The sequence below is a fragment of the Gallinula chloropus genome, assembly GCF_964237585.1.
Source record: "Gallinula chloropus genome assembly, chromosome: 10".
Lineage (NCBI taxonomy): Eukaryota > Metazoa > Chordata > Aves > Gruiformes > Rallidae > Gallinula > Gallinula chloropus.
The window spans coordinates 20,834,779-20,967,918 of NC_140095.1; the positions used below are offsets into that span (position 1 = coordinate 20,834,779).

The window sequence follows — 133,140 nt, forward strand, 5'->3', positions numbered from 1 at the left end:
GTTGTTGACTGCTGACCGTGATGGTATCAGATGTGGGTTCTTCTTTGTTTTCCTCTTTTTGGTCCTGCTCTGCAGGACACTTGCTGTGTATTCATGGAGCTTCTCTGCACGAGGGCTAATTTCCCTTTTACTTGGCCCATCTGAGGCAATAGAGAGTCTGTAAGGCTTTGTGGACTGATCCTGTCATCTTTTCCCACTCTGATATAACGGTCCGTGGCAGTGGAACGTGTTCAGGGATTGAGTGTGACCCAAGGAGGTGTTAGAAATAGGAAGTTTTGTTTCTCCTTCTTGCCCCTGTTATGAACTTGCATTCCTGGCTGTGTAAGTGGCTTGATGGGCACTGGCCTGTTCTGGTGTTCTTTCAATATGTGCATTAGCAGCAACAGCTGTACAAGTTCCCTGGAAGTCCTCTTTTCCCCCTCAACCAAATTCAGCTGCACGGTCGATACCATCTGCTGTACTGATGCTTTCATCACCATGTGGTGTGTTCTCTCTCAGCATGAAATCACTGTCAATTGCCACTAGATTTGTCCTGCCATGAGTTCTAGAGAGTTGAGACCTTGCTGTCAGGTCTGTAGCATCTCCCTCTGAAACTGCTGAAACACTGCAGTCCTAAGGGGCAGATGTAGAGAGTTTGCCAGACACTGGGCATGTGATACCATCTATATATTTAATGTGGTGCTCTTATTGATGGGAAGGTCCAGCAGACCAGTGGGATTGAGCCTTGAAGTGGGAGATGAGACTCTGACATGTTGCAGAAGTGAATCCAGTGGCATTCAGTAGGGCCATTCCATTGGTCATTGGAAATCCTCAGGAAGACCATGGGCTGTGGCATAAGAAGACAATAATGAGGCTTAATGTGCTTCTCTCTTTTAAGTCTTAGGTTGGAGGCCTTCTAGATCTTGATATGCTGTGTGGTGTTGAAACCCCATGTGGTCTTTTGAGGCGATGTGTATCTCCCACCAGAAACAGTCCCTTGTGCTTCTGCCTGTGTGACATCGGCGATTGGGTGGTGAGAGGGGTGACATGCAGCCTGGGCAGCACTGTCTGAAAGACTGCTTGCTTTGGATAAAGTGTTGCCAGAGTGTAGGCCTTCCCTCTCTACTGTCCTTGTGCAGTCAAACTAATCTGCAGCAGCTTCCAAAGCTTTTGGTGTTGCAATGATGATTCCTTGTGGCTCCTTAGGCAGGATGTTTCAAGGCCCAGGAGGAGGTGAGTGTGGTCTTTGGGCTCCTGATTTCCCCTATTTGGGCACTCACAGGGATGGCCTTAGTAGAGAACCTGTGTCACTGCGTGTGGCTCCGTGTGATAGGTGTGTGCACGACAGACCCTGCACAGCAGCCCAGCTCTGCCTTTGTGTGGTTGAAATTCTCTCAGCCAGTCCCTAGTGCTCAGTGCTTGTGATTTGGTGTTTGCTGTGGTTCTCCTGAAGAATAGAACTGGTGCAGAGTGGAATCTCAGATGTTGCAGCTCTAATCACAGGATCTTTAAGTGCTCTAAAGTGCATCTCTGTGGGGTTTCCATCCTGAATTGCTGGAAAAGACACAATGCATTGATGTGAGGTTCAGTGATGTGGGAAGAGCCTGCCTGACTGTGAGTGGCTTTGCCTGTCTCTTTCTTTTCTTTGTGCCAAAGATGAGGGGGGGTGAGGATGTGGTGAGGCCTGGTTGATGCTCAGAGCATGTTTTAGAGCTGGAGCATGTTCCTGTGGTGGAGCAATGTCTCATGGCAGCGATGCTCCATGTAGCACGCAGTAGGGCCTCAGCATGTGTCACCAGGAGGATGTCTTTGAGTGACATAGAACCTTGCCAGAATGAAATGGAGATGCTGAGTAGGAGACTTTGTGTGTCACTAGTGAGGAATTTCCCATGGCATGTCACTGAGGATGGCAATAGAAACCCTTGAGCCAGAGGCCTGACACAGCTGCTTGCCCTGTGAGATCCTCTCAGGACCTCCAGAAGGTCTGCATATCCTCACACCCTTTTGTCCCCCGTGGCATTCTCTTAATATTTTTCTCCTCAATGTGGTATGTCACTGGTCAGACAGAAAACTTTTGAAATTTGGCTTTCTTTGCCTTCTTGAAAGCTGTCTCTGGTCAGCCCTCTGCTGACCTCTCTAAGAGGAAGGAGTGGTCTAGAAATCACCAAACTTTGCATCTCAATACAGGGGAATGAGTTCATTTAGTTTTCTTTCCTCAGCAACCATTCCCAGCCTTTTGGTTTGGTGTCTTTGACATTGGCAATGTGTTGGTCACAGTGGATGAGTGCCCTTGGTGGAATTTTCACAGCTGTCTGGTTGCAGAGGTTTGGGCTGTGTGCCCTCAGTGTGGGGGATGTTTTTTCCCCTCTCCTGGGATGAGGTTGATGCTGAGAGAATGTCCTTTACTTTCAGGTCTCCCTTGTGCCTCTGCTGTGATAGAAGTCCAGAAGGGAGCACTGCTCACTGTCTCGTGCTTTTGATGCTTTTGCAGACCATGTATAAAGGTTTTTCTGCTCAGGTTCCTTAGAAACATGTCATATTTTTAGGGGGAAATGTGCCTTAAAACTAACTGTCCTGTGATGAAAATGTGTCTTCTTCTGAAGCAGCAAGCAGTGATGTGACAGGTAAGTCAATGATACCTGAAGAAGATGTGTTTCTGGTACCAGTGTACTTTTTGTTCCTACAATATGCATTGTATCTTCTTGTTGGATCACGTCAGAGAACATGGATAGAGGGACCCCAAGGCATTTCACACCGTGGATGTGTTGGTGTCAAGGTGATGTTCTCAGTGAACATGTTGTGGTGTTTCCTTTTTGGCTTTTGTTTGGCTGTTATTCAGGTAGCTGATGCTGATGAGTGGGAGGTATTGCATGGGGACTTCTGCTTGCGAGGAAAAAGGTGCTTGGTGTGTGGTTCTGTCTGAGAATATCTTCCTGAAAGGGAAAGCAAGAGCCTGACATTCCTCATGCAGGTGGAAAACGAGGTCTAAATAATAGGTCTTCCTTGAGATACATGAAGAGTGCTTGGGAGCTGTGGATGCCCTGTGTTGCTTGAATGTTTGTGGAGGATTATCATGCTGGTCTGTGGTGCGTTTGAGCTCCCATGGGAAGGACACTTTTGTACTGCTTGGAGTTCACTGGAGCCTGCTTGCAGAGTTGTCCAACTTCATGGGCTTGGGCTTGTGTTTCTCAGAGAAGTGAGTTCTGTTCTGATGCAGCAGAGCTATTCTTGTGAATGTGATTGCCTTGCTCTATTGTTTGCTGGGCCCTTGAGTGGATGGGAGGCTGAAGAGTGAAAGAGGCCTCCTTCCTGAAGAGAGTGGAATTTGCAGGTGCAAAGGTGATGGGAAAGCAGGAAGTCTTTTTTTCCCTCTCTGAAGGGAAGGTGCAGTGTTGCCAAAGGGCATGTCTCTGTTCAATGTCATCCGTGATTTAGGCATGACATCCTTTTGTTAATGGAAACTTGAACAGGAGATGCAAGTATGGAAGTAGAAGAGAATCGGAGGAAAGAATAGGGCTGGACAAAACAAGCACCACCCACCAGCAACAACAACAAGAAGAAGACAAGAAGGAAAGTACAGAAGAGCAAAAGGAAGAAAGAAGGAATCCATGCAAGAAGGAGGAAACAAGTGGAAACAAATACAGAAAGAAGGAAGGGAGTAGATAGAAAATAGAGGAAGTTACCAGCATTCACCGAGGTCAGCTACGTCTTGAATGCAGTTGAGGACCTCGACATCCTTGGTACAAGAAGACTCTGTAATAATTGGGGAAATGCTGTGAGGAAGAGGGGTTAAAGCTGCTCTTTGACTGTATTTCCATGTTTCATGGCAAGTGTGGTCTAGACAATTTAAAAAAAAATAATAAGTGAAGAAGAGACAAGGAGGAAACAGAATAGGAGGGAGATATAGAGCAATGGAAGAAAAAAGAGGAAGAGATAGAGAAAGAAAAGTGGAGACGTGAAGGAAGAGAGAAACAGAAGAAAGAAGGAAAGATCTATAAGGAGCTAAAGAAAGAAGGAAAGGAAGGACTGTATGCAGTGGTGAAGGAAGCAAGGAGGGAAGAAATAAGAAGAGACAGAAAGGAGGGGAAGGGAGGGAGGATCAGACAGAGAGCAGTTTGCCAGTATGCGCTGACATTATCTTGGCATTATAAATGCAGCAGAGCACCTGGGCATCCTTAAACATGGGGACACCAGGCAAGGCTTGTGGAAAAGTCCTCATGAAGAGGAGTGAGATCTCTTTCCTGAGGGTGCTTGCACATGCTTCATTATGAGTGTGCTGTAGACATTATGAAATCATTTTGGTTAAGCAGAAAAAAAGAAAACAAGAGGCAACGGCTGGTTGTGTTTCCACAAACAAAAAAGATTAGTCTGAAAACAAATGAGGAAAATCAAGAGAGAATCAGAGTGTGGAAAGGAGAAAGGAAAAAAAAAAGATGGAGAAAAAGAAGAAAGATGCAGAGGGAAAGAAAGAGAGCAAGAGAGGGGAAGCAAAAGAGTATGGCAGAAAGGAAAGGAACGGCAGCGAGGGAAATAATTTATAGAAGAAGGAAGGATGGACGATAACATGGTCTGACATGATAAATGCAGGAGGGGACATCGGCATCGTCTTAACTAAAGGACGCTAAGTAAGGCTCGTTGAAAAGTCCCGAGGAAGAGCAGTGAGAGCTCTTGCCTGACGGGTTACGAATGTGTTGTAGACATTTTGGAATAATTCTCATGAAGGAGAAAAAACCAGGACAACTGCTTGACTGTGGTGAAACAAATAAATATGAGGATACAAAAATGAGGCTGAAAGCAATAGGAAACAAAAGAGGAAGAAATAACAGACGAAAAAAATCATAAACCAAAATGAGCAGAAAGGAAAGAGATAAAGGAATGGCAGAGGGGAAGGGAGACGACAAGTAAAAAGACAGGAGAGAAGAAAGAAGAGAGGACAGAAGATATACACAGAGAATACACTGGCCGCTGAGCGGAGTTGGTCCCTATAAACCCCAATACGCGCCTCCCCCACCCCGCCCTCGCCTTAGAGTCCCGCGCTCCGGCGCTGCTGCCCCGTAATTACCGCTGACGGCTCCGTCTTTGATGGTCTCCGCCGCGGGGCCGGAGGCAGCTGAGGAGCTGAGAGCAGGGAGAAAGGAGAGAGAAGTGTGGAAGGAGAAGGGGAAAAGGGTGAAGAATCGGGCACGGCGGGGCCAGAACGAAAGGGAGAAGGAGGAGAATGAGGCGAAGAAACCGAATAAATGCAAAGTGAGAGGAAGGAAGAAAAGAAACTGGGAAAAAGAAGACAGAAAAGGGAAGAGAAAGCAGGAAAGAAGATGGAAAGGAAGAAATCTCTGCAAGAAAAAAAAAAGGAAGACAAGGAAAAAGAATTGGGTGCGTGGAGCGAGAAAGCAAGAAGGGCAAGACAGAGCGGAGGGTAGGAGGAGAGGGGAGAGGAGCCGATCAGCGCGGGTGCGGAGGCGCGGGGTTGCTGGGCAGCGAGAGGCGTCGGAGCAGCACACGGTGTCGCTGCAGGCTCAGCAACGGCGGCGGAGCGGCGAGGCGGCTCCGCCCCGGTGCGGCGGAGAGCCCGGCTGTGAGCGCGGGGGGGCGGCGAGGGGCGGCCAGGAGAGCCGGGGCGCGAGTGCGGGCGGCGGCGGGGAGCCGGTCGGGGCCCGGTCGGGTGCGGGTCCCGCGGCGGTGAGTGTGCGATGGGGTCGTGTCGGGGGCCCGTGGTGCGGGTGCTGGTGCTGCAGGCGGCCTGGGCGCTGGTGGGCGGGCAGGTGCGCTACTCGGTGCCGGAGGAAGCCAAGGCCGGGACGGTGGTGGGCCGGCTGTCGCAGGACCTGGGCCTGGAGGCGGGCGCTCCGGAGGCGCGGGGGCTGCGGCTGGTGTCGCAGGGCCGGCGGGCGGGCGTGGAGGTGAGCGGGGCGAGCGGGGCGCTGGTGGTGAGCTCGCGGCTGGACCGGGAGGAGCTGTGCGGGAAGAGCGCGCCGTGCGCCCTGCGCCTGGAGGTGCTGGTGGAGCGGCCGCTGCGCGTCTTCCACGTGGAGCTGGAGGTCACCGACATCAACGACAACGCCCCGCTCTTCCCCGCCGCCCGCAAGAACCTCAGCATCGCGGAATCGTCGCTGCCGGGGTCCCGTTTCCCTCTGGAGGGCGCGTCGGATGCCGATGTGGGAGCCAACGCGCAGCTCTCCTATACACTCAGCCCCAGCGAGCATTTCAGAGTAGAGGAGGAAAACAGCAACTCGCGCAGTAAATCTCTGTTCCTGGTGCTCACGAAACCTCTGGACCGCGAGACTGTCCCTGTGCACCGTCTGGTGGTGACGGCGAGCGACGGGGGCCGGCCGGCGCTGACGGGCACGATGGAGCTGGTGATCTCGGTGCTGGACGCCAACGACAACGCGCCCCAGTTCAACCAGTCAGTTTACAACGTTCCTTTGCCTGAAGACGCCTTGCAGGGCACGCTGATGGCACGAGTGAACGCCACGGATCCGGACGAGGGAACAAACCGTGAAATCGTTTATGAAATCGAAAATTTTGTTCCTCCATCTGCCTCGGATGTCTTCAGCATCGATGCGAACAGTGGCGAGATCAGACTGAGGGGGGCCCTGGACTATGAGACAGTTACTTTCTACGAGATACAGGTTATGGCAAAGGACAGAGGGACTCCCCCGCTGTCGGGTCACTGCAAGGTGGTGGTGGAGGTGCTGGACGTGAACGACAACGCGCCGGAGGTGTGGGTGACGTCGCTGTCGGTGCCGGTGCCGGAGGACGCGTCGGTGGGGACGGTGGTGGCGCTGCTGAGCGTGTCGGACCGGGACTCGGGGGCGAACGGTCGCGTGCGGTGCGCGGTGTGGCCGGCGTCGCCGTTCGGTCTGGTGTCGACGTTCGCGGGCTCGTACTCGCTGGTGCTGCGGGAGGCGCTGGACCGTGAGCGGGTGTCGGAGTACGAGGTGGAGGTGCGGGCGGAGGACGGCGGGGCGCCGGCGCTGCGCGCCAGGCGCGGGGTGCGGGTGCCGGTGTCGGACGTGAACGACAACGCGCCGTCGTTCGCGCAGGCCGTGTACACGGTGCTGGCGCGGGAGAACAACGCGGCGGGCGCGGAGCTGGCGCGGCTGTGGGCGCGGGACCCGGACGAGGCGGGCAACGGCCGCGTGAGCTACTCGGTGTGGGAGGGCGGCGCCGGGGGCGCGTCTGCGGGCGGGGGGTGGCGCCCGGCGTCGAGCTACGTGTCGGTGGACGCGGAGAGCGGGCGCCTGTGGGCGCTGCAGCCCTTGGACTACGAGGAGGTGCAGGTGCTGCAGTTCGAGGTGCGTGCGGTGGACGCGGGGGAGCCGGCGCTGTGCGGCAACGCCACGGTGCAGCTGTTCGTGGTGGACGAGAACGACAACGCGCCGGCGCTGCTGCCGGCGTCGGGCGTCGGGGCGGGCGGCGTGGGGTGGGGCGAGGCGGCGTCGGGTGCGGGCTCGGAGGTGGTGTGGGCGTGGGCGGCGTGGGGGTCGCCGGCGGGGCAGGTGGTGGCGAAGATCCGCGCGGTGGACGCGGACTCTGGCTACAACGCGTGGCTGCGCTACGAGCTGTGGGAGCCGCGGGGGAAGGGCGCGTTCCGCGTGGGGCTGTACAGCGGCGAGGTGAGCACGGCGCGGGCGCTGGAGGAGGCGGACGGCCCTCGGCAGAGGCTGGTGATCGTGGTGCGGGACCACGGGGAGCCGGCGCGCTCGGCCACGGCCACGCTGAGCGTGTCGCTGGTGGAGGGCGCCGAGGCGGCGCTGGCGGCGGCGGGCTCGTCGGGGCCGGGGCCGGGGCTGCGGGCGGCGGCGGGCGCGGAGGGCGCGGTCGCGGGGTCGTCTTCGGCGACGAACGTGTGGCTGGTGGTGGCCATCTGCGCGGTGTCGAGCCTGTTCCTGCTGGCGGTGGTGCTGTACGGGGCGTCGCGGTGGGCGCCGCGGGCGGCCGTGCTGTCGGGGCCCGGGCCGGCGACGCTGGTGTGCGCCAGCGAAGCGGGGAGCTGGTCGTACTCGCAGCGCCAGAGCCGGAGCCTGTGCGTGGCCACGGAGGGCGCGGGCAAGAGCGACCTGATGGTTTTCAGCCCCAACTTCCCGCCGCCGCCCGGCGCCGGGGCGAAGGAGACGCAGCCGGAGCCGCCCGCGCTCCTGGACACGGTCAGTGCCCCCCCCTTGCCCGCCCCTTGCCTGTCACGCCTTCGAGGCGTGTCCTGCCCGGCGGGTTGGCGCTTGGGTGAGGTGGGGGTCTGTACGTGCTTGGCGGGTTCTTACTCTTATATAGTTAAATGTGTTGTCCCTTTTATTTTCTTTCGCTGCCTAGTGTGCGTCTGCATTTTTTAAATGCCTTTTTATTTTTTCTTGGCTGTCGTGATTTCCTTGAGCCATTCTGCAAACTTTTTCTGTAGCATCACGACCTGGCTTATCTCCTCACGTGATGTTTTTGAATTTGTATCTGAAGTGTGACAGGATAGGCTGCTGGTTTCCGTAGTATGTCATATATTTTTTTAGAGAAGCCAGACCTGAGTAGGGAGAACGAGAGCCTAAATCGGGCTGGAAAGGATGTGTGGAATTTTGCAGTCCTGAAAGGTGACATGTTAAAGTTGGATGGATGTTCTCATGGTATTGCATAGTCCAGTTTTTCATCCCTTTGCTCCTTATCATTGTTTATAGTGCTTCTGCTTTTGAAGTTCTCCAGTATTTCCATTCAGTCTTTTATTTTTTAACACGAAGAAATTTTCTTCAAGTAGCAGCTGCTCATCCTGCTGGTCTCCTTTGAAACTCTTTCTGGCCTCATCTTTTCTTCTTACCGTGTTTAGAAGTGGAGGTCTTCCTAATTGTCACTTAATGCTTTATTGAATCTTATTATTTCCACAGAGTTGGATGTAACACGGGTTTATTCCATTGTCTCAAAAATCATTCCCTTTAGATTGGCAGTCAAAATAGAGCTGATATATCTATGTCACTGTCTTCCCTATGCTAACGATATAACTTCAGAATCTGAAATGGTTGTTTCAGAGTCAGCTTCTTTCTATTCTGCATTGAAAATCTTCTGTCATTTGCCTACCTTGGGCTTCAGGGTCATCAAGTCTACAGTTCTTCTGAGCAGACCTGTATTGTAACTCTGTTCCATAGGGCAATATCTCCTGTAACCTTTTTTACATCACTCTCCATGATTTTTTGGGTTCCCTTGATAGGCTATTAAATGGCACAGTTGCCAGCAAAGATCTCTGCTGGACTGCAGAGATGACCTTATTACTTTGCTCAATTGACCTGGTTTGGTTTTCTTGCCACCTGTGTAATTTTTCATTGTTCTTAAGGTGGGTTTTTTTTCACCTTTCTTTAATTTTGTATGAAGTGTCTTCGTGTGTGTCTAGTGTTCTGTCTTGCAGGTAGGGTAGGTTCGGTGAACTTATTTGGTTTTGGGTGCTGGGAATTGCTGGTTTCCAATTTTTTCTTAGTCTGAAGTCTGTCCTGCCTTTCGATTCTCCTCTGAAACAGAGCCTGTGCAAGGTGACCACGGTTGGTACTCTAGGTTCTTCTATGTTCACCTTGTAAGGCATATATTAGTTTGTAAAGTAGTACAGAATTACTATGGACTTGGAAAGCAGAGTAGAAGTATTTCACGTCGCGGCTCTAGGTATGATGTAAATGTATTTTCTAATACAAAGTACTTAACAGCAGAAGAACACGAACTATGGAAGCTGTGAAAGATGTGCTAATGTAGCTATAGTGCTACATTAGGCAAGATGTGCTGCTAGAGGACTTGGTGTTGATGGGCAAACATATTTGTAGAAGCACTTCAGCTACCATTCCTGACTGAGAGTTCCAGGTACCTGCAGTGGTAGGCTTTACATTCCCCCCCTCCCCTTTTTTTTTCTTTTCTCCTCCTTCCTGAGAATACTTTGTAAAATAAACTGTTACTTTATGTCTGGTTGTCTTTGTGCCTTATGATGATCATGTAAGTATGAATTTGGATGACACTTCAAACTCCTGATTCCCCCCCCCTCATAGACGGTGTGGTTTAGCTTGCCTTTTGCAGGAGATCTGTCAGTAATTGTGAACAAGAGCTATGCTGCCAAATAGAGTTGACTGTTGGATTTCAGAATTTGTGGCCCATGCCATCACTGTCATTCACTCTCTTATACCCTCAAGGTGAGTTTTTTTTCCCTGATAGAACGGTTTGAGGCTTTAGGTTTAATTTCTGTTTCTACCATCATAGAAGCAGATACAGAAATGCTGGCAATACAGCAGCAATTTGGGAGGCTGGACAAAACCTCTTTGCTTTTTCAGCCTTGCTTCCCCAAAATTGTCAAGCATGATGCTTGAACTCGGCCCTGACAATGGAAACCTGGAAATAAATCAAGACAACTGTTTGCAACAGAATAGAATAGCAACAGGTGTAATTAAAGATGATCTATCAACGAACCTGTCCTGATGTTTTTAGCATTTGGTATCTTCATTTTGTTTTGGCATTCTGCTGCATTACTGAAGTGTCTGTGGTAGAACCAGCAACTCGCTACTATGTGAAATCATATAGTTCGTGTGGCTGCCCAGCCTACATGGCAGGAAAACATGTCTGTGGTTTTCTAGACAAGGGACCCTGATATCTTTATGTCTTTGGATGAAGTGGGAGCCTGGAAGCATGTTGCAAAATGTACTATACCTTGCCAGAGGTGTGGTACAACCCTATTGTGCTGTTCTCAGTTATGTGATGGGTGAATGGCTGTATTGTATCCTGCATCAGCTCATCTCCATCACTAATGGACACATTGGTTTGCTGCACTGTGAGTGCCTACATTCTTAAAAAGGTAAGAAAGAACTTGTCTTCCCCACTTGTAGATGCACAATGAATGACAACTTACAGGACATACTTCACTGGGTCACATAAAGACTACTAAAGAGCTCAGTTTCCCTGTGCTGTTTCACCCTGCTGAGAAGATCTGGGCTATGAGGCTTACATTCAGATGGAGACATAGAGTTAGGGAGTCACGGATGGACTGTGGAAAGTCTTTGGAACTTGTGTACATTGCTGTTTTCTTGGCCTGGAGCAGGACTTCAAACAGCAAAACCATTCTGATATCCACAGACACTAATTTCTGTGTAAATGATGTCTTAATTCTTTATTCCAAGAAAACAGAAGAGTGATTGTGATTGCTCAGCTACATCACTGGCACGAAGACAGAGGAGTAAGCACTTTCTGCTTGATTTTGGCATTTCTGCACCAGACACAACTACATTCTGTGCCAATCTGTGACTTTCTGGAGAGCTGAGTACTTTATAGATGGAAGATAAAGGATGCACTTTTCTGCAGAGGAGACAACGGAAGGCTCTTCACAAAGAAAGAAATAAACGAAGAAATGAAATTACATACCCTTCAGCAACGTGTAGGGAAGGCAAAGTCAGGACATCAGAAGTGAGATAGGCACTTTCCAGTGAAGTTTCCTGGGTTAACGGAGGTGGTTAGGAAACATTTTGACAAGTACTGATCAAAGCGGCTTTAGGGAAGAGAAGAAAGAAGGCAGGTGAAGAAGAAAAAGAAGATAGAAGGGAAAGAAAGGAAAGAGAAAAAGGAAGACATGGTTTTTGAAGAAGTGTTTCGAAGGGAAATAGTGGCGCAGGCGGCAGAGCGACGGAACGACAGCCCGTTGTTTCTCGAGCGATGCGCCGGCGGCAGGAGGCGGGTGCTCGCCGAAGAAGCCGCTGTCGGACACAAGGTGCCGCTGTTGGCCGCGAAGGCTCCGTGAGCTGAGCGATGGGCGGCGGCTCCTCCCCAAACCGCGGTCAAGGCTCCGTCAGCGGGCTCAGCAACGGCGGCAGCGGACAGGAACGGCGGAGCGCGGCCCCGCGCCTGCTGGTGAGGCGGAGAGGCCGGGTGGGTGCGGGTCCCGCGGCGGTGAGTGTGCGATGGGGTCGTGTCGGGGGCCCGTGGTGCGGGTGCTGGTGCTGCAGGCGGCCTGGGCGCTGGTGGGCGGGCAGGTGCGCTACTCGGTGCCGGAGGAAGCCAAGGCCGGGACGGTGGTGGGCCGGCTGTCGCAGGACCTGGGCCTGGAGGCGGGCGCTCCGGAGGCGCGGGGGCTGCGGCTGGTGTCGCAGGGCCGGCGGGCGGGCGTGGAGGTGAGCGGGGCGAGCGGGGCGCTGGTGGTGAGCTCGCGGCTGGACCGGGAGGAGCTGTGCGGGAAGAGCGCGCCGTGCGCCCTGCGCCTGGAGGTGCTGGTGGAGCGGCCGCTGCGCGTCTTCCACGTGGAGCTGGAGGTCACCGACATCAACGACAACGCCCCGCTCTTCCCCGTGAAAGAAGAAGCCTTTACCATTCCGGAATTCAACACGCTGCCGGGAACCCGTTTCCCTCTGGAGAGCGCGTCGGATGCCGATGTGGGAGCCAACGCGCAGCTCTCCTATACACTCAGCCCCAACGAGCACTTCTCTCTGGATCTCAAAAAAACCGAAGAGGATGGGGAGTCCTTATTCTTGGTGCTCACGAAACCTCTGGACCGCGAGACTGTTCCTGTGCATCGTCTGGTGGTGACGGCGAGTGACGGGGGCCGGCCGGCGCTGACGGGCACGATGGAGCTGGTGATATCGGTGCTGGACGCCAACGACAACGCGCCCCAGTTCAACCAGTCGGTGTATAACGTGAAAGTCTTAGAGGGTTCGGAGCCCAGGACGTTGTTAATAACGCTGAATGTCACGGATTTGGACGAAGGGGTAAACAAAGATGTTACCTATTTATTTAGCAGGCGTGTCCCTGCTGAAGTTAAAGAATTGTTCAGTATCGATGAAAATAAAGGAGAAATCAGACTTCAAGGGAAGTTAGACTACGAAGAAAGGGATAGATACGAGATCACGGTAGAAGCCAGAGACAAAGGGACTCCCCCGCTGTCGGGTCACTGCAAGGTGGTGGTGGAGGTGCTGGACGTGAACGACAACGCGCCGGAGGTGTGGGTGACGTCGCTGTCGGTGCCGGTGCCGGAGGACGCGTCGGTGGGGACGGTGGTGGCGCTGCTGAGCGTGTCGGACCGGGACTCGGGGGCGAACGGTCGCGTGCGGTGCGCGGTGTGGCCGGCGTCGCCGTTCGGTCTGGTGTCGACGTTCGCGGGCTCGTACTCGCTGGTGCTGCGGGAGGCGCTGGACCGTGAGCGGGTGTCGGAGTACGAGGTGGAGGTGCGGGCGGAGGACGGCGGGGCGCCGGCGCTGCGCGCCAGGCGCGGGGTGCGGGTGCCGGTGTCGGACGTGAACGACAACGCGCCGTCGTTCGCGCAGGCCGTGTACACGGTGCTGGCGCGGGAGAACAACGCGGCGGGCGCGGAGCTGGCGCGGCTGTGGGCGCGGGACCCGGACGAGGCGGGCAACGGCCGCGTGAGCTACTCGGTGTGGGAGGGCGGCGCCGGGGGCGCGTCTGCGGGCGGGGGGTGGCGCCCGGCGTCGAGCTACGTGTCGGTGGACGCGGAGAGCGGGCGCCTGTGGGCGCTGCAGCCCTTGGACTACGAGGAGGTGCAGGTGCTGCAGTTCGAGGTGCGTGCGGTGGACGCGGGGGAGCCGTCGCTGTGCGGCAACGCCACGGTGCAGCTGTTCGTGGTGGACGAGAACGACAACGCGCCGGCGCTGCTGCCGGCGTCGGGCGTCGGGGCGGGCGGCGTGGGGTGGGGCGAGGCGGCGTCGGGTGCGGGCTCGGAGGTGGTGTGGGCGTGGGCGGCGTGGGGGTCGCCGGCGGGGCAGGTGGTGGCGAAGATCCGCGCGGTGGACGCGGACTCTGGCTACAACGCGTGGCTGCGCTACGAGCTGTGGGAGCCGCGGGGGAAGGGCGCGTTCCGCGTGGGGCTGTACAGCGGCGAGGTGAGCACGGCGCGGGCGCTGGAGGAGGCGGACGGCCCTCGGCAGAGGCTGGTGATCGTGGTGCGGGACCACGGGGAGCCGGCGCGCTCGGCCACGGCCACGCTGAGCGTGTCGCTGGTGGAGGGCGCCGAGGCGGCGCTGGCGGCGGCGGGCTCGTCGGGGCCGGGGCCGGGGCTGCTGGCGGCGGCGGGCGCGGAGGTCGCGGTCGCGGGGTCGTCTTCGGCGACGAACGTGTGGCTGGTGGTGGCCATCTGCGCGGTGTCGAGCCTGTTCCTGCTGGCGGTGGTGCTGTACGGGGCGTCGCGGTGGGCGCCGCGGGCGGCCGTGCTGTCGGGGCCCGGGCCGGCGACGCTGGTGTGCGCCAGCGAAGCGGGGAGCTGGTCGTACTCGCAGCGCCAGAGCCGGAGCCTGTGCGTGGCCACGGAGGGCGCGGGCAAGAGCGACCTGATGGTTTTCAGCCCCAACTTCCCGCCGCCGCCCGACTCTGCTGTAGAAAATGGTTCAGTTGGGAAGGGTCCGTCTCAGTCCCCTCTGGCTTCAGGCTTGGTAAGTCTATTTGCAATTAGTTTGGGGAGGGTTGGGGGTTTTTTTATCTGTTGCCTTTTGTTGTTGTTTGTTTTAGTGTGTAGTCTTTTTACCTGTTACTTTTGATGGATAATCTATGTATTAAACCGCCCTTTCCGGCGTAAGCATCTTGCAATGCCTGTTGTAGGCACGTGTTGCTGTTGGATGTAAGCATTTTGTTCCGCGTTGGAGACCGTTGTTCATATTTTTAGTTTAATTTTTCCTTGACGATATTACGATTGAGGGTATTCCTAGCTTGGTAAGATTTCCCCTGACCTTTGTCGTCCCATGTTAATAGTCGGTGTTAGCGGATCTTTTATTGCGTGTCTTTGAAAGTGTGAAAACACCCTAGAGGTGCCCATTGAGTTTCCTGGATCCCTTAAGGTGCCTATCATTAGGATACTACTGTTCTCCGAAACTAGGCTTGGTTTTTATCAATAATACTGCGCTAACGTGCGCCAAGGATCCTTCGGGTTTTTGTGGATTTCTAGGCTTGGTGAGTGGCGGGTTCCGTGAGTCTTAAGAAGCTGAAATATATGGCGTGATAGTTGTGGAGCCCAGCGAGGAGAGGCTTTGGTGATGTCGTGAATATCATTCTGCCTCTGGATGTCGCATTCTTCGTAGTGTGGTGTCTGTTCTAAACCATCCATCCCAGAAACGTGCTGTGGAAAGTAAAGGGGGGGGGGGGGGGCGAAGGGAGGGACGGCAATCAAGAGATGTGGGGCTCGGGGAGGCTCGAGGGGAGCGGTTCTCTATGCGGTATTGGATAGCTTAGAGTTAGATTGAAAGCTTTTCGGTCTCACATCAGTAGAGCAGAAGCAGGAGGGAACTACAGATTCCTCTGGATAAAAGTTTTCGGTACTGGTGTCCACTTGAATTTCTGAGTGTGGAGAGTGATTACTCACTTACCGGGTCGTTTTAACACCGTTACCGAAGCAGCTGGTCCGGGCCATGTACGGATGGCACTGCATCGACTCTGTTCTTATCACCACCTCCAAAATACTGATAAGGATCACGTTTAGGGTTCTTTGTTCAATGTTAGAAACTGGATACAGCTGCTGTAGGGATAAGTGAAGATCTCTTACATCTGATTTTTAGAGCATAAAAACGAAGCCTGTAGGTCTGCCGGGGATGGTGGGGTGTGTAAGAACAAGCAGTACTTCAATATAATTCTTTCTCATGTTCCACGTTCAGCTCGTCAGAGACATTGTATGTTTACCAATGTTTTATTGTAAGGTGATACTTGTAACGCCTTCATTTCTTTTAAGAACAAAGATTTTTGTTGAGTTGTGTTCTGAAAGGCTTTTTTACACAAAGGACGTGGACTAGAAAAAATCGCAGATCGTTGTTCCAAACAGATAAGAATGGTGCTTATAGGGAAAGAGAGAGTGTTTATAGAGAAAGGTGAAAACTTCGTGTCCGTCTTGGAAAAAAAGTCGTAGGAAGTGTGTTCTCTCCCGCCTATATATAGAAAAAAATGCCAGCGAGTCCCACGAATTTTCCTGTCTTTCTTGCATCTATTTCCTTCATTCACATGGATGTGATAGGAACAGCAAACCGCCATCTCCTAAGAGAAAATCTGCTGAGGTTTGTAAGAAGGATTAATCAGTTCTGAATAAGAAGATGCAAAAATGCAACAGTTTCTCAACCGGTGTGGGAAAAACTCCTTTCCTTGATTAAAAGCGATGTGGGGTCTCTTAATGCCGATCGTTTGGGGCAGGGGAGTTATTCAGCTTTCGTACAGTTTCTCTGACTGCGGTAATGAATTCAAGACCCAAACGGGATTTATTATAGCCGCGGTCTGCCGGGAAATATTTCAGTATTCATTTTAGATACATAAAGCAACCTTAGCTTCAGAAAGGGAGCTCGTGGATGCTTTTACTTCGTAGCAGGTTCTGGGCAGGAGTCACTGAACAGAAAGCGCTAGGACATCCACTCAGTGTCTTCAGTAAATACAGCAATTTCGCGCAGGGCTCATCAGACTCTCTGATCGTTTTGGAGAACGATGCTGATGGATGTTACCGGCCACAATGCGAGCGTGGCAGAGCTTGCAGCCGGGTGCGCTGCTCCGCGGGCGGGGCGGGGAGCGGAAGGGGCGGAGAACGGCGTCGGAGCGGAGAACGGCGGCGGAGCGGCGGCTGCATCGCCGTAGTGGCCGGAGGTGGTTTTGCAGTCTCAGAATTGCAGATTTTACAGGCGGGGAAATGCCCGGCGCGGCAGCCGGAGGAGTTGGGAGAGGCGCCGGGTCTCTCGCTCTGTCACATCAGCGGGACCGGTCCGTACCCGCCCTCCCCGGTGTCCCCTCTCACCAAGCTGGGTGGTCTCTGGCGGGGTAAATAGACCAGTCTATGCCCTCGCGTTCAAGAGGAGAATTCTTGCCTGCGATACACTGAATAGCACGTTGTGAGCCCGTATTTCTTTGGCTTTTCGTGAGGTTCGCTGGCATCTAGAAATCCTCCGCGTACGAGCTTGTTTTCCCGGGTTCCTTCTAGTAATCTCCACTCCCGCTGTGCCCACGTAGCAGCTGCGAGCTCCCGTGGCTTGTTAAAGGGTGTCCAGACGTCGCTGCCCGCTCTGCCAGCAGGCACAGCCTGCCTCCGCGGAGGAGGGGACGGAGGGGGGGTTGGTGTCGGGGCTGTGGGAACAGCAGCGGATCATCCCGGCGCTGCGGCCAACAGCAGAGCTGCTCTGTTCTCGGACCCCCCGCCCCTACCCACCCCTCCCCGCCCCTTGTCGCTAGGGGAGACGTGGGGCTGAGAGTGATCCCGGCGGGTGGGATGGGGGAGAGGGGTGGGAGCGAGGGGGAAGGGGCTCCCTCGGTGGACAGCACGGGCTGTCTGCCACACCGGATCCCGAACGGGAGGAGCTCGATGTTTCGGGTCGCGGAGGGTGTCGCCGTCCTTGCGCTCATCCCTGCCCGGAGGAGCCCACCCGAGACAGGCGATGGTGGGTTCCCTGTGGCTCCGGGCTGCCCATGTGGACTCGGTCAGAGGAGCAGCCCCTTCTTTTGGCTCCGGTCTTTCTCATTCCGCTGGCAGATCCTGTTTACTGTAGGGCTGCTGTCACTGCACAAGCTTTTCACGTGCTCCTTTCCGCGTGGAGACGAGGGCTGGGGCTACCGGGCTGCCCGGGAACAGCTGCCGGTTCCCTTCGGAGGAGAAAACGCGGGGCTGTCGCTCCGTCTGCTCTCCGGGACGGATGCAGCCCCGTCTGCTGTCTCCCGCTGAAACGCCTTGTCCTAATTTAGCCCCCTCGGGGCTCCTCGGTTCTGGTGGGTGCCCCCGGGGATTTTCCCAAGCCAGAGTACCGAGCGGCACTTGTCCTGTCCTGCAAACCTCCGCAGAAGGTTCCGCGTCTGCACAGCCCGTGGAAACGGCGCCTTAAAGTCATCACTGACGTAGATGACGATATTTAAACACGAGTGGACCCTCGTGTCGTGCAGCCATGTGCTCCGCAGCCCCGGCGTAGCCCAGGTTTACTCTTCGCCTGTATTTTATTGCCTTTAGTCGCTTATCAGTCTCTTGCAGCCGCAACAGTTGTTCCGAGCACAACGTTTATGGTTGGACTAATGACGTCTTATTGCCGGAAACGGGAATGACTGGCTGAAAATAGAGGTCGGGGCGGGAAAAAGAATACGTAAGGGATGCTTGGAGCGCTCGGGCGGTGTAAAGCAGCGCTGCAGCTGCTTGTAACAGTGCAGAAAGCGCCCGTGGGCACGTTGGGGAGGTGGTGAGAAAGGTCGTGTAACGATGGTGAGACAATGGACCATGTCCTCGGGATCGCAAAAAGTTGAATTGCTTGGCAAGTCGGGTCAAACCAGCTTTAAGAATAGACGAGATTGAGGGAAGGGAATGGGCAACTGTTCGGAGATGGCAGATTGAAGGTGAGACGAGAGGTTTTAAACAGTGGTTATGCACCATGATATTAAGGGTGGGGAGCACGCACTTCTACATTACAGGTGTTTAATGCCACTGATGTGCAAATAACATAATTAGGATAAGTAACATAAGATGGAGAGGAGAGCTTTGAGATGGGACACCCTGAAAAGAGAGGTTAGGTGGAAGGGCAGTGAACAACAGTGAGAGTGGAGAAACTGAATGTAAATGCACTCTTGAGATCTCTGGGGCAGCTGGGTATGGGAGGCAGAGTAAGGACAGAAAGGGCCTGGGAATCTGCTGAGTCCTGAAGCAGTGGCTTCATGCACAGGACAAGGCTGGATTCTGCCCCCATGGCACAACAGTGTTACTCCCTTCATAGCAGGAGTCACTGTGGTGCAACTGGCCCTAGATATTTAATATTACTAAGCACTGAATTTTGGCCATGACCCTGTCTACCAGTGTGGTGTGTGGATGAGGTGCTCATACAGGCTCAATTGATATGGTATTGGTAACGAAGGTGTTCTGGTGAGTGAAGCTGCCTGGCTGCTGGGAATATATCACTGTCCATAGCAGAGTGGAAAGGGGCAAGGTACTAAAGCAGGGCTGCAATGTTTGAAAAACATCACAGAGAAAGAGAATTGAAGGTAGGTTCCCTTGGAGCCCTGCAGGGACACATTAGGCAATGCTAGAAAACTTGAAGTGATGTAGCAGAAAGCTGCAGAAGCTATTTTTGGTGGTAAATGAGTGAATTAAAATTGTTGTAGCTGCCAGATGCCTCTCAAAAGGTGAGTATGTCTCAGAAAAAGAAAACTTTATTATTATTTTGACAGATTTTGGTCGTTGTTCATGAAATGGTTTCTGTTAGCACCACTGGTATTTCAGGCATCAGTGTGCATAACCACAGCTTGTTATTCTGACATTAAGATTTAAAGAAAATCCGCCTTTGAGTAGGGTCTTGTGCCCAGAATTCTTGGGTTTCTTGGTTGCAAACCCAGTCACAGAAGGGTGAGTAGAGCCTGTGTGTTTTGTGTGTGTGTGTGCATTTGGGACACCAATGCTGGCTGCCCTGGACTTCACAGGCAGATGGTTTTGTCTTTGTTGAGGGAGACTTTCCTCAGACTTTAATAGGTGTTATTGCATTGGTTCAGGGCGTTTGTCACTACAGAGCAATAAAACCAGCAACATTTTCATGTATGACATTGTATCTTGGCAGAATATGAGTCTAGGGGAAATTTGGGGTTGGAGGGAGTCTGGACAACAAATTTATGGTGATTAGGTGGGAACTGGAGATTTCTGCAATTAGCAATCAAGGGGGAAAAAGAAAGAGCAAGATACTCAGCATACCCCAAATAGTTATATTGTATACTGTGTGCAGTGTCCATTGAACAAATCTAGGTAGTGTGTGAATTAAAGCTCCACGGCTCCTATCCGGTACCCCGCCCCTTCCCCGCAGCTCTTACGGGTGCTGTAGGATCAAGGCAGTAGGAGTAAAATGCAACATTTAGGCACTGCCAGGGGCTCCTGGAGTTAAAAAGGCATTATATCTGCAGATACTTGTGTTGGGGCTGACCAAGGCGTTGCCAGGTAGGAACCTCACTGGGAGGATTTGCTGAGTTGAGAGGAAATAAATGATGTATCGATTTTAAAACCAATTATTTTTTAATTTAATGCACAATTTTTGGCCTTGTGCCCGGTTTTCTCCTATTTCAAAGTGCCCTGATATTATGAATAGTTGAAATGTTCTTTTCCACTTGCCCAGAAATTCTCAGCTGTATAAAGAAGCACAGTGAACACATGAAGGCTTAAGGTGTCTCCTTATGCCAGACTTACAGCCTCTTGCTTGTATTGATTAGGAAATCATCATTATCATCATCACCTCTCACAGAAGGAAATTGGAAATGGAGATCGGGGGTTGTGGTGGTGTGTTTGTTGGGACTTGATGCCCATCTGTGTAACTTCCTACCGAAGGTCATTCCAGGAAGATTTATTCCACGAGAGTCTTTTGAAATGCTTTCTGCTCTCTTCCACCCTCGCAGGGGATAGTTGCTAACCTGTGCCCCCAGAGCAAAAAGTCGGCCGAGCAGAGAGCTTTGATTTTATTTCTTTCACTCGTGATGTGCTCTGTCTGTGTGGTATCAACTCGTTTCTCCCTACAGTTCCTGGGTACGTCCTAAATACAAGACCTCTCTGGCGCCGATATTTACTTCTCTACAAGTAACTCGGCTGTTTCCGTGCGGAGAGAGGCGGCAGCTCCGCTGCGCTGCTCCCGTCATACGAGCCATCCCCACCCTGCTTTGGCGGGTTGGGTGAGAGCCCCTCTGTGCCTGCGGGTGATCCGACTGGGGACTGTCAGGGGAGAGGTCGTCCTCTCTAAAAATCCGTGTTAATTTATCTTGTCCAGAAGGCGAAGCAGGAAAGAGGCGCTTTTTGTAGTATTTTTCCTCTTTCCCCCCTTCTTCTTCCCCCCTTCTTCTTTTTTTTTCTCCCCCCTTCTTCTTTTTTTTCCTCCCCCTTCTTTTTTTTCTCCCCCTTCTTCTTTTTGTTCTCCCCCCTTCTTCTTTTTGTTCTCCCCCCTTCTTCTTTTTGTTCTCCCCCCTTCTTCTTTTTGTTCTCCCCCCTTCTTCTTTTTGTTCTCCCCCCTTCTTCTTTTTTTCCTCCCCCCTTCTTCTTTTTTTCCTCCCCCCTTCTTCTTTTTTTCCTCCCCCCTTCTTCTTTTTTTCCTCCCCCCTTCTTCTTTTTTTCCTCCCCCCTTCTTCTTTTTTTCCTCCCCCCTTCTTCTTTTTTTCCTCCCCCCTTCTTCTTTTTTTCCTCCCCCCTTCTTCTTTTTTTCCTCCCCCCTTCTTCTTTTTTTCCTCCCCCCTTCTTCTTTTTTTCCTCCCCCCTTCTTCTTTTTTTCCTCCCCCCTTCTTCTTTTTTTCCTCCCCCCTTCTTCTTTTTTTCCTCCCCCCTTCTTCTTTTTCTTTCTCCCCTCTTTCCCCCACCTTTCTTGCGTTTTTTTGGTTTGGGTTGGGGTTTTTTTTTGGATGTTTTTGGTTGGGTTTTGTTATTTTTTTAAAGTTTACCAGGGCTAGAGTCGACTGCCTCCTTTAATTGTCCTCTTAAACCCCCTCTGGGAAATGTTGTGCTCAGCCGGAGCGTGCCTGCACTGTGCTGCCCCATGTTTAGCCGATGCCTGTCACTTCTCATAGGCGTTTCTCTTCCACCGCTGTACTCTGACAGCGTGCGGCAGCGCATCCTCTTGCTGTCTCCCCTGCAAGGGGGAAGGGAAGGAGGGAGAGGGGGGGGGGTCTGTTCTGCATCTCTCCTTCACGGAAGCGCAGCCCTGCCGCGGGCTCGAGGACCCGGAGCTCCCCTCCCCCGCCCAGGATCCCCGTCGTGGCCTTAAAAAAGAAAACGAAGGCGGGGAAGAGCAGAAGGAGGAGCGGCAGCCGGAGGGGCGGCAGCAGCGGGGGGGGGGGGGGGGGAGCGCAGCCCCTTCCCCCGGTGCCGCAGATGTCGCCGCGGCCTCTGGGTGGCGCCGCCGCCGCCGCCACCCGCGAGTAAGAAGCGCGCGGGGTCCCGCCGCGCCGGTCACAGAGAGCGGCGGCGGGAGCGGGAGCAGCGGAGCTGCCGCCTCTCCCCGCACGGACACCGGCGGCGCGGGGAGGGGGGGGGAGCGGTGGAGAAGGCAAGCCGGGCCGCCTCCCGCGCCTGCAGGGAACTTCTCGCTTTGCCGCCGGTGCTCCCCGGTGCCCGTTCGCTTCGTGCTTGGAACTTCTTGGGGCGGGAGGGGGGCGGTGGGGGGGTGGTGGGGGGGGGTTGTCTGCTGGAATTCTGGATTATGTTCCTGCTGAGCCGGTCTGCGGGGAGCTGAGCCAGAGGAGGAAGAATGCGGGTCTCTTTATTGGTCTTCTGCCTTATTTGCTGCACCGCAAACGGACAAGTAGTGTATTCCATCGCGGAGGGAACGGAGCGCGGAGCGTCTGTCGGGAACATAGCCAAGGATTTAGGAATAGATGCAGCTACACTTTCAGCTCGGAAGTTTCGCATGATCACCGGTTCAAGTAAGCAATATTTTAATATAAATGCAAGCACGGGGGCTTTGTCTGTTAACGAGCCCATAGACAGAGAGCAGCTTTGTGAATTAAAGTCTGCCTGCCTTCTGAATTATGAACTCGTGCTAGAAAAACCTCTGGAGATCTATAGGATGGAATTTAAAGTCTTGGACATAAATGACAACTCCCCCAGCTTTCCCTTGAGTGAATATCATATAAACGTGCCTGAGTTCCTGTCACCTGGGGCACGGTTTACACTTCCCAACGCCCAAGACCTTGATGAAGGTACCAACAGTGTCCAGAATTACACTCTGAGCCCCGACGAACATTTCCATTTGGAAATGCAAACTCGCGGGGACGGGAGTAAATATCCTGAATTGGTGCTGAAGAAAGCCTTAGACAGGGAGCAGCAAGCCACTCACAGACTTGTCCTTACAGCCAAAGATGGTGGGAATCCTCCAAAGTCTGGTGATGTCCCAGTCATTGTGACTGTGCTGGATACCAATGACAATGCACCAGAATTTGAGCACTCGGTCTACAGGGCGAGTATCTTGGAAAACTCCCCCAATGGCACTTTGGTAGTGCAAGTGCATGCCACGGACTTGGATGAAGGTCCAAATGGAGAGGTCAGGTATTCATTTAGCAATACTACTTCTGCTGATCTACAGAGAATGTTCTTAATTCACCCGCACACTGGAGAGGTGACAGTTAATGGCGTTTTAGCTGTTCAGAGACCTCTCCTTGAGATGCTTATTGAGGCAAGGGATAACGGGGCATTTGGCATGTCCAGCACAGCTAAGCTGCTGGTGGAAATCGCTGATGTGAACAATCATGGCCCAGAGATAACAATTACATCCCTTTCCAGTCCCATTCCTGAGGATGCTGTTCCTGGCACAGTGATAGCTCTATTGAGTGTTATGGATAAGGACCCTGGGGAGAACGGGAAAGTAACCTGCCAGATCTCTGATAACCTTCCCTTCCAGTTAAAGCCTTCCCTTGAAAACTACTACAGCCTGGTCACCAGTGAGCTTCTGGACAGAGAGCTAGTCAGTGTGTACAACATCACCATTACTGCCACAGACTTGGGGTCTCCACCCATCACCACTCAGAAGACCCTTTGGGTGCAGATTTCTGATGTGAATGATAACCCCCCTGTCTTCAGTGCTGACACACTTGATGTGTTTGTGGAGGAGAACAATCCTCTCGGTGCTTTTCTCTACCAAGTCTCAGCATCTGACCCTGATATAGGGGAGAATGGACGGGTCTCTTACATGCTCAGGAATTCCACAGTTGCAGGCAGTGCCCTGGCCAGTTTTTTATCTGTGAGCTTGGCCAATGGGAGCATCTATGCAACACGTGCCTTCGACTTTGAGCAGCTTAGGAGCTTCTATTTCCAAGTGGAAGCCAGGGACAATGGGTCACCAGCCTTGAGTGCCGCTGTAACTGTGAATGTTTACATCTCAGACCAGAATGACAATGCCCCAGCCATCCTGTACCCCACCAGCCAGAATGGCTCAGTAGCTGTGGAAGTTGTGCCTCGCCTGGCTGATGAGGACTACTTGGTGACCAAAGTGGTGGCAGAGGATGAGGACAATGCGCAGAATGCCTGGCTCTCCTATCACCTTGTCCAAGCCTCTGATTCCACCCTATTCCGCTTGGCACCACACTCTGGTGAGCTGCGCACCACGCGTTCCTTGCGTTCCACCGACTTCCTCAAGCACAAGGTGGTTGTGGTGGTGCGGGACCACGGGGATCCGCCTCTTTCCTCTACTGTGACAGTGGGCATCCTGCTGGCTGACACCCTGCCCCAGGCACTGCCGGACTTCGATGACAGTGGGGAGCCACCACCACTGCTCAATGCTACAAACATCTACTTGATTGTTTCCCTCGCCTGTGTCTCCTGCATCTTCGCGGCGTTCCTCCTCTCTCTTGCTATCGCGCGGCTTTGCCGGTGTCGGACCTGCTGCTGCAGCAGCTGCTGCTGCCCAGCCAATGACTATGAAAAGTATTGCTATAGCGTGCACATGCTTCCCAGCTCCCACCTCCCACCAGACATGCTGGAGGTCACTGGTGTGGGTAAACTGACCCATACCTACTTGTACAGGGCATCTGTAGGGCTTGGGCCTAGTAACAGCAGCATCCCGAATGGTGATGCTGGGAATGTTCCCAGCGGCTCAAGGTTACAAGTGCCAGGGCCCTGCATCCAAGTGCAGCAGGTCCAAAGTGATCGGTTGAGTGCTGTCCTGGTGGTAAGTATTTATTCCTTTTACTGTTTTTTTCTTCTGGGCACTTCACTTTGTGTCTACACTAGGTTGCTGTCAGTGTGGAGAAGGTACTGTGGGTATTTTCAGAACAGGCATCATTTCAAGGCACCTGGAGGAAACTTGGGTTCCTCTCGTATCTTTCCTAAAACCAAGATCTTTTTGGGTGAAACATGGACATGGGATGAGAAAAGAGATTTATTTATTTTTTCACCAAAAATATTTAGTACCTTCAGACCTAACTGAAGGGACAGATGATGTAAAAGAAAACTAAATATCTTGCAAGCTGAGCCACTGCCTTCAGATAGCAAAGCAGGGGCATGATAAGAGTCTCTGCAGGTTTTTAATCCATGGGTGGTTCTAGTCTACATTGCATGGAGCCTGGTTTTTTGGTTTTTTTTTCATACCTCTTTCTCCCTTCCTTCTCCCAACCCAATTCCTCAGCATTTTTAATTGAGGGGTGAGTAGTTTGCTGAGCCAGTATGCTGTTTTACCGTGCCCAAGGTAAGCCTGTGGCAGAGTATCAGGAATTCAATATTCAGCACCTCTTTAAGAAATTTAATTTGTAGTTCTCGTCTGTCTTTCCAAGCAGTCCATAGATTTTGTGAACCTAAAATAATTATCTTCTGAGCCTCTGATTGGTTTCTTCTCAGTAGTGTGTTGGGACTTTGCAGGAGAACATGTCTTAGAGATCACAGGATAGGGCAATGAGGGCTATGTCTGCAGGTCGGATCTCCTGGGCTTTGCTGCATCACTTATCCAAGATTCACTTTTCAGATATGCAAAGCAACACTGTTTGTATTTTTAATAGGTGCTGTGAGTTGTCATTATATTTTTATGTAACAGTAACTTAGCAGTGTTGGTTCTGTCCAGGCCAGTACTCTATGGTAAGAGCAGTTCCAGATGTTTCTGACCCAAACGTAAGAATCCATGTTAGACAGACATGGTATAACCTGCTTCCTGCAGTTGTTTTTAATCCTAATATACCATCGTTAGAGGTTTTCCTAAGTCTGTAATGATGGTTTCACATTGGTTTTTTGAAAATATTATTATACCTTAAAATATATCTTAATGGTCACCCCCTTCTTGAGCCTTCATGTGAAGTTCAAAAAGGAACATCCAGCAATTTTGTTGGATAATCAAATACACCTTCAACTATATAGCATCTGAAAAATCACTTGCTTATATAACTCTAGAATTTCCAAGTAATGATTTTTAGTAAGTTTTTCCTTGTTCTAGAAGAGATTCCTGATTTCTTCTTAACTATACCATTAGTTTATCATGCCTTCCCTTATTTATCTGTTGGCAAGGTGGGACAGGCTTGTGGGTTTGGGATTTTGTGTTGTTCCCCCCAATCCCTCTGCTTTCCTGAATGCCTTTTCCCCATAAATCCTACTGATAAAGCAAGATCCTTTCTCAAATATTTGTTATTTCATGTAGTCATGATGGTTTACCTCGTATTTCATCAAAGTCATTATCAGCTTTAAGTTCTGTTCTTTGTAGTGGCAGAGGGAGACATCATGACTGTCTCCTTGTGCAAAGGTGGGAGTGGAATACATCTTGCAAAAGCAGAGTGTCAGTGTCTTAATAGCAATTGTCAGGATGAAAACAAGAATTCATGCCTAATGCATTGATGTACCTTAGGAATATCATTGGTTACCTTGAGGATCAGGGGTGGGGAGGGGGAAAAGCTGTATTAGAGCTTTTGTAATGGGGAGCAGAATTCTTTGTTGGCAATCTTTTAACTCAGAAGGTGTTTGCAAGAACTCTGATAATGCCCTGGGAACATACCCTTGTTTGGAGAGTAGTCCATAATTGTAAAAGTTCTATACTGAAGGTGATATAAAAAAAAACCCAACCAAAAGCCAACCAACAAACCTGGCACCACTCCTTCCTGTGTTCCTGCTGAGCAAGGTCTCCAAACTCAGGTTACCAACATATTAAGGAACTAAATAATAATAGAAATGCAAAAGTGTCTCTCAGCTCTGTAATGAGAATGACCAAGAGGTCTCCCATTATTTCTCAATGTATCTCAGTCATTCAGGTGAATTTTTAAACTTGAAATACGTGCCACCCTTCCAGCAGCTTTTGATAGTGCCCAGAATAAACCTCAGGTGTCACTTCTGGCAGTTTTATTTTCTTAGTTCCTGACAGGCAGGAATGGGTAACCATAGATGTGACCTACGTGGAAGGTTGTGTGGTAACTGAGCTGGGGAGGGGAGCAGAGGCAGACTGTGAAAACTCTTCTACCCTCAGAAATGAAATCATGCCTGTTATAATGAATTTAGTGATAATGATTCCAGTGGTTGGTATAGTGAAGAATAAGCTGCACATTTCTGTGTACATATGTGTGTATATACACAGTTTACATATTTCTTGCAAGATTTGCAAGTGATTAAAATCACATTGATGTACAAATGACCAGAAGTGAGCAGAAGCTGGAGATTTTGTACTGTAATTTCTGAACATACTTTAGATTCAGCAGATTAAAATAAAGTCTAATTATGGATAGTTGCTTGGATAAGAGTTTCCAGTCATCTGAGGTGGGAAAGAGAACTGTCATTCATTCCTGAAGGCTGTTCCTAACAAATCCCTTCTGACTTATATGTGATTTCTATGCAGAAAGATCACAATCTTTTGCAATATTAGTGAGGAATATTTTTACTCCTTTTGTATAAAAAATGAGAGGATTAGAATTTCTCATGGTTTGCCAACAAAATGAAAGTTAAGTTTGGCTGTTGACTAGATTTTGTCTTTAAGTGTTTTCAGACTCACTCATTTGGAGCTAAATATAACATTATTTTGATGTTTATATATAAGTTAAATATAACATAAATGTAAAAATAAATGACCCTTGGAGCTTCTGAGGAGAAATGTTTGTATTGCTCCCTAAGAACATAAAAGTAACAAAAAGAAAGCATCAAATATTTAAATGGGAGCAACTCCAAGGCACTGAAGATGACTCCAGACTTGCAGATTTTCAATATCCCTGATTTTATTTTGTGTTTTAATTGGGGGTGGGAGGTGTGTTTGCACTTTTTAGTATGTGGAAGTTAACCAAAAGGTAATTAAAATTCCAGAAGTTAAATGTATATTCAAAATTTATGCTAACTTCTTGGTCATTTTTTTGTGACTGTATTAAATTATTGGCTTGAATGACTTTTACATATACAGATGCACAAGACCCTTTTGAGCTTTTACATCTTCTATTTAGGTTAGAGCTATAAATAGACCAATATATGGCCTTAATAGCAATATAGGAAACTGCACTTGTATCTCCTTTAAGTATTTTGCTGTATCTTTCTGCAATGTAGCATAAGTGACAGCTAAGTGAAGAGCCTGTTATGCTGCTCTGCAGTGTTAGGGCACTAGTGGGATCACTACACTAAGTGGCAGGTCACTGAGTACTTCTGGAATGTGATGTGACCAGGGCTTGTTACAGCTCTTTTGTTTGCGTGTGTTGTCCTGTGAGATATTTCTGCATTCAAACCAGAGCGACCTCTCTGTGACATGACATTCAATATTTAGGTTACATCCAAAAATAGACACAAACCTACTAACAGGGACTATTTCTTGCTGAACTAGAATAGGAGTGGGGTAGTTTTGCTCAATGCGGCGTGCGCTACCAGTGCCAAGAGGGGATGCACTGGCACTGAGACACCGGCACGCGATCTCAGCTGCTGCAGGCTAAACATCAGTGACTTACACAAGCAAAGACCAGCCCTGTGAGTGAGCCCTCACCGTGCCTGGTTCTGCCTGGAGCTGGCCTGTAACCATGCCAAGTGTAAGTGTGAAGCACACCCCCAATTTTTCCAGTCTGGGCTGGTAACAACCTGCCCAGAAACAGCACTCTTATGCCACGTTGTAAGAATTCAGTTGTGTAGGCAGATTTCTTGGCTACAGAAGTTATTCTTGGGGTCAGGCCAAGAAAAATCCTAGAAAGAGCAATGATCAAAGAAAATTCAGCAAGAGCAACTGCTGTAGATTTCCCCTTTCCTGACCGTTCCAATTACCTTCTGCAAAGAAAGGTAATGTTGTAGCTTCAGTGTTCCACAGAAGAACACTGTGTCCAGCAAAAAAAAAAGCTACAAAAGCCTGGGTTGAAACTTTGTGTGTCTGATGTCTGCCTCAGTGTACGTTTCAGAGGTAGTGGAAGGGAGAAGGACGGGAGTAGCTTGAGGGAGGGGGAAAAGCAGTGTGTGTTTGGAAATGCACAAGGCAAAGGCAATGATGGGCAGGAAAGACTGAGATTGGATGGTGACATGGGCTCAGGGAGGGTAGATGTGAGTAGTATTTCTGGTATGAAAGCAAAGAACAAGGAAGCACAACTTGAATCAAGCCCAGTCCTTTCCTGTGTCAGCTACAGTTTAATCCTAAATATTCAAAGATCTAAATTTTAATTGTAAAAATTCCAATTTTAATTGCAAAATTCACTAGGTTGTGGCCATTGTTCCTTTTGGAAAGTTATTGTTCTAAGGCTTTGAAATCCTCCTTTGACATCCTGTCAACAGTTATTTGCTATGAATTTGTAGATGTTTGTTCTTGTGCCAGCAGTGTCCTTTTAGTATATGTAGGTATTTTCCCTCTTTGGGGCTTGCTTTTCACATAGTTTAGAGAGCAAACACATCTTTTCTTAGGCTTTATTTGACTAAGCTAAACAAGCCAGCCTCTTTCAGCTTTTTCCTATGGTCACCTCTGATTTTTCCAGTTCCTTCTCTGCATTTGTTCTTCCTTTGCACATATATATGTCTTGCAAATATGTGACCAGAACTATATATAATATTTCAGACACAGCAATAAGAATACTGATAAGTAAACTGATCAACTGATACTTCTTGGGATGGCTGTTATCTTCTCCATACTTATATTGTTATTTAATCAGTCATGTATTATTGCAGAACTTCTTTGGGGTAGAGGTGGGTGAGTCAATGTGGTGGTGGTTCTGCCTGGTTTCATCCATCTAAATGCTTGATGTTTGAGCCTAAGATGTTTAGAAGTCATAGTCATCTCCAGCGAGCAACTCATCCTGTTCATCTTAGACATAACCAGTTTAGACATAGTTTACAAACAGTGCAGACTAGATGAGCTACTTAAATGACTGAAACTAGTTGATAGAAGTAGTGCCTTATAGGAGCCTGGACTTTGGGTTATTAGATGTCATCCATTTCTGTGTCATGTCAAGTTGTTCCTGCAGTGAATGATGCCATAAGATGTTTTCTGCAGCTGTTGTTAGAATAGTCCAACTTCTTGTGCCATTTCAATGTGCTGCTGTATTGAAAATGTTACTGAAATTGGAATAGATTAGATGAATTTTGGTTTGTGTTTTCACTGAAGGCCAGTCTAACAAGTAGTTGGAGCCGGGCTTGTTCAGCCTAGAGGAGAGAAGGCTGTGGGGGGACCTCATTGCAGCCTCCCAGTACCTGAAGGGAGCAGAGAAACAGGAGGGGAATCAGCTTTTTAAAAAGGTAGATAATGGCAGGACAAGGGGGATGGAGTGAAGCTGAAGGAAGGAAGGGTTAGATTAGATATTAGGGGTAAGTTTTTTACAGAGACAGTGGTGAGGGGGTGGGTGCCCCATCCCTGGGGGTGTTCAGGGCCAGGTTGGATGGGGCCCTGGGCAACCTTGTGTAGCTCCAGGCCTGGAGGTTGGTGTCCCTGCCTGTGGCAGGGGGTTGGATCTCTGTGATCCTTGGGGTCCCTTCTAACCCATGCAGTTCTATGCTTCGATAAGGAAATTTGCAGCATTTCAGGAATCATTGAAATGTGATTTTGTGAACATATTTCCTTCTGTTGACTTGGTTTTTTTCTTTGTAGAATCTTATTCTTGTGGATCATGGCCCTGCTCAATTCTGTTATCCATGTATATTCCTTCCAATGAATCCTTTACTTGTTTAGGGGTTTTATGTGACTGTTTTAGAGTTTTGGGTTTGGGGTTGTTTTTCTTTTGTTGGGCAATCATGAATATCCTAAAGATAATCAAACTCAAAAGCTATTTGTTTTCAATATAGTATTAGTAGGGAGGAAATCTGGGGAAAAAGGAAAGTGATTTCTTCCTTTCAGTCCCTGGAGATGTAACTGCTGTCTTGTCTTCCTTTTTTTGGGCTGGCAAAGTAAAATTACCCTAGTAAATGTCTTGTGTACTCTGAGTTGCCATCTGGAATACCTTCAAAGGATTTGGGGTTGTTGGTTTAGGACTGCTATTTGCACTTTCATCTTTATTTTAATTTTATTATCTATTTGCCTAGGGATTAGAATTAGTGAGTTCCTGTCTTCTCTTTTACGATGTCGTGCTTCTCTACAAGGCATTCAATCTCTTTAATGTGGCTCAACTTATTTGAAAAACTACAAGAAAAAACCACCTGAGCTAATGCAGAACATGGAAAGATGCCAGTTTGATCATGGTCAGGATGTAGCTGTAGAATACAAATCTGCACTGAAGAATATTATAACTTTGGAGCTCTCAGCCTGGTGAGGCCCTTTACTTTTGCAATGTTATCATATAGCTTTTATTCACTCAAGCTGCTCAAAGAGGACCCAGATGTTTTTGGATAGCATCTGATTTGAGTTATTGAGCCCTGGAGCTGTGAGTCCCCACTGTAGGAATTAATAGTTCATCACCAAGTGCTTTACTTTTGAATGGTTTGTATTATCATCTAGGATATGGGGACAGTGTTCTGTAGTGTAATTAGTTTAGGTTCTTGGAAAACTTGGAAAGCAGCCAATATTGGAGTTAAACTTGATTGGAAAAAACCACAAACAACCAAAACCCAACAAACACCCCTTCTAAAAAAAACTCCACCAAAAACACAAGGGGGGGAATTAGCAATAGTTTTCCACTACCTGACAGCTATTGCAGTGACATGAAGAGAGGAAATAGCTACAGATTTCAGCAGGGGAAATTAATGCTCCATGTGAAGAATACTCTTTGTGAGAGTGGTAAATTCCAGGGTGAGGTCCCAGAGAGGTGTTGGCATCTCCATCCTTAGAAATAAGCAAAGCTGCACTGTGCAAAGATCCTGTTCAACTTGAACTACCTGTCAGATTAGCCCTTTCCCATTTGAGTAGGAGGTTTAAGTAGAGACCTCCCGAGGTCCTTTCCAACCTATTTGGTTTTTTCTGTGATGCTTGAGATGTGGCAAGATGTAAACATTCAAAAGTTGTTACAGCCTTTCAAGAAATGATGCTTCATTCCATTTAAAAAACCTGTACTGATTGTTTACAGGGGTTACTGTGTATTTCCCAGTAGATGCTCCAATCCCACTGTGAAAGATAGGGAAAACATGACGGAACATCTGATGCCAGTTGGTGGCATCCCCTTCCATGGTCCTTATGGGTTGTACCCATCTATCTCCAGCTGCAGCTACAGTGATGACCATACTCAAGTTAGGAAGCTCTGCTTGGCCACAAAAAGCATGAGCTGGAAACAACATGTACTTAGCTTTGGGGGAAGTTTTGGTATCTGAAACTAGCTTTGTACATTTAATTATAGTCTTGAGTTCTCTTCCAAAATAATATTTTCCTGTAACAGAATAGTTATTTTCCTTTTCTAGAAAGCATTTATGCTAATAACCCACCTCCCACTGGAAGCCTAGGTCTTACCTTTATCCTGGGCTACATGTAACTGAGAAGATTTTAATATTCTTCTCTCTCTCCTCTTATAAATGAGAGTTCCTCAGGTATAAATGATGAGCCTGGTGACACAGTTGAAACAGCTATTGGTCCTGTGTGCTTGGGGTTCTAGGGTAACTGTTAACAAGGAAGAGGGGAAATACTCCACTCACTGGGGAACTGTGGAAATGACTTTGCTCCAACTGCTAGTTTGCAGGGTACTATATAACAATCTGTTGCTGAGATATTACCTTTTGCAAGGAAATCCTACTCTGCCTTTCAAATGCTCTTTCTGCTGATAAATTATCTTTTCTGTCTTGAACCTGTTGATAACTGTAGCATCCAAGAAAAACTGATGGAAAGGGATTATACACAATAATTGTAGCCTGGTTCACTGTTCAACAAAAGCAGTGATGAATTTCAGAAGTTGATTAAGGGAAATGGCAGTTTTCATACATGATAATTGAATCTTCTGCATATAGTCTGATTTGAAATGCTACATCCTGTTAATGTTTGTTGTTTCTTCTGAACAACTTTTTGTGAGCTCTTGAAAGCAAGGCAGACAAATGAATGGGGTAAATCTGTCAGAATAGAAATGCCAGTAAGATAAAAGAACAAGTGGGTGTTTTCTTTTTTGTGTGTGTTTTGGTTTGGTTTGGTTTTTTGTTTGTTTGTTTTTTCTAGTGCACTTAGATTAGCTATCATTCTGAATTAATGTAAAATTCAGCTTACTGGAAATCATTGTTAACACTTCAAAATGAACCTGTGCCTACCTGTGCCCACACTGTGTCACTGATACCAGCTGATAGCTCAGTATCTGTGATGGTGGCAACTGCCCTGATCCTTTGAAAGTGAAGTCCTGTAAGGAGTTTTCCATTCTTGCTTTCCTTCTGCTAGATTCTGCAAATTCATAAATACCTCCTTTAAAATATTAAGTAATACTGCCAACCATACATTGCCTCTGCAATGACCTTTGAATGCCTATTTATCTACTTGCAATCAAGACTCTAATTAATTTTATCAGAATTATTCATTCACTGTGCCTTTAACAACCTCATGTTTAGTGCCACAAAGGGGGAAAGAAAAAAAAAACATTTGAGTACCTGCAACTGTATTTCACCTCACTTCACAGCCCTATTCTTCTCCCCTCACAGGGAATTCTTATCTGAGATTACACTATTATCAGGCTCATGGAGGAATTTACTTTTTACACTGGATCTAGTATTAGCTGGTGGATTTTCAGGATTACCATTGATGCTATCCTCCCTTTAGAGAAGGGAGATGATCATTTGTGTACTGAGACAGCACTTACTTCTGGATTTGAAGTACTTTGGAGAGTCTTAGTTTTCATTTCATGGCAGCCCAAAACATTTAAAAAGCCAAAGACAGCTTTACTGTCCCTATTACCTCCCAAGTGATTTGGAGAACAGAAGTCATGTTACAACAGAAGCAGCAGAAAAAAGGAGTTACAGTAGCTATGGTTTTCTGTGCTCTCAATGTCCCCCACAAACATTGTCATATTTTTTCTCATTTTAAAAAAATAAACAAAGAACCCAAACAACCCCCCAACAAAAAAAAACCCAAACCAAAACCACCCACAACCCCAAGACATTGTCCCTAAATATCCATAATCTTGCCATGTGCACTCTGAAAAATCTCTATAACTTGTGGCCATTTAAAACATGTTAAAACCCCCCTAAGAAGTGTATATTACCTTATCTCATAATATATTTAATCTCTTTGTACCAAGAGCTTCCAGCAACCTTCACAGAGGTGGTAGAATTATCCTTTTTATCAGCCATGTTGATGTACAATTACATTGTTCCAGGTATATCTTTGGCTGTGGCTAATGCTTGAGTCTGGTTTGCTTCCAATAAGACTGTGAGAACTTTATATATAAAAATACTCGGCCTGAAAGATGCTTTTGAGTTACTATTATAAGTAATGTTGAGTCACTTAATATCATCCATTTTTAACATAATGTTCTTTCACAAGGAATGGTTTTCAAAATACTTTCAGAGAGGAAAAATGGACAGTTGTAATTACTGTGTGTAATAGCATCTTGTGCTCAAACTGGATGTGCTTCTGGAAGCAAACATGTTTTTAAATGGAGGATGTTTTGCTCAAACAGAAGGATGGATTAATGTGCCATCTGAAGAGAACTTTGTCACCTTATTAATGATGAAGCAATGTGAGCAATTTTTTAGGTTGGATTTTTTTCCCCCTTTAAGGAAAGCAATCACAATTAGTTAACTGGGAGCTACAGAATTGTCTTTTTCCAGCTCTGTCCATTATATGTGGGTTGTGAAAAATAGTATTTTTGCCTATAGTAAAAATGGGCCTGATAATTCCTTTCAAGTTTGTGCTGAAGTATATTTTGGATAAAGACCTTGATATTTGCTATGAAGTGGTCTTTATGTCATGTTTGATGGCCATTAAGATCTGCTAAGGTTGGCTGAGTTACAAGCTTTTGAGAAATTCTTGTTTGCTGTACTTGGTAGATGCTTGAAGAGCTGGAAAGCGTGGTTCCCTCTGAGTGCTGCCAGCACAGAGCTCCAGTTCAGCCAAGAGCTGGATGGACCTTCCTATAATTGCAGTTGTATGATTGTAGCCCAGGCCAAAGTTGGAGCTGGAGCTGAGAATGAAAAACAAGAACAAGACAACAGGGAGCAAAGAAAAAACAGTGCTCAGTCCAGGAGTGGGATGCAGGGAAGGGGACGGTCCCTCATTTCAGAGCAGAAAGTGTAGAAACTCGTTGCACAGGAGGAGACCAAGTGATCTTGAGATCAGAGCACTGAATTGGGTGCTGGGACACAGACAGGATCTGTTCCTGGTTCTCCTCCATAGTCTTGACATGTCCTTCTACCACTGTGAGTCATTTTCCCATTACAAATTTATGTCAGTTGTGCTGACTGCTCATTTGTGAAGTACTTTGAGATGTTCCAGTGTGAAGTACCAAATACATGCTCAGTGAGTGTCTTTGGGTGAGATGCTTTGTTTCAGAGAGATTCTAGTGAGCTTGAAAAGCATAAAGGCTTCAGTATTGCAGCAGTATAAAAACCAGAGAATAATTCAACAGTGATAACTTGGCAGAGTTCCCACTGTGGATGGCTTTATGTGCAAGAATTCTTGAAGGACTAGAAAGAACTGAAATTCTTTGGTGAAAGTACAATGTCCAAATTGCTCACAGTGTGTGTACAGCAGGAAGAGAAATATAGTCTTTATGGGTGCAGTATTAATCATAGAATGTATTGGGTTAGAAGGGACCTTTAATGGCCACCTAATCATACCAAAGGAGTCAGGATTGAAAGATGTACCTGGCCTGAAACCTCCCCATGTAGCCCACAAGCAGCCCCTTTATTCCTAATCATGTTGCTAAGAACAGTTTGTATTTCAAATGTTCAATCCTTAAATCTGTTTGCAAACAGGACAGTTAAAAAATAATATGAAGTGAGAACAATCATGGAAGGTCTGTCTGGTTGTGCAGGACAATGCTTTGATTAGTACAAGGAGTGGGGCTTGATTTTGGTGGGTACATTTGGTCTCATCATCATTCTGAGTCTAAAATGTCCTGCTGTGGTTCCTGTGTTCAAGGGTAGAACTGAGCTCAGCTGAGCTGTTAAGAGCTAGAAGTCGTGTCATTTGAGGTGTGTCAGGGCTAAGAGATGTATCCTTATAGGTTGGCACATAGGACCTGTGGGAGATTGGTGCCCTCTAGGGAAGAGCAGCTGAGGACCAGGCAGGATACCCTGTCCTCTGCATTGAACCATTGCCTGCAATTGCAGGAACAAGTACATACAATGTGTGTTTCTCTCAGTACCAAAGAAGGAGTTTACATGATCCATGTGAAATCTGCATTAATACTTCAGTATTACCTAGTGCTAAGCACTGGCTCTGGCTTAGTTTGAAAAGAAATGTATTAGATCAAGCACTCTGACCTATTCAGTAAGAACTCTTGTGCTCAGGAAATACTGACCTATTACTAAAACCATAAATATTTCATGTTGCTGAGGTTTTAAGAATTTTAAAGAGAACTTTGAAAACATTCTTGCTGAATGTTTACTTAAAAAAGCCAAACAATTTTCTCCCTTAGGCACCCATTATAAGCAATAAATTATACATATATATATGAACCTTCTTTAAGACTATCCAAGAACCCTTTGCAGTAGTGCTTTAAACCTTGCAGTGGCCATCTGAGCCCACATGCTGGAAACAATGAAGATACTTGCCAAAATTTACAGAGCAGTGAACAGAACCCAGTTCTCTGACTTCCTGATCTTAGGACGTGATCAGCTGCTTCTGCCACCATCTTGCTTTTGTCTTGTCCTGTTTTCAAAAACCCCAACTTAGCTCCAGGGGACTTCCACCCACCCACACCCCTGCCCCCACCTCCCACCCCATCCACACCCCCTTTCTTGTTACTGCAGGAGAGCCATTGCTTTCCAGTTGCTGCCCTGTGACTGAGAACCCCAAAGTTCCTGAGGCAGCACCAGCCCCTCAGCCACCTATTCAAAACCTCTACTTTCTTAGCCCACTTCGTGTTCTTTGCTGCCCCAAATGGGACAGAAGAAAACATCACTTGCACCCCCCCTCCCTCAATCAGCCTCCCTAAACCCCTGAAGTCTCTTTTGATACTTCTCAGGCTTCTCTGAGACATTTCATCACTGCCTGCCTGAACAGTTAGTAATGGGTAGTAATTGGAGGGGTGAACCAGATCTGGGAGTATTCTAGTTATGTCCTTGACCCATGCAAAGGTAATGAATGGGTGCAGGTAAAATACCAAGGAAAAACTCAGATTAGTTACTGGTAATGAACTCAAAGTATTGATAACAATTGGGAAGAAATGAGAAAGCAAAATTGTGGCTGGTTTTGTGCATAGAATTATTGGCAGACGGTCTTTTGGCACATCATCAGGTACTACTTGTAAGTGCAGATTTAGAATCCAATTCTCTGTGATGTTCTGGGAACTTTATTAAAGGGAAAATAGGACTGAGATTGTAGAAGTACAGGAAAGGTCCTGAAATGGCTGGAACATGAATTACAAGTCAAGAGAGTAAAGAGAACAAGCTTTTGCATGTCTATTTAGGGGAGAGTTGGGGGCAAGGAGGGTGTGGGATCCCACTGTGTGCCAGGACCCCAGAGAAACAGAAATATAAAACAAAATCACTGGTGGGGTGTGTAAGTCAGGGTCAGATGCTGTTCCTGGTTCTGCTGAGTAAGAAAATCAATGGGACTTGTCCTGAGGTCAGAGAATATCAGCAGAATCTGCAGTATTAGCATTTTGCCCATCATCTGTGTGGTTATAGGTTAAAAATAGTCCAAGCACAGCAGTTTGGGCAGATGGATTATTTTTTTTTTTAAATAGGATTTGAGGTGAAAATCTTCTAAGCTCAGAAATGCCTGTTGAGAATTAGCAGACAAACCAAAGTATTTTCCTGCCCTACTTTCCCTGCTCAGCCATTCCTGTGTGGACACATGGAATACAGAGTGCTGGAGAGCAGCATACTGGTCTCATAAAAAATCCTCAGGGACTCAGTGTTTTATGGAGCCTTGTGCTTTAATCCACTCCTGCCTCTTTCATGGCTCTCAGCTGCTCTTTAAAACAGCTGAAAGCTTTTCATTTTCTCTCTGTGTACCTGAGTTGGTGATCATCAAATCACAGGCTGTGTTAGGTTGGGAGGGACCTTTCAAGGCCATCTGGTCCATCACCCCTGCAGTGAGCAGGGACACCTTTAACAGGATCAGGTTTCCCACAGCCTCATCTAGCCTCACCTTGAATGTCTCCACCTCTCTGGGCAACCTGTGCCATGGACCCACCTCCCTAACTCATCCAGGTCCCTCTGGATAACATCCTGTCCCTCTGGCTCTTCTCTCATGGCAAGTATGCTGACTACAACCTGTACCCAACCTGTGTTTGCTGTGGTGAACTCTGGAAGGCCAGAGCAACACCTTGACTGTTCCTTTGGTTGCTTCTCCATTGTGCAACCAGATATATTCCGTGATACCTAGACAGTTCTGCTTGCTCTGGCTTGGAGACAGTACCATAGCTGTGGCTGAGCTTCTGGCAGCAGAAAGCATGGGAGCTGTGTCTGAGTGCACCAACCCCCAGCAGAGGGGATGATTTCCCTCACTTCTATGTTTTAAAAAGCATAGCTCTAATGATTTAATTTCCTGGCAAAACTGTTTCCAACATCAAAAAACCAGCAATTAAGCAGTTAATCCTAAAACATAACCTTGACAAGCAAAGTCATCTCTGTTTAAATATAATTTGTTCTATTAATTTGAGAAAATGCTGAAATTTAGGGCAGCTGTGTACAACTCAGTGCAGTAGCATTTTGGGCTTGGTTTTAGATTGAGAACATCTGTCCTTCATCATTTCTGTGCTGATTTGTGTATTTAGCTTCAGGAGCAAGTTGCAGCTTGTGGCTGTGTAAGAACATGGCAGTGGCTTGTAGCTCACTGCTAATAACCTCCCATATAGCTACGGAGTGGAGATGTGCCAGGGAGGAAGAAAGGACAGAACTGTGACTCACAGCTGCTGGAAAGAAATGTAGAGCAACCTGAAGCCTGCTTAGCTGTAACCAGTGGGTGATACATCCATCTTCATATTCTGCATCTTGGGTTTGGGCTGTCTGGAGCAGCTGCAGGTCGTGTGCTGAATGTATATTGGAATTCATTCCTCTATAGGTGTCCTGGCTTCGGCTGGGATAGAGTGCATTTCTTTTCTACCTGTGGATGGAATGCCATGCTTGGGAGCTGGGGTGAGAGCAGTGCTGGTAACACCCTGATGTTTCTAGTTGTTTCCCAGCAATCAAGGACTTTTCAGCTGTTCATATTTCCCTGCTAATGAGAAGGGAGGGGATGAAGCCAGGACAGGTGACCTGAACTGGCCAAAGGGGGTATTCCATACCAATTACGTCATGCTCAGTATAAAAGGGGAGCTGGTGGTGGTGGGGGGAGGAGTAGGCAGCTCCAGGATGTGCAGTTTTGGGGATGGCTTGTTTTTTGGGGTGGCTCTGAGCTGTACTGCCTGAGCTGAGTGGTTCAGTGAGAAACTGTATTGGGTATCACCAGTTTCATAAATTTTTCTACAAAGTCCTGTTATTATTATATCATCTATTTTTCTTTTATCCCAGTAAACTATCCTTATACCAACCCCATGAGGTTTTGGTTCCTTGGGTTTTTCTTCTCCTTCCCTTTCCCCCCCTCCCCCTCCTTTTAAAGAAAAAGTGGCTGTGTGGTGCTCTGCTCTCAGCTGGGGCAAAACCACAACAACAGGGAGTAAACACGAAACACTTTTGTCACCTTTAAGACGTCACATAGGACTGAAGTTGCTGATACTTGGTATCAGCAGCCCAGCGTGACAGGTTAATGCCCACTTCAGCTGGTGATACGTGGTTTTGAAAGCACTGTGAAGCAGTGTGGCAGCAGGACTGAGACAGGTGAGTCTGGTTTTCCCCCCACCCTGTTCTTTTTAAAATGTATTTATTCACTGGAAGGTCTGTGGCAGTTGAGGTAACCTGAAGAGATGTTAAGGATGGGTTAGGCAGGTTTGTAAAAGAAAGTTGCAGTGAAAGAATCTTTGAATAACAAAAGTGTGAGTTAACCATTCAGAATCACAGGGGTTGGAAGGGGCCTCCAGAGCCCATGGGGTCCCACCCCCTGCCCAAGCAGGGTCCCTAGGACAGGGCACACAGGTCGGTGTCCAGACGGGGCTGGAATCTCTCCAGAGAAGGAGACTCCACACCCCCTGGGCAGCCTGTCCCAGGGCTCCCTCACCCTCACTGGGGAAAAGTTCTTCCACATGTTTGTGCAGAACTTCCTGTGCTCCAACTTGCAGCCATTGCCCCTTGTCCTGTCCTCACAGACACTGAGAAGGGGCTGCCCATTTCCCCCCTGCATCCCATCCTTAAGATATTTATAAGCATTAATAAGGTCCCCCTTTAGTCTTCTTTTCTCCAGGCTGAGCAGCCCCAGCTCACTCAGCCTTTCCTCATAGGGGAGATGCTCCAGGCCCTTCATCATCTTCACAGCCTCCTCTGGACTCTCTCCAGGAGATCCCTGGCTGTTTGATCCCAGGGAGCCCAGAACTGAACGCAGGTGGGGCCTGAGCAGGGCAGAGTAGAGGGGGAGGACCCCCTCCTTTGACCTGCTGGCCACACTCCTCTTGATGCCCCCAGGATCCCATTGGCTTTCTTAGACCCCAGGGCACACTGCTGGCTCATGGCCACCCTGTCATCAACCAGGATCCCCAGGTCCTTCTCTGCAGAACAAGGAGTAATTCAGTACAAGGGTAATCCTGTTTGTACCTTAGTGCAGCAACTCAGCTGAGGAAAGATCTTCACAATGTCTTTTTCTGCAGTTTTGTGGCTCTAGGTTAAATATGATTGTCCAGACACAGGGCTCAATAAATTAAGCATTAAAATTAAAGCTTAAGATATCATTTATGTCTTGAATTTTTAATTTTCTAATTTGTACTCTCACAGAGTAAGAGAATTCATGGGGATGCTATTAGGCAGTGCAGCAAACCTGGAAAAGTCATTAGGTGAGCAGTAGAGCAAGAATGAAAAGTGCAAATGAAGGAGGAGAAAGCACCTCCCTTCCAGAAAGCAAAATCTGATCTAGCACAAGATGTACAGGTTACAGTTAGGGCATTGACAGTCAATACTTCTGACCTGCTCAAAGGCAAACGGGTCATCAATTATCCAGTGTGTGATAATGAACTGCCGTGATTGCCAGCTCCTCTTCAGATCCAAACTAGGCAGTTTCAGGTGTAGCTGGTTAACTTCTAAGAATCACTGAGGAGTAAGCAGGGAGCAGAAATAAAGTCAAGAGATGTAACTCAGTACATGTTTTCAAGAGAGTGAATACACAGTACTTGGGCACTTGTATAATCTTTTATAATTCAAACTTGACCTCTTTTGCCTGTTAAAGAGAGGCAGTGACAGGCTGTACAGAAAATGCTCAGTCTTTCTCAGCAGTGAAGAAGGTGACTGTTCCTCATATTACTCCTTCTCTGTACTTTTGATTCTCAGTATCTATTTTTATGCCTAAGTCTCTGTTTCCATTGGTTCTGAAGCCACTGTTTGGTGCTTAGCTTCCTACTTTATCTGAGTTGTGTGAGCAAGAATGAAGGGAAAAGGAGACATCAGCATCACTTATCAGCATAATTTTGTAACACAGTAAATTTCTTGTATTTCCAGAAGGACAAATGCAAAAATTCTAGGATGATTAGGGGGAAGAAATATAGAAAATCAACATGCAGAGAGAATGTGAGTGGATGACCCAGGCAAAAGTGGAAGAGGTAGGAGGACTGGCTGATAATGGAGTAGAAAATACCTGAATGGACTAGAGATAGAAGATGGAAAGAAAAGAGAGGAATATTTAGTGGAAGGAAGTAAGATGGAGAAAGGTACAGAAAACAAAATGGAAAACCTGGGAGGATAGTATAAGTAAAAGATGGAAATGTGAAGTTAAGCTGTGGCTAGTAATAGAGGAAAGAATATTTCAGGAGAATACATAAACAGGAAAAGCAGAAAAGGATGAGTAGACGAGCCAGACTGGGAACAAGAAGGCAGCACTGGCAGATTTAAACTTGCCCAACTTGGATTTTCATTTAGGAGAGTGTAGGAGTCATTAGTAGAGACTTGAACTGATAAGACCATCCAAGACTAGTAGACAAAAAAGAAAACATCCTTTGAAGTAACTTTGTGCCAAATTGTACCTATTCCTCAAAAATATGGCTTAATGGAAGATCCTTCAGATTTGAGATCTTCTCATAGGGTGTGTGAAGGTAACAAAATACATGCCTGAACATGAGAATAATATGTATGAAATGATTCACATGCAGGTATGAATGGAGCTCCCCCAAAATAGGCCAATAGACTGGATGATAATTAATTTTTGTAGATAGGATAGAAAAAGTGTGACATAAGTAATATTAAATTACAACCATAGAGCTCAACGTTTATGTATTTTTAAAAAGATTAAAACCATAGTGAAGCATAAGAGATGCTACTGTGCATGTAATGATACTGGTTATGCATTGTCTGTGCCACAGTGTCATCAGGACCTGGTACAATCAACAGGAATGGAAAATAGTTTATCATCACTAAGACACACACAGAGCAATGTATGTATAAGAAGTGACACAAAAGTTTTAATCTTACAAGGACTGTGGCTCTCAAGAGCCACAATACTGATAAAGGGAAATGCATCAACCAAAACTTTCAGGAGAACATTTGGCAGTAGATGTAGCACTTACAGGCTTTTTGGTGACTTTAGGAAGGTAAAAGTTATTTTGTCAAAGTCCCAGTTGTTAATGCCCTTCCATTTAGAATGGCACAGTGTGTGACAGTATGATCAATAAATTACTGAAAGGATTTTGAAGTCATCAGAAAAATACAGCAGAAGACAAACAGAATGAGTCAGAGAGATATCCATCCTTGATTTTTAGACTACAAATGAGAAATAACTGAAGGTACATTGGTGACTAAGAGAAACAAAGAAATGTATTTTCCACGTATCTCTGTGTGGTTTGTCTGAATTCAGGTTTATAAAGCAGATCTTTCTCCATACATAGACCCCCCCACACACACCTTTCTTTCTTTACATGCTAAGTTCTAGAATTACAGCAAATACACTGCTGAAAAGGATAAAAAGAGTTGTGACCTAAATACAAACAAGATTTTTTCTGGCTGTTTAGTAGCCATGGTTCCCATAACAGCAATGCTTTAAATAGTATGGCTTCAGATGTCTGGGATTAAAAAAGCCCCAAGAACTTCACCAGTGAGACTCACACAAATGTGAAAACCTAATTTAAAACACTGCCAATCCAACGGGGCAATTTGGCATCATACCTATCTCAAACAAGGGAAAGGCAAGTTGCCTGTGAAAAGGTGGCTTGTCAAGTAGTAATTCGAGTGTGGAAGATGACTTGGACATAGGAGAAAAGAAGTTGAGGGTAGATATAATTTTACTTTGCCTCATGGATGCATTTTGTAGTATTTTTAGGAGGGGGGGGAAATTCTGTGTTCCCAGAAAATTCCATGCAGAAAATACAGACTAAATCCTGAAAGAGATCTGGTTCCACTTTAGGGCTCTGGTTTAGGGGTTGTTCAGGAACCTACTCTCCCATTTTTTGGTATCTCTGAGCTCAGATTGCTTAATTGAGACTGTCAGAGGCTTGTTAGGCAGGGAGCCACTGTGGGGTATGAATCACTTTCACTCCTGCCCTTACACAGCCTCATCTGCAGGTAGTATCTTCCTGGTTGGATAGTACTGGAGACATGGGTCGTGACCAGAAACAATCCTGTGAAGTGAAAGGTGGGGTTGGACTGAAGTAGCAGTGTGAGCATCTCTTGATACTATCAGGTTGAATTTTCCCACGATCTCATGAGTATCCACAGGATAGAAGATGGTGCTACTGTCCCACCATCTCACTGCAAAAGACTGTAAGTAAGAAACTCCACAAATTTGAGTCATTCCCTTACAGTTTACGGGGATTGTTTTCCACTGTGGTTGATGTAATCTGGCCTGTGACCGATGGCTGTTCCTTTCCTCTGGACTTGATTTAATTCTAAGTAAGGCAGACAAATTATAGGCACCACATGCAAGCAGGCACAGAGAGAAAATCTAGTTGTTTTTCTAGAGAATGACACAGTTTACCTGCTTGTTAAACTGCATAAATTCTCTAGGCTCTGTACTTTTATTTTCATACAGTTTTATCAGTAGGCAGAAATTGTGTGTGCACAGGATAGTTTGCAAGTAATCTCATTGTTGCTAAAAGCCTACATACTGCAAAAATCTAGACCCTGATCCTTGGAGCTGGTGACTGCCCACGGGCTCAGAAAGGAGCACCATCGTGACACTGGGTCATTTGCTATGGTTAAGGAGTGGGAGTTGCTGAGGGTGAAATTATTTACAAAGAAGCAAAATGTCTTTTCAGAGGTCAAAATACCTTGGAGTTCGTCAGTTAACATGTGTTTTCACATTTTCCTGTTTTCTGACATGTCTTTCTCTTTCCTTTTGCTGTGTGAGACTCAGAAATAGCCAGAGGAAGGACTCTGCATAGTGTTCTGCAGTGGAGCAAACTGAACACCGATTTAGTGCTGTTCAAGCAAATTTATGTGATTCTGGTGGCAATGTTGTATAAAACCAGCCCTTGTACAGGTGTGATTTGAAATGGCTGAGCTTTTCAAGGCCCTAAATACCCACAGAACTATATCTGTGTATAATTATATCACTGCCAAAAGAAATACCTGCACAGAAATATTTCTGTGGCACTGCATTGAGGTGCTACTAATTCAGCCACTTCTATTTGTAGAGCTTTTCCAAGGAAGTCTTGCACAGGAATATGAGTACTAAAATAGGTGCTACAACCTCTAGCACAGATAAATATATTACTGTCTTGATATAGACTTTTTTTTTCTTTGCAGGACTTGATAAAATCAGTATAGTCTTGGGTTTGTACCATTTAATTTAACCAAGCTAATTACAGTGGGGTAATTTTTGCATGTCAGCAAAGCCCAATAGGCACGTGTATGTAGATACTCATGCAGGCAGTATTCCATCACTTCAGGGATTATCAGGTTTATCAGCAAATGGATATTTGGTGCTGGTATGTTTTCTTAGCTGGTTTTGCTGCAGAGATGGATTCTGATGCTTTTGCTGAAGTGGATTGATCTGAACCCACTGGGGTACGTTTTTGTTTAGTGAGCTCTGGAGGTGTTTCAAAATTCAGTGCTTAGATGAAAGTTCAAGAAATTACTGGAAATCAAAACTCCAGGAAAAAAATACCCACAAAACCCCAAAGCAAACACTAGAAAGCTTCTAAGCCTCAGTTCAGCTGAAACTGAAATTAAGTTTTTCTGTGTTTCAATTTCTGCCTTTCACTAGAATAATCAATATTACTACAGACCAGATCCTGAAATGTTTTCTCAGTGGAATTTTTTCCTGAATTAAAAATCGTGGCCTGCAGGACTGACTCAGCATTACCACTGAAGCTGCTGAAAATAACTCAAATTATTGTGTCCATGAATGTTTTTTTCTATAGATTTAAAAGGACTTGGGGAACATTTAATCAGAACAGAACAAGGTTCAGTATATGACTTATAAACTGTGTAGTCAGCATAAACTGCATAAAGGTAATAATTAGAGAAAGACTGTCACATTTGTACAGTGCTACTGTAAATAAGCCAAACTACAGTATTAATTTGTAAAATGAAAATTAGACTACCTATTTTATTGGTGCTATAAAACTTACCAAAAGGCAAGAAGCCAGACAACCCTAAAACTTCCCATTCAAAAATTAGGAGAAATAGTTTCTAAGAACCAGAGGCTTAGAAATGTATTTAATGGGAATGAAAATACTATGGAATATGCTCTAGGATGGCTCAGGTAAGTGTACGTGTGTGCATCATCTCTGTTCGGGTTTGCTTTCTGTAGTGTTGTGCAAAATTTTGGACATGCAAAGTTTTAATTGTCCACAGAGAGACAGGTCAGGAGGGAAGATGAACCTTGGAAGGATGTAAATAATGAGGTGGGGCAGGATTTGAGGGTTCATCAACCCTTCCTTGCTGGGGAAGCCAGCTGGAGTGCACTAGGATAGAGCCTGAATGTTCATCAGAAGTAACTCAGTAAGATTTCTTGCTGGTATGAAAACTCCTGGATGTGTGTTTCATTCAGGTATTGTAAGAAAATCAACTTGTGCCCAGAAAAGCACTGCCTAGGGAGTTTTGTTTTCACACCACCACCTCAGCCACAGGCATTGTCCATTTCCAGGAGAGGCTGTACCACATGTTCCTTGAGGCAAGATGTTAGATGTTGTGGTGGTGATGTGGCTTTTGACCTTTTTTTTTTGATGTGCTGTGTGTTTGTTAGAGGACTTTGTGGCTGTAGACATGGGAGGTATGGAGCAGAGATGATCCATGGACTGTCTGGATGAGAACACTACTTGATAGCCAGGAAAGCTGAGGGTGTGTCCCTTCAGGCTTCTGTTTTATATGATGACAGCAAGTTGTTTTGACACATGGCCACATAATCCATGCATATTAGTGATGCTATAAGGGCTTTTTTTGTTGGTTTTAAAAAAAGCTTTTAGCAGAGTATTTGGGTTTTTTTTGGGGAGGGGTTTGGGTCTTTGGATTTGTTGTGGTTTGGTTTGGGGTTTGGTTTGGTTTGTTTTTTTTGTGAGACTGTTGGGGCATTTTGCTCTGGATCTGTGAATATTGTGAACTTGAAGGTGGGTAGCTAGCCAAAAATGTGAAGCTGATTTTTTTTTAAGTGTTTGGCTTCTGTTTAGATGACTGGATGAAATGGGCACATTTCCACATGTTCTAGGCACTTGGCATCTCTAACTGCCCTTGTTGGTCTGCACAAACTTGCATTTATCCTACTTGAAAAGATCAGCAGGGCTGGGTGGTTCCACAGCAGTATTTGCAGACACTGGAGTACATGGCACCTTAGAATAAATATATGGGCAAATATTTAGACCACAAAAATGGGCTGAGAATCAGAAGAACCCATCAGCCAATATGCAAATAGGGTAATTGTACCCTGAATATTGCCTCTTCTGATAATGGGGGCTGCTGACTGACTGGTAATCATTTTTAGTGGTGCTGAGTCATATTTAGGGCAATTGTTCCCTGGGGTTTAGGGATCAGGTACATTATAGTAAAAATCTTGAGGATTTAAAGTGTAAGATTGTATTCTCAGAAGTTGTCCCACATGCTGGAGGGTGCCCAGGCCCACAAAGAGCAATTGAAAAAGTTCTAGTTAAATATTGAGGTCACACTTGATAGATCAGCCCAATCCAGACAGTATTCACTGGGCATTCCAAAAGACTCTGTGGGGTAAGGAATGGAAAAATACCCCAAAAAACAGGGAGATAAATACTAGCAGAGAAGCAGTTTCTGCACTGGGTAATAGGTACAACTTAACTGCACTCCTGGAGGACTGTGTTGTAGGATCACAGAATACCAGGTTGGAAGGGACCTCAAGGATCATCTAGTCCAATCTTTCAGGACCTTTCTGTCCCTGCAGTTTGGTGACTTTGATGTTATATGAACGAATGCTTAAGTTTATTGCCTTTGCTGAGACTTGTGGCATTAGGGTAAAATTTACTGGCACTGCAGGATTCTCACCCCCACTGCTGAGTTTGTTTGCAGACAGTTTTCATGGTCCTGTGTTTTGTCAGTCCCCCATCACAAGCATAGAGGAGGAGGAAACTGCAACTGGAAAATAGATCATATTCCATCTTCTCTCCAGCTGCCCCTGGTCGCCTTAAGCCTGTGTATCGCGTTGGGTGAGGAACTGAAGCCCACCCTGAATGCTCATAACTCATGGGTGTGACTTGCAGAATTCTACCAGCCAAGCTGCTGTCGGGGCATGGTGGCTGCAGCAAGGGCGAGAGGGAGCTGAGCAGGAGGATGGAAGCAGGGCAGGGGCTGGGCAGAGGGACTGTGCCGCAGCAAGGATGAATCTCCGAGGGAGCAGAGGGGCAGGTCTCCAAGAAAGAGGTCGTCAAACGTACTGCAGCAGCACACAGACGGCACCAGACCTGGCTGGAGGCCCGGTTTTTTTTTTTCCGGAGCCCTGCGCTGATTTAACCCTCCCGAGCGGATGTACTTTAGCACTGCAGCAGCGGGGCCAGAAGTGCGGGCGGTTTGCGGCCCTTCCCTCCCCCGCCGCTCTCCTCCCCGCGCCCCCGAAGATTCAGCGGCGAGGCCGGGGCGGAGACGAGGGGAGGCGGCGGCTGCGGGAGCCGCACCCCCCCCCTACCGCCCCCTTCCCGGCCGAGAGCCCGCGGCCACCGGGAGCGAGGGGTCCGGCTCACCGAGGGGCCGCAACACGTGGGTGAGAACGGGGCAGGGAGAGCGGGCTCCGGCAGGCAGCGGGCTCCGGCTGGCAGCGGGGTCCCGCGGCGGCGGCTCCCGCCGGCAGCCTTGTCGCTGTTCCCTGCCCAGGTGCTGAACCGGCGCCAGCCGCGGCTTAGCATCCTCCCCCGCCTCCTCCCGCGCAGCAGCTGGAGCAGGAGAAAGCGGATCCGGCGAGTCCCGGTCCCTCCTCCTTCCTCCTCCTCCTCCTCCTCCTCCGCCCCCCCGGAGCCGCCGGAGGGAGAGAGGTCGGAGCCGCCGTCTCTCACGAAGCCGGCGAGCATGGACCGGCCGGCGGCGGCGGAGCCGGAGGCGGCCGGCGGCTGCTGCTCGCCGCTTGCATGAGGCGGCCGGGCGGCGGCGGCGGCGGGGAGTGAGGCCGGGCCAGGGCCGGGAGAGGCGGCTCCGGGCTCCGGCAGCTCCCCACCTCCTCCCCCCCCCTCCCCGCCCCGGCTATGGCGGCGGCTGCTCGGCGGAGCCGCGGCGGAGCGGTGGTGCTGGGCCTGCTGCTGCTGGGGCTGTGCGCCGGGCGGGCGGCGGGCGGGCCGCTCCGCTACTCGGTACGGGAGGAGCTGCCGCACGGCGCCTTCGTGGGCAGCGTGGCGAGCGACCTGGGCGTGGATCCGCGGCGGCTGGCGGCGAGGGGAGCGCGGCTTACCTCGGGCAGCGGCCGGCAGTACCTGGAGCTGGAGCTGGGCCGCGGGGCACTGCTGGTGCGGGAGCGCATGGACCGCGAAACGCTCTGCGAGCTGAACCCCACATGCTTCCTCAGCCTGGAGCTGGTCATCGAGCAGCCCATCGAGGTGCACAACGTGGAGGTGGAGGTGCTGGACATCAATGACAACGCACCGCGCTTCCCACGCCAGGATTACCGGCTGGAGATCAGTGAGTCTGCCGTGCCTGGGGCCCGTTTCCCCATCGAGAGTGCCCAGGACCCCGATGTGGGCACTAACTCTGTACAGAGCTACCAGCTCAGCCCTAACCGCCACTTTGCCCTGGACCTTAAAGGCTTCCAGAGTGGCAGCAAGCTCCTGGAGCTGGTGTTGCAGCAGCCGCTGGACCGGGAGCAGAGTGCCCTGCAGCAGCTGGTGCTCACTGCTGTGGATGGTGGGGACCCCCCCAAGTCTGGCACTGCCCAGATTTCTGTGCGAGTTGTAGATACCAATGACAACCCACCTGCCTTTGACCGCTCCACCTACACTGTGAGCCTTCTGGAGAATGCCCTGCCTGGCACACTAGTGGTCAAACTCAATGCCTCAGACCCTGATGAGGGCTCCAATGGGGATGTGATCTACTCCTTTAGCAGCTACACCCCGCAGAAGGTGAGGCAGCTCTTTAGTGTGGACCCACACTCAGGGGAGGTGCGGGTTAATGGTACCTTGGATTATGAAGAGTCATCCTCCTATGAGATCTATGTGCAAGCCACTGACCAGGGCCCTGTCTCTATGGCCGGGCACTGCAAAGTGCTGGTCAACATTGTGGATGCCAATGATAACGCTCCTGAGGTGGTTCTGACCTCCCTGTACAGTCCAGTGCCAGAGGATGCAAAGGCTGGAACTGTGGTGGCCCTGATGAGTGTCACTGACCAGGACTCAGGGCTGAACAAGCAGGTGAGTCTGCGCATTCCTCCTGGTCTCCCATTCACACTCAACTCCTTTAAGAACTCCTACACCTTGGTCACCCAGGGCAAACTGGACCATGAGAAAGCAGCAGCCTACAACATCACAGTTACAGCTACTGATTCTGGGAGCCCTCCTCTCTCCTCCCAAAAGGTGATCCATGTGGAGATCTCCGACATCAATGACAATCCTCCACGCTTTGAGGAACCTGTATACTCAGTTTACATCCCTGAGAACAACCCCCTTGGAGTGTTGCTGTGCACTATCAAAGCCACTGACCCAGATGTTGCTGAAAATGCTTATGTGTCCTATTCTCTACTGGATGGGGAGATTGAAGGGCTGCCTGTCACCTCCTATGTCTCCATTAAATCCAACAGTGGCAACATGTATGCTGTCAGGTCCTTTGACTATGAGACACTAAGGGAGTTCCAGGTGATTGTCCAGGCTCAGGATGCTGGGATCCCACCACTGAGCAGCACTGTCACTGTCTACATCTATGTGGTGGATGAGAATGACCATGCTCCACAGATTCTGTATCCTACCTCAACCAACACTTCAGCAGCCCTGGAGATGATCCCACGCTCAGCGTATGCTGGATATTTGGTAACCAAAATTATAGCCATTGATGGGGATTCAGGACAGAATGCCTGGTTGTTCTTTCACCTGGTGTACACCTCTGATCCAGACATGTTCAGGATAGAGCTCCATACTGGGGAAATTAGGACTACTCGCAAACTGGGGGAGGACAGCACACCTACTTTCAACCTGACGGTGGAGGTGAGAGACAATGGAGAGCCACCGATGTCCTCATCAGTAGCCATCACTGTTGCCGTGGTGGACAGAGTCTCCAAAATCATCCCTGATCCAAGAAGGCACATTAAAAGTCCGAGCAATTACTCAGAGATCACTCTCTATCTCATTATCGCTTTGAGCGCCATCTCCTTCGTTTTCCTTTTCACAATCATTGGGCTTACCGTTATCAAGTGCTACAGATACAGTTTGTACGGGGACTCCTGCTGTGCAGGGTCCTGTGGGGTCAGAGAACGGTCCCCTGCTGAATTGTACAAGCAGGCAAACAACAACATTGATGCTAGGTTGCCCCAAGGTTTAAAAGTACAACCCCATTTCATTGAAGTGAGGGGCAATGGGTCTCTCACTAAGACCTACTGCTATAAGGCATGCCTAACTGCGGGGTCAGGAAGCGACACTTTCATGTTTTACAATACCTGTGGCCCAACAGGAACTACTGGTCCCTCTGCAGTGATGACTGAGAGGCATCTGACAGGACAGAGTGGGCAGAGTGCACAAAACCTGATTATACTTAAAAATGACTCCATTACTCCTAACGAGGTGAGGATGCTTCAGCACGGTGCTCTGAGTGAAACTATGCTTACGGAGAGGTTCAGACTGGAAGACTCAGATTAAGTGTGTTCCCTTTGTGCTCACTGACATGTGGCTATGAAACATGGTCCTAATGAATCTAATCTGTGCAATGCATTTTGTTTCTAGGTAAATACTGGGACTTTCAGGGTCGGTTTGGTAAGTTCGGTACGTGCATCGTTTTTGCAGCAGGAAGTGTTTCTTGCCTTTCTTCCCTTGTACAGATGGGAAACTGCCTGCTGTCACAGAGTGCTAGAGAATGACATGTTGTGGTCTTAAATTCTTAACACTAAAACTAATATTGCAAGGGGGGAGGGGGAGGGAAAGGCGATTAGCCTGGAAATCAATAGATTACTTTATGGCAGTTATAGATATTTGCTACTACAGTGACTACTAACTGCAAAGCTGTTGCAAAGCTGTTGCATTTAGATTGTTGCAATAACATGCTTTGCTTACTAATGCAGGCATGTTTCAGTTGCCTGAAAGCTGCCATCCCTCCTTGGATAACATTCCTTCTGCCCAGCGTTGCATTGCATGCTTTCTGGATGGTGACAAGCCAGTGACACCTTTGGAGAGAATTACCACAAGTTACCACCGTGAGGTTTACAGCGTGGCAACTTCTGACCTGCCAGGTTGCAGTCAAAATTTGCTTAATACCTATGGTTTAACCAGCAGTGTATTAACCTTTGGAAGGTTTTCCCACAGTGAAGAATTAATGGTTGCTTTATGCTGGCATACAGGCAGTCCGCAGCTCCTCTGTGGTCTGCGTGCTCTGTACACTTTCCTTTCTACACACATCAGAGCTAAACACAGAAACAGTCACAGAGGAGATTAATTCTGGTTCACAAAAGAAAAAAAATTGGCAATTACTGAGTGGTGTTTGCACCCTGCAGTTGTGGCAGGTGCACTATTAGGGTGTGTATTAAGGTGTGCTATGCCTTGAGAAAGGGCAAAGTTAGGGGAGCGGCTGTGGTGGGATGGAAAGGGGTCTGACTTGTGTATTCTTGCCACAGAAATATGATTTGTTTCTTTATTTCTTTATACTTAGGTATGTAAGCAGCTTTTGCAACTGTTGTTTAGTTACACAAAGATGCACAAAGCTTAAGGATGAGCAAGTTTGCCATAAAAATGCATTTAGAGAGTAATGATCCTCCATTCAAACCAGTCCATTTATACTTAATGTAGTGGTTTTTTATAAATCACTGTGGCAGGGTATGGGGGAAGTACTTTTTCTACACAGTTTTTGCAACTTAAACTCTTTCCAAGTATAATAAAATGCCTGGAATTTGTTTGATATGGGCAGGAACATGAGACATGCTCTATAAACACGAATGCTGAAGAATCAGAGAATGAAATATATGCTTTAAATTTGATTTTCTGAGGGAAGGAAAAAAAAAAAAAGGGAGCAATAATTGAAAATGGCTTCACTTTGGATGCAAGACCAGGAGAAAATTAGTTTAACAGACAGATTCCTATCACATTTTAGGGATGGCTCCACTGCATGCAATGAATTAGCAAGTTTTAAACACTGGTGCAGATGAAGCAGAGGCAGCAAAGCCAGCCTAAACTTGGACTGCAGAAGTAGAGAGGTGTAGAGAAGAAATGAATGAATGCCTGTCTGTGTGGAGTTATCCAAAAAAAGAGGAGTCAATTATTCAAGTAGTTCTGTGTGATATAAACAGAGGTGAAATTCTGACAAGTTCTGCTCATCACAAGTTGTATTTTTAGGCCTCTGCTTCATAAACTGCTGGGTGCTACATGCTATGAGGATGCCAGGGGTACATTTAAAAATAGGTGAATGCAATGGCACTCACTAATTACTGGTTCCTAACTAATTACATACTATAAAATCCCATCTTTCCCTTGTTTCACACTCAGCATATGCACTGAAAATACTGTCCATTGCTTAGCAACACTGAATTCTGCTTTTTAAGGATAATTATCTTCATGTTACTAGATCTTTAGAGAACTGTGTTTCTCTTTTTAGATAAAGTGAACTTTCAATCTGTCTGTACAGCCTGTGCCTTCACCTGAGAAGCATAGCAACAGGCATCACTGTCCTCGAGTTGATTTAGGAGATTAATCTCTGATGTGGGTGTTAATTTTGGAGAATATGATGGGTTGGGGGGGTGGGGGGGGTGTTACAGTTTTTGGAAATGGATCTTCTGTTAGTTGTTCAGTGCTGAGGATGGTACCAGGTGAATGGGCTTTGTAAATGTTGTTTATACAATGACAGGAAAAATATTCCAACATTACTTGGGATTAATCTCAGTAATGTTTGATGTGATAACATCTTGGTACCTTTCCTGTTCACTTGTATGGTTGAAGATGTTGTTAATTACACTAAGTTGTGACTGACTTCATTTGCTTATTAGAAGGATGCAGTGGAAGGGAAAAATGATGCTGAGGTTGGGTAGGGAATTCTTTATATCTGTTGAAGTGCAGATTCTTGTGTGACTGGTCTGACTGGTCCTGCTGGTGTGTGAATGGGAGCTTGTTTCTGCAAGATAGTCTGTGATCCTCTATTCACCCTGCTTGCTGTATGGTTCTTTGTGGGTTTATAAGAGCATAAGAGGGTTTATAAGAGGGTGTTTTGTAAAGGAAGGAATGTACTGACACTTAGAGCTGCACTGAAAACCTTGGCAACTCTTACTGCTGGCAGGAGTGTGGCGATAAGGATCGGAACGCGGTGTAATAGGTAACCACAGCAGGGTGACCAGGCAGGCAGCGTGGGCAGCAGATAGAGACAGCCAAATACTGCAGCTTCATTCCTGGCACTGCCTGAGGCTGTGGGCCGCTGGATTCCTGCCTTTCCAAAGGGTCGGCCACAGCTATGATGGGGTGTGTGAAGATGCGATTTTGTTCCTGGGCACTGCTGCAATGATGATGTGATGTGTTCAGGAAAGGTTTCAGTGCTTTAGTCTGGAGTCCCTTCCCTCAGATACCTGTGAAGATGCTGAGTGATGTCTCGGTAGTGTCTGCTCCCTGGTTTGTCTTTTCATCTCTCCCTTCTTGTTCTTCGTGCCCTGTGGGGTTAAGCTCATTCATTAAGTTTTGCATCTCATGACAACCTTTTCCCTTCAGTGCAGGGAGCAGCAATCAAACCAACATATGTTTTAACAGGAGTTTGCTGCCCCGGGGGGGCCAGACTGTCGCATTCCTAGTGATGAGTGGGCATTCTGGATACTTGACAGCACTGGCTATAAACTCTTCCACATTTCCTTCTACCCTTTTTCTGTGTGGTGACACACGTGGCTGACAAGATCTGAATATAAATCTGCCCGGTGCTCTCTGCACACTTTTCAGAAAGCAGTACAAAGCTGCAGTCAGTGATGGTGTGACCCAGGGGTTTGCTGGCGTTTTATGTCTGTTTGCTGTGCTTCTGACTCTTCCTCTGGATTTTGCACTTCAGAACCGACTTGCTAAATGCATAGGAAAAACCAAGCAACACTCGAGTTGAAAACAACTTGATACTGCTTTAAAAAGCAAGCCTGTTTTGAAGTGCCTAAGTCAAGTAAACCCACAGCATTGTCTGGAGCAAGAGATTTCCCACAGAGGCTTTAAAGGTATTAATGGTGCAATATCTCACAATCTCTGTTCAAGAACTTAAGCCTTTAAGAAATTCTCTTCCCCACTGACATTGTAAAGGTTAACTATAAATGCTTGTTCTTTTGTTTGGTGGCAGCATCTGAACCTGTCTTACAAAGCAGGGACAATGCACTGCACTTCAGGGCAGTCAGGCTCTTGGTTTGATGTTTATTGCTGTGCCAGCAGAAATTTGCATCTACTACCAAGTTCTCTCAGAACTCACTTTACAGAAGTACTTGCCTGTTCCCTTCGCCTTAAGTTTCCTTAGTGTAAGGAAAGCAAATGAACACGGGCAGGAAGAGAATCTCTGGGCTGCTGAATTACACCCTTTTCCAGTTTCTATTCAGATTTCTTTCTATTCTATTCTTGATTTTAAAATCAAGAATGATTTTATCATTCTTGTATGATAAACACATGTTCAATCTATAAATAGTTTGTTTTCCACACCAAATTAATTCAAAACATTTATGAAGAAGCCTTTGTTTGCCCACATCTGTCAGCTTCATGTCACTTGAAAAGCAGCAGAGCTGTGTGCGGTCAAGGGATCTTAAAAGCCTTTTATTATTGCTTCAAAGCAGATCTATTTGATAAATATACCTTATGTCATTCTGTCATGTGTTTGTGTGGAAATAGCGACGGAGTGGGATGCTTTTAGCAATCTCATCATCTGGGGACTGTTTGTAAATGTTTGATTCACACTCCTTTACCTCAAGCAGGCCCTGCTGTAACTCCCACTGTGATGGTACAATGAAGTGAATGATGGTCTTTGCATTGGTGTTCATCAAAACAGGATCAGTACAACATCATAGAAATTTAGAAGTTCTCTCTATGGAAGGAATTTCTGTCTCTGTTTCCCAGGGACAAATCCTTGCTGTGTGTTATCTAAAGAAGAGCACAATGTTTGTAACAATGGGTTTTCAACTGAATTTGTTCTTTATGAACCAATGAAAAGCTTCCTTGCTGTGCAATCTGAAAAGATCAGTGTGAAATTTTGCATGAGCTTTTTTTGTGACTAAGGTGGCTCCATTTTCTATTCTATCTTCCTTTGTTTTTCAGATTTTCCAGTAAGGTTGGTTATTTATGCTTTGTCACTTTAATGTCTGTGGTTACATGGTTTGCAGAGTGTAACCCTGATGCCTGGAGGAACCGACAGGAGCAAACTGTTGATGCAAGGTGCTCACCTGGTGCAGTGAAAGTAGGCGCCTGGATAGATTCAAAATAGGCCCCTGCACTTCAGTAGGCCCCTGGATAGATTTTGACTCGTCTCACAACTATGATGATGTTGCTAAATCAGAAAAAAAAGGGTGTGATGGGAGAAAGGGGGAATGATTGATTACTTTTGTGCTGGATTGTGTGGTTTCCCTCTCCTCCACTGATGAGAGGTCAGGACAGGACCACTGAGCATGATACATGGCCTCCAAAAATCTCTGAGGGCAACAGCAAGCTAAGGTTACCTTAAATTTAGTGCCATGGGCTGGCATGTGATAAATGGGGGTTTGTAATGACTTGGGAGCTGAGGAGGTAAAAGGAACAAGAATCTCTTTGTCAGCACTGTGTGGCTTAGCAAGAATGTGGGGATATACCAGTGGGAAGTACCTGATCCGCTTCAGAGTCTGTATTCCTCTTTGTGCTTCCTCTCTGTACTCATGCTTCCCAGCCAGCTATTTCTTGTGCTGGTGGTGTTGATGTAAACTCACTTCTCACAACAAAGCCTGTGACCCAGCTGTGCAGGGGAGCCACTTGACAGCCCCTGTACAGACTCCTGTCCCCTGGGATTGTGCTGAAGACTCTGGTCTGCTTTGAGATGGGCCGTATTGTGTCATGACACAGTGACCATGCGCTGTGTGACATCACATGTCCATGTGGCAGGTTTCAGGGGGTGATCTGGTAAAGGGGGACTGTTTGTAGCCAGAGGTAGAAGTCAACTCAAGCATGCAGGCTGTGAATGCCTGATGGGCCTGTAACAAGGAGCATTTGCTGCATCCAAACTGGGGAGAGATATTATCAAGCAGGTTTGTTTCTTCTGTTATTGGTCACTCTTTTTTCTTGCCTTCCTTACTCTTAATTGCCCTGTCTCGTTTAAATTTGTTTTGAAAAAGCTTTTCTCTTATGACCAGAGGAACTTCAAGAACTATAGTCTGTAGTAGTGCAAAAGGAGAAGCCAGTTACATTGTCAAAATTGGAATTTCAGCAGTTTTGCCAGTCACAGGATGTTGCAAGTATGAGACAAACATGCATCTCTTGCTGAGGTCTGTACCCTCACAGTCAAGCAGTGAGCACATGATAAAACTGGGTGAGAAAAAGTCTGGATAAGGGCAAAATGCTGCCCAAGTGCCTGCTCCTCCTGGTCTCCTGCAAGTCAACTGTGGCAATAGGTTTTTTCAATTTTCAGAGTGTATTTTTCTGATCCTGTCCCTTCCTTCCTTCTTCTCCCCTTCTGGGAGCTGCACTAGAGCCCTGCCTAAAAAGTAATAGCAGATAAAAAACTGTTGATATAAGTAGCTACAAGATGCCACAACTTCTGGATAGTAACCTTTGAAAAGACCACAGTGTCCTAAGTGGTGCTGTTCCTGTTATATTGACATGGTAAATGTTGGTCAGTGCATGTGACGTGAATGAATGATGAATTTCTAACTGATGAGTTTCTCTTGCCAACATCACCGATTTATGATGTGGTGCCTGAAAGTTGCCACTGGATTTTTGTCTTCTAGCCAAGAGCTGGAAAGACAAAAATGTATATACTGTGAGTGAGTGGCCAGTTTCCTCTTTTCTCACTCCTACCCAACTTGTGTCAGACTTTTCCAGCACTTCAGCTGTGTTTTGCCTGTGACTATTGTAAAATTCCTCCTCCCCACCCTGCCTGTAAACCTGTGCAAATTAGTAATCCCCCACCTCTCCCATTACAAAAAAAGAACGAAGGGGTTTTCCCCCCAGTCCCAGCCTGGCTGTTCCCCTGCTATAAACAAATAAACCCCCAGCAGAGGAAAAGCCAGATCTTCTGGTGTAAGCACCCTTCATACATCATGAAAGAAAAACTCAGGTGAAGGTCTCTTGACTGTGTATTATTTTGTATCCTCTTTCATCAACTCTTCCTCCATGGTTGACTTCAGAGTTGCTTTCACATCCCTGGGACTGGAGCCAAAAGGGAATAAATCAGAAAATACTGGAGCCACTCATAATGGGCTCCTTGTCAGCCACTTTCTGCTAAAGTCAGCAGAACCTGAGCATGCCAGAGAACTGGGGGCTAAATGGGAAGGAAATTGCTAGCATGGATGTTTAATGTGTGGTTGCAAATAGCAGCCTCCTCCCTTTGTGTAACTCAGACCATAAAGAATACTGGGATGCACATCATCCAAGAGCATCTCCCTCTTGAGTGATGCTGAACCCGGGAAACATGGTGATAGAGCAATAGTGTAAATTGTAATTGCTCCATTTTTATTTGAATAAAACCTATTGATCCAGGGAAAAGCATACCCCAAACCTCAAGAGGAAGAAGTTGGCTTTAAATAATTCAGAGCATTCAACACTTTCTTTTTCTCTTTCAAGTAATGGGACCAAATTCATTTCTGATCTGCCTCCAATAGCTTGAAGAGAATTAAACCATTACTGTCATATATTTTGTGTGTGTTTGGCACTGTATGAGACACACCAGGAATGTGTGTAATCCATTATGTTCCTGGACATAAGTTCTCTCTTTGAATTCCAGTGCCTGAAGTTAAGCACTGCCTGTGGTATCACCTACAGAATAATGTCTTGAGAATCCTGAGAAATAACCTTGTTATGTGCTGTGGGCTTAATTTTAAAGGACCTGAGCTGGCATTCATTGCTGTAGTTCAAAATTATGGGATGGTCCCCTGACAATGCAAAAGAGATTTTTCTGGAGCAATTTTTGATCCACAGAGGATTTCTTAATGATCTCTTTGTTTAACAAGCCTTTCTGCAGCAGGTCAGCAGATGCTGAAGTTTGTTGCTCAAAGGGTATTTCTGGCTATTTTCTCCTTCCACCTCTTATGCCCTCTCATGAATATGGAGAATGTAGAGTCGTTCTTGATTAAAAAAAAAAAAAAAGACAAAAAAAGAAAAAGAGCAAGTCTGCCTTTGATAAAAGACTTGCTGCAGTCTGCAAATCTGATAGCATCTAGTGCAGTCCTCTGCAGTACACCAAGTGCCAGCAGAAACCTCAGGGCAAACAAACTACCCTGCATGTCCCCTTCACATTTTAGGGCTGCATTTTACACACACTCTAGGTGTTCAGTGCAGCAGCTCGAGTTTCCTCAGCTTATCAGGTAAATGAACAATTATGGATTTATAATGTGTGTTGTTTTTTTTTTTCCTATGCCCTATATGTTGATAAATGTATGAAATATCTGTCCACTAATTTCCAGCGTTAAATGTCATTCCACAGAGATCATCCCTAGCCAAAGGCTTTGGCATGCAAACAAGTTTCTTTGGTCCAGGAAAAATCTCTGTGTGTCCATTTGAAAGATTCCTTAGATTTGTAAAAGGATTTGGCAGCTCTGAAAGTTCACAAAAATTGAGTAGCTCCATAAAGACTCTTCTGACCCTCTTCTGACCCTCAAATTAGCCAGATGCATATGCTTCTCAGCATGTTTCACATACACTAACCACATTATCCTGGGGTTTTCTTTCTACAGCCAAAACACCCCAATCCTGACTGGCGATACTCTGCATCTCTAAGGGCAGGAATGCAAAGGTAGGTGTGGTCTTTCCCCACATGAAGGGGAATTCCGTCTTTCTCTCCTTTGAAAAAGACAAAGCTGTTTGGCTCCTCTGATGTCCTAGACGGATGTTATCTGTACACAGAGCTGGGAAGCAAGTGAGTTCTGCTGCTGTCGCTTCCAGTCTCCAAGTGCTACAGATCCAGTCTTACAGCTGTTATTACAGTACCATAGAGCTTTGCTTTTTTTTTGGTGTTTGCCTCCTGCCTTTCTATACACTGACTGTCAAGGCATAATAGCTCCAATTATTGAATTATTTAACTGTGATTATATACTTTTGTGTTTACTTTAAATCTCCCTGTAATCATCTATGTTGATACCTTTCAATAGACTCTGCAGCACTGCTGCATTTTCTGTCTCTCATTACCATGAAAGCTCGCTGCTCCTGCAGTCGGTTTATTAACCACATGGTGCAATCAAGACGATTAACACAGTTTAAAGGACATTTTGAAGACATGAGGTGGATTTTCAAAGGAGGAGAAGTGAGGCTGTGTCCAAATCTCTTTAAAAGCCCTTTGCTTAACATCACAAGCAGTCTGTGCTGTAATTTGGTACTCAGTACAGCTGGAAAAAAATATTTATTATAAAGGTGGTTTTGTAAAGCCTAAATAAAATAATATCACTGTTCTCCCTTACTGAGCAGGTCAGAACAGTGGTTATATATTCAGGAGTAATCTGACATGATTAATAAAACTACCTTATAGGTTTAGATGAAATTATCTGGCTGCAATAGTTCCTAGTGGCACTACAAGGTCCCTTTCCCCAAATTGTTGGTATGGTGGGACTGTAGTCATCACCTTTTATCCATTATCCACAGGGCTGAAGAGCCTGCAAAAGGTTGAAGTCCAAAACTGAGATTCATCTGGTCCATTCCTGAGACTGTTGCGTGTGTCCCCCTCCAGCTGACTCCAGCAGCACTTGTTAGCATCCTACAATATATGTGTGATGCTCAGTAGTGGTTGTACTGAGACAAACAGTTGTGAAGGGTAGCAATAAAAGGGAAATGTTATAAAGCCCAGGGCAGAGGGGAACCGTGTAATCTAACTATGATATCTGCTCACTCAGTGCTGTGCATGTGGAGGAGGCAGGAGTCCTGCGTGGAGGACCAGGAGGGCCTGATCAGCAGTGGCCAACTGTCTCCAGTGCTACTCCAGGTAAGGCTGTGAAAATCCAGAGCATATATGAGGCATTAATGTCAACTGAAGTAGACTTTCTAATGCTTCCATCTTAGTTTTACTTCTGAGTAAAGTTCTTGTAAATTAGTCTATGGAATCTAGATAGAATGCAGTAATAAAGCATAAACCGTATCTTTTTCTTTCCCGGGTCTCAAATGAGCACTGGAGATAAGAGTCCTTGATCCCCTGTCTTTGACTTTGGAGATTATTGGTTTGTGTAATGAAAGGGCTTCAGTTCTGATGTGTGTATTCAGATTCAAAGTGCTTGGGACTAGACCTGATTTGCTTTTCAAAGGAACAGTAAAACTGGGCTAGGAGCTTATCGGTTCTCCCTTTGTTACATTTAGAAACCCAGTAAGTCTATTTGAATGTCTCTTCTCATTTTCTGTGGTGAGATCAGACCTACTTCCTTGCTGGCTATTTTTGTTCACTAGTAATGGATGACAGAAACTAAACTATTATTTGCTTGTCAAAATAAATAACCAAAAATACATTTTAGGATGAAGCTTCATTTACTCAGTCACTGACTGATGACTTCGCAGCAGTCAGTAAGAATTGGCTAAAGGTCCTCATTGAGTTCAGAAAAGAAAATCACCTGTTTCTTTTGCAGTACAGGCAATAAAATATTCTCCCTTAAAATGTCAGAGCAGGAATGATACAGGTACCAGAGCAGGCGCTCGCTGGTGTGGTCAGCAGTGTCAGTCACGTCCAAATTAAACTGCCAGCTTGCTGGATGCTGTGTAGGGTTGTGAGCCCTATATGACAGCTCTGGAAGCATTTTGAGCCCCCCAGAAATTTAAGTGAGGAGCCACGGTCCTATCACAGAGACAGGTCAAAGACTGAGAAGTGGGGTCTCTGGTAGAAAAGATGTGAGATCTGCTTTACTTAATACTTTTTGGTGCAAAACTTTCTCTTGACTTAAAATGGGGATTTTACCTGGATATAAAAGGCTGAGGAGATTTATCATCACAGTCACAGCAAATCCTTGAAATAATGGTGCCCAGCAAAACCTGCACTGGTGTTGCAGAAGAATTGTCTGCAGAAACAGATTTGGAAATTAATGTAGTATATAATAGGCCCCTAGGCCATAATTACCTGGGGTTTGTGTGCTCTTCCTTCTGTTGCAGGTTGTGCAGGAAGAACAGAGCTTGTGCATGTTCTGAAGGGCGTGTAACTGTTGAGTTTGCATTTGAAAATGTCACCACAAATACACTCTAACCTTTACAAGGGCTTCCCTCCGGCTTTCAGCTGCCCTGATCATCCTTGACTGAGCTCTTAGTGTATTACCTTATACCAAGTACAATAGGGATGCAAATACTCACCCAGATGTTTGTGTGCTGCTAGTGCAGATTTCTAGGTCCCTGAATGTAAATGTAAAGGTAGGATGGTCCTTTCTTCTGGATTCCTCCCTACTATTATTTGTGGGTCTTACAATATTAGACTCACTTTGTGAACCTGAACATCTCTTTGTTTGGGGAACAGCACTAAGCCCTGAGCCTTATTGCTCTTTCCCTCCATGACCATGCACCTGGGCAAGAGCTACATGCCTGTCATGCCTGTCCAGCTTTGTAGGCTGGAGAAGTAGTGTGAGGAGAAGCTGGCAGCAGGCCCTGTGGAGCTGGGCAGGTGGAGAGGTGACAGTCCAAGTGCCAAGGCTGTTTACTCTGGCCCTTGGATGGAGCATTGTAGATTATTGTTTACCTGTGGGTTTTATTTTTAGGTAATCAAACAGGATTTAAGAAATACCTTTGGCAATAAGAAACTTTTCTGTCATACAGGCAGAGGTGACTAATTGCAGTGATATTACTGAATATCCACACTAGTTACAGCTGCCTTTTAATCCAATTCTTGTGAATCAGGTTCTGTGTATATGAATATTTTTTTCCTGCACAGTTAAGAGTTGGGGTTTTTTTGTGTGCCTTTGTCTACTCCCAAGGTGACCCTGACATTATATTAATTAGTCTGTTTTTTTTAGTGAGTTTCAGATAATATTCTTCTCTTACTCTTCATAAGCAAAAGTTACAAATATCCCTGGTCCTTAATAGCAAACTGGTGATTCATAGTGAAGTCTCAGTTAGGCTTAATGATTGTTTTAATTCTCACAGCTTGAGTACATCATCATATGTTCACTTTTTCAGCCATTTACTACCACTGGTTTAGGATGCTACCTGCAGTTTCCCACAAATATCTGTTTCAATGCTTCCTGCTTTTTATGGCTGTGGTTCAAGATGTATATTTTTCATGAGGTTATCATATACAACTGAAGCTCTTCAGAAGAGATTCAACTCATGGTGTTCAATTGCAGTCAATTGAGTCAGCAAATACATTTACTTTTGACATCATTTGCATATGGATAGAGTGCACCTCTGTCCAGATATTGTTATTGCTATTTGTTATCTCTGTTATCACAGAAGCATAGAACAGTTTAGGTTGGAAAGGACCTTAAAGCCCCCCAGTGCCACCTGCTGCCATGGGCAGGAACACCCTCCACTAGCCCAGGGTGCCCAAAGCCCCATCCAGCCTGACCCTGAGCACAGCCAGGGATCCAGGGGCAGCCCCAGCTTCTCTGAGCAACAGAGGGAAGACTTTTTTCCCCTAATATCTAAATCAGCATACTGTGTTCTGATCACTAGAAACCACTTCCCAGCCTGTTCTGTACAAATTCTCCATGCAGTTGTTTAGTCAATTGATTAATACCCATCAGTTTGTCACTAAACCATTCATTTCATTTGACAATCCACAAAAGCCATGGCTGAGATGCTTCACAGAGACAGATCCAGAGTTAATCAATGAGAACATTCAAAGATGATGTCATAGGAGCACTTTAAGAAGCCTGAACAAGTCAGGTGTTAAATCAGTAAACCCTTAATTCCTAATGCATAGCTGTACTCAAACATCACATGTTTCAGCAAATATGTGTTGTCCAAGCAAAACCTGGTCCTCATTTGACTGACAGCACCTCTGTTGACTCTAGTGCCTATCTCACCCATGCAGGGGAAGTCTCAATCTGGCATTATTTATTCTTTGCATATCTTTATTCACCAGTTTCAATAGTTTGTAGTTTTCTACTCAGGATATGTCCAAGTCAAGTGGGACAAGAAGGCTCTGACTCCCTCTGGGCAGAGGATAGCATTAGCTTTAGCTCTCTAGGGCCTCTCAATCATCCCTCCTGTGCTATATTGTGAGTCCAGGAAATGCAGGCAGATTTCTGGTTTTTGCTCTATGTCCTTCTATAGGTCTGGCAGCTGTATCAGACCTTCTGCAGTTGAATTCTAACCTGGGGGAACTTTATTTTCTGGGTGCCTAACTTGGAATAATTTGACCTTGATTTGCAGAAATGGTGGGAGCTCATGAAAGAAACTAAACTGGACAGAAACTTTGCTTTAAAGGTCCAGCACTGAAGATTCCCAAATAAATCAGACCTGTGCATAATTCAGAGATTAGAATTAGTGAGCATTAGACAAATCTGTGTGTACTGCTCTGAGCTCCAGGTTCCAATCCACAAAACAGACCTGGTAATGCAAGTGCTTTACAAAAACAGGCTAAAGATGCTGTTGTAGCACATGTAAGACTCAGAAGAAAGATAAGGTTCTGTGATGTGAAACAGCCACAGAGACTTTTAAATCCTGTATTCAATGGAGGCTTTATCTGTGCATGGTAAATAAGGCACTGGGCCACACACATCACACAGAGAGAGGGGAAAAATACCTCCGTTCAGACAACTCCATAAACAAAAGAGGAAAGGACCACATGAAAAAATCTGCCTCTGAAATTTGGAAGCATGTAGGTGAAGTACTGACATCTCTGAAATCCATGGCAAATCGCCCCCAGACTTCAAGGAAGCTGTGATTTCAGTGTCTAGCCTCACAAATCTGCACAGGGGACCAAATTAAGGCTGCGTAGGCAAATCCCATGCTAAAATATGCTAATTTTATGCTCCTGGTTTTGTGGTGGTAACTTTCTTCTAAGTATATCCTGTCATTTTTTGCTTCCTTTTCCCAGGTAATAGGACAAGGAAGAGAGGTGGTAGCCTTGTCTTTTAAAGCACTCTTATGAAAAAAGTAATTATATTGCATGAGAATCTACTGACCTCAACACAGGCAGTCCTCTGGGCATGATATTCGTGGTGCATATGTTTGTCCCTTGAACTGGCAAAGTAAACAGCAGTAGACATATTGGCAGGAGAGACAGGCTAGCTGTGGGAAAAGACAGGGGAATATCATAACCAAGAAACCCAGAGAGGTCTGAAGAGGACTGTACGTGCTATATATCCACATATATTTATGTGTATGTATGTCTGTGTATATATAAAGTCTTTACACAAAGACGTATGTAGCTCGTTGTGTCCCATCACCACAATACTCTTTCAACATGGGATTCAGGGGGAAATGGGCAGCCCCTTTTCAGTGGTCTGTGGGGACAGGACAAGGGGCAATGGCTGCAAGTTGGAGCACAGGAAGAACTTTTCCCCAGTGAGGGTGAGGGAGCCCTGGGACAGGCTGCCCAGGGGGTGTGGAGTCTCCTTCTCTGGAGAGATTCCAGCCCCATCTGGACACCCACCTGTGTGACCTGTCCTGGGGACCCTGCTTTGGCAGGGGGTGGGACCCCATGGGCTCTGGAGGCCCCTTCCAACCCCTGTGACTCTGTGATTCTGAATGATTTATCCTCTGAAGTTTTTGTCTAGCATGGCTTTCCACTCCTAATTACTTTTTGTCCTGCAGTTCCTTACCTCCTGCCTAATTGTGACCTTTTTACACATGCCAAGCTAGCTAGGGATATTTCATGCCTGCACAGTCTCAGGCTGTTCTGATTTTATATTCCAAACGACTGGAACAGATTTATGTTGCTCTTAGAGAACAGTTCCTGCTGCAGTCAGCTGGAATGCAGAAGAGGTCCATTCACGGGGTGTGGGCTGTGGCATAAGTGATGAATACTGCAAATTAAATGAGAAGCAACTATAAATATGGAAAATAAGCAAAATTACCTGGAAGGTAAAGTCAGTTTCCCTAGTAAGATTTGTACTGCTGGTTTGGGGTAGTGTTGTGAATGGAATGGCTGTAGGAAAGCTGTGAAGAAAAAAAGGGGGTGGATGCTTGTGTGGATTTTAATAAAATTGGCCAGGAATTCCTTGATAGAAGAAATTATTATTGTTATCTAGTGTTACTGTGGCATAGATGATTTGGTATTTCACAGACTTTTTAGAGGGCAAGCAAATAAATCCTACTTGAGTAGGAATGTTTTGTCAGAGATGCTGTCTTCCAACAGAACAGCATGAGGATGGGCCAGATGGGAGATGGGATGTTAGTGGGAGAAGGAAGATTTGAGCAGGGAAATCTAAGGACATGAGGGGGCCACCAGTAAAAATCTTGGAAGTGGAAGGTGAGCACAGAGGGTCTGATGGAGAAAAACAATTGGAGAGAGGACGTTAGAGGGTCTACAAGAGGCAGATAGCTCTGGGGATGACACAGTCGAGACTTTTAAGTGATTACTGAGCATAGGTTGGCCCATTGACATTGAGTAATAGATTGTGATGAGAGGTTGTGATGAGGGGGACTGAAAGCCACACTGAGGTTAGTTGTTCTTTTCATGAAATAATCATTTGATCTCTCTTCATTTAACATCAGCACAGAAGGGAATAAATGATTTTTAAGATTTTTTCTGACACTCACTGTTGCAACAGAGACTGTTCTAGAAATTCAGCACACGCAAGGCTCCAGTAGAAGCTAACAGAGGACCACAGTGCTGTCATGAGGCTCTTGGCTTCTGAGGGATTTTTCTAAAAATTAAAGAGAAAGAGCTTAAGGAAATAAATGAGTCCTGTAAGACCTCAGGTATAGCAGATTTCATAGGCTATGGCTTTACATTGTGGTTGTAAATGCAGGACAATTTCCTCTTAAATGTCAGTGAGTTGCTATTCACCTTCTACAAGTGACCTCCCTTTCCTACAGAAAAGGGGCTAATTGAGACTCACCAAGCAGTCACTGCAAAGAATTTGCAGGTGCCAAAAGCGCTGCTGCTTTGAGACTGTTAAAGGTTAATTCACAACCAACCACACAGAACACTGCTCTGGCTGAGCTTTAGCAGGCCATTGATTAAAGCTGGTAAAAGATAATAACTAATCAGCCACCCAGAGTACAAAACTGGGATCTTGGTTTGCAGCAGATCGTGGCAGCTGTTTCAAATGGAAGGAGCTAGAAAATGCAGCTGTGCACATCTGTGTCCTCCATTTTTATTTTATTTTATAATGAATTTTTAATGAAGTGTCAGAATTCCAACTTTCAAACCCAGAAATACCTACATATCAAAACACCAGCCCTAAGAACCATACCTACATGGCTAAAGAACCACTGTGATAATATGGATAAAATTTTTAAAGGTGAAAATAGGGAAAATGCAGAACAGACAAGTTATTTATATATGTTGTGAAAATTAGCCTTCAAATCAATGACATAATGTCTCCAAAACAAAGGTCATAGGCAGTTTAACAAGCCTACATAGTAAACCATCACAGAGACTTGGTTCTCTTGTATTTGTGGAAAAAGTCATCTCCATCTCCATACAGCATATTAAAATCATTATTGAAAGCTGCAGTATCTCTACCAACTCCAGAGAAGGAAATCACACCAGCTTTCTCATGTAGGTGCAGAGCAATGCCACTATACTGAAATAGAAATAATCTGCAAGGACCATATAAGGCTAAATCCCTTTCTTTTATCTCATGTTTTGACCTTGGTCATTGAATTCTCAAGTTAATTCCACCTCGCTGCAACGTGATGCACAGTCCTCCTGCTCCCAGTACTCTTTATTCCCTAGATAACTTCCTCTATACTTCCTGCTCTTCTGCTTTCCACTTCTGTTTCCTTTGTATTTTACTCTTCCCTGTTACCTCTCCTCTATTTCTCTTCAAAACTTGTTTATTCCTTTCATCTAATGACTCTGGTCTCTTCCTGCTCATCTGTCCACTCTGCCTCCCTTCGGTCTTGTTATTCCAGGAATGCTGAACTGTGGATCACTGCCCTGGCCACACATCACCTTTTCAATATTTCATCCTGAGTCAGAATTTTCTGTGCTAAACACTTCTCATTTCTGACAGCCTGATGGAGGCTGGAGAGAGCTGAGAATCTCAGATGCTCCTTGTGCTGAAGAGAAGCATTTTGAAATCAGAAAGATTTTTCAAAAGAACATGTCAAAAAATAGAAATATTTTTATGACAGATGCAGCTTGACTGATTATTATATTTTTAAAAGCTGATGACTGCTCTGGCCAGGTCCATGTCTGCTTCACTGCATGGAAATGATAGAACAAGCAGTTTGGGCTTTCAGTATTTGCAGCCAGGACTAAGTAAATGAACAGGTCAGTTTAGATTTCAGTTCAACTGATTAGGCAAAAAAAAAAAAAAGGAGGGGGAAAGATATTATATCATGCAGAAACTGCAGTCATGATTTGGTTACCATTGAATTTATTTGCTGTTATTTTGTTATTTTCCTCTTAGCTCCAAAAAACCCACGGCTGACCTGAAATAGCATTTGTGCTCTGTATTACAGGGTCCATTATTTTTCATTGGAGTGTACCAAGTAAATTAGGTAATGTGGATGAGAGATTTAATGGTGCATGATATCTTAATCCTTGAAGACTCAATGTAAGGAGCAAAAAAGGCCTCACCAGAATTGGAAATCGGCTGTTGCTGGAAAACTTGAAAATTGAGCTGGCTGTTTGTCTTGATGCAGTTGACTTAGACTTTGTTTTCATTTTGCCAATGAAAGAGAACATGTCTTGGAAGAGTCTTTGTATGCTGTGGAGGGTTGATTCCATCTGCTGCAAAGATTTGTGAGAGGAATTGGTGTTGGTCAGTGGCAGGTCCATCTTTGGGCCAGCTGATATTGGCTCTGTTGGACCTGGGGGAAGCTTCTAGCAGCTTCTCACAGAAGCCACCACTGCAGCTCCCTATCCCCCCTCCTCTCCACCCCTAACCCTTGCTACGCAAACCCAAACCAAGACTGCATCTGTGCATCTTGTCATTTAGGCAAGTCCCTGTGAATGTCTGTTTTGCTTAGATTAAGGTCAGGCTTGTCCCTGGCTGGAGCCAGTTGTTGAATTTGGTGGAGATGTCCTCATCCAACTTCTGTTCTTCACGTGGGGTGATTGTTCCAGTGCAGATTTCTTGAAGGTTCATGTAAGACTGATAACTCCAGCTGAGGTTCTAATAACACAACATTTCTAAAACAGGGAATAAAATAAGAGTAATAGGAGCAAAAGGTTTTCTGTGAGCAGGTAATATGAAGCAGGTCTTCCCAAGCTGTGGAGAAACACTGCTGCAGCTCAAGACTGTCATTTCAAGATGTGATGGAGAGATTTTTCACAAGCAGTTTAGCTGGCTGCAATTTCTATATTTAGGTACTAGGAAAAAGTTTAATGACAGAAACTCCTTGTCTACTTAATTCATCCTTTACTATAATAATGCCTTTGCTTCTTCAAAATGCAAGTTAACAGTTGTGCCTAGAAAGTGTTTGTCATTTGCTAGCTGTTACTGACTCTACTCTTTGTGTTAAGAACAAAGTAACATCTCTTGACATGCACTTGATTTTTATTTTGGCCAATTTTGTGATGTCTGTAATGGCAGGAAATGGCAGAGTTCCTTAACTCTTTTGAATTGACCGTCAAAAACTCCAGCCAGTTTATTGGTTTCCCACCCTGATTAACATCTAGAAGTCAGACATACACCAAATGATCCTGTAACTGAGCAAAGAGCAGGGGGAAGAACAGGGGAGGAACACTTCTTACCAAAAGATAAAAATAAAAAAAGGATTTCCCAGATTATGGGAAGTTGGTGATAGGTTCCTAAGCACCTGGTAGGAAATTATTTTGTAAATAAAACCAAGTCCTATTTTCAAATCTAAGCAACTTTTTCACTTGTCCATTGCTCTTGGCGTGTGCTTTGTGATCTCAGTAACAGTGCCAGTGAGTTTGTCTTGCAAACCTACTGCTGCTATTCTGTAGCTACACAGAAGACATGGCTTTTGATTCCCATCTCTATTAGTTTCTCAGAGGTTTCAATAAATACATAGGAAAAAAAAATCACTTCCAGCTGTACTACCTTGGGTTGTGATCTTGTCAGAACTTATAAGCTACACAAATGTTTATCTGGTCAGTACTTCAGGGAATTGATGGTAATCAGATTGCTTCCACATGACTTTACAGCAGCTTTATTTTCTCCCTGTTGTGCCTCCCTTTTGTGTGTGTGGTTTGGGTGGGGAGATTTTTCCCTCTTTCTCTACTGCCGTGGGCTTAATTTATTTGTTTTAGATTTTTTTAAAAGAAAATATACTCAAGTAAATGTTAAAACAACTATTATATTCACAGTCCCAGAGGATTTTCACCCCTATTATTACTTGTAATAACACAATTCACTATCTGGTAGAAAATAGCTGGGTAAAATAAGGCAGGTCCTAAGCAAATCTTAGGCATTTTGATCTGGAATGTATTTATATTGCAGATGATGGAAGGAAATAAAAGGGTGAGGGAGTACAGACCACCCTGTGATACTGCATCTTCCCCTAATGGATGTCTGCCTGTCTGCAGCACTTTGCTGTACACCAGGGTCATGGATGTATTTTTCATGGGTTTATTTTTGTAACCAGGCATCACTTCAGCATCTGTTATTAATGTTGCAGTGTGGCAGTGCCTCTCGGGTCAGCACAAAGCCTGTGCCATCAGCAAAACACAAAACTTGCCTTAAGGAACTTACCGTGTACATGAGCAGGGCAGACGAAGTCTGGGGACCTGAGGGAAAAGGAACGATCACTATCCTGCCTTAAAAGGAGGGGAAAATGAGTTTGACTTTTTAGTTAAAACTATTCTTATCACAGAAGGCTCTGTGGTGATGCTGAAGATGGGGTCAGCATCCACCTGGCCCAAAATGCTCTCACTGCAGCGGGGGTGAGCAAAGAGTAACAGAGCCATGAGACTGTGTGGGGCCATCCTTCCCTGCTGAGCTGGAGAGAGCCCATCAGGGCTTCCTGACTCCTCTGTGATTATTGTTTCAGCCTTCATGTTTCACTGCTTACAGGCCCTTTGCCTGAAATGTTTAGCAGCTCACAATGCCCACTTTTAAAGATGCAGACAGAGGCTGCTTCTCATTCCCCTTGCTCCTCTCTTTTGCACCTCTCTGATCTCTTTGCCATATCCTTACAAGGGGGCTGCACAAAGTGAAAGCAGTACTGCAATACTCTGCATGTTTTTTTCTGACTATTTATGTAACATTGACTTAGAGATGCTGAATTTACTTTGAGAACTAAACTCTGAACTCATTCAGTCAGCGTGTGCACTCAGGGGGTGTAATGAGAGATGTAAAACAGCAAGAGCAGCACACAAAGGCATCCCCTTCATTATGGGGATTTAATTCTCAGAAAATCAAGGCTCTGGCTGTGGAGGGAATGAATCTGAGTGTAGCTTCTCTGCTCTTGTCTTGTATAATTACAGTCACCCATCCCTAAAAGCATCCCCTCTTAGCATGCAGGCGCAGCTAGCAAAGTAAATGGGTTATTAGGATTAAAAAAACCCCACCCAAAAAAACCCAGAAACCCTTTATAGTCTTGTGGAAATTTTTTCTATGTGTTTCTGCAGAAGAAAACAGTGTGCTGCTTCAACTCACATGGGTTGGTAGGACACGATCAGAGAAGGCAGGGGAGATGGGGTGCAGCCAGCAGGACTTTGTGCAGAGCCTGCTCAGCGCTCAGTGACCAAGAGGCAGCCAGAGCGAAACAGTTAACAGCAGCGGTTGGTCCCACAAGAAATGCTATCAAGGCTGGAGCTAGAACAGAATTCCTTGCTAGTGGTTTGAAGATGATTAAATTAAGTTGCTCCTATTTTGATTGGGTTTGTGATTAGGAACAGAGCAAGTGCTTCGTTTCCTGCTGTTAGTGGCCCGGTTCTGCGGCGTGCCTCCCTCAACGTGCCTTGGTTTCTTGCTTGTTAGGAAAAGAAGCTGTTGAGAAAGCAAGTAAGATTTGTTGTCTGGCAAGTAAATCGTGTGCTGAGGGATTCCCTGGGTCTCTTGAAGAGTGTGCACTCTCCTGCTGCATAGAGCGGTGTGGGATTTGAGGGGCTGCAGAGGGAGTTCAATCTCCATGTAAAGGTCAGACCTCAGGCAGCTAATACTGAAGCAGACATAGGAGAGGGAGCTCTGTCAGCTGCCCAGGCTGGGAGTGGTGCTGATTAAATACCTAATTGTGCAGCTAATCTCCTTAGGCTCACTTAGACAATTAATGGCAAGAGAGGTCCTCTGCCCTTCCCTCTCTGTGTTTGTCCCCGTGGTTACCAGAGCTGGCAGAGGGGGTTTGCCTTTGATTATACCTTCTTATCCTGTAATCGCACCTCCTTGGCCTGGTGCCTGGTCCTATGGATTGCTTGTTCTAGCTAAGTTACTCAAACCTAGAAAATGAAAAACCTAGTTATTTCTAAGAGGCAAGCTCTGGTCCTCAAGTAATTTAGGCAGGTTTTTTTTACAGTCAGATTTTTAATATGCTGGGAGGCACTTGGAAATCAAGCAGCCATAGATTGAGCTCAGAAACAATCAAGGAAGTCCTGAATTTTCTTTAGTTCTCTTGATTCAATTTTCTGATAATTTTGTTGCATGTAATCACTTGAATATGGCAGCTGAGCTTAGAGCAAGAACAGAACTTTGTCAGACTCCGAATAAAAGAAGAGGGGTTTTGAACAAAGGCAGTGAGTGAAAAATGGCAAAACCCATATTAAAAATATCATAATACTGAAAAATGAATGATTCCTCTCCCACGTTTCCCTCAAACACTGCCTGAAGACCTTACAACACTGCTTTTGTGACACAAAATCCACACTGAATTTTCCATCACCAAGGAATGTTACACATTAAATGCATCTTGGAACCTGCAGTTGCAAATGACATCCTCCATTCTCCTCCCTCCTGCTCTCTGTTTTTCACTATCTTTTCCATGGTCCTGCATGCTCACAGGAGCAAGAGACTGTCATTTTAGTGGGAAATCAATTTGCATGCCTACCGTGATGTTTAAGTGGTCATAATTAATAAGTGCAGTAACTGAATACTTTGTCTCCAGTGCTCACTGTACCATTTCAAACTGCTCCTGCTGTCATCTCATACAGTATAAGCAAACAGACTGTAATGCTAAATGGTTTCCTTTCCAAATGCCTGGAGTCAAATGCATTCAGTCACATCCAGAGGATAAGCTGGCCCAAAGGAGTAACCTGCAACTGCAGCATGCCTAGACCATGAGCAGGAGCATGGGAAGAGGAGGAGGGTTTTAGCACCACGCTACTTGCTAGGTTTCCAAGGGATTTGCTCTCTCTAGTTATCATGCATAATGTCATCTCTTCATGGCCAAAATCACCTATTCTTGGTAGATTATTATCTTGATGCAAATTTATGCTGAGCAGGTAGACTGAACCACTGTGTAGCTGGAAAGAGAGTAATAATTAAAAAACCCACCCCACATTAGTGTCAGATAATCTGCCTCAGTTATTTCCAGACTTGTAGTTGGGAGAAATAAAGCACCACGATGAACATCACCTTTTGATTTTAATTAAGCTTATTTCCTGTGGGGCAAGAAAGGTTCCCAAGCTTCATGAGGACCACACGTGCTGTGGTCTGCTCTGGATTCCTGTCTTTGAAGAGTGCAGCTGCAATTATATAGTAAAGTTATTTTTGGAGACAGAGCAAAGAATGTCTCTGTTGTTCCACACTGTAAATCAGCATGTCCATCTCAATGTACAGACTTTCAAATTGCAGCTAAACCTACCTAGGAGACCCATTAATGGGAAGGACAACTAAACCTCAGGGATGAGAGGCAAAATAATTTGGTGATGCTAACCCAGTTCCCCGCTGGCAATTTGCCACATCAGAGAAAACAGTCACAACTGAAACCAACTGGCAGCCCTAACAGGGAGGCCAGTGGGTCATACAGACTAAATTTGTGCAGGTCAACTTCTGATCTTTTCTGAGGCATGTTGGCTAGACAGCATGATGGGAAGCTTGGAGCATTTCTGCCAGCTCACTGAGAAATATGTTCCTAGCCATGAGTACTGCAGTTTATTTCAAGATGCATTTTTATGACTCTTCAATTTTAACAGCTTAATCCTCATCACAGTTCACCATTAACCTCCTTATTCTTGCCTGCTATTTTGCTTTTTGCCATTCCCAGATGACAGATGTTTGTAACAGACGTTGTAGGAACTGCATTTGGGTCCTTCATAGCGATGATGTGAGGTCAGTTTGGCTGGAGGACGTTTGATGATAACTTCACTCTGATCTGCAGATTCTCTTTTCCATTTGTTCTTTTCCCCTGACTAATTTGCATTAAATACTTTTTGAAGAACTCTTGGTGGTTCCTTCTAGTGGAGTAAAAACTTATCAGAGGATGGAATGCAGGTTAAAGTAAAATGTAGGTGTTTCTTCCTGTTTCATACTGATCTTCCAGGTAACCTTTGAGGGCCCTCCACGTGTGTAATGAAGGAGAGAAAGAGGGGAGCTGCAACAATGCTGTGTTAACTAGTGCTCAGTACAGAATCACTGCCAAGTGTTCCTGCAGAGTTGCTAGGAAACCAAATAAAAATAGGAGATTTTTGCTGCTATCTGTCTTTTCCCCTTTTTCCCCCCATTTTTTTTTTTGGTGATGGTTAAGCAAGGTTGTAGAGGATGGAAGGGAGAGGCTGCACAAACCAGAGTTTGGAGGAAGCTGATAACTCTCCTGATGTCTGTACTCCTACCTGTATACAAGCAAACTTACTGTATGTAATTTTAATTTGAAAGAGTTAGCTTTTAACTTTAGGACAATGGGATACTTCCCTGCTATTACCCAGCTTGTATTCCAAGAAGCATGGGGGCAGTTGGCAGGGAAGATAGTGAAGCTTCTAGAGTAGGGATGCTACAGACTAAATGGGAGGGACTGTATCTTCAGAGCAAAAGGAGTGTTGTGCTTGTAGAGACTCAACCTTGAGAAAATATGGTGGCAGAAAGAGGGAACAAGAACTGATCTTGTAGAGTTGATGGTAACAATAATGAAGAGAAAAGGAAGATAAGGACCTTCATTATCAGAATATGCAGGACACAGACAATGAGATACTGTGTCCAAGAATAATGAAGCATTTGATAAAGGGCTTGAGTAGTTTAGCAATCCCCTGACAGAATGAATTCTTCTAAAATTTGTTATTTCTAATGTATATTTATGAAGTAGAATATTGAATAGATATCTGCATGAAGAACATACAGCTCCAGCAATGGAGACACCAGTTTCTGGAATCAGGAGATACTGTTACAATTAGGCTGTGTTCAGCATGTGTGGCTTCTCCATGGGTTGCTTATGCAGAGCCTCAGGTATGGATAAGTGTCCTGAGTTCAACTAGGATAGAGTTTAGCTTATAGACTAAGGGAATGATATATGTGTGTGTGTCTGTGTGTGTGTATGTAAATGTGTGTGTGTGTTGAAGACAGGGAAAATGATGGTGCTTAAGGGAATTGTTGGATCTGGGTATGATGTAAATGGCATAGAATAAGAGGTGGCTAATGTCCTGTGATTTGCTATCATAGAGTTAATATTCTTTCTAGTAGCTGGTGCAGTGCTGTTTGGGATTTAGGATGAGAGCAGTGCTGATAACACACTGATGTGCTTAGTTACGGCCAAGCAGACAAGGACTTCTCAGCTTTTCATATTGCCCTGTTAACGAGAAGGTGGGGGGCCACACAAGAAATTGGACAGGTGACCCAAACTAACCCAAGGGGGTTTTCCATACCATGAGGTCATGCTCAGCATTAAAGGGGGGGGGGGCTTTTGGGGGAGGAGCACATGGCTCCAGGTTGCGTGGTTTGGAGACAGTCTGTCTTTGGGAGAGCTCTGATCTGTATGGTCTGAGTTGTGCTGTTTGGTGAGAAACTGGGTTGTATATGACCAGTTTTGTACGTTGTGCCTTAAGTCTTGTTATTGTTATTTCTCCCTCTCTTTGCTGTCCTAGTGAACTATCCTTATCCCATGATAAGGGCTAAACCACAACAATAAGTATCGCAGCCATCAGTGAATCTGGCTTTGGAGCCACTCAAAACAAACAAAATCATTAAAATTCCCCAGATAAAACATCAGAGAAATGCTCAGATCTTTAGAAGACAGATCAGAATTTGACTGCTGTGAACATATGACAAGTCTACCTGGTCAATATGTAAGAAACTAAGAGGCAAAAACCAGAGGGTGGGCACTGGTTTAACTTCAGTCGCCCGTGTTGTGAATGGTAGGGTTGGGCACACAAACTTGTGAGCTCAAGCAAATTCTGGTTGAGAGAAATAACATGTTATATTTAGTTTGTCACTTCCTAGAGCAGGTGGCTAAAACAGATCTGCTGAATTGTGTTCACCAAGTTCCTTTTTCATTCTTAACTTGAGCAGCCTGTCATGACTAGTGGAAATGCTGACATCTAGGACATAGAGAGAGGCCAAAGTACACCAAACCGTGATTTCTGTGTTCTTGGTTAAGACTAAAACCTTTGCCCAGTGCTGGGCAAGACAAGTAGTGACACTGGGTGTTGGAACAGATAGCACAGTCATCCAGCCTAAGAAAAACTAGGTACAAGAATCCACCTGGTGGTGTGCAAACACAGAATGAAGTTGAGACCTGGGGCTTGATCTTAGCAGACCCAGACATCCTCAGCAGATACTTCAGTTATGAAGAGCTGCTGGGTTCTCAGCAGCCATGTGTGTAGCCAGTTAATTTGATTTTCAGCAGCCACGTGTGCAGCCAGTTTATGTGATCAATGCCCTATTCCATTTCTGATGGATTGTGCTGCCAGCTGCAATACAATCAGCAATACTGGTAAGTGGCCGTATCGGACTGGAGAACAGGGCTAAATGCTCGTGTTGTATTAGCAGAACTATTTCATGTCTAGTGGGCAGTTTCAGGCTGTTGAGGAGAAACCCACTGTCCATGAGACACCATTGCTTGGAATCCTTTGTAGCAGGCAGAGAGTAAGCCTTGCACATAGCTGCAGTGTTGTATGAGCATATTCAGCTGAAGGGAGGAGGGGGAACCCATCAGGGATTCTTTCTCCCTTCTCATTCACTCTAAGGATGTTTCTAAGAGGAAGCTCAGAGTCAAAACAGAGTCCACTGTGCAATGAGGGTTGTTTGGAGACTGCTAATTATCTGTATCTTATAAAATTCTATTTTTAACTCAGTTATGGAATGTGGATTGCTAATTCTAGTTGATGGCTTCCCTTAACAATAAACAGTACTTGGAAGGCCAAGCTATTTTTTTTTCCCCAAACATTTCAATGGTCTTTGGTACTGCTGCCTGGGATTTGGGTAACATGCTGATGGATCCTGGCAGAAGGTGCTAAGGTAGCATTGGACTGGTTGTACATCTGCTTTTGAGGTGCAAGCTGGGAATTGGAGAAAATAGGAATTAAATATTTGCTCTACCATTTCAGCTTCACAGAAATAGCCATTCCTTTGAGCTGTACAGGCCATTATACTTGAGAAGTTATTTGAAAGCTAATTATTATCAATACAAAGATCATCAGATTTTTAAAAAAATCAAACTACCAGTTTGTTTATTCTACACCATCAGAGCTTCTTCTTTCCCCCTGCCTGGTTCTTTCCCAAAGCCATAGGGATTATAGATTTCATTTTGTTAAAATCTGAGATTATAGAGTGCTGGAACAGCATTTGAGCCTTCAAAGAGTCTAGCAGCTGTTGTGTAGCCTGCACAAAACAAGAACTGGCCGTTAGACACTTAAGAGTAATTGCTGGCAAAAAGCAGAGCTGTATTAATTCCCTGGTATTAATTTTTGTGAACATATGAATACTTCTTTTTTTTTTTTTTAGTAGCAGTTTTGGCACACTAGCCAAGTCAAGGTGCAACATAGAGTGCTGCTGATGAACTGTGGGGTTTTAGATATCCTTGATCTTGACTTTTAGATACACAATCGCTCACTTCCTTTTTTGGGCTGATAGGTAAGATCAGCTCAGGTGCTGAGTATTTGTCTTGAAACTGGTGCACAGGTATTCCTGGAGAGCTCTAAGTATGTGGCCTTCTAGGCTACACACAGACTCCTTCTACTCATACAGAGGAGTTGAGGAGACTAGAGGGTTGTGTCTGTTTTGAATGGCCTCCATTCACTCTGAGAAGAGGCAAGAAGAGCCAACAGTTGCCAGCTCTTTTCATGCAGAGAAGAACAGTCAGAGACTCTGCAATTCCCATGTGAAACATGAAAAATACCTAACATGGGTTAAGGTCAGAGGAATATTTGGTTGCTGAGGTAAATTTAGCATTTGTGAAAGGGAGTGAATTGCACCTGGCAGTGAGGTTTCCTGCAGAGGAGGTGCTAGGCAGAAATTTCTGCCTCCTTTGCAGACCTGTTTGTGTTTCATCTATGACCTGGAAGACTCACAGACAGTGCCCACTGACTCTTCCTTATTTATGTATTAATCATCCTTCCATTTCTCGACTGAGGTTGGCGGAGGTTTGTCTCTCCCACCACTTGACAGAGACCCATCACTTCATAACACACAGGCTGGGAGCAGCAAATTTTAGACAGGGAATTATCACTGAAATTTGGGATAAAACTCAGCACCACCAGAGGATTAAGCAGCAGGTGTTCTTTATCACAGCATCAGATGCTTGGGGGATCGCTCCTCCTGAAGCACCTGCCTGTCACTGAAGTACATGCCTATCACTGTTTCTTGCATATTTATACAAAAAGTTGTAAGATGGAACACTCCCAGTTATGATGATTGGTTAGTAATTTACATGTAATTGTAATCTCTGCTGATTCATTCCGGGATCAAACTGCCTGCGCTGGGTGAGGGTTCTCCCTGGGACAGGGGTCTTTTTGACTGGGGAGTAGGTATTTCATCATTATAATGATGACCTGAGGACAGTTTTTACTTCTGCTGCCAAGTCCTTGATTGTGTCAAGGACAATTTAACTAAAACTGTGATTGCAGGATGCACATCCTGCTAGTTCAGGTGTCATTGTCCTGAGGATACTAAACTGATAGATTTTTCGAGGCTCTTTCTCTTTGATCCAGTTCCTGTTGATTACTCACGTCGCTTTATTGTTAGTGGCTGGGTTAGTTATTAACATACAATCTTAGGGTTATAGGTTCCTTATAAATTTAAGGCTAGGGGCTATAGCTAGAGGAGGCACTACAGGTCCTAGCAAACATTCAGCTGGGTTTTCAGAATAACTAGGCTACACCTTTATGCTGAGACAACAATTTAAGTGTACAAACAGTTTCCAGATGAGAATGTCACTGCCTAATCGGGAGAAACATATTCAGGTCAAGTGCCAGATACAGTTATGCAGGAGAACAGTGTTTGTCCACACAGCCTTTAGGGAGGCAGCATAATACTGAAATGCTGGAAAAAGAATCCTGCAAATGGCACACAGCTTTGAAACCATCAGAAGGTATTTCTCTGTCTTGCAGACCATGATTATTGATTACTCAGTTCTGTGATTCTCAGACACAAGCTCTTCATTGACTGGAATTAAATTTGTGAAGGCAGTTGCTTTTTCTGGAGCAGTAGCTCATGCACGGCGTGTTCTGTTTGTCACAGATGCTAGAGTAAGGGAAAACACCTGTTATTAAATGTGTGATGGTGCAGAGAATGGGATGGATAAACAGACCATGAAATTGCATTGGGTCAGTCCTATGGTGCCAATCCCAAACGCACAAAGTTTAAGCCTCATGAGGCTTAAATCAACCTTAAGAGGTTGATTTAAAAATGATAATTTTTTTCTTACAACAAAGAATGTGTTCCTTTTGTTTGCTTTCTGATGTGTTAGCAGATAAAAGTAATTTTTTTCTCTCTTGTGGCACCTGAAATTCTCATAAAATCACAAAAGTCCCGATTACTTAAGTGACAAATATTCTGAGAATTAGCAGGATGAACGGGCATGACACAGTTCCACAGTGCAAAGACTGAGACAGAAAACTCCCACATGGGTAGAAAAAGCTACATGAGAAAATTCAGGCTGCAGTTTATGCTCTTTCATTATTTAATTGTGATTAAAATACAACACCCACAAAGGAACAAGCTCGAATCCATTCTGTGTGCGTTAGACTATGCCAGTGCCACCCGGTCAGCATTTTTCTCTTAATGCAGCTTTTTTTACTCAGCCCACAGCAGAATTACCCAGAGGAGCAGCAGAAAACCTGCAGTGTTATGATAGAGGATTAGGAGGAAGGAAATGGGTGATTCACTTTGGTTTCTGAAGACAAGCATGAAATCAAAGCTTCTGGCAGGAGTGGGAAGGATATTTGGGAGGAGTATGAACAGATTCTTAAATTGTTTGGGGGGGGAATAGTGGGAGTTTATCTTTAAAAAGCTCTGCAGTTTTGGGTGCAGTTATAGATCTAATTGTCCAGATGACTCTGAGTCCTAGAGTGGCCTTGGATTAATGAGGTTATCTCAGCTTCTTGGCACCATTTGGTGTAGTTTGGTGAATGGCTGAGGCCTTTAAGAGAGCAGCTGAGCAATTAACAGATTATTTTCAGTATTTATAGACAGTTGTTTTGTTTGTGAATTCTTAGCTTCCCCTCACACTTATTTTTTTTTAGACTGTGTCTGTGTCTCTCAATATTTATGTGCCAAAGGAAAAGGTCTGGCCCCTGGGGAGAAAAAAATAGAAAAAAAAAGAAAAGAAAAAGTCTAAAGCCATCATAATTCGTTCTGCTTTTCTCAGATACTGTAAGCAAGATGGTTCATGTCAGTATTCGCTATTGAGCCTAAAAATTTGTCCCCTCCTGAAGACTGACACATCAGCTCTAAGCAACTGGCAGGTTTGCTCATCCACAGAGATGCAAATCTGTTTGCCCCTTGTTTCACTGGGGATGCTAATTGGATAATTGCTAATGCAGAAATTGTTGATAGCTGCCTGTGTGATTATGCTGTTTGTACAGGAAGAGGCATTAAATATTAGTGCTGGTTTCAGTAAATACACACACAGTTTTGAATATAAACCCCAGAATCGTGCACCTCTCTGGTGGGTAGAATGAACTGAATCAAGTGCAGTGTTTTAAAGCATCCTTCTGCTGTCTGCTCTCCTCAGCACAACCTCTATGTGCTTTGGCTGCACATCCTTCAGTCTCCTTAACCACTGCAGAGATTCCAGCCATTGAGCAGCTGCGTGCATGCATGAGTGACGAGTGTGTTACTCCCCGTGTCAGCAGGAAGAGATATAAATAGAGCTTTCTTCTCCTTGTTGTCAGAAACTGTCTTTCTGCTGGCTACTCCAAGCCATTTCATCTTTGAGTCTAGTGTAAAGGGACTGTGTTCAAGTTAGGTGCAGTGCTGCAGTCCTGGATCCTAGGGAGGAAACGAAGCAACGGAGGGATTGCAGCCGTTTACACCCAGTGCTTAGTGGGACAAAGTGTATTAAGGTTAATGAATGGCTGCTCTTGCTGTCCAGTATATTCAATATATTCATCAGTGACTTGGATGAAGGGATAGAGTGTGCCCTCAGCAGGTTTCCTGATGATAGAAAACTGGCAGAGTGCCTAACGCACTGGAAGGCTGTGCTGCCATCCAGCAAGAGCTGGGAGAGAGTAACTGTATGAGATTGAACAAGGGCCAGTGTGGGGTTCTGCACCTCGGGAGGGATAACCCCAGGCACCAGTACCTGGGGCGGTGTGACTGAGGGAAGATGACAGGGTGTTATTCAAGGACTCGACCCATCCTTGGAAGCACAAGTTCAGGAGGCCCTGGTTGAATATGGAGTTGCAAATAATGTGGTCTCACCTCACATTTCCAACTCAAATCAATCTGTAAAGTGTTCCACCTGATTTGGCCTAGAGCTCCTGAAAGAAGTATTGTCCTTAGGTTATGTGTGTCCACCTCAGTGCCAGAACTACTGTGGATATTGACAGACCATGGTATTTGCAAAGAAGGTATGGGTGCCCCAGTTTCTTTTCTGCTACCCAGAGAAGTGTCCACTTTATGGCTTGACATACATGTGGCTGACACTCCACGTCTCTGTTGCTGTCAGGGGTTGCTCTCTGCATGGTTCGGAGTGCATAATAAATTAAGAAGCCAGTTACCTCCTCCAAAGTCACAGAAATTTAAAAAAAGAACCAATTTTATATTAACCAATTATGTATTAACAATTACAATGCAAAACCAAAAGTTTAAAGTTTAATTCAGTGTTAAAACACTTTTCTAATATTCTACATGTAGCTTGCACCAGATGGTGATTTAAAATTCCTTTTGAAGTGAAGGATTCAAAAAGCAATAACATCACCTTTTAGCCTTTTTAACCACTAAGATCTTTTAAATGTCTCTGTTCTTTGACAGTTTGTCCTAGATTCCTGAGCATATGACATGATTTCTGGAAGGAAAAAACTGTGCTATTAATCCAGATACAGTCCATCCCAGATTTTCTCCCTGCCTTTTGATGTAGAGGAATCACAGCTATAAAGAAATGTGAATTTTATAAAATTTAATCAGGATAGGATTTTTTCCCAAGTCAGCCTCCATTAAGCAATAATGTAGAAATGAAGTTAATTTTCCTTACTTTGCTCTCAGACATCCATTTTACATCCATTACACTCTATGTGTAATAATTCATTTCCCAGATTTGATCTTCCTGTTCATTTCAAGCCAGATCTTCCATTTTTAATATTTCCTTCAGAGCCATGGAGGGGCAGGAGTATTATACAAATAGCTTACTGATATGTTACTACAACAGCTTGAGCAATGCCTTTCTTGGAAGAGAGTTTGTAATCAAATGAGCAGTTCCTCAGTAAAGCATTGCTTTACGTGGAAGGACAAGCCTGAGCCATTTCTCCAATTGTTCCACAGAGGGAACAAAGCTTGTCTTAAAGCATGACCAGGGCTGTAAAATTGTAATCAAAATAATTGATATATAAAGTAGGTCATTTACTAGCTCTTAAACTGGGATTATGAGGGCTCTATTCTATATTACAGTCATAAAAAAATTAACAGACGTGGTTCTACTCATTTTTGGGTAAGTGTTAAGCATCCAAGATGTAATACTTACCATTTGATGAATCTTTAAGGAAGTGTAGTCCTGGAGACTGGACACAAAAAGCATCTGCAACTTTATTAAAACAGCTGTTGCGATGCGGTGCCATCCATTGCAAGGAACTGCCAGCTTTGAGCTCATCTTTACTTAGACAACTGTACCTTAACATTCTGCAGTTTTGTATTGTGCCACCTCAAGTAATCACTGTTAAATGTATTTTATTTCAGCACTATATGGCCTTTACAGCAATCACCTAACAGTTTGTGATTTCAGTCCTTGAGACCAAGTAGAATAAATCACTGACCAAGTTAGGAGGTTCATAAACACAGTGAAGTTGGCTTTCAACAACCAGCCAGAGCAGAACCACATGAAGATCTATTAAATTCAGCAGAAGTACACTGGTACACAGCTGCTGAAAAGCAACAGCACACTTTTCATCATGTGTTTCAAACAGATACTGTCGCCTCTATTAAGAGAGGACTCTTTAGGTGCAGGGAGGGACAACTGGTTGGAGTTGTGATACAGTAGGTTTGGACTTCCAGGGCAGCCAGTCTGGTTGTCCTCATCAGTACCAAAATAATCTACTTTAAAGGGTTAAAACTCAGCTGATTCTAAATGATCATAATATCTAGATTTACCTACAACCTCCAAATGTGGACCTCACAGCCATCTGAATGAGCAAAGCAGTTTCTGCAGCAGGAGAAGGCATGTGGGGAGGTCACCTCTGTTTCCTCCTCTGAGAACATTTCTCTGAGAAACAGAGACATTGCACAGAGTGCTTATCCAGGGGGCTTATCACATTGTATTAGCAGTTGCTCATCACATTTAATTAAGAGTCCTTTTAGGCTGATGTGAAATATTATGAGCTCCATTCATCCTGTATCAGAAAAAGGGAATAAAAATGGGATGTGATCCTAACAGGAGATGATAGGAAGCTGATAATGTGACATACATATTGTGGAAAGGAGTGCAAAAGTCTGGTTTGAGGCCTGTGCTGTCTTTGGTTTTACAGCCCTTTCCCATCAAAGGTATCAAAATAACCTCCCTCTTTCAGGGCAGGTTGTTGGCTAATTGGTGAGAATCAAAATAGACTTTGGTTAGTATTTAGTTAATTGGCTTTCGGAGAAGTTGTTTTGCAGAGGTTCAGTGATAATCTGCTCCAAGTAGGTCAGCTAAAGGATTATGCAGGTCTAAATTAATTTTATATACCTGTGTGGTCTAGTTTACTTTTAAAATGAAGGAATCCATTGAGGATAACAGAACCAAACTAAACTGACCTAACCAGTAATAGTACTTTTATTTCTCCTTTATGGTCCAGATAGAGAAAAGGCCAATTTCAACTTTCATTCATAAGACTGCAGTAAGATTATCCCTTTCTTTGTGGTCAGAGAGAGGGAACAAGTTCCAGCTCTGAGGTTCAGATCACAGAGCCACCTTCAACACCCCAGAGACAAGGCACTGCAGTTTCCACTCTCTGAAGCTCTGTGTGTTTTCTGGAAGGAAGATCCAAGCAGAAAGCTTCACACCATAGTCACCTGGTTTGGAGATTACAGTTATTTGGGCTGCTGGAATGGGAACTGTACGGGAGAGGAATGGTTGAAGCCTATGAGATAAAGGCAAATGATGAAGAGGAGAAAAGTTCTCTTTTAAGACCATTTCTTAGGTCTCCATGATCCATTACTACGCCATCCTAAGTGGGGAAGCTCACACATTCATTCACATTTAAAATAGATGCATCACTCTTCCTTTCACTACCACTTCAAGCATCCAATTACTTGGTTAAAATTAGATTCTGCTTTGAAAGACTAAAATTGATGCTTTACATTTCCATAGTTACAGTCTTTCTATTAATTGTGCTTTGTTAAAAAGTGGGGATTCTCTTTTTGCCTGCAAGCACTGGGCTCTGGCAACCATACTGGGCTATTTCCCCTTCGTGCACCAGCAGTAATATGGGCTGTGCCATGGTAGGTTTACTTGCAGAAAGTTTTCATAACTGTAGAGGCTGGTACTTGATAAACAGTTTTGTTGAGGGTAAGCAGAAGGGTCTGAATTCAACTGAATTCTCTTAGGAGGCTTCACTTTCCAAGGGAAACACAAATAATAGAGAGGTATCTTTAAGGTTGGAAACAGCCTCTATGATCATCAAGTCCAACCATCTGTCCAATACCACCATGTCAAATAGATCATGTCCTAGTGTGCCACATCTACATGGGTTGGTTTTATTTAACACCTCTTTGGCTGATGGCTCCACCACCTCTCTGGACAGCCTGGTCCAATGTCTGACCACTCTTTCAGTGAAGAAATTTTCCCTAATAACTAAACTAAATGTCCCCTGACATGACTTAAGAATGTCTCCTATTGCTAGTTACTTAGGAGAAGAGAAAAACCCCCACATCACTACACCCTCCTTTCAGGTAGTTGTAGAGAGCAACAAGGTTTCCCCTCAGCCTTTTCTTCTCCGAGCTAAATAACCCCAGTTCCTTCAGTTGTTCCTCATAAGACTTGTGCTAAAAACAAACTAGTCCAGTCCAGGAGATCCAATGCTGGGAGATTTTCCCATCAGGTAGCCTGAAATAATCCTTTGAAGAACTAATCACAGGGTGCTGAGGCAGAAGGTGGCTGTAGATAGGAGTCCCAGTTAGTGATGCCGTGATCAGCCCATAGAAGCAGAGTGGCCTCCAGTGGCAGGAGGTGACCGGGTATCCCGAATAAATAGTCTGTGCTCTTGGCCTCTGTTCAATAGCTCATCTAGCTGAGAGCAAAGAGGGGGGGGGGTTGGCTGTTTGCAGCATGCTGTTACAGGCTGCAGCAGCAGCCAGAAAATGCTTCCTCCTTGTCACCTTCCCAGCAGGATTTGGGATGGTCTGTGAGCCTGTTGTTTTTCACACAGAAGTGGTTGTTTGTAAGAATTCATTTTCTTTTTTTTTTTTAATTTACATTTGACAGAACCCAGTAACCTGGATTGGCTGTCTGTCCTACAGAACCTACAGATCTGTTCTGGTCCTCCTGTCGTTTGGAGCTTTGTCTTCTGAAGTGATTTTTGTTCTCTTTGCAGTATTTCATGTCTTTCTGTAGGAGAGGCAGCGCCCACACACTGAACTAGCCAGCTGAAAGCAGTCAGCATACCACCTCCATCCTGGTCACATCCAGGGGGGAGATTTGAGCCACAAATCAGACATCCCAGGTTTTAAATATTTATCTTTAAAGATGTGTCACCTAACAATGCTCAAATCGACCCTCAGTGGAGGCCTTGGTAGATGTTTGCTGCTACAGTTGGTTCAGCTAGGGCATTAAGGAGGTTACATAGCACATGGCTTGACGTGAGGCAAAGAAAAGCCTTTTCCCTGTTGGAGAGGCAGCGAGGATGCTGACCCTGCTTTGGGTCCTTGAGGGAAGTGCTGATCTCTGGCTGCTTCACACCCCACCTCTCCCCTCTCCCTTGCTGGGGACTGGGGTGCACAGCAGTCTCCCCAGTGCCAGGTCTGGTTTTCCTGCACTATCGATTCCCTATTCTCTTACTTTTCCATTTTAAAAAGGGCAGAATGGCTGGTGTTTTAGCTGTCCACACTCTACAACACATTCATAAGATGAAAACCATCTGGGTTTTTTTTGGGCTGTTTTCAACTATGCCCAAATAAAAATCCTGTTGCAGGAGTAATCTCGCCCTAACAACCTCTGCACACACCACAACCATGAACTGGAAAGATGATGTGGAGCATCCTGGATGTGTGTGATGATGTCTTGGTGATGCAGCAGATTAGTCTGCACTTTTTGGTGAGGAAAAGGTTAAAGCTTGTGCTGAGCAAGCACCGAGTCCTTTCCAAGACAGAACTAGAAGGATGTTACCTGAGAGGGTCGGTGTTTTTGTGGAAGGAAAAGCTTCCTTTAGCACAGAGAGAGTGAGAGGAGCTGGGGGCTGCAGGCACTGGGATCTGTTTGCTTCTTCAGCAGCTGTGAGAAGCGGTTTGTTGGGCTCTGGCCACAGCAGGCAGTGCTAGCAAGCAAATCAATTTTTGCTTTCACATATCTCAGAATATGCTGGCAGAGCTATTTGGTAGCTGAAGCAATTGCTTTAATACACAGCCATGTAAGACTGTTCCTTATAATGAGATAGATAATCTATTTAAATTAAATTTCGATGTTAGCCTGGATGGAAACCTGAGACTGAGCTGGAAGTGACCTCTGTGCCTGCCCCCTGCTTTGTATCTGGATGTTGGAGCAGCAGGGGGGGGGATGTATAGATCTCCCACAACATATGTGCTATAATTACCCTGGTTAATGTTACTGACTTTAAATCCAAGCAGTGGATTAAAGCTACAGGCTCCTTGGTGGGGAGAAGTTTTCCTACCTTTCATTCCTCCTGTCTGTGAATCATTAGTGCAGAACAGGTCAAACAGATGGAAGGGCAGAGAGTGAGAATTTTGATCTTTTTTTATCTTTAAGCCTCCAAATGGACACAGTCCTTAGAGGCAGTTGGGATTATGTAGAAAACTGATAGTTACAATGGTCCAACTTTGTTCTTGACAGCATCATTTCTCTGTCTTTCAGCTGAGTGTCTGTCATTTTATCATGCTGCTGATGGATTTTTATTTGCTTGTTTTGTTGTGTTGGTTGTGTTTTGGGGGGATGTTGTTTGTTGGTTTTTTTGGTGTTTTTTTGTTTTTTAAAAAAAAAAAAGATTAAATGGGCATTTTAATCCCCACAAGGCTTAGGGATGATCAGTGAAGCCAGAATGTCCGCAGAGATCCTCCAAATGACAGAGAGGGTTTTTCAGTGCACACTGTTTGCATTTGATGTGCTGCTTCAGAATCAGTGCAGAACTCTTTATAGCAGCGAATATTCATTAAGCCTGCCAGAGGCAGAAGCTGCAGTCAGTACAGCGTCAGTGGAGGAGGCAGGGAAGAGAGAAATCAGGTTAATGACTAGCTTTCTCTGCTTATTGCCTGATCTCAGTTTTAAATAAATTCATTTAATTAATGTATTTTGCTAGTTTGACCAGTGGACAGAAGGGTCTATGATTAATATTGGGGTATTCCTGGTCTCACGTGGCTTTAGTCAACATGTTCTGGTGTCTAGGAAAAAAAATACAACATTGAAAAATCTCTCCTTGATACTGAATAATGATGGTTTGATTGAAAGCTTTTATCTCAGTGATCTCCTGGGTCCATGAGCCACCAAATTTTTAAAGACAGGGACAAAGTGGTGAGCAGGGAGGGGTGGAACAGAGTGAAAGCAAGCTGCTGTCTCGACTAAGCATGTCACACAGTCAGAAATGTCTCTGCAGGGAGACAGAGCTGCACAGAAATGCTTTCCTCTTCTCCCCCTTGAGCGAGGGCACATCTGTTCTAACACGAGTTAGGCTTCTTCTGACAAAGGTTCTTTAAGAAAGCAGCAGAGGCATAGGAGGTAGAGATGATGTACATGACAGACTATATGGGCAGCTCGCGTTCTGGGAAGTGAGCACCACCTGGTCCTAGTAAACAGCAGATTGGAGCTGTGGGGATATACAGGGACAGGAAAAAACCCACATGATCCCCCCCCAAAAAAGAGAGAAAAATGTCAGTGAGATAGAAATGGCAGTCTTAGCCTGGACCTGATGGGATATTGATCTGTGGGCTGGTGATGACACCTTCTGTGAGCAGGCATTTTGCCCCAAATTTAGAAGACATCTCCATTTCAGGCTGTTTGTACCCATCACTCAGCTTTTTTACTTTGTTCCACTTACGTATCAGCTTGGATGGGTTTTACAAGCTGATGAAAGCCAACCCTTCAATCAAGTGAATTCACAAATGCTGCACTTGAAAAGACAGCTCTGAAAATCTCAGTGACAGACCTGGACTTTGGAGTTTTGCAGTAGAGTATCACCCAAGACCCAAACTACTGGTGTTGCTGCTGCCATAACTAAAATGTGATCTCTGAAGGGTGGAAGTGGAGCAACCTTAATCATGTGGCTGAACTTTCCCAGGTATTTCTGAACAGCAGATGCAAATGCCTGCCTAAATAAAATCCCACAAAGGGATTAGGGCTGAGAAAGTGGCCTCATCTTGCAAATAGTTGCACAGGATTTTTGTGGCAGTCACTGTTAAAGTGATTCATTTCAAACTTCTTTTTTTTTATTTTAATACTCTAGCACATTCATTGATCCAACATCCCCCAAGCTAGGATGATGCTTAGCTTGCTTCTGAGGGTGGAATTCAGCTCCTTTTGCACTAACCACCCAAAAAGGAGCTGTCTGGTTTAAATTGGCTGGCTGGGCTTTAGCTATCCTTAAAGAAGCGAAGGTAATAGAGCTCCAGCAGAGAGGACCAAAGAAAATTCAATGTATCTAAATGCAGGTGTTTAAGCTTGGTAGGTTGAGCTGTTTTCTGAGGTTCCCTCTCTACAGACTGCAGCAAAACCCAAATTAAACAGTTTAGATTGGATACTAACTTTTTGGCAGGTGAATTTAGAAAAGAGACACCTTACTCAGTGGATGACATCTAAGAAAAAAAGAGAATGTAGGTGCCTACAGGTCCTGCAAGCTAAATTTAAAGGACCCTGTTCTTTGTAGTAGGTGCCTGGGCTCCCTGCGCAGAGAGATCTGGGCTGCCTGGAGCATGCAAATGAAATGCTCTGTGCTCAGCAAGGTGACACAACTCATGTGCAACCTGCCCCTTTCCTGGGGTCTTCTAGCCTGTCACATCCACATGACACTTTCTGTCTGACAGCGGGTATGAAATCAGGTGCTTTTAAAGCAATTAGGACTTGATGAACTATTCATGGAGGTTTGTATGTTTTTCCAAGTCCTGTGAGGCAGAGGTTGAGTGCATGGGACTCATAAATGCCTCTGGAAGAGGAAGAGGTAGCTGGACACCATAGCCTAGCACTTCAGCCATTCCTATAGTTGATTTTAGGCATTGGATGGGGGGAAGGGATTGTATGTAGCTCTGCCTGGGCATGTCAGACAACAGTCACTGGATAGAAAAAGTATTTTGAAGTCCTTTCCTCCCAGCTAAATATATGATCTACTCAGCTGCAGAGTCTCTATTGCTCCAGGGTCCATTTAAAGTCTACTGAGACACTTGTATTATGGTGAGAGTAGGAGGAAATGGAAGGGGTGAATAGTTCATCTCCCATTTTAGCATGCAGACACACAGGCAAAGCAGCATCAGGAGCTGCAGGTGCAGCCTAGATTTTGGGTTCTGCTGCATGCCTGCATTTTAAAAATAAATCATTTGTTCACTGAACATGAAGGCAGCAGTATCCTTTGAGAACAAAGCAAAGGGGCAATCTCCAAAGTAATCCTCTGAGTTACTCCAGGAAATGACCAGCCTCTGCACTTTTATTATAGGAGGTCTGGCAACCCCCCCATGTCGCTGTTGGAAGAAGTGTAATGTTTTAAATTAGGTGGTATAAATATAGCTGGTGGATTTGCTTCTCTAAGTTTAATAAACAACATTAAAGCATTCAGTAAGACCCAGGAAAAATGCAAGAGAAGTACAACTAATCCTGTTAAATGTAAAATAGCATCTAAGTGGGAAGTTTTTGTTGTTAAATTCCTGCTGATAAGAAACAGAAGAGATGTTTGAGGAAGCTTTGGAAACTAGGTGGTAAGTGACATTTATCCTTGATCTGAAATGCCTAAACATACAGCATGGTTAATACAGCTGAACTGTGACCTTCCAGCCTGCCAATACTGATAAACATGCATGTTATCAGGTAAACCAGCAGAAGGGAAATTTCCTGAGGATGCTGTTGAAACCCCACTCGTAGGAAATGATGGTTATTAACTCATTAAGTTCTGTCTGTCTCTGGCTTTTTGTATGTGAGGTCCCCATACAGCACACATAATTAGTTTCCTTTGGCTTAGTGTGTATTAAGGAGTATTAAAATGCTTCATTTGTGCAGACAACAAACATACTCAGGGACTGCAAAAAAAAAAAAGCACCCAGAAAGGCAAACAAACTCCCTTAGTCTTGAGCTTGACAGAATCCTGATTCTAAGGTAGATATGATGGGTTTGTTGTGTTTGGATACATTATGTCAGATGGCTTTGTGATAAATGTTCCTGACTTCATCTGGCAAGTGGATTTGTCTAGGCAGAACCAGATTAAGGGTCAGTATCCTGTTCTGAATTAGATTTCAAGAATGCAGACCTGGATGTGCACCCGTTAGACTAGCAAGAGTTTCCATGCAAGGAAAAAGAGATGCTGTGCTTTAAGGGATGCCCTCTGTTCTTGCACGTTACTGTATTTGTGTGCTAATGGATAACCTAAAGTCACTGTCATCATCCTGTCTTTAGCCTGATATGGTCACATCAATGCGGCACAACCACACACTGTATTCCAGGGGTGCTGTGGTGACACTGTGATCCATAGAGTCAGGTAGCCCTGTGCATTTCACAGACAGCCCTGGAGCTATTCACTGCTGCAGGGCTCTGCCCAGGGAGGGCAAGGATGGCTCAGAACTGTTTTGAGGTCACCTTCATCTGGTTTTTTCCTGCCAGGAATAGGAACAGAGCATTGGGTCTGGGCCAGTGCTGTTTGGAATGAATGTTGCATGGGCTTGTTGGGAAGGAGAAAGGATTTATTTGTCAAATAGGCCTCAATTTATTGCATAGGATATGAAAGCTCACACCTCTGTATTGCGAGAGAAAGACAGTTGATTAATAATTTGGGAAGAGGCCAAGGCACACACCATTTTCTGTAATTTATCATCTCAAAGAAACAAAAGTTACGTGAAACATGCCTGACCAGAATACTTTATAAAACAGAAATGAAAGCTGGTTCATATTTATGCATTAGTATGAAAGTCCTTGCTAGGACATTGCTGTTACCAACAACAAACGTAAAAAAGCTGAAGTTGATGGTTAAGAGCATAGGAAAATGATAGAAAACCCCAACTGATAAAATAGAGGAACTTCCATATTAGTAATAACTTCAAAAAAGGTATTTGGGACTAGAGGGGTTAAGGTCACTAAAACAACTTCAGCAGTTCCTGGAAAGAGCATAAAGTCAAATTTTCTTCATCATTAAATACAATCTTAGGGGGGAAAAGAAGCTCTTCTAATTCTTGATTGAACACCACATCGTGAAAGCAGCCATACCTACTCCTTCATAAAGATTCCATGTGCCAAACCTATTACACAGATGGTCTCTGAAACAGTTCTGATGTGTCATGTATACACGTTTCTTTGGCTCTGTAACATGGACATACTGCTAACTATAGAAAAGCTTAAATAGGAATCATGCTTTCCAGCAGTGTTTGTTTTGCCACTAGGCAAGAGAAAGATTGTCAAGCAGCAGAATGTGTTCTTTATCTTTTGATCCAGGAGAGTCTGTATGCTTGGCATATAAAATATATTCCTCTTCCTCATAAAATATAAGATGAGGAATCATAAAAGAATAAGAAGTACAAGAGATGCTGTTCATTTCATGAAATGGCTGCTAAGGCAAATGCAATATTATTCATTCATACAGGGGTACAGAGCAGTCAGTAGCTGTGATTTACTAAATAGCAGCCTCTGGTCTGGTAAAACGTTGGATCTCAATGTAGATTGTCTACTATGTTTTCCTCTTCCTGTCCTCTTTAATCTGTGGGAAACCTGAGATTTCTCCCTCCTTTCCCCTCTCCATCTTCCAAGGGATGCAGTGCCCCTCTGTGCTGGTTTTTGAATCTTTCCTTGTACCAATGTAGCTCCCACCTCCCTCCTTCACCTATTCAACTGGACAGCTCTGATGCAGAATGCAATGATGCTGAGATTTAATTGTGTTGGTGATACTGGCATTGTTCATGTGGTATTGCAATAACCTGCATGTGGTTAGGAGAGTTACAAGTGTGTCAGGTCCTATGCTTGTGACACTGCACTTTGAGAGTGTAGGTAAGAATGTTTTCATCAGAGTTACTCCCTTTCCTGGCCAAAAAGCATGTTGGTTGAGCCTTGCCTTGAAGAAGAACATGAATATTTCTGAGACCAGATTCTGCACCCTGCTTGAAGGAGTCCTGCAGTACCTCTACCCAGGCAATTCAGTTCACTCCTGGTTTTGCTCTAGGGCTGTGTCTGCTACTCAGCCACATTGCATACTTACAGACAGACAGACAGACATATGTACGTGTTAGTTGACTCTCAGATTCCTCTCTGGGATGCTCCAACTCCTTCCCACCATGAGAAATCCTGGACACAGCGGAGATCTTTGCTAAGATGTCCAGCATGGATGTGCATACTTGGCAAGGCTGACTCTGCTGCCCTGGACCCTCCTGGGACCCTGTACCAAAAGACTTGGCACCCTGGTGCTGTGCGATGCACATCCTGGTGCTTTGTGCTATGAAACACTACACTGAGCTGCACCACAGTGATCTCTTATTCTGTGCATTCCAAATTCAAAAGAAAAATAGAGAACAACTCTATTTCAACACAACCTGGGATCCTGAGCTTGCTGGGCCCAGCAGTATGTGGAGTGAGTCAGTGCAGCATTGGGCAGCCGGGACAAGTACCACTTGATAACACCCAGATGAGCAGCAATCAAGAGTCATTGTAGAGCCAGGCTAAAGCTGCAGCTTTCAAGCAGGGAGCTGATACTGAGCCCTTGTGTTTAGTGACGCTTTAAGCTTTTCTTGCTGTTTTGACTTTTTCAGAACCTGAGGCGGGAGAGGTGTCCCCCCCAGTGGGAGCTGGTGTGAACAGCAACAGCTGGACCTTTAAATTTGGACCGGGCAATCCCAAACAAGGTGGTCCTGGTGAGTTGCCAGACAAATTCATTATCCCAGGATCTCCTGCAATCATCTCCATCCGGCAGGAGCCACCAAACAGCCAAATTGACAAAAGTGACTTCATAACCTTTGGCAAGAAGGAAGAGACCAAGAAAAAGAAGAAAAAGAAGAAGGGAAACAAGACTCAGGAGAAAAAAGAAAAGGGCAACAGCACCACTGAGAACAGTGACCAGTGAAGGGTTTATACTCAAAGAACCCACTTAGCCAGTTTTTGTAATAATGGCAGATTTCTCCTATGTAGCAACTCCCAACTTCTTCCTACTGTTAACAAATTTCCTGTATGTACAGACTTGGGAAAATCAGCAGGAAATTCACAGTGTCTGTCTAGATTGCTTAACAGGTTTTGTCTTAAAAGCTTTATTAAGTCTGGTGTTAACTCTTTTTCTCCACTCTGGCTTGTTTTCAGAATCTAAAAAGCAGACACAAGTTTCCTTTCTCCTACGCCGAAAAGGAGAATCTTCACAGTACAGCCAGTGAGAGGTTGGACTCTGCACTGTGGTTCCTGTGCTCCTGTCTTGATGACACTTACAGGGCAGGTTTAAAAGTTGTAATGTTGTGCACCCTCTATCCGATTGGAAATCCTTGTGTGCAGATGTCAGCTAGGTGATACGAGATCAGATTAGAAAACGCAAGAAGAGCTGGTAAATATGCGACAGAGGAAACACCTCATGAACTCAAATGTTCAAAGATGTTCAGGCTGGGGAGGAGATGTCTGGAGGGAGATGACCAGACTTTTCAAATCTTGAGAAGTCGCTGTGTGGGAATACTGAGCCCTATACATGACGTATTGTACACACTCCTGCAAATACATTTACAGCTCTTTTTAAGATACCAATAAATTTTATCTCTTACCAAACAAGCCATTGGGAAAATTGTCCCTTAAAGCCCTGCATTACCCTGGCAAGGCTAGCCCTCCGAGTGTAAGAAGGGCTGGGCTGACATCCCAGGAATGTAACTGACTGTGATGCTCTGTGTCCCTATTTCCACTCTAACGTTGTTTTGCACATTATGTCTCTGAAAAGGTCAGAGTTTTTCCACGACACTTATGCAAAAGAGAGAAAAAAGAAACGTTAACTATGCTATTTGTTATTTGAGATATTTATTTATAAAGAAATATAGCTGTAAATGTAAAAGAAATATGATGCCCTTTAACCCAAACAGAAGTCAATCTAGAGCCATTATAAATTACAATTGCTGCTACTAAAGTGCTTTAGAAAAAAAAAAATGCCTGAAACATCTGTATTATATCGGCCACTTGCCAATAACAGCTTTATTCTGTCGGGTGACTTGGGGGCTGCCTCTTGCATGTATTAAATACAAGAATATCTTCTCTTTTTCTTCTTTTTTTTATTGCATTGATATGCACTTTGAATACACCTTTGCAAAGAAACTGTCCAGATATGAAGAAGCAGAAGCAAACTCCTCACACAAATGAATTTACTAACCTGCTAGCTCTGTGCAGTACCTTGGTGTTACCTCCCACACAACCTTTTCTGATTTTAGTTTTACTTTTCTATGAGATTATGAATTTCTGACCCTACTAGCACTCATTATGTAAAATTCAAGTACTGTATGTATGCTGTATGCTCTTATAAGAATCCTGAAATATTTATTCTGTGCTTGTGTATGTGAATGTCATTGCAACTATTATTAGAGTGGACTTTAAGCTTTACCGTTGAATGTAAATTCATTATTTCTTTCTTTGTACACTTGTGAAAAAGTGGAGTAGTGTTAATTTTTTAAGCCACTGTTGGTAATTGGACTTTTTTTTTTTTGTGTATGAAACACAAGTAAAATATCTTTCTTAAATCAAGCCATGCATGCATTTTGGGATTTTTTGGTGAGAATCTGTGAAGCTAAAGCTCTGTGAATTACTAAACCTAAGGGTCTAAATGGAGTGTGGAATGTGGTTGAGGATGTTGATATAAAACCAATACATGTATTTTTAAGTAGAATATAGCTGGTGAGGGAATTCTGAGGAGTTTTCTACATTATTGTACATTCACAGAATAAAGCTCAAGTGTCGTATTAATTGGAACTGTGTAAGAAACTACATAGCTCTCAAATTCCTAACAAACCCTTTAATCTCTCATCAAAGGGAACAACTGGATTTCTTGAGACATGTCCTGGATGTTTTAAGTTTCCAAACTGCTGACAGTTCTGAATATGACAATTCTGGTTCATTTTTAAGAACCTGCAGCAAGTCTTAAAACATCACAGAAGTTAAAGCTCCAATAAAAGAATTCATATCTCAAAGCATGAACCACCAATGGCCTCATGTGGTCTGTTTAGAAGTTTTCTTTTGCTACCAGGCTTGTTTCACTGGCGATGAAAGGATGCTACTTGAGAGAGAGCAACCTTGGTTCAGTTTTAAAAGCCAGCTAAGAGGAAAGGCAAATGAAGATCTGGGGAGGGAAATGTTCATTTATGCACATGGGCCATGCCAGTATGTTTTGACTTGTGCTTTTTTTTTTCATTTCGTGACTCATCCAACAGTTCCCAGAATGTTCATAAACTGCAGTGACAAGGGTAACTTCTGTACACAGAAGGATACAGTTGTTTTGTACTCATCATAAAGTAGTTCTCCTCAATGCCTCTGGCAAAAATCCACCATACAAATTTAAATCTTGCATGTATCTTTAACAGTTGATTATTTTTAGTTTGGGGGGAGTGTGGATGGTTTGGGGTTTTTTGAGTGCTTGCATTTTCCTCTTTATGAGCAATTCTGATTTTATTAATTTTTCATCACTGGTCATATGTACATAGCTGGTTTAACCAAGGCTTGCTTCTATGTGAACCAAGAGCTGCAGTATGTCCCTGATTTGCCTGTTTTAACACAAAATGACACTTAAAATTCCTGGCTTTGATGCAGGTGCTTACTGCAGGAGGATTCTACACTTGGATGACTTGATAGACAAAACAGAATATCTGAAAATTAACATTTGAGTATGGAGGTCTGATAGAAAAGAGAAAAAAAAATTTGGAGAGAAGAATTCACACATATGTTTCACAGATTACTCAGGCACCTCCAGATTTTTCCACATTTGAACCTTCAAGTGCAGCAGCTGGAAATGCTGATACACCTAAAGTGAAAATTTAATATTTCAGAACTAGTATACAAATGAGACCGTTGACAACCTTGGTTTTGGAATTTGCACTCTCTGCTACCTTTTGGGGGGTTATTGTTTAACTACCACATAGCAATGGGAATTGAGGATTAGAGTGGTGGCCAAGACCAACATGAATCAAGAAATAAAAGTCAGCCTTTGGCTGACACTGAAGTGGGCAAGACAAAAATACCTTCCCAGAAGGGCATCCTCAAAGGTACTGGTGGGTCTTTAGCTGATAAACAGGAGCTGCCCAGCCCCAAGGGTGTGCACATTGTTAGACAAGCTCCCTGTAGACTCAGAAAATTCTTTAGTGGACTGAATAGTGCTTAGATTGGATGTTAGGAATTTCTTCACAGGGATGGTTACTGGGTATTGGAATGGGCTGCCCAGGGGGGTGATGGAGTCACTGTCCCTGGGGGTATTTAAAAGAAGGGTAGATGCCATGCTTAGGGACATGGTTTAGTGGGGATTTTGACAGGTTAGGTTTATGGTTGGACTTGATGATCTGAAAGTTCTCTTCCAACCAAGACAATTCTATGATTCTAGGAATTCAACCTACCACAAGCATCACAAAAGCTGCCTTGACCGTTCCCAAGCCACATACAGCAACCTCTTGTTAATCTACTGCAGTTCAATTGCAATGTAAGTGCAGTCCTGATGGTAAGCTGCACCTTGCCCTAAGGGTGCCTGTACTGAGAACTGGCCGGAGCAAGTACCTCCCTCTGTCCTTGGTAAGTAAATGGCACAAAAAGGTGAAGCCAGGTTTGTTTTATCCTTCACACATGCAAGGGAAGGTTTCAGCTGGCCACATAGGGTCAGATTCTGGCCAGCAATACAAGGAGACATTTAGTAGCCAGAAAGTGGTGAGAGTGTTATGTGGGTTAATTCTTCCACAACAGTAGAAGATACCAGAGAGCGAGAGGTCAACATAGGACACTAAATGCACTTACTTTCAGTCAGAGGGAGGGGCTATTTTGCCTATAGATCTTGCTAATGGCCCCCTGGGTCAAGCAAGCTTTCACAAATGGACAGCCTGGATCATCTGCAAAGCTGTCAAATATGCTGCTTGGCTGATGGCAGGAACTGCTGACCTGTGAGTTATACTGCTCCAGTTGTTTGTACCCAAGAAAAAAGAATGTAAAGTGTGTTTGCTTAGGCCCTTATTGGGAACCTGCCAAGCCATATAGGTGCTGGCATTCATTACAATGCACACAAGGCATTGTGTTGCAACCTGGATGTAATGATATTGCAGTACTGTAATGCCAAAGCCTTCACAACCTGATCAATGTTGATGGTGCAGTTAGTTCTGCATTGATTAACTTACAAAGTGAAAGCCCTACAGCAAATGAGTTTTGTGGTGAAGCACTGGCTGCTGCTGCAGCACCTACCAAAACCTGTGAGTCTGGATGAAATAATAAATAGGTCACAGGCAAGCTGCAGGTGGAGGCATGTGCAGCCCAAATGGTACATTGTGCAATGAACACTTACAGGATGGCTGCACACCCTGCAGGGTAGGCTCTGGGAAATGTTTATATGATGCTGTGCCTTCTTCCACCCCAACACAGGGGTATGTACTAAAAACTCTTGACCCCAGAGGCTCTTATCCATGCTCCCTGACTTTATGCTGCAAGGTCATATATGTCTATATTGCCGACTGTAGATACCGGTGTGCTTTAGGCTGCTGGGATGTGCTCTGTGTAAGGGTGAAGGCTATGAAGCCCATACATGCTGTCTATCAATGGTGGGATTATGGTGGAAAATGGGCCAGATGCCCTGATGCTCACTCACCCACATGGCAAATAATGATTTCTTGAGCCCACCTTGAAAGCTCCCAAGCTCATGTCAGGCTGAGGTCAGGCCTGTCGTTCCACTCCTCCAGCAGGTTCTCTCAACCAGAAATCCAGTGTCCTTTTCTGAATGCATGAAGATTACATCTTTCTGTGTTTTACATACACTGTCAAAACAAATAAAAGAATTTGATGGTGAAAACCATGCAGCACCTCCTCCTGCCTTAGTGCAGCTCCCCTTGCCTCCTCCAGAAACTCGTTTTAAACCGCAGAATTGGGCAAGTTCAGCAACTGGGTTGATGCCCGTGTCCAGACACACCTTCAAAATTAAGAGACGGTCCAAACACTCCCTGTCTAAGCCTATCATGTCTGCTTAACTTCTGCTTTCATACCCACCCACCTACTCCAACCTCTGTTTCAGAAAACTGTTTAAAGTATTTTGAAACAGCATCCACCTTCCTTCCTGCGATGGCTCACAGGCTTTTAGCCATTTCTAAGGTTGAGTGGACAAGGGCTGACACAGATCAAGGTGGCACACATCTCCAACCTCCCAGCACTGTGTCCCAGCACTCCCCTGGCATGCATGCCCAGTACTTCCATATCCAGGGACAATCCTAGCTGACATACAGAGCGTGAGACGCCGGTGGAACTGGTTCGCTGAGTAGTCCAAAGCCCTTTTCAATACACAGCAGTTACAGATATGATTCCTCCAGTCAGACACATGACCTACATTCTTGATCGTATAAGATAATGCTTTTGGATGTGGTAAAGTATATGTGTCTCTCCATAAAGTATAGGGGGGTGCTCTCTGCCTTCCAAACCAGTTTCAAAAGGTAGTTTTCTCAGGTAGTACAAGACACTTTCTGCTGCAGTTACATAGATGGACATCTTCCTCAAATACGTTCAGTGAGGTCACTGTGGTCATATCACCACTTTTCTGCTAAGTTCATGATAACTCATTCTGAATATGTGTCATGGTTTATGGCAGCAGGCAGCTAAAACAACCACTGAGCTGTTTGCTCACTCCCCTCCACCACCAGTGGGAGGGAGGAGAGAGCTGAAAAAGAAAAAACCTCATGGGTTGAGATAAAGACAATTTAATAGAACAAAAAAGGGAGAAGGTGAAGGAGGAGAAGGAAAAAGAGGAGAAGATAACACCACCACAAAGAATACACAAGAGAAGCTATGAACATCATTTCTCACCACCTGAAGTCAATGCTCCCCAAGATCCTGAGCTCACCTGCCTCCTGGCTCACCCCCAGTGAGCTATGGGACATGACATCATAAGGTATGGAATATGCTTTTGGTCAGCTCTTCTGGCCATGTTCCTTCCCAATTTCTTGGGCATCCCCCACCTTCCTGTTGGGCAGGCCAGTGTGAGAAGTTGAAAAGTCCTCAGCTGCTTGGCAACAACTAGAAACACCTGAGTGTTAGCAGCATTATTCTCATCCTAAATCCAAACCACTGCACTGCATCAGCTGCTGGGATGAAAATTAACTCCAACCCTGCTGAAACCAGGACAATATGGATTGCAGGGGCATCTTTCTCTGGCACCTGGGGCACCTCCTCCCCCTCCTTCACTGGCCTTGGTGTCTGCTCAGTTTTTACATCATCTCACTCCCTTCTCTGGGGGCAAAATGCAGCTGCTTACAATGCTTTTTTCCTCCTCACTGTGACTCCCAGAGGTGCTGTGACCATTTCTGATGGGCTCCACCTTAGTCAACAACAACTCTGGCCTTGAGTCAGCTGGTATTTATTCTCTTGGGCCTGCAGAGAGCTTCTGGCTGCTTCTTGCAGAAGCCACCCCTGCAGCTCCCCTTCTCCACCAGAACCCAACCACACAAAACTACAACATCTGTAGGACTGCAACACCTGTGGGACATCCCAGCCTGAACAATGAAATACAATTTTATATCCATTTAATATTTATTTATTTATTATTTGTCCAAACCAGCTGATTTGGAAGTCAAACAACATTGGGAACAAAAGAATTGCTCATCTGGGCTTACCATTTTGATTCAGGTTAGAAATCTTAAAATATTTTACTAACCTAGTTTTTTCTGTTTGTGCCTTTATAATTCAGTTCTTTAATGATTTATGTAATGTATTTCTCTCTCCTGTAGTTTTTTAGGAGCTAATACATTATTTTACAAAAGATTTTGTCATTAAATGGGCAGCTGAGCTTCTTTTAATGCACAGCTTAATGTATTTAAGACTAGCAAAGAAGGTTATTCCATGTCAAAACCCTGAGGATAGAGGAAGTGGGAAAATGCTCTTAACAAAAAGGTAAAAGAACAATTTAGTGACAAAAAAGAGAGAAGAAAACACCTACTGAATATAGAGTTTGGAGGTTTCGTGTACTGAATAGCTGAAATGTTACTGTTTCTGTGTTTGCATGGCAGTATTTTTTGGCTACGAATTTGAAGTTCCTTTGTTAGATTTATGAATCCCAGGAGAATGATCTTTCAAGCTGATAAAGAACTACTTCTAACATTTAAACATTGATAAGACAACCTATAATGAGGAAGACTCAAACTAAAAAATTCCTTTGTGTAGTTCTACTAGTGGGAAGCTGAACTTCAAACATCAATATCCTCCAAAACAGGCAAAGATATGCTCAAGATGCTTTCGCTTCTGCAGTGTAACCTTCCTGATATTGGTAATTTTGAAGCCTTTATATCCCTCCAGTCTCCACCGGCCTCTGGGACAATGGTTTCACCTCTGCACCCAAAGTCCTCTAACCCTCCAGACCTACACTAAATACACGTTGGATCTGATATGTTGCATTTGTGGTGGGACACTAATGGGTTCATTTGTTCCTTCCCCCTGTTCCACCTCCTGCTTTGTAGTTTTGATCTAAAACTACTAGGGACCATATCGCTCAGTAGAAAGCAATAGGAGACATCATCATTTGAATCACTAATAAACATCAGCCTAATGGGCAATTAGCACTGCAATGTGAATGTCGGCACCTCATCAAAGTCTGCTCCAATCACCGCTATTAGCATTATCAGTGATAATGGGGAGACTGAGTGGGGTTTGCTACAGCTAGAAAGTTACTTGGAGTTTTCTCCTTGTATCAGAGAGGTTCTTTCAGTTGCTAGGAGAGCTTTCATTTTCTGTTCTTCCTGCCTTTTTTTTTAAACTCGTTTTTGCCTAGCGATGACTTTTTCTCTTAGAGGTGATGTGTCCTGTCAGCTGTGGATCCTCTGAGTAAATCTGTGTGCATGTAAGCCTGCCTCCTTATTTGCTGTGCTACAGGGCTACACTGATTTATTGGTAAGTGTTGGGATGGGGGGGGTTATTAAATATTAGGAAGATGTTTAAATATCTTGCTCCCTCTTCCCCCACCCCCCTTTTTTCTGGTAAATAAATTAGTCACATTAATTTGTTTGCTCCTCTTACAAGTCACAAGTGCTAGTAATCATTTAGTTTCTGAAATCACTGCTTGGAACAGAGAGAAGGAAACAAATGTATCCTGTGGTGGTCAACTGCTTAATTATTCTTCTGGTGTCATAGAAGAAAATTAATTTGGGAAGGGTCTGGACTGAATCAGTCTCCAGAGTGTCAGCCACTCTGAGTTTACCTTGCAATCTCAGTCCTAAAAAGGCTGTGCATGTAATGCCATGAGACAGTTAGTGAGCTGAAGGTGTATTTCCATGTTTTCTCTTGCTTTTTGTCAAGGACCAACTCTTGAATGCAATAAGGGAGAAGTAGTTTCGCATTTGAAGTCTGTGTTTTGTCTAACAGGAAAAAAGAAACATCCCTTGTTTTCAAATAGGTGCAAAGTTATGCTTGCTTAGGTCCCAGTGTTACAAATTGTTCTAAATAACTTTGATCTAAATCCTAGGTGTGAAACTATGCTATTGAAGACTGCTATGTTCATGGTCAGTTGTTCTCAGATTGGTCTCTTCTCTACTATTTTTTAATCACTCCTTAAGTCTTTATGCTTATAAAAGAAAAAAACAAACACAGAAAGTATCACTGAAAAACAAATAAACTGGTAATTCACAAACAGCAGTTGGAAGGATGAAGGAATGTAAACTGAGAAAAAGGATACTGTTTCTTCATTGCTGTAATGACTACTTGTATTTTTGGACAAGGCACTTGGGATGGATAGATCTTTCTAACCAAGAGGAAGCTTTCAAAAATTCTGGGGCTTGAAGGATGCTGCAATCAAACCAGAGGCCTGTTGCACCCCTGGATATAGGACCTGAAGCAGGGTATAATTAATACCAGCTTGTTTTGAACTCAAACATGAGCACACTCATATTGCAGCACTATCAAGCAGTGTATAAGCATTTTTGTACCTTGTGTCCTAATAAAAGTAGCATTGCTATTGCCAGGGACAGGTCTCAGGCTTTATTATAACTGCCAGAGTCCAGTCCCTGCCTATTAGTTTTATAAGTAGCTCGTTACAAGGATTTTGTGTGTGAACTTGAGCTTAAGCTAATGGCTTTAGCTCTATACACAATTTAAACATAGGTGTTAAGGCCTTAAAACTGTGGGCACATGTTGAAGTAGAGCCCACGCAACTACAAATCAGTGTCCTGGGTTCTGCTAGGATGGAGTTCGTTTTTACCAGCGGTTAGAGTGGGATACAGCCAGGAGAAGGTGACCCAAACTAACCAAAGGGGTATGCCATACCATACCATGACTTCATGCTTGTTGTAAAAGCAGGGGGGGGGGATTGGAAGGGGGGGCACAGGGGTAGTTGGTGTGGAGAAGTGCTGCTTCAGGATGTGCAGCTTGGGGGTTGTCTGGCATCATGATGGGTCTGAGTTGGGCAGCTTGGTGAGAAATGGCATCACGTATCACCAGCTTTGTATAGTTTATAAGTCCTGTTGTCGTTATTTGCATCTGCCTTTGCTGTAAGTACCAACAAGCGTTAGTTATGTTTATTGTTAAGACTGGGCAAGTAAACTGGGGTTGATTTTTAGAGTTTAAAGCTGCCCTTGTTATTCTGTTGTCTAAATGCTCCTATCAGAGCAATCCCTACTTCCCAAATTAGTATGGTTGTACTCAATTACAACATCAGGAGCGTACTAGGGGGTTTTATTCTCAGTAGTGAAGGAATCAAAGATCCAATATTGAACACTGTATCTATCTGGTATTTATATATTTTATGTTACATAGGACAAATGGGAAATGCATGGGCAAGATTTAGTAAAACCAGTGGGACTCATCTCTCCTAATCTGAGAAGTCTGCAGTGTAGATACCTGCATCTGATCTAATCTTTGTGTCTCCTTTCATATTCAGTGGAGGAAAATAAACTCTTCTGAAATTCTAGTCATTTGTCCTATCTTCCAGTGAGATGAGGTGACCCTTGAAAGGCCTATTTCTGTCTCTTTGAAAAGAGAGTCCAGACAGTGAGTTCCGAGGTGACAAGTCTGCACCACAAACAGCTCCATTTGACAGGGAAATCTCACCCTTTGGCTATTGGAGATGTCTGCGCCTGGAAGCTTGTCTAGCCAGAAGTTCCTCTTCTGTCTCTTCACAAGGAAGCTGCTAAAATCTTGGTTTAGGCAGAGTGAGAAAACCAGAAAGATTACTCTTGTTTACCACCCTTAACCTTCTCCAAGCAATCCAGTTTTTGTGGTTAAGTAGGTATTGATCAGTTATAAGTCCAGAGTAAATGTTATGTACATTTTTCTTTTTTTTTTTTTCTCCCTGCTTAAACTGGTGTTCCCAGTGTCCCTCCTCTTTAAGCCATCCCCCAGTTTGGATGCCATCAGAATATTTTTTTGAGTGTAGGAGGAATGCAGCTTTTTATGCCGATGAAAAGGTGGATATTCTGGGGAGTAAGGTATGATGGCAATGCAATTTATACTGGGGAAAGGGAAAGGATGACTAATAACAGGAAATTCAGGTTCTACTAGGGGACACTAGCTCCTATATAGGGCAGACAGGCAGAGAAAGTGCTGGAGACATGATTGCAGGGGTAACTGTGTTTCCTAAGGGCAGTCAGGAAAATACAACACTTAGAGCAATAAGAGAGCCATGGATGAGGCAGTGTGAGATCCAATAGATTTCCTCTTCTCAAGTTTGAAAAGTGATTGTGAGCACAACAGGCTGGAGCTCAAGACATGCTGACATACAAGACAACAGCAGAGGAGATCTGTGACGGGTCTGATCCCTACCATAGGTCTTTGTGCTTCTCCTTCCCCAGGATCTTTTGGCTACTGTAAGCCCAGTACCACCTTAAACTGTACTAAGGTGCCGTGGCCAATGTTCTATGCCATAGGAGATGACTTGGGAAGCAGTGAGGAAAAGGAACACTGCAGCAGGCCACGGATTAAGAAAAGCTATATTAAAGGGAAAAATATTTGCCACTAGTTTCTAGCCTATTGAAGGAAGATAATACACATATGTAGGAGTGTACCTGTCACGCTGGCTGCTCTTCAGAGCCTTGCTCAGGGCACATGTGCTTGCATTTGCACTAAAATAGCTTCCAGACAAGGGAAGACATAAATATAAAGTGACAGCTGCTAAAATTCAAGGACTAGGAAAGAGTCTAGGGATGTGACTCTAGGGATGTATTCTTCTACAGATTGCAGACAGATTACAGGCATGGAGTAAACACAAGTGGTTTACGCCAGCTGTGTGTTGCTGACTCAATGGAAAAGAAAGTTGCAGTCCTTTTGCACATATTCCAGCCCCACTGGATCTCCCTAGCCTGTTGTACAACTTGGAAATGTGCCTTTTTTGGCTTAAAATCTAAATTATGGTAAACATCACATGAAGGTACAGCTGATGAAAGCCTACAAATGCTGTCAGAGCATGTTTTTCCCTGTTGTCTTTCCCTGTCTGTACCAGGTATCGGGGGAGGCAGTGGGTCTGCCAGCAACCTGGCTCTGATCTCAGAAGGGATTGACCTTGACAATATCCCTGCATTCTCCTGACATAGGGAAGTCACTCATGCTGAAAGCTTTGTCACAAGTTCCTGGGACACAGTGACCATGAAGACATGGTGTGCAGACCATGCTGAGCCAAGAAGGAGGTAAAAAAGGACAACCAATGGGAAAAGTTAAAAACAGCCTTTTAACCTGTAGCATTTGTACGTGTTGTTTGGTTGACACTATAAAAATGCCTGTGCTGCTGCAATCAAGCAAGCAAGCATCCTGATGCACATTGATCATCGACTGGTGTGTCGTGTCTGTCTCTACAACGACAACCAGGCTACTGGTTTGCCTTTGGATTCTCTGAGAAGTCCCAGCTCCCAAAGCCTAGTGTCCCAGCTTGCCCTTCCTGAGGTCGGTTGTGGTCTCAGCAGAACTCAGTGTGCACATCTGGTTCATGTTGTACAAATACAATGGAATCCAGTTCTTAGGGCAAAAAGAGCATGCATGCCAACCCGTCCCATTGTTATTCCTGAGCTACTGCTGTTTTTTCCTCTGAATGAATAACTTTGAATACTGTGTGAAAGGCAAAAACCTTTGTTTTAGAACAATATGTTTGTTCTTTGATGTAATAAGGGGACTGGCAGTCAGTTAAATGACTAGTCCAGACTTTAAAAAGGAATGTTTTCTTGTCTAGGCCCCGAGCACAGCACAGAAACTTATAAAACTTTAAAATCAGCTTGTACTTGCTGGTGGTCTTTGTGTTACAAGGGTTTTGGGGCATGTTTTAGGGTTTTTTGCTACATTGGTAAGAAAAAAGCATTTTTATATACCTTTTTCCTATGAGGTATCTGATGTTTCTGAGAGCACCTCATGGGATAGACTTCTAACAAGCTTAGAACAGTGGGGTTCAATATATACACTTATGAACTCCTCAGTCATTGATTACTCTGGCAGTTGAGCTGGCTTATGTTTGGGCCAGCCTGTTGTTCTGGGATGTCTTATGTACCTTCTATTCAAACTGTTTGGCTTTGTAATTCTTAGGATATGGGGTTTCTCTTCATGGATCTGACCTTTGAGATCATTGAGTCCAACTGTACCTGTCCTCTACTAAACCATATCCCTGAGCACCTCATCTACCCACCTTTTAAATACATCCAGGGATGGTGACTCAACCATCTCCCTGGGCAGCCTGTGCCAGTGTCCATTAACCCTTTCAGTGAAGAAATTTTTCCTAATGTCTAATCTGAATGTGTCCTGGCACAGCTTGGGGCCATTTCCCCCTTGTCCTATCACCGGTTGCTTGGGTGAAGAGACCATCGCCCACCTCTCTACACTCTTCTTTCAGGTAATTGTAGTCAGTGATAAGATCTCCCCTCAGCCTCCTCTTCTCCAGGCTAAACAATCCCAGCTCCCTCAGCTGCTCCTCATAAGATTTGCTCTCCAGCCCCTCCACCAGCTTGGTTGCCCTTCTCTGGACACACTACAGGACCTCAATGTCTTTCTTGTAGTGAGGGTCCCAAAACTGAACACAGTATTTGAGGTGCAGCCTCACTGATGCCAACTACAGGGGCAAAATCCCTTCTCTGGACCTGCTGGCTACGCTTTGTCTGATACAAGCCAAGATGCTATTAGCCTTCAAGGCCACCTGGGTACACTGCTGACTCATATTCAGTTGGCAGTCAAACAATACCCCCAGGTTCTTCACCAGGCAGCTTTCTAGCCACTCATCCCCAGGGCTGTAGCAGTGCACAGGTTTGTTATGTCCCAAGTGCAGGACTCTGCACTTGGCCTTGTTGAACCTCATCCCATTGGTCTCAGCTCATCAATCCAGCCTGTTCAGATCCCTTTGAAGAGCCTCCCTGGTCTCAAGCAGGTCAACATTTCCTCCCAGCTTTGTGTTGTCTGATCACCCTGTTGTCATGTGTGTGCTGTGTGACAGCACTCAAGATGACAGCACCAGTTCCATGATCTTCTCTTGCACATGAGGTCAGACTGACACACCTGTAGATTACCTGTTATAATGGTATTTGGCCACTACATTTCTCACCCTCTATTTACTAAATTTGTCTTGTGGCTTCAAGATCACTTTATTTGGAAGTACAGTTCTCTCCCCTTGCTGTTGCACCACCGGTTGCTTGTTAAAGCAGAGGACCTATGACGTGATGCTCAAAGGTGAGAAGTGATGTTTTGGAAGCAGTTGTTGAAGCAGTTACTAGTCCTTGGGCAAAAACCCACAGGTAACATTTTAAACATTCTAACCAATCTGCTTGCTGCTGGCATCACACAATCAAAGTCCTACAAATAGGCAAGTGAAAGGTTCTGAAAATTAAAGATGACAAAGGCATTATCACTGCTTATTGTTAGCAGATTATTTATCAGTTTGTTTAAATGTAATTTACTCAAAAGACTTGGGACCCCTACACACTTATACTTTTTCTTAAACTTTAAAATCTGTCAAACTTGGTGTCTTTAAAAATCTACAAAATTCCTTGTTCCTTTGCAGAATTGAAAGCTCCTAAGGTAAATAAAATGTGTAATAAAAAACACATTACCTGTTGGGAGAATCTCATTACTTCTCGTCACATCTCCCACACCTCTTGTCACAGTCCCCTCCCATTTGAAAAAGTAGTTAAGTGTCAAAGCAGCTTGGGAAGGAAGAATTCACCTAGTGTCACATGGGGAGAAAGAGGGTTTCCAAGATAAGACACAAAGAAGCTTTAGGGATAAAAGTCAATAGATTGAAATTTACAAATGTAAAAACATTGCACTTCAATGTCTGGGTATGATGTGTCCTCTGTGAGTATTATTTTCCACACAAAAGGTGTGGTAATTAGAGAAGTCCCATGTCAAAAATACTATAGAAGCCTGTTGACAAAGTCATAGACTGGTCTAGGAGGACTTGCCCTGAAATAATGTTGTTTCATGCTGTTAATGATCCTCATCAGCATGTGTGTTAATAGTCAATTCTGTCAACGATGGCTGGAACATACTCAGTGATTTAATTTACCAAACACTTTAGTCTCTCCAGAATTCCTGCTAATTTTGCAATCAGGATGCTCATCAGTGTGAGCTCAGATGCACCGTCTGGTCCAGTATCAGTGTATATGGGATATGTGTGGATGCAGGTTACATCAGAGATGCATGAGATGACCAAATGACCTTCCACCTCACTGGAAACGTTACACACATGCAGTTCCTGTCCTTGATGCATGACACAAAATTATTATCAAAAGTTCTTATTGAAGGGATCCTGATACCTCTCTAGCCAGCCTGCCCTGGAGCTTAAATAGCCTTAAATACACTTATAGTAGCAAGTTTCTTTTCTACTGTGTAACCTAAATCCTCTTTGCTGCAAATTAAGCAGATTAATTCTTTCCCTCCTCTTCCAGAGGACACCGAGAACAATTGATCACTGTCTGCGTTGTAATAATTTAAGGTAAATTGAAAGACTCTTCTCCCCTTCCCCCAACCTCCTTTTTTATTATCTAAACAGTTCTTTAAAGATGATGTTTTATGAAATACCTTGTTTTTCTTGCTATATGTTGGATATTCTGTGTCCACGCTTCTTTAACTGCTGCTCCCAAAGCAGGAACCAAGCTTTCACTAGTAACAAGTAGAGCAGAATAATTACCTCCCTTGTTTTGCACACAACACTTCTGATAATATACCCCAGAATGAGATTTTTCCACTTTTTTAAAGTGCATCTTATAGCCCATGAACCGCTATAACCCCAGATATTTTCTGCAGTACTGCTCACTCATTTATTGTCCCATTTTGCTCTTCTATATTTGCTCTGACTTTCCTGACTGCACCTTTTTGAATGTGTGAATTTTGCCCTATTTCAGATCCGCCCTTCCCAAATTTTCAAGGGGTTTTTGAATTCCAAAAATCTTCCCTTTTTTGCTGTCCCAGGTTGGCATAAGCTAAGATTCTGTGCATTGCAGTAGCATGCAAGGTGCTAGTAAAACAGTTCTTTGGGTCAATGATAGACTGCTGTGGGTGTATACATGAAATAACACAGATTGACAGTAAGTCATAGATTAAACACTGAATTTCTTCAGAGTCAATTACTTATGAATGTTACAGTGATTTAATCTGAATTATTTCTAGGGTGCAACCAGGTTGCTCTTGGAAGTTCATCTGCAAACTCTAGCACATAAAAGTTAAGTGTCAGATTGAAAGTTGAGGAGGGAAGAGAGGAGAGGTCAGAGTTGGAATAATGGGTTATTAAAAGGGGATGGTTGACTGTTGCAGTTTTACACGGCTGGGTACTGATAGAGAAGCAGGGGGCTGCAGAGATGCTCTGTGTCAGAGCATCCTGGGATTTTCTTATATATCTGCTGTCATTTAAGTTTCCTGTGATCAGGAGTGACAGTGCAGCGGGGTAAGCCAAGCCCACTGATGCCCATGTGAATGGGTGCTCCTGTGCACAGTAATCACCTTTTACTGCACAGTTCATGGTGTCTCTCATGTGTGAATCATTCTGTTCTGCTTGTGTTTCCTTCACTCTGCATCTTTTTGTTGCTCAAGGGCATTTTGTTCTTACTTTAAACAAGTCTGTGTCTTCCTTCCCTTTTAAGCTTCACTGTAATTTATTTATGTTTAAGAGCTGTAAGTGTTGAATCTTAATTTCAACTCACTACCTTTAGGTTGTCCTTATCTGCTTTCTGGGGTACCAGTGGGCACAAACTTGGACTCTGTGTGATAAGTCATTAGCTATGAAAAAGCTCAGTGTTCTTCAGTCACTTACATGATTTAATCTGAATTATTTCTAGGGTGCAACCAGGTTGATATAAGATATAAGTGACTGAAGATATAAGTGGCTTCTTTAAGAAAAGGAAAATGAGTTGGCTTTATAAATGTTCTATGTGTCCATATGAGGCATCAAGACATTTTGGACAAGTGAAAGTTTTTCCTGCAGTTATTCTGTGCACAGGCTGCAGTAGAGATCAGTATGAGGGGTGGCAGGAAGAGGAGAATTGAGGAAAAAGAGGGATTATCCAAGGAGAGACAGTGTGGCCAAAGACCAAACCAGGTTTTTTCACATCTGCATTTTGACTCCATGGCACATGTCACAACGCAGATGTCATGAAGAGCAGTAAAAACTATAGTAAAACTATTCCAGCATGAACTGGGCTGAGTCCATGCTCCAGAAAGTTCTGACAACAACATATGCTTCAGTGAGATACTGAGTGGAGCAGATTTACACTGCTCTTCGAGTGCTCAGAGATGCTGATACACCAACTGAGAGGTACTACAGTGCCCAGATACACGATGAATCTTTCTTTAAGGATTAGGCCAGGAGGGTGGAGAGAATTCTACTTGCCTTATACTCACAGCCTATGTTGAATACATTCCAATATGGTCCTGGTTCCTTTCAGACCTCAGGTTTGATGAGGCAGTGAAGCTATTAAGCTGAGTAACTGGGTCCCCACATGGAGTAGGTAATATGATCTGTGGTAGTCATAAAGGAAAACATGTCTGGTTTGGTATTTTCAGCACCAACCAGTTGTGAGATTTGCCTTCTGACCTCCCCTCTTTGGGTCTCTCGAGTCATACCTGTACTTCCATACCCATAAATAGTCAAGTACCTGAAGGGAGCGTATAAACAGGAGGGGATTCAACTTTTTTAAAGGGTAGACAATGGCAGGACAAGGGGGATGGATTAAAGCTAAAGGAAGGAAGGTTTAGATTAGATCTTAGGGGGAAGTTTTTTACAGAGAGAGTGGTGAGGGGCTGGAACAGGCTGCCCAGAATGGGGGTGGGTGCCCCGTCCCTGGGGGTGTTCAAGGCCAGGTTGGCTGAGTCCCTGGGCAACCTTGTGTAGCTCCAGGCCTGGAGGTTGGTGTCCCTGCCTGTGGCAGGGGGTTGGAGCTCTGTGACCCTTGGGGTCCATTCCAACCCAGGCCATTCAATGATTCTGTGACTAATCATCGGCTGGAGGCATTTGTGGCATAGAAGTGCACCATGGCACTGGAAGCATTCCTCCTCTGTCTTCCTCCCTTATGCATAAATCGCTCCAGAGAGCGGATTTGTGCATCTCCTTCCCCCAGGAAGAATTCTGGAACAGGGTTGTATGAAGAAGTTATGTGATGCAACACAGCTTTCACATGTAACCTACAAAGTACATCATTAGATGCCACACCAGTGTATGGATTTTAAAATGTATTACAGTGTACATGAAGCTACAGAACTAAACTTTCCAAGCATTACTTAATGCAGGTATGTTGTTATTACATTTTCTTAGTAAGGAACCTTCTTGCCTATGAAATGACCCCAATACCAGCCTGACAGAGATGAATGTGTTGCTTTCTTGCTGTCAAACTGAGAGCTCTGAGAGTCTGAAAACTGAACTCAATGTTATTACAGAGAATCAATATGTGTGGCCCCAGCTCTGATCTTCAGAACAGATAACTGTCAAAGCCTGGATTTAATTTCCTTCTAAATATTAGGCTATTTTAAAATGATCTTTGTAGCAGATTACATCACTGTAAACAGTACTGTTGGTAAAATATATGAGTAATTCTTCAACATGCTTTGTTTTCTGGTTGATACTATCTAGAGTGACTGCCTTCTACCTTAACAATCTTTTATCTGGAAAATTTTTGAACTTACACAAATAACTTCAGTGTTTACTAAAGTACAGTTTTGGGGCCAAAGTCAATAAACTTTGTTTCTCTTAAGTCAGGTAGGGAAATGAGTCTTAGACCTAAGGAGCATTCACTAAAGTAGTTTTTAAACAAGCAGTGGAGTTCCTCTAGAATTACTTTCTGGGTAGTACAACAGCCTCAGCTGATAGAAACCACTCTGATATTTGCAGAAACAATGCAACAGGGTGGGACACAAGCAAGTCATGGGGTTTCTGGAGTGCATTAATGGTAACTCCCAAGTTACAGGTGACTGGAGGAACCAAAGAGAGGAAGTTCTTAGCTGGACCGAATACTTACAAACAAGAAAAACTGTGTGTGAAGACTAGGGGAGCCTTTATTTTAAGGATCACACAATGGGGGAGGGTAAGAAGTAGAGAGCTGGGCAGATAGCAGCCCCTCAGCCCTAGGTGTCAGCAGAGTAACTTTTGGCCTGTTCAGGGACCTGCTTGTAAGAGTCCCATAGAATATAATCCCAGGAGGAAGAGCAAAGTTTTGCCTTCTCCAGGCTCTAAGACTGCCCACCCCAAAGTGTAGAAAAATCACAAAGATAGCAGAAAGTTTACATGGATTATCAAGGAGCTGCTGGTACCATTCAACCATCAAATGTACCTTGCAAAAGGAAAATGAATGGACAAGTGACCTCACAGGAATACAGAGATGCTGTCCAAGACATGTGCAAGGATGGAATAGGAAAGAAGGTGGGGTAGTAAACACTGAGCTCTGAAGGGGAAATCATGTTTGATTAATCCCAGTATTTCTACATTGACATTACTAGATCACTGTGTTACAGAAGATGGCGTTTACCTTGACTTTAATGAGGATTTCAGTATTGTCTCCTGTAATATTTCTACCAACAAACTGGCAAAGTGTGGCCTAGATAAGTGGACTGAAAACTGGTTAAACTGCCTGGATCAAAGGACTGGGACTAGACTTCAGCTGGAGACCAGTTAGCATTATGAGGGCTCAGAATGTTGGTAGAGCCCAGTCTAGAGAAGAGAAGGATCATGGGGGATTTTATCAATCAAATACCTGATCAGAAGCAGTAAAGCAGACAGAGACCAACTGTCTGACAGGACAGCAGGCAATGGGCAGGGGTGGAAATACATAGCATTTTCTTCTAAATGAAAGGAAAAATCTTTCATATTGTAACATAGTATTTGACCACTGCAGCAGGTTCCCCAGAGAGGTGATGGAGTCTCCATTCCTGAATATACTGAAAACCCAACTGGCTGAGAGCCTGAGAAACCTGTTTTAGCCTACCCAGCATCAGTGGGGAGGGAGGGGGCTTCTAACATCAGCTGTTCTGTGGCTCTGTGAACAAGGAGAAAACTGATTGCAGTTTGCCAGTGAGCTCCCAGGAAGAAAAGACAAGACCAGAATCAAAGAAAGAATTGGTCACATTTAGATAAAGTACAATTTGTGCACTTTAAGGTAGAAGATGAGGCAGCAAATCATGGGAATCTGTGTCTGTGCAAAGTGGTATGTTGTACCCCTATGGTTAGTTGACCAAAAGATATTTCAAGTAGGCAGATATATATTTAATTTGATGTAGCTGAGTAACTTAAAATTTGGTCTACACTTCATCTTTTGATTCCATCTATTTCATTTCAAAGGCAGCTTTTCCCAGTACAAGCTTTTCATGCTGTCTATACCCTAATCGTTAACTCTCTAATTTAACAGTATGCAGTACAATGTCAAATCAGGTTTATGTCCACAGTTTCCCTCTGTGATATTTGTTACTACTGTGAAAAATTCTGACAGATTTGATAGGAAAAATCTCCCATGTGTGAATCCCACTGAGTCAAAACCTCCTTAATTAAATCATAACAGTCCAGCTGGCCTGTTCCATCTTAGCTTAACAGTGTCCTCTGTTACCCTTCCTTCATATTTTATTTTTAATTCTTGCCTTTTTTCTTAGTAAAAAAGCCAGGTGTTACACTTGAATCACTCTAAACATCCCCTTGCTTCCAGAAGCGTGCTGAATACATATGCTAATGCTGGCCCAGTTCTTTCTGGTACTTGCCTCAGGATTCTCTGATGGAGACTTTCTCATTTGGCTCAGTTGCTTAATCTTCAAATGCTCTATTTTTTCCCTTATATCCTTTTTTTTCCTTTTCCTTCCTTTCTTTCTTTATAAATACCAGATCTGGCCAAGTTCCAGTTTCCTTCAGTGGGTTTTGTTTTCTAAAATAATAACATCTGTTTTTAGGAAAAGTGGCTTGCTTTAATGATTATGTGGGGATTTTTAGTAGTTTCCATGGGCATCCTTGCTTCTCATGTGGCTGCAATACTGTTTTCAGTTATGCTGATATCTTGGTTACAACTGAACAGTCAGGCTGCGGGCTCTTTGTCAAAAACATAAAGTCTTGTCAGAGCCAAACTTCTTCAAAAATATTATATACCTGCTGGTGGTAAAAATAAGGTGGTAACACAAACTTTGCCTTAGGATGACCATTTAACAAGTGATACATATAATGCAAGGTGTCACTGTAAGGCAGAGGTAAAACTTTGGAATTTTTATTCATTCCTTTCCTTATCCTTGTACAGCTAGTTAAATTTAAAGCTGAGGTTAAAACCTGGAATTTTGATTTTAGGAATGCTAATTTGTTTCATTACAAATTAGCTACAGTTAGAACTACAGTTCTTCCTCTTAAATTTTAGGTACTTCCCTGTAAACTTAGTATTTTTCTGATACAATTTGCTGTTGATTAGAATACATTAGGTGGCAAATGATCAATTAGGTCAAGAACACTGATTGTTCTCTTTCATGGTTCCTAATTTTCAGGTTTACTCCACAGTATTCACCAAAAAAAATCTGCTATAATCAATTATAGAATGTGCTTTTATATGGAGATTATGTTTGGACTTGCAGGGATCTATATGTAAATAAACCCCCACACTTCCTTAGCATTCAGTTTACATCTTCCCCAAAGTCATTTTGGGCATGTGTTTAGTTTTGCACCCCTGTGCCTCTGCTATTTCTTGCTTCATTGTTGACACACTGTTGATTTTCGGAGACTTAGATCTCACATCTTCATCTGTTTCTCCCTAAGATATACATTTTTACCTCTCTTTCCCCACATTTAATTTCCTTCAAGCCTTTTATCAGTTGATAATGTTTCTTTGGCTTGGCTAAGTTTATGAACATGTTGCGTTTAAGCTATCTGCTGTGATGTGGCCATCCGGATATTATAGAAACAGAGAGAATATAAATCTGTCAGAATTACCCACAGTCCTAGGAACTGTAGTTAATTAAAAATATTACAAAGGCTTCATGTCTGCTGTTTAGAAAACAGGAAGCATCCTGGAAGTTCACTGTACTGAACAGAGTACAGACATGGTGGGTTATATTAGAACTTTTGCTGTTCTTATACTGTCCACTATAAATTAAAGAGATATATGAACAAAGCAGCAAAAGATGGTGTAGGAAATTGCCAAAATACACAGTTGACTTGCAGAGTGCATTTCCTTTTACTTTAGATTACACCAGCTAAAATCAAGTTAACAGCCCAGATGATACATTACTTTTCAGGGTATTTCAGAAGTGCTTCACACAATCAGCATTTATGGAGTAAATGGGAAACAAATAAAAGGTAAATAAAGGTATTACCTAAACTGGAAATAACAATTGTATGAATATCATATTGCAATGAAAATCTGTTTATTATTTTGCATTTCCTCTAGATAATAATTGTGGCACAAGTAGCTAGATTATAGTAGAAGAATTTACCCAGAAAACCTATTCTGGGTCAGACATCACACAGGCCTAAGTAGGTACAAACACAAAGAAAGTATCACCATTTGACCAAATAGCTGAAATTCCAAGTAGTAACTAAATAGATTTGAAATTTTTCTATCTTTAGTGATATGCTCCCCCTCCCCCCCCCCCCCCCCCCCATTTGGAGGGATGTTGTCACATCTCAAAATGCCTTTTAGCACAGTAAATGTGACTTCAAAACCTTTAGGCAGGGAAGAGTCTCCTGAGGGATGCTGGTTTTGCCTCACATCCTCTTTGTGAACCACTCTGTCAAGTTCTCAAACAGAAATCTGCCTGAGACATTCCTTTTTTCTAGGTACATGTCCAAAGGTCTGATACCTTTGTTGTTTTTTCTTTCACTTCTGAAACTATTCATCCTCAAATGAAATAAATTTACCTTATTAGAGTCTGTCTGGCCATATGGGAACAGTGTCACTGTGTTGAACTAGGATTTTTAGAAACAGGAACTAGCATGGTTGTGGATTTGGAAGGTGGCTGCTTTTGAGAGGTTGTTTTTTAGACTGACAGGTGTCTGACAGCTCACAACACCTGGGACCAGTATATGATACCTCCTGGTGTAAGAAAGCTATGCATGATATCTCGGAGCATGAAAGATCTCTGAATATTGGAACAAATAGGGAACCACATTTTGGGCAAAAGAGCTGTTTTCTTACAGCTTACATCTCTTCTTCCTGGTGATTTTTCAGGGTCCAGAAACCCTCCTTGGGGCCCTTCCATGTTTTTGCATGAGGAGACAGACACACGGATGAAGTATAAAGTAACTGTATGAAGTTCATAGCACACTAATCTCCACTGCCATCCAGTGAGGAACACATCAACTACATCCTGGAAAGGCTTGGAGGAGAACACAATGAGTAAGAAGGGACCCTGAAGAGCCTTTGGAGTGCAGAGAGTTGATCTCACTTCAGGAACTCAGTTTGTATTACTTTTTAATGGAGACTATTTATCCTTTTCCACCAGTTTCATTGGCATCCTAATACTTTGGTATGTAATATCTTCTTGAACTTTCCTCAAACATTAAGGCAGTACAGGTGAAAGTCCAATATCAGGACATGGGACATAAGTGCAGAAACAATGCCATGATCCTTTGGGGAAATAATGCAGCATTTAGCAAAGGACACAATGAGTAGTCTCTGGAGACTGAAGTTGTCCTGTTTCTTTCTACAACAGAACTTTGTGCTTTAACTTACAGAACAGGAATAAAACAGGAATACAGATGGTGATGTTACAAGTAGAATAATCCTTTCTGGCTAGTTTGTAGGAGTTGAAATTGTAACCACTGCCCTTGAGGAAACCCAAGTAATGCAATATTTCAGCTTGCATAGGTAACATATTAAATATTCCCTCCTGATTCCTTTTGGTAGTGTTTATGTGTCTGTGAATGTCTAGCCCTTCAAAGGAGCAAACATGAATCTGTTTCATTACCTCTCTACAGCCCAACCTGTTTTACACCCTGATCTCATTCCTTAGAAACTTATGCCCAACTCACTACTATAGTGAGGAGCAAAGGACCCAGGACAGACCATTGGTTTTCACAGAAAGCCTCCTCAAAACACAAGAAAGTGCCATTCCAACACCCAGGAAGTCAAGCAGGTGTGGCAGAAACCAACCTGAATAAGCAGCAAACTCACAGTGAAAGTGGGTACAGACTGTCTGAAGGGAATATCGAAACCTGACTTGCCTGTGTTGAGTTCAAGTTAGTCTAGCTGAAGATGAGCTGGAGTCAGAACTGCTGAGTGATGATATGGCAACAAGTAAGCCCCTAGAATTATATTGACAGCAAAAAGAAGACAAGGAAAATAGCGTGCTAAGTGTGGTGGGCATCACATGGACAAAAACACATCAAATGCAGCTCTATTCCAGATAAAACAGATTAAACTCATGTTTCACTTTAAAAAGTAATTGATGGAAATGCAGGATTTAAGAACCCCCTGTTGACTGACTGAAGACTGATCAAACACTTTCCTAATATAAGCAAGAAGCAGTATCTTTACTATTGCCAGGAAACACCATTTCTGGTTAAAGTCAGACTATCCACTAAGGTGGATAGGTGCAATAGGAAAGTTAATATACAACATATCGTATCGATATTTATCTTCTGAAAGTTCATCATTTCAGAATATACAGTAGCAGAAGAAAGTATCTGGGTGCAGCCATTACCAAGGCCAGCATCTGGCCCTGCAGATGCATCTTCATTAACACTTCAGTTGATATTTGTGGTACTGAAGAGGCAGAGCAGAGATCTCAAAGGGAAAAAGAAAATAAAACTAGATATAGCTAGGGGGTCAGTAGGATATCTGCTCTTGAGAAGACAATTGGAATTGAAAAACAGTATTTCCAGAATGACAAAGTAAAATTTAAAAAATTTAAACCGCCAACTTATTCTACCTACTACATATGTATTCAGTCCCTTGTGGATAGAACAGAGGTGAACCTGCCATTTGAAAGAATCCTGTGGGAAATGGACTCACAGGAGACAACATGTGATGCTCACATATGTCTTGATCAGAAGGAAAGAAGCTTCTGCTTGTTTGCAGATGTATGAAGTTTAAACTTTGCTTTAACTCTGTTTTTTCAGTAACTTTTGTGAAAAATCTCTAGTCCTCTTTATCTTTACTAGGGTCACAAAGCAGAGTAAAAGCTGAATTTCATTCATTATGCTGTTTAAAAATTTAAATTCCTGGGGAATCTGAGTGTCAACTAAAAGATGATTTTGAAAGCTAGTTGTTACTGGGGAATCAAATGTGGGAAGGCCAATACATGAAGTATATAACCTGAAGCTTGCTAGATACCAATAGATGCATTTTACAGATGCAAGATTAATCTTGTGACTGTCTAATTGGCTTTGTGTGTTGCTACACTGTATATTAGTATCCACTGCTCCCTGCAGCAAGACTTCTTCTATTACAAGCTACCTTTAGAAAGATCCCACCTCATGACGTGAAGGTATCAAATGAGAGGAAACACACCATGTGCCTTGGCCATGTCCTCTTGGTGTTATAAATAATGCTTTATTCCCTGGTGTAATTTCTTTAAACCTCTGGTTTATAACAGGGACATGTCAGATGTTCTTACTAGGTTAAAGAGCCATCTAATAGATCTGTGTTCACCGGAGTCTGAGCAAACCACCTATAGCTTCACAACAGCAAATTGGGGATTGGAGTTCTTTCAGTCTCTGTCCTGTTCTCTAGAGCCATTCTCATTCTCACTGTTCCTCTGTGAACTATGGACAGTTTTGAGGCTGTGTTACAATAGTTTCTATCAAAGAAATCCTGTCTTTCTAGTCAGCATTATTCTGTAATAATCCATGTATTTGGTAACCTTCCAAGTGGTGTTCAAGAGATTGCCTGCAGAAATTTGGTGTGCCAGCTCTGAACTCCTCATTGGGTTTCTTGTTTATCTCCGTCCCAATATTCATATGATCTAAAAACACTCCAAGACCAAATGTACATTTACATTATCATTCGTTCTCTATATTGCAAAAGAAGATTATAACTATAGAAAAGCACAAGACAAAGTCTTTATAGGATATTACTAGTCAAATTGCAATTATTTGTTGCATCCACATTAATTGCAGTGAGACTATCAACTTGACATATTCAGTTTGATTAAGTGTGCACCATTCTGATTTTCCCTGGTGCTCTTGGTTTTACTTTTTTATCTGAAAGCTACAGGCATAAAGCCAGAAGTCTTACAAAAGTCTGATTATATTATATCAGCAGCACAGTCTCCATTATCCTTCATATTTGTAATCTTGTCAGAGAAAGATATCAAATCTCTTTGACATAATCTGCTTTCCATTAAGCTGCACTCTCCTCATTAGACTTGTGATGAGAGTTTAAGCTGTTGCCACACAATGAGAGGAGTATCTAGAAGAAAGTACTAAATTACAGTAGGAATTGAGGGATTGGCTTGTCCATGTCTTCTGCTTCTCAGTGCCTGACAGCACTGCTCTCCCCTTGCTAGTGACTTTTTCTACATCTTTACCCTTGTGTCCAAATACAATAATTGTGGTTTAGAAACAACATGTGAGACTCCTTTACCTGTTGGTTGACAGCCAGTACCATATGCAACAGTAACTGGGACACCCATGGAGGACTGGGAAATGTAACACAAGGTCTATTGCAGACCCATGTCCTTCTGGCACTGAAGACAAGATTAGGAATCCTATATGATGAGGCTAGTGTATACATACATAGCATGCTGTGTGTCTCCTCCTGCCCTTTCAATGACCTGATAGCATCCCCATGGAATGGACACTGACAGGAGACTCTCTAAGGAGGTCGTAAGGGCCACCTTTGCTGAGCCTCCTGAAATGCTTTGTTATGCAGGATTTCCTTCAGAAACCTGATTCTGAGGGTGCAATCCCATAATACTTGAAATGGAGGATCTTCCAGCACTGGAAGAAAGACAGGAATGGGTCAATGGTGAATTTGTTGCTGGATCTCTGAAGAGGGATTACAGGGATCCATGACAAGAGGCAGGAAATCCCTAAGGTGCTGGCAGGACAGGAGTAGCAGAGGCACGGTCACAGGGGTCCTCAGCCATCACCTAAACATTATAGATAGTATTTCATGGAGCAGCAAGTTAAGTAACTCACAATATGGGGTGCTTTGCTGTGAAATACAAAGCCTTTTGCCAGCATGGCCCCCTTATCACTTTCTGTTGTAGGTTTGCATGGCCAGGTTTGGGGGGCTGGGGGCGGGGGTGTGTGGAGCTACAGGGGTGGCTTTGGGTTTGAAGGGCCCTCAAAGCCCACGCAGTGCCTCCCCCTGTCATGAGCAGGGACACCCTCCACTGGTCCAGGGTGACCAAAGCCCCATCCAACCTGGCCTTGAACCCTACAAGGGATCCAGGGGTGGCCACAGCTTCTCTGGGCAGCCTGTGCCAGGGCCTTGCCACCCTCACAGGGAAGAATTTCTTCCCAATGTCTAATCTAAATCTCTCCTCCAGGCCATTGTCCCTTGTCCTCACACTAAGTGCCTTGTAAACAGTCCCTCACTCTGTGGACTATTTAAGTAGTCTCATCATCTGGGCCTTCAGGACTAGTCCTGACTAGTGGCAAGATGACTGGGGAAATTTAGACATGTATTTTATAGACATGTAATTTTCTTCAACACTATATATGTACCTGTCTAATTTGAAGTCTGCATATTCATTTTCTTCTAACAGAATACAAAACATGCTGTCCATTTGCATTTCAATTATCTTTATCTAACTAGACTTGCATTTCCAAGCCTGGAGGACTAAAGAACTAAAACTGCACAGCCCAAGTAGAATAAAAAAATCCAAACTGATCTTCATCAGAAATTAAATGGCAATGTACACTGCAGGCTTTCTCTATTTGCTTTACACAACATTTTTTAAAAGAAAAAAAAAGATATTAAAAATTATTTTTCTTGTACCTGAGTGGAAGATTTACAGTAGCACATAATATTCTTACTTCTTGAAAATCAGACTTGGTTACTGTGTCTCAACTGAAACTTCTTGGTATTGAATGCCTGCATACCAGTCTCTTATTTCAAAATCTTGGCTTAAGTTTTTTAAGGTGTATTTTATTTGAGGTATTTTAAATTAATAAATCAGTCTTAGACAAGCCTGTGAATTGTACTTTAAATTACAGGGTGTGTTTATGAATATTACATATGTATATGTGTGTGTATATATATATATATAATATATATATAAAAATTCCTGACAGCTGTCAGGGATGCATATAGGTGTCTGCATTCCCTTTCCTTGCCTTCTGTCAAGATTAAAACAGACAACAGGGATGTAGTAATGAAATGGACACTGTTCTTTAAGCATATTTTTAAAGGTATAAATATTTTCTGTATTAGACACACTCTGACCTGACAGGGAAGGAAGTTAAGAGATTATTCAGCCCTGGTGTGTCCTACAGCAATCCCTGATTCCCAGGGTTTAAGCTGGTTGTTGTCCTCACTTGCCCTGAGGTCCCAGTGCCAGGGGGAACCAACACACTGCTCAATACTGCTGCAAGTTCATTTTTGATCTGTAGCAAAGGCAGAAAGTCAGCATTAGGGACCCCAGGGGATAAAACGATCCCTGTGGTTGCTCCATGACCTACATCCTCTCCCAAACTGAGCTCAGTTCAGGGTACCGGGTCCTCCCTCACAATCCCATTAGTGACCCCATAGCCCCCCTTTCCCTCCAGCCTCATTTGAGCCAAAACCTCTCCCAATCTGAGCTTGTTTCTCTGGATCCAAATGTGTGCTCCTTTCCCCAGAGCACCAAGCAGCACAACAGGAGCCAGGTCCTCTGGACAAGGAGACAGACAGACAGACAGCTCGATCTGGTGGTCTTGGCAGTGCTAGGTTTACAGCTGGACGGCATGGTCTTAAAGGTCTTTTCCAACCTAAACAATTCTATGGACAGACAGAGATAGATAGACAGACAGACAGATAGATAAAAGAAAGAGAGAGGTGATAGATAGATAGATAGATAGATAGATAGATAGATAGATAGATAGATAGATAGATACATACATACATAGGCACATACATACATAGACAGATAGCTACATAGAAGCATGGATGGATAGATAGATACATACATACATAGGCACATAGATACATAGACAGATAGCTACATAGAAACATACATGCATGGATGGATGGATAGATAGATACATACATACATAGGCACATAGATACATAGACAGATAGCTACATAGAAGCATGGATAGATAGATACATACATACATACATAGGCACATAGATACATAGACAGATAGCTACATAGAAACATACATGCATGGATGGATGGATAGATAGATACATACATACATAGGCACATAGATACATAGACAGATAGCTACATAGAAGCATGGATAGATAGATACATACATACATACATAGGCACATAGATACATAGACAGATAGCTACATAGAAACATACATGCATGGATGGATAGATAGATAGATAGATAGATAGATAGATAGATAGATAGATAGATAGATAGATAGATAGATAGATAAAGAGACCTGCCTCTCTCCCAGGGACCCTCTCCCTGGCCCCAGCAGAACCCAGGGAGCTGCCGAGCCCGGTTGTCGCGGAGCCCTTTTCCGCCGCTCCTTCCCGTGACTTGCAAATTCGCCAGTCGTTTTTTTCCCCTGGTGAGGGCTGTCCTCTGGCGGCAGAGAGCTGGGATTGCAACAGCCCCTGCTCCGGGCAGGGGCTGACACAGTGGAGAGAAAAAAAAACCCAGACCCCACTGCATTTAAGTGATGCCAAAGTGTGCCCAGGTCTCATCCCCTTTTTGTTTGGGCTTGAGCTGATAATATTTTTACTTGTAACGACGCTCATGGACTACAGGTTGTTCTGTATTAGCCATGGATAGGGCCCAGTATCTTCATTTTAAAAACATATTCCATCACACCCTTACTTTTTCTTTTCTCCTGCCCCAGATTTATGAAGCCAGCACCAGAAGAATCTTGACATCAGAGGTGGGCTGCACCTGTCCAGGTACAAACTCTTTGGAAAGTAAATCAACTGACAGGCAGGTGACTACATCCTTTTATAATTATTCCCTAGAAATTGCGTCTGTGCATCTCTCTAAGTTTACTGCTCAGTTTTTCATTGACATTAGTAAATGTGATGCTGATGTCAGTATTTGTCTGCTACCCAAACAGTGAATAAACCCTTTTCGGATTTCTCCCCTCAGGATGTATGTTTTCTGGTTTGTCATTTTCCTTTCTTTCAGAGTATCTACATTGGTCAGCAGTACTGAGCAAATATAAACATCATCAGACAAAAAGATGGCTTTTCACAGCTCAGGTTTGACAAGATGAAACAGGTATAAAATAAAATAATCAAGATACAAGGGTATGTTAGGATATGGAGAGCCTGAATGTCACTACATCATGTAGAAGATGTCATAGGAAGTTTACTACTCACCTTGTGTTTCTGGGCATGATTTAAGTATCAGAGACACAAGGGTCATCCTCTGACCCTGATCTGCTTTTGCTGCTTGAACCATAATGTGAGAGAAAGGGAGCTGCAGCTGAGGGTAGATGATGTTAAACAGAGGACACAAAAAGCTTCTGTTTTCCCAGGTATTGTCCCAGGACATCTCTGATGCTTCTGTAAGGTATGGGCCTTATTTCTCTTATGGTGGGGTGTGGTGGTTTGACCCTGGCTGGAGGCTAGATGCCCACCAAAACGACTCTATCATTCCCCTTTTCAGATGATCAGGGGGGAAAAATAGATATTGAGAGGCTCAGGAGTTGAGATAAGGACAGGGAGAGATCATTCAACAGTTAGTGCCACAGGCAACACAGACTCAACGTAGAATTAAAAAACACAGAATCATAGAATTAGAATTGTAGGGGTTGGAAGGGACCTCGAGAGATCATCGGGTCCAACCCCCCCTGCCAAAGCAGCTCCCTAGGACATAACATCTGTTACACACACACACTGAAACCAGAGTAGGATAATGAGAAATAAACCAAAATTTTAAAACATCTCCCCCCACCCATCCCTTCTTCCCTGGCTCAACTTTATTCATGATTTCTCTTCCTTTCCCTTCACACAGGTCACATGGTGGGAGGGGGTTAAGGCAGGGGGAGGGGGTGGGGAATTGGGGCTTCAGTCAGCCCCTCATGAGTTGTTTTCCTTCTTAGTCAGGGGTACATTCCTCACACCCTTCCTCTGCTCCAGTGTGGGGTCCCACTCATACAAACTTCTTCAGCATGAGTCCTTTCCCATGGGGCTTCAGCTCTTCACCAACTGCCCCAAAGTGGATCACTTTTAAGGGGTTTGGTCCCTCAGGCCCAGACTGCTCAAGCCTGGTACCCCATGAAGTCACAAATCCCCCCAGTAAACTTTCCCTGGCATGATACTCTCTCTCCACAGGTTGAAAGTCCTGCCAGAAGCTTGCTTCAACACAGGTCACAACATCTTCTATATGTCTCTACCCACTCCAGCATGGGGGTCTCTCCACGGGCTGCAGGTGAGGGTCTCTGCTCCCCGTCATCTTCCATGGGCTGCATGGAGACAACCTGCTTCATCATGCCTTGGTCAGCAGTAAGTCCAGCCTTGAGCCTGGCCAGTATTTACTCTCTTGGGCATAGGGAAAGCTTCTAGCTGCTTCTTGCAGAAGCCACCCATGCAGTGTGTGTGACCCTGCCCCCCTCTCCTTCTCCACCAGAATCCCACCACTCAAAACTACAACAAAGTTAAAATATTATTTGTGGTCCATTTGAGACCTCAGGATGCAAAAAACCATGTGGCTCTAGGGACTTATGAAGAATGTTGTCTGCTGAATATTTGACCTAAGAGTGAGTTTGAGGATGGAAAACTGGATGCCACTGAGCACAAAGTTTATGAAAACAAGAATAATTACTTAGTTGGCTTCAAAGGCATTTGTAGTAGCAAAGTTTTGAAGCTGTGAAGGATTTATTTTCAAATGAGAAGTACTAAGATTGTCACTGGTAGAGAGAAGAGAGCAAGAATTCCTTGTCTTCAAAGATGAGAGATGGAAAAAGTCTGGGTAGACATCTGGCAGGTGTGTTCTGTCCAGTATTACCTTTGGAGACTGAAGAGTGCAGAATGTCTGTGAGATTTGTGACCTCAGACTTTTGCAGCAGAGAATTTCCCTTTTATTCTTCGAAGTCAGAAAGTATGCAGGGGAAATTTTAGAGCAGATAATATCACAAAGTGATGTTAGTAGAAAGGAAGTACTGCTCTCTAAGGAGGAAATGAGGTCCACATTGTGTCCAAGGAGAATGAGCCTGTGAACAAAACCACAGGAGAACTGATGGCAAAGGTGGGGAGATCTGTCCACAGAGGAACATCTGCACACTCTTATTTAAGATATTAATTGAAAATCCACTGCAGCTGATCCAAGGGATGGTGGAGGCTCATTCTGCTGGTTATACTGAATTGGTTCTTAACTTCAGGTTACTCTAGGAGAGGATATACAACAGTGGGAGTTCTCCTTGTGGAAGAGAAACTATCCTGTGCGTTTTCAAGCCTTTATTGTGTCTCTGACTTGTGGAAGATGTAGGGCGCAACACATGAGCAATGCTTACTAAGTTTTCCCACGGCTTCCATCTTCAAGCACGTTTAACAGCAGGTTTGCACAGGACACCTTCTAGACACTTGCCTGAATTGGGTGCCAACCCAACCAAAGGGCTCCAAGTACTAAGAAAGTGCGTTTATTTACCAAATACTTCAGGTGGGAAATGTGTGTGATATTTTTCCCTAGCAATAGCCATAACCTCACGGAGATGTGTGCTGAGACTCGGGGACGGACACCCATGTACAGTTCCTGCATTGGACGCCCAGCGCCGCTGTTGCTCAGCGCTGGGGGTGTGTTGCTGCTGCTGGGCAGGGAGCTGCCTAGTAGGGTGACACCAGTAAGCACCAGTCAGACGCTGCGTAGCTGACATTAGCTGAGAACCCGGTTGAAATGACCTAGTCCAAAGCCTTTCCGAGAGATATGCTGGGAATTGCCGCATCGAGAACCATCTGGAAACACCAAGAGCACAAGGAATTGGGGACGGGAAGGAGGGAGACGATCTCCCAGGCTGTGCCCAGCCCGCTGATGACGCAGTCCATCCCTAGGAGATTTGGGAGGATTTTGCTGCAGGTCTGGGAGGACTCAGACAGAGCCTATTAGTTGGTAAGTACCGACGTAATACCGCGAGCAAGAGATATTTCCATCTGGCAAGATGATAGGGAAAGCATTAACTGGAGAAAGCAGGTTTATCTGTAGGAAAATGAACTGCTAACAGGACATGTACCAGTGCTATTTACAGCCTAACGCAGAGGCAGAATGTGGGCGATGATTCTCCCAGCTTCCCTCGCCTTTACATCTAGTGGAGAACTCGGGGGTCAGCTCTCCGGAAACTCTGATAGCCAGAGAGGAGAGAAGAAACCCGTTTCTGCATGGAAACCACAGCTACTAGGGGAAGCATCCGTGCTTTTCATCTGCAAGCTTTTTTCCTCTGTGTCTTCATTTGCTCTTCCCAAGCCACGCTATCCACTGGGTGTGCTGGAAGTGGATGGGCAGTGGCTCCAAGGATGGGAAAGAAAGTTTTATGCAGAGCAGAGGATAAATCCCAGCCTGGAACCTCTGGGATTTCACTCGGCGGATCTGAATTTCCAGCTGGAAGACTAACGAAGGGGTTTTGGAAACCGAAATTGATCCAGATAAAGACGTGTGGGCTGAAGCAGCACTGTTTGGAAATGCAGAGATATACTAGGAACTGAGCAGGACATGTTGCTGCAGCTCTTTTCTAGCATTAAGAGGTAAATCTCAGACTTAGGACGGATGAGGGTTTTGGTCATGTTAAGCTATATTCTTAGCTTAAAGACATCAAAACAAACAAAATCCAACCCAAACCAAAAAAACAACCGAGGACGCCTGCAATGTCACTATGTGCTCAAGAAGAGAAGTAAATTCTCTGACACATTTATACAAATTACATCACTATTCTCACGTTCAAGGTGCAGAAACCACCAGCTATTAGCTATCCAGTGATGCACGGTAAATAACCCTCTTTATTTTGCATTTCTCATAAATCTGACAGAACATGAGCTTCAGTCTAAGAGCAGCATCTTCTGATGTGCAGATACTATGACAGCCAATAGCTCCGTTAAGGACCACTGTTCCTCTTACACCCTTCTACACCTGAAGCTGGAAGACACCATTTCTCCTCTGAAATGAGAACAACAATCACCGGGTTATTGCAGCCAGGGAGGGAAGTGTCTGTGGAAGTTCTTCTCAGCTTGTGGCTGTTCCCTGCTGCGTAGTTGCGCCAAGGGTTGGAGGTGCCAGGAGTTGAGCAGGAGCACTGGCAAGGGCATAAAGCAAAAGGAATCCGGGTGTCACTGTTCTTTTTCCATGGCACGAATGAGGAGAGAAGCCCCATTCCCAAAGCATCTACCACTGTGCTTGGCCTATGGTTGGGTTTACATCGAGCTTCGGCGTTAGCGGTAAACATAGCAACGCAAGAGATGGGCACATCCCTGGAAAGGAAGAAAGAGCTAATCTGACCCTGGATGTAAATTAGTCTCTTAGATTTTATCACGCTTTCAGGTAAGGGCTGTAAAAGGAAATCACCAAAACCGGCTCCATCTGTGCAAAGACTCCTAGCAGCTAAAATCCTGGGGAATCCAAAAGCCAACCCTGGTTGTTACTTTCTCCTACTGATACAGTCACGAAATTTTTATTTTAAAACAAATGAAGGCATCATCGAATTTCTAGGACTTCGCCTAGGACCTGTCCCTTTCACGGACACTTGATCCTGCCTCCAGCCATCCTATAACAACCTTTGCATATTCCTAGAACACACACACACACCCCCACACACCCCCTCTTAATTAGTTTTGCTCTTTCCTACGAGACCCTTTCTGATAATCCCCTCCCCACCCTTCATTTCTGGTTGAACCTCTTGGGTTTTCAACTTGAATGGTTCCCCTAATGGCCCATCGACCGCTGGCGTTTGATCCCCGGTCTTTGCTATTGTATCCAATAGCTCATTATCATTTGTGTACCTGGACGTTTAATTAACCCTAACCCTAATCACCTCTCCTGTTTGTCTTCCTGCCTTTTATACGAAACAGCTGTTGGCCGCATATCCTTACACAGACACAGGTCAGGTTTGACCTCTGTGTGTTAGGGACCTTTGAAGTATTTCTAAGTCTGCGTGGTAACTTCAGAGGAAAAAGGACCGGATACGTCCAAAACATGTTGCAGACTTTCTCTGTCTACGTCTGGGGACACCTTTCACGAATGTGTTACACATTCCAAGCACAGCTTATCAGGGGTGCAAGCATCAGCAGGCAGCTGGGGAGGATACTCCTGTCAATTAAGGAGTGTCAATTAAGTGGGCGAGGTGGGATACACATTGTGAAGAAAACAGCTTGAGAATGATGTATCCTAGAATAGCATTATTATTCTAGGGTGATGATGAACTAAGGTGACTATGAACTAGGGTGATGAGGAATAAAGCCCTTGCTGTGGGGACCTTTCCCTGGTACCAACTCTCATATTCAATAGCGGCGCTTCTCTGACCCGCCCCACTTGTTAACTCTCCCGTGCTCATTAGCAAGCAGTGATTACAATACGTCCCGTGGAAGTGGCGGATCTCGTAACACCTACACAGCATCGTGAGCTGCGCACCAAGAGTTCGCCGTTGAGAGCTGGGAAGTGATACCCAGAGGCGACCTGCTTCCAAATGAAGAGAGCAATTACACTGCACTTCTGAGCTTCGGTTCGGTACGAAAAGTGCAGATTCAATCAGCAAACTCCTAATGAGCAGCGCTGGCCCAACTGAGAAGGCTGAGGAAGTATTCCCCCTTTACGACGCTTGGTGGGGGTGTTGGCCACGGACCGGCGGGTTCCTCTGCCCGCACTGGGTTTGCCGGCACAGGGAGACAAAAAAACCCAACCTAAACCGTGTGAGCTGCTCGGGAAGGGCGGCGGGACACGGAGCAGGGGTGGTCGGGGGTGCTTTCAGACGCCCTTACCCCAGGATTCCAAACAAACGCCGCTCTGTTTCGGACGCTGTTAAAAAATGCTGGGAACCGTGGAGGACGGTGGATGGATTCTCTGGACAGTAATGGCGTGGGGGAGACGGAGCAGAAGCAGCAAGAGGCAAGTGATCTTGTTTATTCTGTGCGTTTGCGTGTGTCAGAGCGGGGCTGAAACCCTCCGCTATTCTCTGGAGGAGGAAAGGGAGAGGGACTCTTTTATCGCCAATATTGCAAACGACTTGGGCGTTGCTCCGAGCCAGCTCGCAGCTCGTAAGGCCCGTGTTGTGTCCGAGGGGAACGAGCAGCTTTTCCGCCTCAATCAAAACACCGGAGTCCTGACGGCAAAGGATTCTCTGGACCGAGAGGAGATCTGTCCGCAGAGCGATAGCTGCACACTCTTCTTTAAGATATTCTTTGAAAATCCCTTACAGCTGATCCGAGGGGAGGTGGAGGTTCGTGACGTCAATGACAATTCCCCCGTGTTCCCGGAGAAGGAGATGGTTTTTGAGATTCTCGAAACGACATCTCCTGGGTCCCGTTTCCCTTTGGAAAGTGCCCAGGACATGGACGTGGGCAGCAACGGCTTGCAGAACTACAGCCTCGGGTCCAATTCGCATTTCTCACTCGCTCTCGGAACAGGGAAGGGTGGAGCAAAATACGCGGAGCTCGTCCTAGACCGGGAGCTGGACCGCGAAGAGCAACGAGAGCTGAATTTACTCCTCACCGCCACCGACGGGGGCTCGCCACCCAGGTCGGGCACGGCTCGGGTCCGGATCGTGGTGCTGGACGCCAATGACAACATCCCAGTCTTTGGTAGGGAGGTCTATGAGGTGCGTCTGGCTGAGAACAGCCCCCCGGGACAGCTGGTGGTCAGAGTCGCGGCCGCAGACCCCGACGAAGGGTCCAACGGGAAAGTTCGGTATGCCTTCACCCAGACATCGGAGCGGTCCCGGCAGCTCTTCGAGCTGAATCCTGTCACCGGGGAGATACGGGTCTCGGGCAACCTGGACTTCGAGGACGCGAAAAACCACGAGATGGTGGTGAGAGCCACCGATGGAGGGGGGCTCTCTGCGCATTGCAAAGTGCAGGTGGAGGTACTGGACGTGAATGACAATGCCCCGGAGATAGCGCTCACCTCCCTTACCGCCTCCATTCCCGAGGACGCCCCACCCCGCACTGTGGTGGCCCTATTCAGTGTGCGGGACCGGGACTCCGGGGACAACGGCCGGACGGAGTGCGCGATCGACGGGGATTTGCCCTTCAGCCTCACCCCCACTTTTGATAACTACTACGAACTGAGAACAAACGCAGCTCTGGACAGAGAGAGGACGGCGGAATATAACATCACCATCACAGCCATGGACTGGGGCACAACACGGCTGAGCTCTCGAGAAAGCATCTTCGTACAGATATCCGACGTGAACGACAATCCCCCGGAATTCACCCAGGAGGATTACACCATGTCGGTGATGGAAAACAACGGCCGCATGCTCCGGATCGGAAGCGTGAACGCCACCGACTCCGATGAGGGAAAAAACGCTCGTGTAAATTACGCTCTGGTACAGCAGGAGGGTAAGGAGCACCCCGAGGTGTCGGTCAACTCTGAAAACGGGGATGTTTATGTCCTCCGCCCATTGGACTACGAGAAGGTGCACACCTTCGAGGTGACGGTACGAGCCACAGACGGCGGCTCGCCCCCGCTCAGCGCCCAGGCGGTGCTGCGCGTCGTGGTGCGGGACGAGAACGACAACGCGCCCGTCGTGCTGCACCCGCCTCCCGACAGCAGCGCGGCGGCGGGAGAGCTGGTACCGCGCTGGGCACAGGCGGACTACCTGGTAGCCAAGGTGGTGGCGGTGGACGCGGACGCGGGGCAGAACGCCTGGCTGTCGTACGAGCTGGCCAAGGCGACGGAGCCGGGGCTGTTCCGCGTGGGGCTGCACAGCGGCGAGGTGCGCACAGCGCGGGCCGTGTCGGAGAGGGACGCGGCCCGGCAGAGGCTCGTCGTGCTGGTACGAGACCGCGGGCAGCCGCCGCGCTCCGCCACGGCCACCATCAGCATCGCGCTAGTGGACGGCTTCTCCGACGCTCACTTGCGGGTAAGCGAGGAGGCGCCGGTCGCTGAGCCCGACGGGCTGCTGACCATGTACCTCATCGTTTGCCTGGCCTGCGTGTCGGCGTTGTTCCTGGCCACCGCGGTGGCCACCGTGGTGGTGAAGGTGCGGCGGGCCAGGCGAAGCCAGGCGGACGCTTTGCCCACGTTCCCGAAGGCTGCCACGGAGAGCGACGCGGGGTCCCTGCCCCGCAGCTATGTGTATGACGTCTGCTTCACCGCCGGGACCGTCAACAGCGAGTTTCGATTCCTCAGACCCCTCTTCCCCTGCTTCCCCGCCGGGCTGCCCCCCGCCGCGGGCCAACAGCGGAGCTCGGTGTGCTCGCAGGAGGCGGCCAACCTCGGGGAAGGTGACTGGGCTGCACAGGTGAGGGACCCGGACGGGACGGGGAGGTGGGGGGAAGCAGGGAGGGAGCAGCGGGGGGTCACCTGTGGGGGCAAGGAGTGCTGATATGGCGGAGCTAGTGGTGGAAGAGCAAGTGGGTGGGAGGAGAGGATTGAAAGGGTCTCAGAGCTGCTCGTAGGGGCCCCCCGAGGAGGATACAGCATGGCTCGGCAGCTTTCCAGGTGCCGACCAACTGCTCCCCTCTGCATCCAGCCCTAGAAAAATGTTACTATTGAAATGTTACAATGCATCCTTCCCATTCTTTCCTGACCCCTCCCTGGATGCTCCCAGACAGTACCAGCACCTCTTTTCTCAGTGCTGTTGTGAACTTAAAATAAGTCTTGTGTGAGGAGTCCCATAGCCTCTGGCTGTTCAGAGAGCATAAGGGAGAGGCAAAAGGTGACTATTGAAACAACTCCCTCTCTCCTCATTCTCCCAGTTTTAGTCACCTTTAAACACGGGGTTACTAGTTTCTGGTGATCTATCTAGCACTTCAGAAGACTCCAGACAATGAACACTTATGAGGCTGAAAACCCACAACCACCATCTGACCATCACTCCTTAATATTTTCCTATTTCACATCCGCTGATGACATGGACACTCTCTACTGCAGGTACTCAGACCATGGTCATGACAGTCACAGAGAAGACAAGGACCCATCTTGATCCATCAGAGAAAGCAGTTTTATTTTGGGCTAATACCATCTTAAATTACTCCTTCAAACTCCTAAAAGGTTTGCAGCAGTGTCTTTGAGGTCTGTGGTGGGAGATGGTGTCCAGTTTTATTTTCCCCATTCAGGTCAGAGACCCACCACATGACCCAACCTCCTCTTTGGCTCTGGGTAGGGAAGAGTGGTATCACACATGCAGTGGTGTAAGATGTGCCCTCTAAACTTTTGTTGACGCCTGCTTATGTTAAATACCTAAATGACAACCTCCACTCTCTATTCTTTGCAGGGCAGAGCTCCTCTCTCTGAAGGCATGGGGCCCAGACCTGTAGAAGCAAACAGGGGGATGGAGCTAGATGTCAATTCTGATCAAAACCCTTGGCTCACCCATCAGTAAGTGAGGAGAAGGACTAGTAAGTCTATCCTCGCTGGCTAATGTCCTCACAGGGAAAAGAGAATGAAGAGACCAAACACACACCAAGGAAATACCAGGGAGGTCTAAGGCTTCTCTGTGAGGTAGCAGAAACACTCTTCTCTTGAGCAGCAGTACTTTATTCATGTAGGTATTCTGTAATTGTGATATGAATGGAGGAACTGTGTTGCATGTTGATTACATGAAGACTTGATGTATGATTGTGGAAGTGCCATTGATTCTAAATATTAGGGCAGAACATGAAAAGTGGAAGCAGATCGTCAAGATACTTTTCCTCTATCACCTTTTCTTAATTACTTGGTTGTGTTTTTTTCCTTATGGACAGGAGTCTGTGGTAATGTCTTAATTTTCTGCAGTCTGTTCAATAACAGGCCAAACAAATATTAAGCAAAAATTAAGCGCTTCTTGCAAATTAATTCTTAATAAAACCAGAAGAGACATTAGAAACGTTAGAAGTTGCTGACATTGGGACATTTCACATATTTGACCAGGAGTTGATAGGTTCTCTGTACTCTAAAGAGTGGACTTTAAGAAATGGAGTTTGTTTTTTTTATTTGTTTGGTGGGATTTTGCCATTTTTTGT

The 133,140-nt window shown here is 45.0% G+C and overlaps 4 protein-coding genes across 4 annotated transcripts; all 4 read left to right on the plus strand.

Annotated features, from left to right (window-relative positions):
• Positions 1 to 5,638: 5,638 nt before the first annotated feature.
• On the plus strand, positions 5,639 to 10,052 carry LOC311195500 (protocadherin alpha-10-like; the record flags this gene model as incomplete). The annotated part of the gene is made up of 2 exons (XM_084268904.1): positions 5,639 to 8,202; positions 10,009 to 10,052. Exons 1-2 carry the CDS (start codon positions 5,670 to 5,672, stop codon positions 10,050 to 10,052), a joined length of 2,577 nt encoding a protein of 858 aa, XP_084125030.1. The 5' UTR covers positions 5,639 to 5,669.
• Positions 10,053 to 11,873: 1,821 nt separating this feature from the next.
• Positions 11,874 to 48,367, plus strand: LOC311195501 (uncharacterized protein; the record flags this gene model as incomplete). Its single annotated transcript, XM_084268905.1, has 10 exons — positions 11,874 to 14,348; positions 16,338 to 16,645; positions 17,107 to 17,312; positions 17,421 to 17,509; positions 17,614 to 17,763; positions 20,281 to 20,407; positions 21,433 to 21,487; positions 21,737 to 21,972; positions 22,171 to 24,527; positions 47,780 to 48,367. The coding sequence occupies 10 exons, from the start codon at positions 11,874 to 11,876 to the stop codon at positions 48,365 to 48,367; spliced, it is 6,591 nt and encodes a 2,196-aa protein (XP_084125031.1).
• Positions 48,368 to 48,477: 110 nt separating this feature from the next.
• On the plus strand, positions 48,478 to 93,588 carry LOC311195472 (protocadherin alpha-C2-like; the record flags this gene model as incomplete). The annotated part of the gene is made up of 4 exons (XM_084268876.1): positions 48,478 to 50,991; positions 59,265 to 59,323; positions 60,414 to 60,502; positions 93,156 to 93,588. 4 exons carry the CDS (start codon positions 48,478 to 48,480, stop codon positions 93,464 to 93,466), a joined length of 2,973 nt encoding a protein of 990 aa, XP_084125002.1. The 3' UTR covers positions 93,467 to 93,588.
• A 35,414-nt stretch (positions 93,589 to 129,002) lies between these two features.
• Positions 129,003 to 132,521, plus strand: LOC311195474 (protocadherin beta-15-like; the record flags this gene model as incomplete). The annotated part of the gene is made up of 2 exons (XM_084268878.1): positions 129,003 to 131,438; positions 132,414 to 132,521. The coding sequence occupies 2 exons, from the start codon at positions 129,003 to 129,005 to the stop codon at positions 132,519 to 132,521; spliced, it is 2,544 nt and encodes an 847-aa protein (XP_084125004.1).
• Between the last annotated feature and the right edge of the window lie 619 nt (positions 132,522 to 133,140).